The following is a 104,056-nucleotide window of genomic DNA, read 5'->3' as shown; positions in this document are numbered from 1 at the left end:
CCAGCCCTGCTGCCAAGTCCCTTTGTAGTCTAAAGTAGGTCATAAAGTCTCTCAGGGCCTCGGTTTTCCTGTTTCAAATTGGGAATAATGAGAGCTAGTGGCAAAGGCATGCTGCCTCTTGGGGTAGCAGGATTACGCTGTCAATTTGAAGACCAAAATAACCATCTAAATGCTGGTCATCCTTCGTTACTTGATGTTTCCCTGATGTAGGTATTTGGAGCGGGTCAGCCATCACATGAGAGCTGGGCAGTCGGGGACCTCCTGCCCCGCTCGGGATGGACACGGGGATCTTCCACTGCCCGAACTGCGACATGGGCTTCCGCTCCCAGGCTCTGCTGGAGAAGCATGTGGAGAAGTTCTGCATCGGGGGCCGAGCAGCGAGCGACTGCCTCGTTCCCGGCCCCAGATACCCCAAGCAGCAGGGACGCCAGGGCAGGAAGGAGCCGAGAAAGCCAGAGACACCCAGCGACACGGTAACCAAAGGCCGGGCAGCCCTTCCCGAGTCGTGGGCTGGCTGGTGGGGGTGTCGATTGTGGCATTTCCCCAGCTGTTAGTGGACAGGGCAGGGAGGAGCAGACTTTCTCTCCCAGGTGTTTAAGTGAAGCAGCCATTCATCAGTCTAGTGCGCCTGCAGGAGAGCTGAGACCCCAGGGCACCATGCAGGATAAGTTGTGGGTATTTCTACTACAGTTTTGCCTCCAGGCCTCAGTTAACACTGGAGCCCTGTTGTGTGTACCCAGAGAGAGAGCGCGCCCCTGCTCCAGTGCGCTTTCTCCCACCCTACACATCTCCCTTCACATTAGGGCAGGCTCTATGCCCAGAAGAGATCATTCAATCCTCTAGTCTCCCTAGCTGAATGAATATACAGCACCTAGCGCACCGGGGACCACATTGTGGAGGCATCTAGCTCTGGGAGAAGGCTTCCTCACCCATGTGTAGGAAGGTGCCTTCAGCGGCATGGCCAGCGTCGCGCTCGGCTGCTCCTCCCCTCACCTAGCTCTTGGCAGCGAGCATGAGCCTGGCACGAACCTGCCCTGGAAAGAACCGTTCGTTCCCCAACAGAAATGGCCTCTTGCCAATGGCTTGGACGCCGAGGCACTAGGAGACGGACGGCTGCATGCAAACAGGCAGCTGAGCCAGCCCAGACCCCTCCCGCTTCATTGCCCAACCTACCAGCCTCTGAACCCTGGGCTGGGCTCTGCCGTGGGGTAGGTGTGACGATACAGGAGCTTCCAGTGCAAGCGTTTCCTTTGCACACTCACAACCCTGGTTCTGCAGTAACAGCAGCACAGTCCAGTGGGGCTTCCCACCCCAAAACCCTGTGAAAATGCCACTGCCAAGTAATTCACATTGCTCCCCAGGGACCCCATAACATATCTGTGTTCCCACTGCAGACAGTAACTTGTGGCATCTGCCATGCCTTCCCAGGGCAGAGAGGACCAAGGGTCACACTTGGTTACTTTTGCGGGGGGGCTCACTGCAAAAGATGCTTTTTGCTGATGTCAAACCAAATAGGAGTCCGGGGTGGGTGCAGTGTAAACATGTTGGTAGACTATGAGATAACTGAGGAGTGTGTTGGAGGCCCCTGGTCTGGTGTTCAAAGCCCTGGCCTGAAACTCTTCAGTTCCCTGTGCGTCTAATCTAACCTGGCTGGCTGGCGCCCACCGCCACAGTATCCAAGTCCTGGATGAAATGGGGTTGTGTATTTGACTAGTCAAATAAAGTTCAGTCAACTGACTGGTCAAGTATCAGCCAGAGATTGTAAAAGAATTTTCAATAGGCCCAAATAATATACAAAAGCACAAATTTTCCATTAAAAATGTGTAAAAAAAAAAAAAAAGCAATAAAAAGTCATATTTCATAGATTTCATAGACATTAGGGCTGGAAGAAAACTACAAAAAAAGTAATTTTTTTGTAAAATTGCTAATAATTTTTCACCAGTCAAAAATATGTAGTCAATTGGCCATCTTGCCTAGTGTGGAACCATTCAACAAATGGATTTGGTGGTTTATTTAATTTTAATATATTTTATTGTGCCTTCTCCTGGGACATTGGGGTTAGCAAGAAGGTTACAGGGGCTGGGGATGCAGTTTGTCTGCTGGGGTCACCCAGACCCCTCTCAGGCAGTCAGTTCCCACCGCTGCATGGGCCCTGCGCTCTCCTGTGCTCTGTCTGGGGCGCTCAATTCAGTCTTCTAAAGGCTGAAACGCTTTGGACCAACTGAAGTCATTAGGCTTGTTACAGTGGTAAGTGGGTGAAACTTGCCTGCATTCGATATCCATGGGGTTAGATGAGATGCCCTGCTTGTCCCCCCTGGCCTCCAGCCCCTGGAAATAAGGTTTCCTGCCCCCTTGCCCTCACTGCCCACTCTCATAGTTTCTAGGGTCGGAAGGGACCTGAGCAGATCATCGAGTCCGACCCCCTGCCATGGCAGGAAAGAGTACTGGGGTCAAACGACCCCGGCAAGGTGTTCATCCAGCCTCCTCTTAAAGCCCCCCAGGGTGGGGGCCTGCACCACTTCTCTTGGAAGTTGGTCCCAGACCCTAGCCGCCCTGACCATGAAGTCGCGCCTCCTGATGTCTAGTCTGAATCTCCCCTCTGCCAGCTTGGGACCGGTATTCCTGGTCACTCCTGGCGGTGCTCGGGGGAACAGGGACTCCCCCAGTGCCTGCTGGTCCCCCCTGACCAGTTTGTAACAGGCCACAGGATCCCCCTCGGCCGTCTCTTGTGGAGGCTGAACAGGTTCAGGTCCCGTCACCTCTCCCCATAGGGCCTGCCCTGCTGCCCCCGATCATGCGAGTGGCCTCCTCTGGCCCCTCTCCTTGCTGTCCACATCCCTCCTGAAGCGCGGCGACCAGAACCGGACGCAGTGCTCCAGCTGCGGCCTGACCAGTGCCGCATAGCGGGGGAGGATCACCTCCCTGGCCCTGCTCAAGATGCATCTGCGGGTGCAGGACAAGGTGCGGTCGGCCTTCCTGACCGTGTCCCCACACTGCCAGCCCGTGTTCATCTTGGAGTCAGTGATGACTCCAAGATCCTTTTCTGCCTCTGCCCTGTTGAGAGGGGAGTTCCCCAGCCTGTAGGTATGGTGCTGGCTCTTCCTCCCCAGGTACAGCACCTTGCACTTGTCGGTGTTGAATCCCATCCTGTTCTCATCCGCCCACTCCTGTAACCTGTCTAGGTCTGATGGTAGCCTATTCCTCCCTTCTAGCGTGCCCACGTCCCCCCACATCTTAGTGTCATCAGCAAACTTGAGCAGGTGCTTTTTACCCCCTCGTCCAAGTCACTGATGAAGATGTTGAGCAGTGCGGGCCCGAGGACCGAGCCCTGGGGGTCCCCACTGCCCACGTCCCTCCGGGTCGAACATGCCCCGCCACCACCGCTCTCTGGGTGCGGCCCTCCCGCCGGTTGGTGACACATCTGACTGTGTGGGTGTCGACACCACAGCCCCCAGTTTCTTAATGAGAACGGGGTGAGAGACAGTGTCGAAGGCCTTCCGGACGTCCAGGAAGACGATGTCCGCTGCTCCCCCTGCGGCTAAGGATTTGGTGACCGGGTCGTAGAGGCCGCCAGGTTGGTCTGACAGGACCTGCCTCGAATGAACCCGTGTTGGTTGCCCCTAAGCATGACCTCCCCCCCGGCCCCTCGGGGACATGCGCCAGGATAACTCTCAAAAACCTTCCCCAGGATCGAGGTAAGACTAACTGGCCTATAGTCCCCGGGTCCTCCTTCCTCCCTTTTTGAAGATGGGAACCACATTGGCCTCTTCCAGTCCTCTGGCCCCACACCAGAGCCCCACGAGTGCTCGTACAGCCGTGCCGGGGGTCCTGTAATGACCTCAGCTAATCCCCTCAGCGCTCGGGGGGGAGATCGTCCGGACCCGCTGATTTAAGCACGTCCAGTCCCGCCAGACGCTCCCGCACTAGGTCCTCACTGACCCTGGGCCTGGGTGCACCCCCCTGGGGCCTGTTCAGGAAAATGGAGGCAAAGAAGTCATTAAATATGTCAGCTTTGTCATCTGGCGCGACGACCAGATTCCCCAGCGTGTCCTGTGGGGGCCCCACGTTACCTGGTACCTTCTTTTTGCCCCCTGTGTATTTAAAAAAGGACTTCTTGTTGTCTTTGATCCAGGTCGCTCGTCCCAGTCCCATCTCCGCCTCGGCCTCCCTGACCCCCCCACATCCCCGAGCAACCGCAGTATAGTCCTCCCTGGGGGTGGCCCCCCCCGCCATCGGGTGTGCGCCTCCCTTTTAGCTAGGAGACCTTCCCGGATGCTTTGGTGAGCCAGTCCTGGATGAAGGGTCTCTCCCCTGAGCACACTGCTACTCGTGCCCTAGCCCAAAAGGACACGTGTCCATCGCCGGGACACAGACGCACTCGCTGGGTGGGAGCAGCTTGCTTTTCACTCTGGTTATGCCCTGGGCTCGAGGCCTGGCGAGCGCTCGGGTTGTGCTGCAGGTAGGGAGGAGTGCAGCACAGGCCCCTTGGAAATGCAGACCCAGGAGACTGGAGGAGCTGTTGGTAAACTGTGCCTATGTCTCCCCCGGGGGTGAAATCCTGGCCCGCTCTCCGGTAGCTTCCCAAGTGCCCAGGTACCACGTGGTGCGGTGTGAGGCGCAGAAGCACCCCGCCGTGGCAGGCACGGCGGTGCTAGCCCCGTGGACCTGTGCAGGGGCATGCACGGTCTTGGCGTGAGAGCTGCTGGCACCTGAGAAGCTGCTGGGAACACTTGCCCTTTTGTGCTAGGGGCTTTGAGCTTCATACACCCACATGCCTTGCCCCATCTGCGGGAGTGTGTCCTTCTGTCTGGCTCTAACCTCTGCTCTACCCCTTTGCCTTCGTGATGGCTTCTGAGACAGCAGCCGCCGTTGAGAGACCTGAGGGCAAGGGGAGTGCAGCAGGAGCAGCACAAGGATGCGCTGAGCGAGCGTGAGAGGATCCTTCTCGGGGGCCGTGGCCCTCCAGGGAGCATCTCAGACAGCCAGGCCCTGCAGAAGCTGGCTGAGGAGGTACGGGCCAAGAGCAGGCATTGTGCTGGGAGAGCCATGGGCATGCAGAGTGGGATGGGATTGCTCCCGGCATCTGAGCATCCCCCCGAGGGGCAAATTCACCAGGAGAGTAGCCCTTTGGCCCCTCCAGGCTGTGCCTGGTGATGTTCCCACGCATGCAGGACACGAGCCACGTGGCTGGGGGCTCTTTGGGAAGGGCTGGCTGAGCCGTTGCATTGCCCTCCACCCATGCTATCATCTCAGATGCTCACCCCTGCCTGTCGTGAATCTGGCCATGGGGCTTGTAGGTGCTGTTCACCCACTGCAGATACGCTGCTGAATCCCATGCGCCGTGGTGCCACGGGTTGGGGCTAAGGGGTGGGTGCATAAAAGCATCCAGCGCTGTGGTCTAGCTGTCAGCCACTTTGCACTGGGAATAACCCAGGGGTGAGTTGCAAACATAACAATGGGCCCAGGATATTTCTTGGGGCAGGAAAAGACACTCTCTAGGCAGCTTATACAGTGATTCAGCCATTTGTCACATCCTTTTAATGAGCCTCCCGAGCCAGCAGGTACTTTTGAATCCCTCCCGATTGCCAATAGGGTTTGCTGCCCCCAGCCCCTGTCTGCTCGGGCTCCCCTGATGGGACAGATCGCTGAGAGTGACCTCATCTGAGCATTTAAATTGGGCTGATACTGAAGGGAGGAGCTGGCTGCTGGGGCATGACCACTTCTTTCTGCCCTCCATCTCTCGAGTCCTGTGTTCAGTTCTGGGCCCCCGCTGCAGAAGGGATGTGGACACATTGGAAAGACTGTAGTGGAGGGTAATGAAAATGGTCAGGGGCTGGGGGAGATGACCGGTGAGGAGAGGCGGAGGGAACTGGGCCGATTTAGTTTGGAGAAGAGAAGACCGAGGGGGTTGAAGAGCAGCCTTCGCCTCCCTGCCGGGGGGCTGCAAAGAGGACGGAGCTGGGCTGCTCTCAGTGGGGCGGATGGCAGGACAAGGAGCAATGGGCTCAGGCTGCAGCAAGGGAAGGTGAGGTTGGCTATTAGGAGAAACCTTCTCATTAGGAAGGTAGTAAAGCACTGGGACAGGTTGCCCAGAGGTGGGGGGATCTCCATCCTTGGAGGTGTTTAAGACCCAGGTGGACAAAGCCTTGGCCGGGATGATGTGGTTGGGGCTGGTCCTGCTTGGAGCAGGGGTTGGACTGGATGTGACCTCCTGAGCTCCCTTCAACCCTCGTTGTCTGTGGCTCCAATTTTCTCTCTTCTCAGTTCCACAAACTGCGGGTGTCTCTGGAGGACGCCGTCCCGACGCGCCGATTCTTACAACCAGAGGTAACCTCTGCGTGCCTCGGGGGCTGAGAGGGAACCGGCAGAGGGGCTGCATTTGGGAGGGGGTAGAAAGGACGGGGCAGCTGGGTGTGGAAAGGATGACTGGTCCAGCCCCGGGCCCACCTACAGCAACCTGCAGTCTGTTCATGTGCACTCAGCACGGGAGCAGGTCAAGTGCCAGAAGACAGTGCTCACAACACGTGGCCTGGCTCCTGGGGCCAGTAATCCCAGGTCTGCTGCTACGTGAAGGACTGCCGGGTTGGTGTGCGTGGGTGACCAGCCCCTCTGAGGTGTGGATTAGCTGCGGCCCTGCTGCAGTGGGGGTCAATGCTCACCCTTTGGCTTTGTGCTGCACAGCCTGTAACATGGGTGCTGGGAGCCCACTAACCCACATCCCGTCACGGTGACCCTGCAACTCCAACGTCTGTGAAACATTGCGGAGGTCCCTGGGCTAGCTGTGCTTAGCTTGGCCCCCGGGGCCAGGGAGCTGGCTACAGCCTTGGAGCAAGCTGGCACAGGCTTTTATTTACTCTGAGCATCTGAGAAGATGCAGAGGTCCTGGGTGCAATCCTCACCGGTGACTGGAAGTGGAGGAGGGGGTTTACCTCTGCAGTGCTGTCGGCCCCAAAGAGGTAAAAAATTACAAGGCATGTCCCCCAAAACAGGAGACAAAAGAAAAAACGGAAAACGTAAGTGCCGCGCTCTCTGTATTTGTTGTCCGGGGCAGAGGCCTGCAGCCTTCCAGGTTTGCTTGAGGCTGGGACATCCCCCCCGCTGGTGAGACTTGCAGTGGGGCCACAAGCATTGGCCATGCTGCCTGGGGCCCCCCCAACACAGTGTTCACCACCCGCCACCCCAACCTAAGGGATGAGCCCTGCGCTGTCCCCTGAAGCAGCGCAGCCGTCTCATCGAGTCACAGAGCAGCAGGGCTGGAAAGAGCTGCAGGGGACATACCTTGTCCAGCCCCATCCGAACAAATCCCTGTCTCACCTGGTACTGAAACTACACCATCAGCCCCGTTGCACGGCCATGGGGCAGAGCTCAGAGAGCTGGGGGCCTGGACCCCAGCCCCCGGAGTTGAATTACAGGCTTGTCACCATCTCACTGCATGGGTGTCAGGTGGACAGGACTTTTCTCCCCGCAGCTTCCTGGCTGAGCCCGTGGGGTGCACAGGATCCCGCAGCCTTGCTGCTCTGCCGTCCTCGACGCTGGGGCTGACGCAGGCTGGCTTGCAGTGTGTCGTGCCCCCGCTCCTTTGAGCTTTGCTTTGTGCTCCAGGAAGAGACCAGCCCTTGGATTCCCCTGCACGCGGCGTACAGGCAGCGGCTGGCAGACTTGGCAGCCTCCCACGAATACTACGTGGCGGACATCCAGGCCAGGACCCAGCGCCTGGAAGAGCAGAGAGAAGGTAGGACCCGTGGACACGCACCGGTTGCTCTCACCCCTGCACCCACGCCCCATGCTCGGGGAGGCAGCTGGGCACAGGGCATCCGTCGCACGCGTCCCTCCCCGCACACATCGCGCCGAGCGGGGTGCAGCGAGCCAGCCAGGAGCCCCCACCAGCCCCTGGAGGGACGCGCTCGCCTGCCAGGCTCTAGCCGTGAAAGCCTTCTCCCTGCTGCTGGGGTGGGTCGGAGGAAGGGGGTCTAGATCCAGGCAGGTGGCAGGGCAGAGGAGACTCGGAGCAGCGGGGTTTTACTGCGGTGCAGCTGGGGACAGGAAGACCGGGCTGAATCTGTGACGTGGCGCAGCAGCGATGGAGGGGAGACGGGGCCGCGCGGACCTGAGGCGGCGCGGCTGTTCCCACCTCCCGCAGAAATCCAGAGGCGCCTGTCGGACCTGGCTGCCCAGGACTCCTCCACCGCTCACGTGGAGCAGCTGTTGCTGGAGCTGAGAGCCCAGGAGGAGAAGAACCAGCTGGCAATGGATGCGCTGAGGGGTCAGATTGGACTCCTGCAAGCTGCGGGCGCGAGGTGAGGGTCCGGGCGAGCAACCCCCACCCTCTGGGGCCTGGCGTGGGAGCACGGGGCACGGCTGTGGGACAGGGCTCCCCAGGGCACCCCCTGCCCTGCAGCTTCTCAGTGCCTTGGTGTGGCAGGCGGTGATGCTGAGAAGTTTCTTGCTCCTACCGTGTGGGCAGGGCCTTTGCTGGCAGCAGGGCAGTGCAGCAAGGTGAAGCTGGGGGTGGGCTTGGCTGGCGCTGCAGTCAAGCCCCCTCGTGTCCCCGGCCCTGGGAGATGCTGGCCAGGCCCTGCCAGCCCACAGTGCTCCAGGGAGCAAACCGTGCCGGACGCTGGCCCAGGAGGCAGGCGCACCGACCGCCTGGCCCAGCCTCCAGATCCCAGCACGGCTGTGGAGGGGACGCACCATGCTCCCGCCCCTGGGCCTTCCTGGGAGCACGCAGCAGCCTGAATCCCCTGGGAAGTGCTGACCTGAGCCCAGCCACGAGACCGGGGCGACGACACGAGGTCAGGGCTTGGCCCTGCAGCGGGGCTTGAAGCCCGCCAGTGGCTGCTGCGGTCCATGGGAGCCGCGGGGGAGATGCTTACCCCTGCAGCAGGGAAGGTGCCGGGGGACGTTTCAAAACGCACGTATGTCCCAGGCCAGGGAAAGGGGGCGAGCTCTGGGACGCAGCCAGGGCCAAGTCCACGGGGCTGCCAGGAGCTCCGCTCCCCGCGCAGCTACTGCCAGGGCCGACACCCAGGTCCTGCTCACGCTCCTCTGCTCCTCGGTTCATTTCCAGAGGCCCGCAGGAGCCAGGCGGCCGCCGAACCGCGGCCGGCGCTGCAGAGAAGAGAAGGGAGCAGGTCTCCCTCGGCCTCCTCGCGCTGCCCCCAGCCACGGGGTCGCTCTCCGCTGAGATAAGGTGGGCAGCGGGGCCGGAGGCAGCGAGGGCTGCTGCGGTGGTTGGTGCGGCACCTCGGTATGGGAGCCCTTGGGGGAGGCTTTCCTGCAGAGGGTCTCAAGAAGATGGATGTGGGGAGGGCCAGCCAGGGCCCGTCGAGCCCGCACCGAGCTGGGGCTGCCCTAGGAGAGCACGGGGCGGGGGGGAGCCAGGGCAGCGGGCCCAGAGCAGCTGCTGGTTAACTCAGGCCAGCCCAGCTGGGCAGGGGGCTTGGGGTGCTCTGTGTGCGGGTGTGCACGTGTATGCCTTCTCCTGGCGGGCTGCTGGTCTGTCTGGGCGTCCCTGCCCACGCGCTGCAGGTGCTCTCCTACCTGCCATCCATCCCTCTGCCTGCCTGGGGATAGAAAGGGCTTGAGGCAGCTCAGCTGTCCAGTTCCTAAGTGCATTTAAGGCCCTCGGCTGGGGCTGGGGCCCGCCTGGCTGGGTGCGGAGCTGCTTCTCTCCCCCTAGCTGAGAGAGGCTCGCTCTGATGCCTGCCTCCTTCCCCCAGAGCCCTGCACTTGGCCTATCTCCAGGGCGGAGGGAGTGACGTGGCCGTCCTGGCTCAGCTGTACGATCTGCAGCGGGAAGCGATGGTGCTGGAGGCAGCCGCAGGCAAGCCGGAGCGCGGAGAGAAGAAGAAAAGTGAGTCTGGAGCAGGGGAGGGGGCTTCTCCCCAAGTCCCCCGGGTCTGGGATTAGCGCAGCGTTAACACAGGCCTGCACCAGAGCATCTGCAAAACACAGAGGTTTCCCAGTCCTCCCCCACATCCACGTGCCTGCCCTGGAGCTCCCTGAAACCCAGGGTTCAGATGCTGGCAGGGGCAGGTATTTTTCCTGCTGCTGCCTGCTCCTGCCCCAGGTGCAGCCCCGTGCACACAGCTGCAAGCATCTCCTCTTCCTGTGGCTGCAGAGCCCCGCGCCGACGACACCCAGCCCCTGGCCGCGGAGCTGCTGGCCGTGGAGCTGCAGAACCAGCGGCTGGAGGACGAGCTCTTCAGGCTGAAGATCCAGAGGGATAAGAGGAGAGCGGATGACGGTAGGCGGGGCCAACCAGCACCAATGTGGTGGGCAAAGCGGAGCGGGTGCCCAGGCGAGCAGGGTGACCTGCTACCTGCCTGCAGCACCGCAGCGGCTGTAGGCCGGTGGGGGACGACGTTGCCGTCACCAAATTGCAGCAGCGGCTGCTGCTTCCCCCCGCCCCGTCTGTCAGCCGGAGCACGTGGCAGGCTCAGGGTTGAGCTCAGCTCTGGAGCCCCCCAGGGTGGTGTGGGTGCCCCCAGAGCTGCCAGCCGTCGGCAGTGCCCTCCCCAGCCCCTGCCCGGATGCAGCCCGAGATGGCACTTCGTTCCGCCTCCTGCCACCTGGCTGGCTGCAGGCGAGGTGCGGACACGTCCATAACCACCTGCAAAATAAAGTGAGCGGTCCGTCGCCGGCTCCAGATGGGCACGCGCGTCTCAGGCACCGACCGCGGTGTCACGCGGGAAATGCGTCAGTGCCAGTAGTGTGCCCAGAGACCGCGGGGAAACTCGTAGAGGAACAAAACCTCCCGCTGCTGCGTCTGCTCCCTGAGTCTCGCCATCCCTCCTCCCTGATGGCCCCCGATAAGGGTGTCACCAGATGTGATCCCTGCCAAACCCGCCTGTCTTTTGGTGCAGGGACCGGCTTTGCTCCTGCAGCCCCTGGCGCGGTGAGGGTTGTGCTCCTCAACTGCAGTAATACTTAATACGATTGCACAGACCCCGGGTCGGCAGGAGCCCACGTGCCCTGCACATTTTCCACTGGCCAGTCTTGCCAAACCAGAGCAACGGGTGGTGGAGATGGGGCCCCAGGCGGAGGGAGACCCACGCAGCCCATGCACTCCTGGCAGCTGCATGCCACATCCCGCCGGTCCAGCCATGCATCTGCGTGGTAATGAGTCTCCCGCACCCTTTCACGAGCTCCTGTCCCCCAGGCGTGCTGGGCAGGGAGCTGGCAGGGCTGCAACGGGCACACGTGAGGGAGATGGCACAGCTGCAGGCCGAGATTGGGATGCTGAGGCACGACGCGGAAAGGATGCAGCCGCGACGGGGCGGCAGGCGGTCGCCGCCTCTGCGCCCTCCGCCAGTGGCCCCCCCCCCTGCCACCGCCCCCCCCGCTGCCTCTGCCAGGGCTGCGCGAACCCCCCTTCCTGGTGAGTAGCTTCCCAAGTAAAATCCATGTGTGAAACGTTGCAATGAAACATTCCTACCCGGTTTTGGGTTGGTTTTTTGGGGCATTTGGGGTGTTTTTGCACTCAAGTCATCCACTTCATGCAAGAAATGCTCCCACTGACCAGAATGGACATGTTTTGGTTGGGCAGAAGAAGTGAGAAAGTTTTGCCCAAAATAGGCTGCCCGGGTCTAGACTCGAGTGTCTGGATGCGGGGCTCGGCGGCAGCTCTCTGCGTTCGTCTGAAGTCAGGCAGAAGAAGGGCAGGGTGGCACTCGGAGACCAACCGGATCAGAGAGGCAGGAGCTTTCAAGTCAGCTGCTGGTTTGGGGGCTGAAATAACCCTCGGTCTGATCCCAGAGGAAGGGAGTCTGCTGGAAGCAGCCTCATGGTTGCTGCTGCTCCAGCCAAGCAAGTCCCGAGGCATTTGGGTGGATTGGGGCCCCGGGGATCCGGCCTGCGCCTGTGCGAGTTTGCTCCTGCGCTGCTTTGACTAGCAGTCACGGCCATGACAGTCCAGGGCAGGCTGCTTGGACGCCAAGGTCCAGAGGTGGGAATCCGAGGTCGTGCTCAGGGCACCGGGCGAAGGGCTGGCAGCAGACCGCCAGGTCTCTGTCCGAACTAGACCCGAACCAGAGCCCTGCAGCCGGTCCCGCTCCACCCCAGGCCACGTCTCGTCTGTCCACCGCAGCCCTGCAACCAAGTCTTCCCTGCCAGCGCGCTGGGCCTGGCGATGCAACCTCCGGGGGCTATCCACGCCCACCGGATCACAGAAAAACGGGGCTGAGAAGGACCTGGTCCAGCCCCTGCACCAGGCAGGATCAGCCTTGCATGGACCGGCCCAGCCAGGCGTTAGAGGGAGGCGTCTGGACAGGGAGAGCTTGTGGCCATGGGGTAAAAAAGTCCTTTCTCCATCACGACCTTGAACTGGTCAGCTCCTGGAGGGCAGGGAGGAAGAGCAGCCGCAGCTTCATTGCCCCCGGGCATTTTTCTGACGCTGTTCGCAATTTGGCAAAGCCCTCATCGGCGTGTTGGGCAGGAGAGGAGGCCATCACGACTTTTTTTAAGGAAAATGTGTTGTGTTCAGCCAAATCAAGTCCAAGTCCGTGAGTCATTCAAATACCATATGTGGCCCTGCTACTGGCAAGCATCCTCCACCCCCGCACGGGGCTTCAGGTGCTTCCAAATCCTTCAGCGGGCATCCTACGTGCGGGACCAAGCCCAGGGGCTTCGGGTTCGGATGTCCCCGAGTTTCGCTTCCTCCGCCGTACGGCCACGGGAGCAACTAGGGAGGAGTCTCCCGTTTCCATACAGTGGGCGTAAAGCTAAGATCTTCCCACTGGAAATGAAAGTGCGACGTTAACTATACACTACCTCCATGCCAGAAAAGCAGTTAACCCCAGGGACTGAGAAAACCGTCTTAGTGGCCATGGTATTTCCCCTGCCAGCTAAGTGCATCCCAGCTGCTTCAATGGCTTCTGCGCAGCGCTACAGAAAGCAGCTCCTGCCCGCGGTGCAGAAACCGCTTGCCCCAGACGCGCGTCCCAGAGCGGCGAGCGCTGCGCCCGCCAGGTCCTTGCCCCCAGTGTCCAGCTGTAACCTCTGTGACATCGCCGTGTGTTGCAGGAGTCGCCGGGACCTCAGACCCCAGCGCTCAGCAGGCCCTGGCTGGAACCGCCGGACGCCCTGGGGCCTGCCCCGTATGACCCTGGGTACGTGCCTTTTCCATGCTTGTGCCCATTCCCCAGGATGACACCCCTCGACCCCCCGACTCTTTGCTTTTCTCCCTGATGTGCTCATCACAGGCACTGTTGGTTGATTGATGCGGTTGGGGGTTGTTCGGCCTTTTCCTCCCCCACAGCCCATCACCTTGCGTCGGGTCCTCTGCTCCGTCTCATAACCAGTCCTCTGCTCCGTTCCCCGCTCCGCTCTGTCCTGCCTCGGGGCGGACGTGAAGTGAGGCCGAGAAGTAAGAGCCACTGGAGAGCAGCTCCTGCTGCTAATTCCCCTCTTTGTCCGGCCTTGGGAGGTCAGGAATCAAACCCCACCTGCCTGCAAGCGCAGCAGCTACAAGCATCAGGGCCCCAGCGAGCCCCCACTTTAACCCCCCGGGGCTTAATTAGCCGCGCTGTGACGAGCCGCCCCCCACAGCCCGGTGTGAGCCCACTCCGTTAGGCCACCTGGGTTTTGTCGCCAGCTCCACCGGCAGTCCCGTGGCCCCGTCCTTCGCGGCCCCCCACGTCTCCGTCTCCCAAGTGCGGCGCTGAAGCCGGACGCTCTCCCGCCAGCGCGCCTGGCCCCGTTCTCACGACGCTGCCTCCTGCCCCTTGCCCTGCAGCGCCGGCTTCGCGATCTTCTACGACTTCCTGATGGGCTTGGACCCCACCGTCGTCCAGGTGCGCCTGGTGACCGGGCTGTACCGTGATGGGCAAGAGATGGGCAAGCCAACCCCTCTCCCCAGCGCCGAATGCGACGTGGCTCGGGCCCCACGGTACCTCGTGGATGGGCAGAGAGGCAACAGGGCGATCCTGGCCACCAAGCAGCCGGTTCCAAGGTGAGCGGCATCTCGCCGGAGGCAGGAGGTGACGTACCCCTTTGCTTCCTGCCCCGCTGCACCCGGTGTCTTTAACAGCGGATAGCAGCGGTTGGCCAGGTCTTGGTTTCTCCGCCAAAGCTATGAAGCTATGGACACGTGGCCACGGGCGCGGCAGGCGTCCAAAGCTGGTTGGGCCAGGAATCTCATCCAGTCCTGAGGGGGCATGGACCCCCCCACCCCAGCCCACAACAGCCTGTGTCAGGCAGCCGTGCAGAAGGAGCTGATCCAACTCTGTTTGACATGAGCGATTTCCAGAAAGGCCCATGAGATCAGGCGTCCTGATGATCGTGGGCTGCTACATTTCACCTCCCGTACCCGGAGCGAGACCAGACTCTCTGCTTTGGCCCAGTATGTCGGTCCCGGGTGCTCAGGCCTGAGGGCAGGAGAAGCCAAGGCAGCTCCAAAGCCCCAGTCCCCCGTGCCGGTGGGAACAGGCTCGGCAATCCCGGTGCTGGGGGCCGACTTCACGGGATCTGTGGTTGCTGCCGGGGACGTGTTTGCTCTGGGCTCTCAGAGCGGAGAGGAGAAGGGAGGTTGCAGCTCATTTATATGCCTCTGTCGCAGAGATGCACCGGTCATGCCCGGGCGTCCCTTGTCTCTGCCTTTCAGGGTCCGTCCCTCCACCTCCATTGCGCTGGTGGTGGAGCTCCAGGCTGCCGGGGGCTTTGACGCCTACGGGCTGGAGATCCAGCGCTTGGCTTCCCGCGGGTGGGCCAAGATCACCCTCTTTGACCCGCTGCACCAAGTGATCAGCGGCCGATGGAAGATCCCCGTCCGGGTCCTGCCCGTGAAGCCAGGGCTCACGATGGAGCAGCTGAACGGGGTCCCTCAGGTGAGTGGGGTCAGCAGGTCCGTCTTCGCTCCAGTCCCCCCGCTCCAAAAGCGCTGCCAACCGCGAGCCTTCCCGCAGGCTGGCAAGACGGAGCTCTACCTCCGAGTGGTGAACGCGAGAGACGCCGACGTGCAGTCCCTGGCCGAGGTCGACCCCGGCGATGCCGCCCTGTACCGCTTCCCTCCCCTGGTGAGCAGCGACTTTGCCGTCGTGGCGTTGCAGCGGCTTCCTGCTGCGGCTAGATCCCTCGCCGGCACGAAGTCGTCAGGGCTCGGATCAGCCCTGTGCAGAGTAACAAGGACTTGGGAGCGGGACGTGTTGCCCAGCTGCGTTGGCAGCTGGAGACACATTGCTCACGCCTTTACGTTTTCTCCTCATGATTGCAGGTGTCCAGGCGCGTGGCATCCCCCAAGGACAGCTCTCCAGCCCCTTTCCACCCCGCTCCCGCCAGCCTGTCCCTTTCTATCCCCCCTTACACCGGCTTTGTTGACCCACCTCCTATTCTGGAGCAGCCTGTCCGGCACAAACCTGATCAGAGGTGAGAAAGGGGACGAGCCAACACCCCCTCCCTGAGTCAGCAAGGTGATGGGAAAGTGCCAAAAGCCAGCATCATAAAGGGACGGTAAAAATGTATATAAACAGCGGTAGTGTGTGTGTGTGTGCGTGCGTGTATGGGGGGGGGTAAATCTATGTATAGGGAACTTGTGGTAGGAAGGTTATATCGGCACTCCTTTGAAATGGCTGCATTCCTCGGCCATCTCAAAGGGTTGAACAATAACAGGCCGCTGTTAGCAGCATTTACTGAGCGCGTCGACCTCCGAGGCCCGCTGCATTAGGCACCGCACAGACACAGCACTTCCAGCCAACGGGGCTAACTGCCTCTGGACAGAATAAGGATCCCCGCCACAAGCACCGAGTAACCCACAGAGCCGAGAGAGAGGCAGGAAGTTGTGGGCCCGCGTGCTCTGCGCGTAGCAGGAAAACTTCGCTTGAGGGATGTTTTGATGCATCGCCGTGGGTCGATTTTTTGGAGCCCTCTCTCTGCGAAGGCCGGCTCCTTTCGTTGCCACCAGCCCCACTGCGCCAGCCGCCGGGAGAGGGAGGAAGTAGAGCGACCGAGTCTCAACTTGCAGTTGTGGTTGCAAAGCCCGACGCTCCAGTCCCTGCTGTGGCCGCCGTCCGGCATGAAGTCCCTTGCTGGAGGGGAGTCGCCCTGCAGCAATATGGGGCCAGTGACCCGCAGGGCCCGGGGTACCGGGCAGTCCAGCCGCGGCACTGCCTGGGCCAGAGACAGCGCCCTTGGTTGGGGCTCTGGTTGTGCCTGGCCTCAGGTTGATCTCTTGGGGCTTTACCTTTCCCGGTGGAGGCAGAGATGTTTCTTTGGCCAGATGATTTCTTTCAAAAAAACCTGGGAGCTGCTAGCAGCTGCTTGCAAGGGGTGGAGTCCTCCAGGGTATTTTGGGCAGACGGGGGGGGGGGGGGTCTCGCACATCTGTCCCATGCTCACGAGCTCCACAGCATGGGCTCCTCCAGCCCTCGCATCACCCAGCACGTGCATCGTGTACATCACGGCCCATGCAGAGTAACCCAAAGCATTTCATCTTTCCAGACGGCCATGCCCGCTCCCTGCTCCATCCAGTGGCCTCGGACCCGAGCCCGTCCCCGCGAGTTCGGGCGCTGAACCCAGCAGCAGCAGCAGGGTCGGGGTCCCGGGGCTGCTAGCTCTGCGAACGGTTCAGATCCCTCACAGATTTGTGCTCCTGGCCGACTCTGGTCAAGGCAGGACCTGGTGTTTTGGTTTTTTTTCCAATCCTCTTTGAATCCGCAAAGCCCATTTTCCCACTGACCGAGGCTAAAACCTAGAAGCTTCGCCTGAGCAGTGACTGAAGCAGCAGGCCCGCATCCTGTATCTCAGTCACGCCGGGCTCTTGGCACGCCAGGCGTGTCCTGCTGTTTGCACACACGGATGCTTGCACGATGCAGAATTTGCAAATCCAAGCTGTCTGGGGTTAGGTCCCCCAATGTCAAGAAGGAGTTGGGTGTTCAGGCACGGCAGGCCCTGGCTCTTATCCCACACCCTCTACAAGGCAGATCCGCAGCTGGCGCGGCTCGGCCCGGCTCCTGGCCCTCGTGGGCTCTGGTGAAGCCGGGGAGCAGAGGTCTCAGTAGCTCTGCGGGGCCCCTGTCATTCAGTTCGGCTAGCGTGTCTGTGTGACGCATGTCTGTGCATGTGCATGCGTGTTCACGTTTTCCCGTGGGCTTCCAGCTATGTTCTCACAGGGACGGGACCGCTGACCAGGGCTCTGGGCGCTGCCTGGAGCCTGGGCTGGGGAACAGCCTCCTTTCTCACCTCTGTGGGGTCTGGTCCCTGCCTCTGGCTGCCTCCGCTCCTTGCTGCCGCAGCCGCATCTCCACCCTCACGTTCTCCCTGCTTGCAGCAACCCCGTCCCTCGCGGCGGGGTTGCGCGGACGCTGCTGGCCCTGCATCCTCGCGGACTAGCCATTCGTACCTGCCTGCTGCGGGCAAGGGGCCCGAGGGCACCTGCCCTGGTCCTGCTCAGCCCAGCCGTGCAGGGGCGGGGGGCCTTGCCCGGCTCTGCAGGGAGACGCCTGGCTGCTTCTTGCGCCCCACGGGGCTTGAGCCAGGAGGGGCTTCAGATGCAGGGGCAGTGTCACCCGTGCTCTGGGTGCAAGGCTGAGGTGTGGCCCAGAAGACCGAGGCCAGGCCGCACCACCAGCATCCCCCTGGCCCTGTGCTGTGTCTGCTGCGTGCATGGTGCTGGTCCAGGGCCAGAGCCCGGGACAGGCCCGCACCTGCATAAGCTTGGATGCCGGGCTGGCCCCCAGGACTGGAAGGGCTGCTGTGTCCAGTCCCCTGCGCCTGCAGGACCAGCAGCAGCTTGCTCCTTTCTACCTGCTGCGCTCTTCCTCCTCCTCCTCTCTCCTCCGTGCTCATTGCCTCTTCTTCCCCCACTCTCCTGCCCTGGCGGGAGCCCAGAAGCTCGGGGATGGCCCGGCGCTCCACGCCCTGCAGGTAACAACCGCGAGACTCGTGGGACCCCCGCATCGCGGTGCCTGGGAGCTGAGCCCAGGCCCTGGCCAGCAGTGCCCCTTGCTTCTGCAGGGACAGCAGCGAGCGTGTCCCGGGGGGTGACCTTCTCTGGGAATGAGGAGGCGCTGGCTGCCCTTGCCCCGCAGCTGGGCTGCACTGAGCCTGAGCCTGTCCGGCAAAGGCAGCCCCCCGGCTCCAGCCACGGCAGAGGGGACGTGGCTCCACCGGCACCAGCCGCTAACCAGGCCAAACCTTTCCAGGCACATCAGCTTCTCCCCCTGTAGGTCTGCTTTGACCGGGACCCAGGAGTCCAGGGTGCGGCCCCCGCAGGGAGACCCTGGGACAAACCTGGGGTTTATTGTTGACCGAGTGAAGGGTGCTCCCCCAGGGGATGGGGTCCTCCAGCTGACCGCTGCCACCGGGACACGGGGCAGGTGGGCAGAGCTGACGCCAAGGGGGTCGGTAATGGCAGTGACCCGGTGTCTCCTCACCCCGACGTTTCTTCTGGGAGTGACAGGCAAGGGCTGTCCTAGGGGGAGAGCACGGTCCCAGGGACAGGAAGGGGTTAGTGTTTTTGTCCATCTTAGGGGTGCCACGTGCTTCACTACCTGGGGGTGGGGGGCAAAGGGACACCTCTGCCCCCATGGGCACAAGCCAATGGGCAGACTCCTGCCCCAGCCCCGTCTTCTCTCCGGCCAGGTGGGGGGCAGTCCCTCGTTGCTCCTTGACGCAGGCAGGAGCACGGCCTGTGGCTTGACTCCTCGCAACCTCTGCTCTGTTCCTCTGTCCAGGTGATCAACAACAGGAGCTCGGTAATGACCTTCTCCATGATGCCCGTGAGATCCAGCATTAAACAAGGCTACTTCATCTTCGGAGAGCAGGAGGTAGCAGGGTCCTGGAGCGGGGGGGCACTTTCCTTGCAGACCTCGGATGCATTGCGTGGCAGGGGGAGGTCTGTAAATGGGTTGGAGGGCTTTGCCTTGCCTCTCTGGTTGCAGAGCCAGGGTCAGTAATGCAGATGTGAATCCGCCCCCCACAAGCTGGGGCACACCCGGGGCTGGCCTGGGGTCAGAGTTACCTGTCTTCCCCTGCTGCAGCTCGTGCATGCGAGTCCAAGACTCATACGCGCTGCACCGTGGCAGTAGTGCGTTAGATGGTGCAGCCTGTCCGGGCGAGGCATGGGAAAATGCGTGTGCAATGTTGGCTGATCTCACCTTGGACGCCTCAGGGCCTGTGCCCTACAGCCACCCCCCTCTCTCCAGAGCACCCGGCCCTCCCCCCCGGCCGCCGCGCCACTAGGAGCATCCCCCTATCCCCTTACTGTGCACAGCGCTGAAGTGAGGATGCCAACACACCCATGGGACTTAAAGGGCCTAGTGAAAATCAAGGCACCCACCAGTAGCCCCCAGCGCCTGGGCATGGCTGGAGAGGTGTCTGCGCCCCCCACCTTGGTGATGGGGCGTCTGTGAGCACAGCCGCCCCTTCTCCTCCCCCCCAGGTGACGTTCCCAGACTTGCTGCTGCAGGAGGACGTGGTCCTGATCACCCGCTTTTACCACTGGCCCAGTGGGAGCGTGGCCGTGGCCCCGTGGGACGCGGGCTCTGGAGGGGCCCAGCTGCTCCTGGGCCGCAACGCCTGGGTGGCCGCGTGGGCCATCCTCAGCTTGACCCGTGAGCTGCATGGTCCCCCAGTGTCCCAGCCAGCATCAGTCACGGCAGCGGTGATAAAAGCTGGTTCTTCCACATCTTGTCGTCGGAGGGCAGGGGAGAAAAGGGGACCGGCGAGCAGCTGTCTGGAGCACGGGGACCCATGACCTGACCCTGTATCTCGGCCCCGTGCCTCCGGCCCGCGCGCTCATAGCACCAGTAAGTCTGACTGGCGGGGAGGAGACGCCCAGCCATTTGGGGTGTAAGAAGGAGGCTGGGGAGCAGGAGGCTGAGGGATCGGTCCAGCTGCTGGAGCAAGACTCAAGCCCTCCAGGTCCCTGAGGAACGGCGTGGCAGCAGGCGGGTGCCCTCCTGACTATGGGGAGGCTGGGCAGGAGCTGGGGTCTGACCCGCGCACGGCAGCAGGTGGGGTTTTGTGCCGCTCCCCCGACGCCTGACACCCGCCCCAGCCCGAGGAGCGAGACCACCGCAGCTGGGAGCCGTCCGGCGATGCCACCGTGAGGCTGCGCATCCTCAGTGGCGAGAAGCTGGAGCTGCCTTTCCCCTGGAGCCCCCGGTCACGCTCGGCCGTGTGCTCACCTGGCCCCGCGTGAGTATTTCTTGGCAAAGCCGTGGAGACTGGGACTCTGGTGCCCGGGGCGGATTCAGAGCCAGGCCCCGGAGCTGCAGCGGGGGAGCCAGCAGCTCCATCCTGGCCCGAGCCCGGCATGCGACATTGCACACCGGCTCGGGGCGCCGCGGGGGACAGCCAGCGACTCGCCTCAGGGCTGGCACAAGCCCAGAGCCGGCTGGGTGACGTCCCCCCGTGCATGCACATCGGGGCTCCAGCCGAGGAAGGGGAGCAGCTGGGCCACGCTGCTATCAGAGAGCCCCTGGCCTGGCGCAGGTCCTGCTCCCCGTGAGGGGTCCCGGCGATCGTGCAGCACCGATGGCGTCTCGTTGCCTGCCCAGCCCCAAAGCCGTCGTGCCGCAGGGCCCTGGATCATCCTAGCCCTGTCCTTGCAGGCTGCCTTCATCCACCACGTCAGCACGCCGGCCACGCAGCCCTTTGGTGCCAGGGATGGCTTCCGCCTCTGCATCGAGGGGGCCCGCTGCCTGCCGCGGCGCCGGCCGTGCCCTCGACAGCAGCTACTGCCCGTATGGACAAAGCCATCTAGGAAAGGTGCGGGCTCTGATCCGTGAACGCAGGGGGCCCGGCCAGAGGCAGCTGATGGTGCAGAGGAGAAACCCGCGGAGCCGGGCCGGGACAGAACCACCCCTCCACCCCTGCCCGCCCGGCCCCGAGGGGACGTCGCCGGGGCGTTGCCTTCCTTGGGCAGGGCAGGGCAGGGGCCTTCCCAGGATGCTCTGGGCACGGCTCACCTGCCGCACACGGTGCTGACGGGCTGGGGCGCGTTGGGAGCGCGGCCGCATCGCGCACGAGGGCCGGGAGCCCCCCGGTCCCTCCCTCGAGCGCAGGGGTGTCGCAGAGCACGAGGCCGAGCTGCCACTGTCCTTCCAGCTCTGGTTCGGCCGCCGGCTCGTCCTCCTCGGCCGGGCCGCGCTCGACCTCCTCGTGCGAGCCAGGACGTGCAAAGCCCCCGGCTGCTCCGCGCACATGCGTGTGAACGCCCCCCCACCAGAGGAGGGAGGTGGGGGCCACATCAGCAGGGGAACGGGGCATCCTCGGGGGCAGCCCCCCAGGCCCGAGCGTGCAGGGAGGGGGCTGGTTTGTGCCTCAGGCCGGCGGACGGTAACACCGGTCACCTCCCCTGCCTCCCTCCGCGTCCGTGCCCTGGCCCCAGCCCCGCTCCCCCCGCCGCAGGTACGCGCCGTGCCAGCCTGCTAGTCCGGCTGCTCCCGCCCCCCCGGAGCCTGGGAGGGGGCACGGCGGTGCCCTGCGAAGGCCTCGTCCAGCCCCGGCCCCACCACGCCGCCGGGGTCGCTTGCTCGGACGCAGCCAGGCCCTCTCCTCGCGCTGGAAAGCAGGTGAGGGGGGAAGCGCGGGTCCGCACCTTCGGTTAGACGGACCTGGTCAGGTCAAGGTCACGGAGACTAGCAAGGGCACCAGGCAGGCACTAGTGCTGGGCAACGTCCGGCCAAGACGCCTGCCTGCCCCCCCCCCTCAGTCCTGACCCGCAGCCTCGGAGGCCAAAAACAGAGCTCTTGTCTCCAGCGAACCCCAGACCTTAGGGACCGACGAGGCCAGCGGCACGTAAAGCTCCTGTGAGCCATTTGCAATGACACGGTGCAGCCTGCCGGGCTGCTCTGTTTCGATGCCAGTCTTACCCTGGCCTAAATCAGGGCAGCATGGTTTCCCCACCAGCTCTCCCAGAGGAGCTCGTGCTTGACCTGCATCCCCCAGACCGGTCCAGGACCCCGGGCAGTATAAAGCCGTCTTGCAGCTCCCCTCGCCCAACGCTTCCCCGGCACGGCTGCTCCCAGTAAGAGGCTTGGGCTCTTACTGTGGCTGCCCAGGGCCTTTCCTTGCATTACTCGGGGCGCTCCGTGCCCACTACCACGTCCCCACCCCATCAGGTCTGCGGTGCTGGTTCAGGAGATCGTCCCCCAGCTCATTGGAAACCGAGGCCCGGCGCCACGGGCGGACGAAGACATCGGTGCTTGGATTGCCCAGAAGCTGAGCAGGCCGCCAGACAGCAGCCCTCAGCCTCGCCTACGTCTCCCGCTACCTCCCTGCCTGCGGCAGAACGGTGAGCGGGACCGGCGCTGGCTCGCAGCTCCCAGCCGAGAAAAACTCAACCGTAGTCGCAGCCCCTGGCGGGCGGGATGTCGCAGGTGCTGCCCTAGCTCAGACCAGTGGCCCATCTCACCAGTAAACGCTCTTCCGCGGAGGCTAAATTGCTTCGGAGGGAGCAGCCAAGCTCGCGTGGGCTGTGCCCGGGGAAAGGCACCGATGCTGCAGGGCAGATCCCTCCTCCCCGCGTGGCGCTGAGCCGCCCGCGCCGGCCTGTTGCGGGTCGCGGTGGACGGCGCCTGGAACCTGCCCTGGTCTGGCTTGACGCTGGCTCATTTCTGCTTCAACCCACCTGGGGCTTTTTCCTTCGGGAAACAGTGGCTAAAGTACGATCGTCCCGTCTTCCTGGGGGCGCTCGACCTCGACAGCTACCAGAAGTGGCCCGCGTGGCTGGACGGGTTCAAGGCGAGCACTGCCTGTAGGCGGGAGCGGAGCGGGGAACAAGGTCGTTTTCCTAGTTCACTCCCATGCCCCCCAGCCTGACCGCTCCCACCACCTGCAGCTCGACCCTCGAAGCGTAGCTCGAGCCAGCAACTACCTTGAAAAGGCGCCGATCCTGGAGGCACAGGGGTGGAAAGCCAGCCCACTGGGGGCCACGCGGGTGCCACCCTAAGGGCTTGGGATGGGGCAGACTGAGGATCCATGGGCTTTAATCGCCCAATGAGCTCCAGCAGCAGTCCATCTGGTTGAGCATTTCGGGGTGGCACCAGCCGGTAGCTTCACACCCGGCCTCGTCCCCCCCAGCCGGCGTCTTCTCTCCTTCCAGTCCTTCCCGCAGAGGATGGACCCCGAGCATCTCACGGTGACCATCCATCTCCCCGAGGTCGTGGTGACCGCCGCCAGCCCGCCCGCAGAGGGAAGAGCCGCAGGGGCGGAAAGACGGGCTGCGCTACGTGCGGGGAAGCCAGGCGTGGGCTGCTCTCCAAAGGCTCCTGCAACACCCGTGTTCACCAGCTGCCGCGCTACCAGGGGCTCCCAGCCGGCGGGTGCGGACCATCAGGGCCTCGCTGGGATCCATCGTCCCGTAGCACGACGGCAACGAAAACGCTGCGGCAACAGAAGCAAACCTGCCCTCTGCCCGGGCTACGCCGAGCGGGGCCTTCCCAACTCGGCTTGCTTTTCTCAAGTGCTCGCCGTCCGAAGCAGAGGGGAGGGAAGGGGGCACGGTGACCCAGCAGAGAGGATGCGGCGGTTGCAATCATCACGTGTAGACGGGCGGGGAGCAGCTTGCTAGGAGGAGAAAGGGACGGAGGAGGAGGAGGGGAGCGGGCAGCCCAGCCGGACCTGTAGGAGGTTTGGTGGGGCCAGGAACAAAGTGGGACTCTCCCCTGTGCTTCCCCAGCCCCTCCTGGTCGTGCTGTCCCAGGGGGAGTGTCGCAGCGCGCCGAAGCACCTGGCTGCAGAGAACGAGGCGAGTGACGCAAACTGCTCAGCCATGGCGAGGAAGGACGGGTCCAAAGCAGCAATAGTGGGAAGGGAGGGCTTGAGCAATGACACCCCCCCCCACGACCCGGCTTGTGACCACTCGCTCGCCCCGAAAATCAGCAGCAAACCCCCTCAGCTCCAGCGTGAGCTCGTTAGCTCTGCACAGACAGACGAGCCGCGAGTACCAGCTGGGCTCTTTCTGCTTCAAGCCCCAGCACTGTCGTGCCAGCTGCAGAACCCAGCCGGCCTCCTGGGACAGGGAGAAAGGCCGTCTGCCTGCAGACCAAGGTCAAAGCTCCAGCAGAGGAAAGGGAAGAGAGAGAAAAAAAAAAAAATCCTGAAAATCTGGCTCTGTAGCCTGAAATCATCAAGTGTGGCTAGAGCGCCTCAGCCCGCGCTGCCCCACGGCCTGAGGGGCAGCAGCCCGTTATCCGCCCCGCTTTGGGAAGCAGCAGCCAAGGGAAAGCCGCGCAGACACGTGAAATGCAGGAGCTTGTGGGGAATTAGACTTGCGATTCATAGCGCAAAACCCCATCCCCAGCATGACAGTACAGCACGGTTCAGGAAACCAAGTTACACATTAGTCAAGCAGAGCCACCGTTCGGTGTTCCCAAAGCGCCTGGGATCGGGGAACCCGACGGCTCCTCTCCAGCGCGCCCGGTTGGATTCGGCTGGAAGCACGTTCGAGCGGGCTGTTCAGCATCAGGTCTCGAACGCACCCCCGGTCTTTCTGCATGTCCTCGTGCACACGGCAGTGCTGGGCTCCACCCTGCAGGACGCACACTTGCTTATACCATAAGGACACACTGGTCTTTGGCCAGGCCCCTATGGCTTGAATGCTTTCCCTGCTTCATTAGGGCCGCCTCAGCAGGGGCATGTGTTATGCACAGGAAGTCGCACAGCAGCAGGCCCCCGGGAGCCTGTTCTAGTACCTCATCACCCTCCTCCTGAGATGGTTTCTCTTAATATCCAACCTCGACTTCCCTTGCCGCAGCTAAAGCCCATTGCTCCTTGCCCTGTCATCCGCCCCCACTGAGACCAGCCCAGCTCTGTCCTCTTTGCAGCCCCCCTGCAGGGAGCTGACGGCTGCTGTTCAATCCCCCGCGGTCTTGTCATCCCTTGCCCCTGTGCAAAGCCAGCAGCAGGCACCAGGCTGGGTGGTGGATTCAGATCCTTTGGCCTGGTGCATTGGTAAGGCAGGGTGGTCACACCCCCAGCTCAGTATCATTGATGTCATTAGTCTCAGCCGTAACTCCAGCCTGCTTTACTTCAGGCTGACACCTAACAGAACGGCCTGCCCCTGGACCTGCATGCATACGGCTCCTGCTCACCTCCCTGCACATGCAAGGGCTTCCCTTTTGCAGCTCCCACTGGCAGCTGAACGAGGCTGTTGTAGTTACCCCACTCTCCTCCTCCGAGATTCAGCTGTTAGAAGGGGCATCGGTGGGTGCTCGGATAGCAGACGGCCGCCGGGAGGAGGAACTCCGCGCCTACAGAGCAGAGGTAAGCAGCACACACCCAGCTCAGCCAGCGAACGTGGCGGGGCTAGGAGCACAGACCTTGTCCCTGGCAGCAGACGAACACCACCCTCGAGCAGAGTCTCATCCTCAACAAGCAAGAGGCGGTAGGCTTCCCAGCAACAACTCTGCCCACTGCCGTCCTCGCTGTGTGCTAGATCCCCAGGGACGAGCAGCAGGCCCCTACGGCGCCTGCTCCAGCCCGAGAGCACCGCTGCACCCAGCCCTGGCACCCGATCACTCACAGAAGTGCTCCTGCCCCAGCTGCAGGTCCTGAGCACACATCCCCAGGGAGCAAAGGACGGAGCCCACGTCCAAGTCGCCGCCCTCACAAAGGAACGGACATGCGACGCTGAGTGCGAGGGTCCGCTTGTGCCAAGAGCCAGCTGTCCCGACAACCCAGGGGCCTGCAGTGCCCTGAGCTCAGGCCCCAGAGCTTCTTGCCCCACTCTTGCTTGAGGCCCCAGGAGACTGGAGCCAGACCTTCCCCCTCCGGGGGCTCTGCTGTGGGAAGGACTCGCTGCATCCACCTCCCGGGGGTGTTGGTACTCTGGGGCTGGGCTGGCAATACCCACCCACAGCAGTCCAAGCACCCGCCACCACTCGAAGGGAATTTAGAAACAGGTTTCCCCCCTCCCAGCCTAGACAAGAGCGCAGGACACCCTGCAGGAGAGGGGTCACAGCCGAGTCCTTTGCAATTCCCAACTGCTTGGAAAGCCTCTTAAGCACACACACCACTGCACTGTCAAGAAGCCCGAGCACTGGGCAGAGTCCTGCAGCAGCCAAACCCAAGTACTGCTGGGAACAGGGGGCTGCAAGTGACCCATGTCACAGGTTAGCTAGATGCCACTACTGCTGTGGCCATGGGAAAAGCAAGCGTGTTGTCCTGGCACGTATCGGTGGATTCCCAATAGCCAGGAAAGCCTTCATACCATCACACAAGGGATTACTGCACCGTTTTGGTGCCCACGGCTCAGGAGAGGGGATTCACACTGGAACCAGCCCAGAAGACTGGTGGCACTGCTGTCCTAACCCTTAGGCTTGCAAGATGAAGCCAGCAAAAACTAAATCCTTTCCCTGGAGGCGACATGGACGGACTGTTTGAAACTTGTACAAGTGTATTTCGACTAGAAGCTGCATTTCTGCATGTACTTTGATCATGGGGCAAGTAGAACTTGCATGCATCTACCTCCAGGGAGGTCTGTGACCACTTGGCTCTTTCCTCCATTTTTTGTCTGTGGCACAGATGGGAGGAAGAGTAATTTCAGAGACAGCAGGGCTGGAAGGGACTTCAGAAGAGTCCAGGCCCCTGCCCCCACTGCAGGAAGTCAGCTGGGGTCACAGGATCCTAGCAAGAAATTTAAGGGCAGACGTATTCAGCCTGGCTGGTTTGGAGTCAGACAAAGGCTGGGCTGAGTTGTACCTTACGGACTAGGCGATTCTCAACCCCGGGCATCATGGCACCGAGGTGCTTTCGAGGGTGCAAGCCAAGTGAAGCGCTGTCAGATGCACAAACATGACTTGAGTCAAACCCATAAGAGATTACCAAGAGAATCAGATTTCAGAATAGAAAGCAGTGTTAAACCTTTCTGACCTGTTTGCAGGAACATAGAAGTTGATCTCTTACTTCCCTAGTTTTTGCTCTTTGGCTACACCCTCGCATTTGGGGAAGGGAGGCGTTTTTGAGTCTAAAAGAACCAGTTAAAGATTAATTCAGACAACAGGCAGGGTATGGACCAATATGCATAAGCTTTCATAGGCAAGAGCCAGGACAGACAGCAAGCAACACCCTGAATAGAGGATGTGGGCGAGGGAGTGCTGCTAAGAGATCCCTGCTGCCCAGTGCTCCTCTCCTCTCCCACCTCCCTTTTGCCTTAGCAGCACCCCTTCCTTTTCCTTGGAGAAGCTTGCGCACTGCAAACTGAACACACTTGCAGGAGATCAAGTGCTGGAAAGAACATGGCAGGCAATGCCTGTGTCCTTACCAGGGGTGGGCAATTATTTTGGGCAGAGGACCACCTACTGAGTTTTGGCAAGCCAGCAAGGGCTGCATGACAGGCAGCCAGCGGCAGATAAATATTAATTTTCTACATTTTTTAGGGGCCCTGCCAGCCAGATAGAATGGCCTGGCGGGCTGCAACCAACCCCCTGGGGCCACATTTTGCCTACCCCTGCCTTAGATCAACATGGTGCAACACAGAAAAAACTTGGGGGCCTAAATCTGGTTAGAAAAGTTTCTGTAGGAAGCATTTTACTAATAAGTAACTGGACAACAAAGAGCCAGGCTTGGGCAGGACAAGAATGAGTCTCTTCCTCCACAGCTTGCAGGCTAATTAAGGAGGTTCTCTGCATGGATCTGACAATTAAACAACAAAATATATCTTCATTCTTGACAGAAAAGACCCCCGACCCCCAAAAAAGCCCTGCAGTAACAGGCAGCCTTTTCTCTTCAGCTTCCAAGGTATTAAATGAGTGGGCACCCTTGAACATTAAGAGGGCCAATGACAAGATTTGTGGGATTGAAAGGTGCCCAAGAAGCACTGCTAGATTAAACGGATTTTAGAAGTTGCTCACACCAGTTAACCTTGTTTCTCATCTCAGGATATAGATCAGTCCTACCTCCCAAAGGAAAACGTGGAGTCTTATGCTAAAGAGCCTCATGGAAGTAAAGTAGCAGAACTGATGACATGGGACAAGGCAGAAACCTGGGGACAGGAGAAGAGGGTACATTATCTGCACTGTAATCAAACCAACAGAAGACCAGAGTGCACAGGAACCCATTAGCAGGGGCAGCAATTTAGAGGTGCATTTCTCTACTGCTGTCGTCTAGATCCGTTCTTTCCCCCAGCAGACAAAGGAAAAGAGCTTAGCACACACATAACCTTAAGCTTGGAAATAAACCAGTTCAGGCTGCCTGGTGGAGAATTTTGTACATGACTTCCTACAGCAAAAATATCTAAGAGCTTTTTTGCTTCAGAAGTCAGGATGACAAGTACCTTCTAGGCTCCCAGGCGCACTTTCAAACCTCTCGCCCTGTGATTTCCAAGGGTTTCACATCCTGCTGAACACTGTCCAGGCTTGAGTACAGCTTCTATAAATCTATAGATAAAAACCCTCATGAACCACACAGTTGGAGGGAAAAAGTTACCACCAAAGCTGGCCTGCTTCTGCTCCCATTTCAGGCACAGCTCCTGATTCTAGATCAGATCTAGGAAGCATCCAGTACTGCAAGGAGCCGACACAGGCTCCACCAACTCCACCGGAGAAGAATGCAATGGCACCATTGTTTACTTCGTTAGTCTCTTACTACTTGGGGCAACAGAGAGATCGAGTATCTGCCCCTAGATGACAGAAGCATAAGGCCTACTGGGGCTCTCCCCTGTCCTCAGCTCTTCAGATGGTTTCTCGTGGTCGCTGCTGTACATTTGTGGGTGGTACCAGGAAAGTGGCCCCTACTTAGAAAACACAATGCAGAGCATTTGCTTACAATCTTTATTGGAAGTCATACAAAAGTTGCCAAAAAGTGAAAAAATACACTATATACAAAATCGTTTTTCCTTGGGAGAAGAGGAGTGTCCCACGTTGGAGAACTATCATACCGTACTTTCAACTGCAGCCCCTGCTTCCACCTGTGGCCTTTTCTCTGTCTAAAAGAGGAATACACGTGGTTAGGAGCCAGCAGCAGGCGCTACAGAACAGCTCATTCATGCACCAGCTCTGAAAGCATCTAGCTTGGAGAGCTGCGTCAGCTTGGACTTTGCTGAGCACTGGAGAAGCCAAGAACTTCTCCAAAACACAGGCATGGACAATTAGCCTTGGCCTCGTGACACCGATTTTTGGGAATTGCACAGAACCAGCGTGCTTGCACACCAGCACTTTGGGAGCAAGAACTGCGTGGTGCAGTTCAGCTGCTGTTGAGACACTGCTGAACTCCACTGCACGCTGCCAGCCCCTCCGCCCCTTGTGCAAAGCTCCGTGGCTAGTTCACTTGACAATGAAAGGATGAGATACCTTGTGGGGAACATGCAGGCAATAAAAGTAAAAAGGGTTATAGTGAGCAGGCGTGAGCGCGTGCCTGCCCTGAGAAGGAACACACGTGGCCCCGACTCCTGACTCAACTGCCCACCTCCTCTTCCATTTTTTCTGCAACCTCATTTCCACTGGGGGCAGCATCACCACCGCCATTGACAGCCGGCTCGGGTTTAGATTTCTTAGCTTCATTGTCTCCCTGTTGAGTCTCCTCCTCTGGTTTCCTCTGAAGACAAAATCATTTAGTCTTCACTATGTTCAATTTCAAGCTTAAAGAGTTCAGCAAGTTAGTGTCTAGGTGTCACTGCATTAGTGGCAGGGTTGCAACAGATAGTCAAGGGTTAGGACTGAACTGATGCCGTGGGCTCGTTTTGGGTGCTCCAACCACTGGCCTGCAAATACGGCATCACCAGAATTCTCATTGCAACTGAACAGCCTTAATGATTTGGATTTGTAATTCGAAATGAAAAAAATTACAATTACAAGCAGTGATTTGTAGCACCTCCAACATTTCCCATCAGCTCTGCAGCAGATCAGAGCCTGCTCCAAAAGCTGGACTGAAGGAGGCAGCCACCATGGCATGCCATCCCAGTCGCTCGTTAGGCCCATGAAGAATCTCTTGGGAAGTCCAAATTCAAGAAACAAACACATATTTTTAGTGCAAAAAGGACCTACGCACTAGTGTCTTTTAGAATTACCTGCATGTCATTACTCCAGTAAGAGGTTTTTGTGGTACGAATGCAACACATTTAAACTGGCTTTGCTATGTGAAGTCCAATTCTCCATTTCCACTTGGCAATAAGGGAACCCAGCTTAGCCTGGTTGTTTGCCCTTCAAACAGGGTCTGTGCACTGCCCTGCAGGTCCCCTCTTCCCTACAGCACTCCTTTAAGGAGCGCAGCAGTCACACAACCCAGCTCCAAGGTTAAACCAGCATGGGGCAGGTGGGGGGCTGCACAGCACCAGCAACCATCAAAGCCACTCTCAGGAAGCCACATGGTTCCCAGGCTGGTTGGGTCCCAGTGGAAAGGAGTTCCGTGCAGTGTTTCTGGGTTTAATTTTGAGCACAGCAGCAGGTTCGTTAGTCAAGAAGTGATGAGTGCACAGTGCAAGCTAGTGTTCATTATTTGTCCAAATAGCGACTTATGAACCCACCTTTTTCCTGACAAGGTGGGAGATGTCTGAAACACACTGAGATGCTCCATCAGCCGGTTTTCTTACTGGAATCTGTTACAAGACAGGTTGTAAACCACACGGCAAGTGTTAAGGCAGTCCAATAAACTCACAGTTAAATGTTTTCCCACAACAATACCCTGCACTTACCGGGGAAGCGGAAACACTTCCTCCGCTCTGTGTGAAGCCAGAAGTAGTTCCACTAACCTACGAACAGAAAGAAAACAATAGTTAGCCAAGGCCTGGACCACGGGACAATTTCAGCATCCAGAAGTACTGCAGAGGAACTGTCCGGGGGACGGGGAGGGGAAGGAGTGAACAGGCAGGCAGTCTACAACTACTCTTGGATTTAGGACAGTAAATGCACAACATGGAAGAGTTGTAAAGATGTTAAGTCTGTATACATCCTCTGGCCTGGAACCTGCTGCCCCCCTCTGGAATCCATGCATCCATTTCCAATAACTAAATTGAGATTTTTAATATGCTTTTATTTTAAGGGAACAGCTAAGCCAACATTTGAAAATAAGACTGGCCATCCATTTCCCCAGTCAGCACTGACCAACTCAATCCTGATTTTTTTTTTTTTTTTAAATCACTATGAAGTGCTTAATCGTCAAACTAAATTATTTTATTTCTGTACAAGGTGTTCAGATTGTAGAATAAGTGTTACCCCACCAACCACGACTGAGCCAACTGTGCAGACAGACTTAGTCGAAAGCTAGGTTGGTATAAATTAGTCTGTATTAGTAATCCAGAAACGGCAACAGTTCAGTCTTCTGACAAAAGCTTGCCTCTTCTACCAAGCAGCACTTTCCTTAGGAGGAATGTTATTAAGACAGACAGAATGATGTCACTCCCCGAGAGAGCCAGAGGTAGCTTTATCTAAATAAAATAAATACACTTTAAGTACCACAGACAGACTAACCAGAGTTGCCTTCAAAGCCAGTTCAGCAACTCCCGCACTCCTCTGAGACTCCTTCGAGTCATCTATCTTCTCCTTTATTTCAGGAAGCAGTCCTTTCAGCTCCTCGATCTCCTTCTCATCTTGAGCAGATCCTCCTTCTGCTTTCTTTATCCGTTCAGTCAGCATCACTACAAGATGAGTGGGAGTCGTGCATTAGCCAACGACACAAGCAAGAGCTGCTCAGCTTCTCCCCCCAGTGCAGACAATGTCAAGTTCGCTGCGATCATAATGGGTTCTTAGAAGAGCAGTGGAGGCTGCTCACAGGCAATTAACCTGAGGTTACCCCTCATGGACTCGAGAACGATTTTACTGACAGGACCCAGCACAGCATAGTCACGGGAAAGTGGGGCTGGAAGGCACGTCATGAGATCACATCTAGTCCAGCACCCTGGTCAAGGCAGGACCCAGCCCTAGCTAAACCATCCTGTCCAACCTGCTCTTGAAAGCTTCCAGGGGTGGAGATTTCACCCATCACTTCTCTGGGCAGCCTGTTCCAATGCCCAGCCACGTTCAGGGCCAGAAAGTTGTTCATCCTGAGCCTAAATTTCCATTGCTGCAACTTGAGGCAACTGCTCCTTGTCCTGCCCCCTGCGGTCACAAGGAAGAGACCACCCAGCCTAATTGCCCTTCAGGTTTTTAAAGACTGTCAACAAACCCCCTCAGCCTTCCCTTCTCCAAGCCCCTGGTAAGTCTCTCCCCCCAGGCTCCAAAACATTTTTACTGCTCTGCGCTGGACTCTTTCTAACCTGCCTACATCTTTCTAGAAGGTAGGAGTCCCAAAACCAGACAGCACCTCCAGGGGAGGCCTCATCAGTGCGGAACAGAGCAGAATCACTTCCGATTCTCAAGTGACACTCCTGTCAATACAGCTCAGTACTACTGGAAGGTTTTTTGGCAAGAGCACACTGTTAGGTCACATTCAGCTTACCCACAGGTCCTCCCTCCTTTGCAGTCCTGCAGCCCAGCCAGTATTTCTGCACACAATTATTCCATCCCAAGTGCAGGACTTTGCACTGGTCTTGGTTGAATCTCAGCTGGTTGATGGTGGACCTTTTCTCCAGCCTATCCAGGTGATTCTGGATTCTAGCCCTGCCCTTCAGAGAATCTGCAAGTCCACCTAACTAGGCATCATCCACAGATTTGCTAAGTGTGCGCTCAGTCCCAGCACCTAAATCATTCATGAAGATGCTGAACAATACCAGACCTAGGGCAGACCCCCACTTGATACATCCTCCCAAGTCCACATTGAGCATGATCAAACCAGTTACATGTCCACCTTACAGCATCTGCATCTAGCCTGCTTTGGCAACAACAAGCTGCAGAAATAAAGCCAGCTTTCCTACAGGTCAATCTACTAGGCCAAGCTTTAGCAAACCCACCTACCCAGTCTCTTGTCAATGACTTCTACAGATTTACTGAACTGCAGAACAGCCTCATTGAACTGGCTGTTGTAGTGGTACGCCAGAGCCAGCTGGTAGTGAGTCTCTGCTAACAGGCGGTCGTGCACCTCTAGGTACTTCTGCTGTAGGGCGAGGCAGGCCTGGAACTCCTCTATAGCTTGCACGTAGTTTTCTACAAACAGATACACAAGCCTTTATTAGACACAACCAGTAACTATTAGTACAAACAAACTGGTCACCTCCAAGTCACCATACCACCAGCTTCCCACCCACTGTATTAGCCTCAACTGTTTCTGCATTCTGCACTGCCTGGAAGCAACTGTGACCTGTGCTGAGCAATGCCAGCTGATAGCTTGGCATCACAAGGAGCCTGCGGTTCAATGGTGGAATCCTTGCCTACCACACAGGAGACCTGGGTTCAATTCCCAGACACTTATACAACTACAGCCGTGGAGGCACCAAACATCTGGACTCAGTCTGATCAGAGTCCAAAGCTTCTCTCAAGGGTACCTTCAGTATGCCCCTTCCCCAGTAGCTCTCTCAACCCCCACTAGGGCTACAAATAGACATCATGAAATTAAGCAATCAGTTGTGCCAAAATCCCTGCCCAGGCATATGCATCGGAGGTCTGGGTGGCCCTCACACATACACCATGATCCAGGAGGGCTGACAGGCTCCATAAGGAACCCAAGAGTGAGTCAGTTTTAAGTAGCTGGGCAGCTTGTGGAAGACATCCCTCCTCAGCTCAGCACTTTGAAAAGGTCATTCTCCTGTTTCTGAAAGGTCTACACAAGGTCAAGCAGGGGAACACTGGAAGTATGAAATCAAGTACAAGTTATATTGCTCAGTAATAAGCAAAGAAAGTAACATCAAGAAGGAACTTTTATAATATCAAACTTTTAATATCAAGAAGGAACACCTTTTATAATTAAGCAGAGAAAGCTACCCAAGACCATACCTTCTAACTCCAAACTCTCCACTGATGGTTGAGGTGGTACAAGAGGCACAGCCCCCTTTGTTAACCCACAGAGAAGCCTCCCAACTTGTTTAAATATTTGCCACAGGAAGCTTCTGACACCCCGTTGTAGCCTGGGGTAAGTAAAGAGAAGGGCATGCTGGATTCTTTAACCAAAGTCTTGGGATAATTCAGCTTTTCCTAGCACAGGCAGAGAGTGAACTCAACTGGAGGGTTTGGGAAGAACACCCTAGGACACTGTCATTCAGCTTCTCGCATATTGATTAAGGCACTTTTACCAAGTTAAAAAAAACAAACAACAAACTAGTTTTCTAGAATGTTCCTAGCCACACCTTAAACACGGCTGTCTTGCACAAGCAGACTTCCAAGTCCCTACTTCTAGTCCAGCCACAGGAGAAATTTCAACTCTGAACAGCTGCTTCCCGTAACCTGTGTCCCAGGTCATTTTATCCCTCCAGCCATGTTAGAGCACACCCAGGGGGCAGGGCAGGCTAACGCCAGGCAGAATGACCCCAGCTTAGCACTAGAGCACATTACACAGAATCAATTCAAGATAGTGTACCAGATTCAACGCTGACTTCTCCTAGTTTTAGGTGAGCCTGAGCAGCCAGGAGCTGAGCTTCTTTTGTTTCCTGTCTAAATCAAAAGAACCATAGTTAGGCTGTTTGCTATAACCCCTGATCAGAGTCCAAAGCTTCTCTCTCAAGGGTACCTTCAGTATGCCCCTTCCCCAGTAGCTCTCTCAACCCCCACTAGGGCTACAAATAGACATCATGAAATTAAGCAATCAGTTGTGCCACAATTTTTCACAGCACAGATGATCTGGAAGCCCCTCGTCCTGCCCCCCGCTTCCCCACTCAGCCACAGTCATCCCCTGGCTGAGTGGGTAAAGCACCACAGAGGTAAAACATCCACTGCAGCAAAGCAGCAGAGTCTGTTACCACCTTTGTTGCACCACCGATTCTCCTTTAATGTGGCACAAAGGGCACCAACATCTATTGGTAAAAAATTGTGGCTGCGCAAATGCTGAGCGCCAAGTGATCAGTTTCCACCCTGGTAGGTTCCTGTACCAGAGATACACCAAGACTAAAAGTTTTTACCTTTTATAGATGACCTTGGCCAACTCCAGCATATCCCAAGCTAGCTCCAGATTCCCAACTTCATCCTCTTCGCTTTCCTGAGCAGACTAAAACGACATTGACATTTTATTGCAGTGCCACAAGCAACACGTAACATGGCCACATTTAGCAAAGATTCTCACCAGACATTTAGACATCAGGCAATGCAGTGTCAGGTGATGCATGTTAGTTATCTGAATACCTTCAGTGTTACTTCAGGACTCTTTAAAGATGTTAGTAGTAAGAGGAACATGAAAGCACAAAGTTGGGTCCTCAGGTACTGCTTGAAGCAAAGTACTCCACCAAAACCCAGCTTCAAGGGGGTGAAGTGATTTAATTTAGAACAGATGTAGAATGGCTTGGCCAAATATGTTTGCTGACTGGAAGAACTTGTTGAACAAAGTCGTGGTATATCCCTACAGCACCAGTTACTGAGACCTGGGAAGTCTGGCACCAATTTGCACCGAGTTCATGTATACATGACCCTGTCCTATTCAGCCACTGCCTTGACAAGCCTCCAGGCACAGACATCTAAATCATGGGTCACTGAAGCATAGGAAAAAAAGAGGGAAGGGAGGGGGCAGGAGGACATAAACCTTTAAACATATGAGTAGATAATATGATGACATTATAAGCCGAGAATTAAGAAATAGCTACTTCTCCACGACTTATTTGTCATTCTTCTGGAACAGGAGTAGTTTCAAGAGATCCTTTATTGGGTGCCAAGTCAGTTATTACCCAAGAAGTTTCAAGTTCTTGATAAAAGTAGCAGCAGAAGCCACGCTTGCATTATACCTGGTTCTCGCCAGGGGCATTCTGTTCGTCCAGAAGCACTAAGGACCGCTATTAACAAGAAAGAGATCTCACCTTGTCTTCAACTACAGATTCATTTTCCTTATCCTCTTCAGCTTTTTCGTTTTCTTTATCGTCTTCTTCTGATCCTTCTGTTTCTGCAAGAAACACAGGAGGATGAGAACATGCCCAGGTAACAGGATGCGCTATATAGTTAGTCGGGCAACACAAAACAGATTAAATCTCGTTTCCTTCCTCTTTGTGAAAGCTTAGGGGTGACATTAGAACAGTATAACCAGCATTCACATCTCCTGTTGGCAGCAGCCACTATATTAAGACGTCAGGTATTGTAGTAGTGAAAACCAAGTTCATTCCCAGTCTATAGAAGCAGCTGCTTAGGATTAAGTCCTTATTTAGTACCATGTGGAAGAAGGGAGCAGCTAATCCAGGGATAGATTCTCATATATTTCTGCTTCCATACTTTCCTGGTGACCTTCCACAGGAGTCAGTGGACTGGAGCAGCTGTGCAGCAGGACTAGCCACCTGTAGATGGGCAGACCAGGCAGTGTTCCAGATAACTAAGGAGAAGGCTGAGTAGGGGGGATAGGACAGAGGTCCATAAAAGTCATGAAGGGTATGGGTCAAGTGAACAGGGAACTGTTGCCCACCAAGTCCCACAACACTAGAACCAATAAGGGGCACCCACTGAAATTGGTAGCTGACACAGTTTATAGCCAACAAGTTTTTGGTTGGTTGGTTTTTTGTAAACACAAAGCAGGGAGGGCATTGAATAGGGGCATAGATCACTCCAGGGATTTCCAGTTCAGCACTCTCCCTGTATAGCATCCACTTCTGCCCCATCAGAGACAGGATATGGGCTAGATGGACCATTGGTCTGACCTAGTATGGATGGCACTTATGCGCTCATGTTTTCAGCACGACAGCAGTCACAAAAATAAAAAAAGAAAGAAAGAAACTCTACACTGGACTCCTACATTTGTTCATTCAGTATAAGCAGCTCTTGGTGACAATTACTGCTGTGTGGCACCAGTTCAGCTTACTATTTCCAAAGGACATTTACATCATCTCTCCAGCAAGAGAAAACAGACTAGAGGGTCAAGGATACAGAAAGCTTAGCTCAGCTAACTTTTAGATTGGGGCAAAGCCTGAGACATGCAAAGAGAGCAGAGAGGGAATAGAATGACTTGTTGCGTGGATGTTGGAGTCAGCCTAGGAGCCGAGCAGACTGTAACTGTCCTAGAACAACCTAGTTGTTTTCAGTATGAAAGAAAAGAGGCCTGATCTCCACTGGCGATTAGCATGGAGCTTCAGCTTTTGCAACTGCTGCAACCAGAGCTAAAAAGCCACAGCCTCCTCAGCGGCCTAGCTGATGCTAAAACAGCCCATGCCTGTATGTATGAGCAGTAACTGCTTTATCAGAGTTGGAACACAGGAGATATCACAAAGCTAAAAAAAAAAACAGAGTACTTAAATAGTTTGAAGTGACCAATTCAGGAAGGCTGGGAACAATGTTACACCATGAAATACAGCAGCCAACTTGGAAAAAGAGTGTCCCTGTCTCCACCCCACCCTTCCTCAAACAGCTTTGTTGGGGTGGGGGAAACTCGCATTTAACAGCTTGATCCTGAGACAAGAGTGATCAATTAGAAGGATTTACATATTACAGGGTAACTAAAGATGCTGGAGAGCACAGCTGTACAGCACCCTTCCTTCTGTTGGAAGACAGGTGCCTGGACTGCCAAGGCAATCAAACAATGTGGATCTTCATCCATCACTGTTAAAGTGAAGCTTTTGCTATGAACCACTCAGCTGGCCCAAGTGCGCCATTATGCAGATGGGGACACTTTATTAGCTACCAGGAAATGGCCTATTGCGTCTCATCACTGGAGTGCCTGGTACTGTGAAAGTTTGTTTCCAAGACTGTTGTTAATTAGTTTAGCAGCTATGATGAAGCAGGGAAGCAGAACAACATGAAAAGCTACACAGCAGAAGCACGTACAAGCGAGCACCAATTGACAATTAAATTTTAAATGCTTATCGTAGTCAATTTAGATTTCCCCACTAAGTTTGCAATCTCATGTGATGGCCAGTAAGAGATTCCACAGAGGAGTTCCAATTTTCAAAAGGGATCAATTCAGTGGTTTCTATTGTATTGCCCCGTCTAGAATGGAGCTCGGGACCAAAGGCAGCTTGTGTTTCAAGTTACCTGAAGGTTAGTGAAACAAACCCAGATACATGCAAGTGAACATCCATTCAGTATTCTCTACCAGCCCAGTGACTGCTTTCAACACATTATGTGGATCTCTTTGGGAGCCGCAGCTTGCTTGAACAGTAGCAATTTTGCTTTGCAGTTAGTTAAGCGTTAGTTTAGAGAAACTAAGACTATTTGCTGTTCCTTGGAACTTAAGTGAAACCAGCTTCTTGGATACAAGATCCTCCAAGTGCCCCCCTTGGCAGAGCCCTTGCCTAAGGCACACAGAAAATCCTGAATGGAATCATTTTTACCCACTGTTAGAAAGTCAAATCCATCAAGTAATCCACCCACAAGTACTTCTCCTCTCCCTGTTACCTTCTCCCTCTTCCACCAGGTCCTCTCTCTCTTCTTTTTCTACCTTAGCGCCTTCCGCTTCCATCAGGTCATCTCTCTCATCTTCTTGCGGTCCCTGAGCACCTACTTCAACTTTGGCTTCTGTTTGCATTTTGTCGAAGGGCTCCCCATCCTCTCCAAGAGCAGTGGCATCTGCAGCTACAGGCGGCATTTCCTTTGACTGAGCATCTTCAGGCTCCTCAGGTGGCTTCTCTTCTGGAGCTGCCTCTGCCTTTGCTTCAGCTGCCTCTGCTTGCTCTTCTTTGTCTTCCACTTTCTCCACAGCTGCCTCTGCCTGCTCTTCTTTCTCTTCCCCCTTCTCCACAGCTGCCTCTTCCTTCTGTTCCACGGCACAGACAGCCTGTTCTTCAGCAGTGTCTGCTACAGGCTCTTCTGAGCCTGCCTTCTCTTCCACAACAGCCCCTGCCTCCTTTACTGCAGCTTCTGCCTTCTCTTCCACAGCTGCCGCTGCCTCCTCTCCTGCAGCCTCTGGCACTGGCTCTTCTGCCACTACCTTCTTTTCCACAGCTACAGCCACCTGCTCCCCTGTAGCCATCGCTTTCTCCACAGCAGTCTCTGCCTGCTTCTCTGCAGCATCAGCCTTCTGCTCCTCTGCCCCTGCCTCTTCTTCCAGAGCTGCTTCTGCTGCCATCTGCTCCTCTGCCTCCGCCTCCTTTTCTGGAGCTGCTTCTGCCTGCTCTTCTGCAGGTTCTGCCTGCTTCACAGCTGCCTCTGCCTGCTCCTCCACCTCCTCTTTAGGCTTGGTCTCTGTGCCAGCAGCCGCCACTTCTCCTTCCAGTACCTCTTCCATTTCTACATCTTCTCCTCCAGTTTCCTTCCCACCTTCGGTCAGTGCTGGAGACTCTTCTGCAGATTTTTTGGATTCTTCCTTTTCCCCCATGGCGTTATATACCTGCTCTCTCAACTCCTCCCTTGCTTCTTCTATATGGTTAAGGAAGATGAAGCATAAACATTTCTTCGAGTTTAGTAATAAAAGCATTAACGGGAAATGAAAATACCACCCTCAGACCCTCCAATGTGTTGGTTTCTCATCAAGCCATAGCACGTTCCTAAAACATCACTCCCTTTTGAAATCTAAGGAAAACTGGATCCCAGCTAACAAAGCAGCTTGTGATGAACACGCCTCTCCCCCCACCCTGATCAACACACACCAAGGCATTGTAAGCAGCCACTCAAGCAATATGCAATTCTGTGCACTAGCGTTTTTAGTCACAGCTAAGCAAGAGATGCCAAGCTTTATCCAGTAGTCTAGAGGGGCAGAGATGTGCCATCTTCATCTGCGAAGGAGTACAGAATGAAACCTGCCCTTGGACTTCTTACAAGAAGGACAGTTAGAGAAGTTTCACCAAGATGTCAGTCCTTTATCAGGGGAAGGAGTCTTACGGAACGACACCATGTGCCATTGTACTGCTGCAAGTTTACAAAAGCAGTGCGAGTGGCCTAGGAAGTTTAGACACAGGACACAGTATCCAAGTGCAGTGCTTCAAAAAAGCCTGACAAACCGAGTGACTTTTTATGTTTGATTTGAGTCGAGTTAGGGAAGAAGAGTTCCTTGCAAAAAGCTTTTAGCTACGTTTGGATGAATTGATAAAACAAGACTCCTTCGCCTACTAAAAGTTCTAGTGTAAAGCTTCAGGGCAGCGAAGTACTCAGAATCCAGCATTTACAGGAAACAACATGGCTTGGCATCTCTATGGCGTGTTAGACAGCTCTACATACCATCTATGTTATCAGCACTTTCTACCATTGAGTCATCTTCCGTTTTCTCCCCTTCTTCTTCAACTTGCACTCCTTCCAAGGCGTTTCCCAACACACCATTTTCCATTCTAGGAGAACAACGGAAGTATCATTCTCTGGTACTCACTAACAGCTACATGTATTGCTTAAAGGAACAACTAGTATGGAGGACTGGCTCAGTATCAAGTTTAAGAGTGCCGATCCCACCCTCAGCCCTTTTTGTTGTTGTTGTTAACACACTCCTGTCTTAACCTGCCAAGACTTATTATTGCAGACCCTGGTACTGGTCTAAGAGAGACTGCTGGTCACACAGCAATATTTATAAGTGCTCAGGTATCACACTGATGGTGCTCTAATACTTGGACATACACACTCCAGTTGCACACTGTTTAATAGTGCTGTAGGCAATAACACTCCCTTCTAGACCAGCGGTTCTCAACATTTTTTGCACCAGACTCATTTGTAAACATTGACAGCCAGACCCAAACCAGTGCCCCTCACCCCCGACTTGCTGCCCTCCCACCTCCCAGTGGGAGGGGCAATCCCCCAGCAACCCCTTGCAGACTGGAACTCTGCCAGCCTGCCAGAGAAAACCCATGGCTTCCCATAGAGAATCCATTTTTAAAGTTTGCTCATGACTTTTTCATATATCCTTGTGACCCACAGGTTGAGAAACGCTGCTGTAGAGCAGGGGTTTGGCAGCCTTTTAGGAACTGCTTTAAGCGAGCCATATTCACATTTGGGCCACTGCTGCCACTTCGGATCCCAGTAAACTGCCATCATCCTAGCTTTACAGGCTGTATGCAATTACTTGGCAAGCCATAGGTTACCAACCCCTGCTCTGGTGGCATCTGATCATTTGCCCAGCCCTCTCCTACAGACTGCAGGACCTTTCTTGGAAATACAAATGCTGTCACATTAATCAGACCAACAGTCAGACTTGCTTATCTCTTCCCTTGAACTAAAGTCTTCTGCTCCATAACCTAATCCCTTTTTCCAATACCCCTTCCCAGTTTCCAACAAGTCAAAGATACCCCACTAAGTTTCTCTTTGAGGGGCGATTAGGTTATACTGCCGGTGTTTCAATCAAAGAGGAACCAAACTGAAGTTATTCAGTTACTCCCACTGAAGTTCTTATCCAGTGGTGTCGCTAAGTTACAAACAGGTTACATTTTAAGCTATTAAAAAAACATCCAAGAATAACATTCTGCTATCTGGCAGTTCTGTAAGTGTTAAAGTACCTTGCTAATTCCAGAAGAGACTTTCCATAGTAAAAAAAAGCTTCTGCACACTCGTCCGCTGTCTCACCATATTTCTTACCCCTACAAAGGAAGTTAATTCAGTCATTCATCTGAACCGATTGTTAACAGCATTTTTTAAAAAATGAATAGAGATAAGCATTTCATGGATAAAGACAGCCAGTTTCTACACTGACATGTATTCCCCTGCCTCCTCCCTCAACAAAGTGGTGATTCTCTTTCACAATCAGAGTCTGGTTGCTCCAAGCACTCAAAAACAGTATCTTGTAGATGGATGGCAGACTTTTCTCCCAGAAATCAGGCAGCATGTCCAAATGACATATTGGTAGTATATCATCAACATTTGGATTAAAGAGATCCAAGTTACCAATTATGAGACTGCCATTTCTGTTTACATCTGTAACGCTTAGCTGCTCCCCCAGGGTCTGAACATGTAAACCGTGTTTTCATGAGTCTGAGACACTGCATGGATCTTATAATGCCAACAGTTAATTAAGGATCATACACATAACTTTGTACAAACAGCTCATCTGAGCCAGAGCCAGGTTTCTCCATCTAAGCTTGATCATGCTCAAGTGATGTGCACAAAAACAAGCTCAGCATAACAGAAATGCGAGCAACATGTTCCATTACTTACAATAAACTAGCAGCTTCCTGAAATGCATTAACAGCCGCTGGAATATCTCCCATTACCAGGTGCTTCTGTCCTAGGCCCAGTAGTTTTTTGGCTTCCCCGTCGACGTCCACACTGGAAAGTTATTAAGTACAAAGCTGTGTCAATCACCGTTTAGAGAGAACATCTGTATCCTCTTAAAAGCTCACATCTTTGCTTACCAAAAGATTTAAACCCAGCCTTCAAACCCTTCCTACTAAGGGTCAGACATTAGCCAGCCATGATATATATATATAAGTACCAGGTCATAAGATGCCACATTATAGATTAAATTTTGAAGAACTTTCATTCACACCAGTTTTTAGGTGTCCTATTCTGGGGATTAAGACCAATTCTTCCATTTGTAACAGCAAAGCACCAGTTCTCAACCAGGGCACATAGCAAGATCCCTTCAGGGATGCCACAGTGGTGTGGGTACCTATGGCCAGGTGGAACGGTGCCACATGCCTCCTGTGTGGAGAGTGGGAAACAGCTGTGGCAGGAGTGCCTGTTCCCTTCCCAGTCCAACCCCATACTGTCTCCTGGAAAGGGGCATGCAGAGCAGGTGGAACTGAACAAGGAGTTAACCAGTAAACTGAGGCAGTACAACTGGGGTGCTGCCAAATTCAAGGAAGCTACGGAGGTGTGCCTTAAGAGGTCAAGAACTATTGCACTAGAATAATTTAAGAGCATCCAGGGCAGTCTGTTTTAATTAAGCTACGCCTAGGAAGACCCCAAAGATTGTTCACACAGTTCCTCTATGGAATAAAACCAATGCTAAGAAAGGGACTGGCAGAACATGCTTAAATTCTGGTCTCTTATGTGAGGGCATGAAGAAGCTCAAACCTTTCAAATCTGCAGGAATCCTGGCTCTCTCAATTTAAGATATTAATTTCTGTTAAATATAATTATTATATACTATATTATATAATATCAGATGATAAATAACAATTATTATAAAGAATATGCATCTATATATAGCAATCTGGAAGCCTACCAGTGCCTCAATCACGATCATAAAATAATATTTAAATATCTATATTTTGGCATTTGATTTTGGGGTTTGTTTGTTTTTAAAACCATGGAAAGAAAATCAGAGCTCCCCGTCCCCTCCGCTCACCAGGTTATGGGTCCAGTTGCAGCTGTCTCCCCCCACATGGTTTTATGGCACCGAGCAGCTCTGATATGCTGGTGGCCTGCCCATGGCATTGCCCTTTAACTCAACTCACAGCCCCCACCAAAGCCACATGCACAGCTCCACAGCCTTGCCCAATTGCCTCCTTCATTATGGGGGCCTCAATTACCACCCCCACCCTGACTTACCTGCAGGGAGCTGCTCTCTAGGCTGCTAGGTGCATGTGTACACACACATAGCACCCCCCTGCTAGTGACCACCCTCCTCCTGCTCCCCCTTACGAGCCTGCAAGAGGACATCCCTGTTTCCTGCATTTTTCTCCTTTAAAAAGGAGAAAATCCAGGTTTTACTGCATTTTCCCACTGCGAACAGAAAACCCAGATCCCTGCTAATCAGAAAGATATTTACATTCCAGTATCTTAGTTCCATAGACGGTACCAAGTTTTTTCTTCCTTTCATAAGCAGTTATTCACAGTTCCACTTTACCTGTCAGTTTTCTCTGCAGATGTGGATGGAGCTGCCAGTTCCTCTTCCATTCTACAACTGCACATTCAGAAACAATTAGAACAGACTCCCAGAACTGTCGCATTATCAAATGGTGACAGACTAACCTGTAGTTCACACATTTCTAGGCTGAACAAGACCATGCAGGTTCAGATTTTTGAGCCTGTGGCATAGCTGTTTGCAAACTTTGTGGACCATGGTGCAAGCCGAAATGAGCAGGCTGCTTTGTGGAAAAACTGTCTAAACCAGAAATTTCTGCTTGTGGCACATAAGTTTGGCATCTTCTGATAAAGCTAGAAAAAGGAACGTAGGCCTTTTCTACATGAATTTTTCTTTTAGACAAAGCCTTGAAGAGCTTTGGATGGAAACCTTTTTATCAGGCCTAATTTTTAAAAGGGATGTTCTTAATTACCGTAAACTCACATCAAAATCAATCACATAACATTCCTTTGGCTCCCACAGCAACAGCTCCTTGCACCTAATGAAACCAGAGATGTATAACAAGCTTGTGTAAGCAGGGGGCTTCCTAAAAGGTGCTGCAAAGGGACTGGAGGAAGCAGAGCCACTAAATAGAGAGCAGCAATTAAAATACAAAGGATAGGGAAGGGGTAAAGGGGGGAGGAAAGAAAAAAAGAGGGCAATGCCAAGTGCAATAGGGTACAACCATATCTGCTCTGATCCCACCAGCCAGGATGCAGGGAGGGGATTCACACCATTACAACACTAAAACTGTAGCCACTCAAGTCAGAGATGGACTTGACACCCACTCCAACACTCGGCCAGAGATGAGAACGATGAAATTCCTTTGGGTATCACCTAAAGCCCACTGCTTGAACATGCCAGACATAGATTAATAACCCCCAGGCCTCCCTCGTAGTCCCCAGAAGAGAAGAGCCATCTCAAAGCAGCCATGGGGGACACACTTGTCATGGCTGAGGTTAAGGAGGTTCCTGTAAGTCAGGACATCTCCAGCAATTACAGTCTGGGCCAGCCAGACTCGCAATGGAGACTACCCAAGTCTTTTTCTCACTAAGGCATCAGACCTTGCTCTGGACCCAGATGCCAACAGACCACATGATCACTGGACCAAACCACATAGATTGCAATGTCCGAGATCAACAGATACGGAGGTAAACGAACAACACGTGCATCACCACTTGCTTACGGCGCTTCCGCTGCCTACGCCGGACAGGCAGAGCAATCCCTGCAATTAAAGCGAACGAACACCGATCCGACACCACTACCAAAACAACACAAGCCTGTAGCAAAGCCTCCGACCTCCCCGCCCGTGCCGTGGCTGATCTCAGAGCAGCTCTCCTTAGACAAAGAAAAACTTTAAAAAACTAGCTTGAGCAGGAAATGGCGGAATGAGAACTCATCCACAGGCCAGGTTAAGTAGAAGCAATGGTCTCAAATTGCAGCAAGGGAAATTGAGGTTAGATAGGAGGATAAGCCTCTCTGGCGAGGAGGGTAGTGAAACGCTGGAGCAAGCTCCCCAGGGAGGTGGTAGGGTCTCCATCCCATGAGGTTTTGCTGACCCAGGTAGACAAAGCCTTGGCTGGGATGTAGTTGCATCTGCTCCAAGCAGGACTGGTCCCGACTCCCGAGCTCCCTTCCAGCTCCGTTTCAGATTTGGCGTATGGTTACAACCAAGACCATGGAGCCATATCGCATTACCTGGATTATTTTTTAAGACCCTCAATAGGCTAACAGCTTTGTTTCTCTCCAACCCCCCTTGCCTCTCTCAGCAGTGCTTGCATTTCCCTACCCCTTCTAGTCTGATCACCACTTCCTGCGGCCCCTTTGCAGAATCTGAAGTAACCCCCACGCCCCTTGTTAAACCTTGCGCTATATTTGGATACAACAGATCTACAAAAAGGTGTAAGTCTACCTGCCTTCTCCCTGACCGCAGACTGAGACAGGGAACTACACACCTCCATTTAAAATGGGTGCATTCAACTTCACACGACTCCTCGCTCGAGCTTTCATTCCACCCGAGAGCCTACCAACACCAATGGGCTTCTCCCCTGCTCCTGAGGAAGGGGGTTTGTGCCCGGAAATATTGTTCATTGCAAGCTTTCAGTGATTTAGTTTGTTTAATAAAAGTTTGCATGATTCACCTAAATAACCATGTCTGCCTACGGTTGTTAGCAGAGCTGTGTCTGGATAGCTGAGGCCCCCATTTCCTTGCAGACACGAGGCGCACCATCTTCGCTTGCCAGCACCCTTGTTTCCCTTGCAAAGCATAAGGAAGGGGTATTTTAAGCAAAACTGCTGGGGAGGAAGTGGGGGGGGGAAATAGGTGACCTCCACTGCAGCTCTGGAGATTATAAAAAAAAAAAAAGCCATGTCACACCCCTTAAGGGAGAGCCACCACCACAGATTCAGCCGTCCAGGAAAATCCCTTTTCACGGCTTAACGTCGCCCCCTCGTTTGTGATCACCAAACAAGCCGCCCAGCGTACGCACACACGCGTGCGTGTAAAAAAGGGGGGGTTGGCCCCGCCCCTCCCCCTCGCGGAGACAATAGGCGCTTTCCCGCCTTTCCCCGGCGCGGCTCCGCCCCCCCGCGCTTGGCGCCAAAATCCCAACGGCCACGGCCACGTGACGCGCGGCAGGCCCCGCCCCCAGCCTCGCGGCAGGTGACGGGGCTTCACCGCCCCCAACAAAGATGGGGGCCGGGTCACGTGGTGCCTCCAGCCAGGCTGTGGGGGGAGGGGGGCGGCACGTACCACTGTGACTGAGAAGGGGGGGCACGAGGGAGAATCCATAGCACTACCTTCACACCGCGCGCGAGGCCTTAGCCTTCCCCATTCCGCTTCTCCCGCCCCCCCGCTTCCCGCCCCCCCCTCAGGCCCCCGCGGCGGGCGGGGTGCGGCCGCCCCGCCTCAGCGAGCCCCACGGCCCGCGGTACCTGGAGCGCGCAGGAGACGCGGGTGCCAGAAACAGGGGGCGTCGGCGGCGGCAGAGTGCTGCCCCCGGCCCCTCGGGCTGCCTATATACCCCCCAGGCCCCGCCCCCGCCACTACAGCTCCCGGCGTGCCCCGCGCCCGCCGCAACGCGGGGCCTCTCCGCAGCGGGCAGCGACAGGCATGCCGGGAAGCGTAGTGCTGAGGGGAGGCCCGCCTCCGTGGCATGGTGGGAAAGGGCAGGGCATGCTGGGAGTTGTAGTCTGGGAGAGTCCATGTGAGCTGGGAGGCACAGCCTCATCCCCCACACCCTGAGTATTGTGCCAGAAACCCGCACAAAACAATCTCCTGGAGGAGACGTAAATAGTGGGAAGGAACAAGAACACAGTGGGATAAAACATCGTGAGTGGGAAGGAACAAAAACATCCATGGCATACCCTCACTGTCCCAGTCCTGGCCGGCCTGGCTCCCCAGACGCAGCAGACATAAGAGCCGTGCAACAGGAAGGATTTGAGAGGGTCGTATACACACACATTTTTTAAAGAAAAGCAAAAAAACAAAAAACAAAACTTCAGTACATAGAAAGACAGAAAAGGCTATGAGGTTTTAACTGGCAATTCAATCTCAATTGCTAAGCATCGCACCTAAGAAAGCCAGTAAGAGACAGTAAACCCAACTCTCTTACTTCTCTTTTGCATAACAAGGGTGCACTTTTTACTCTGAATGCACCAAATTTAAATTTGATAGGTGCAAATGAAACACTCATCCAGCCTTAGCAAGGGAAATAATCATCCAGCCTTAGCCTGTACAGCAAGATAAGTTGATGCTGAGAATGGACTAGAAAAAGACGAGCAAAAAATGTCCACAGATCCATCCCAGCTGATGCAAACTCCCAGGGCCTGGGTACACACAAACTTCTAAGTGAGAGAGGATTAGAAAAAAATTTCTCTCTGGATTTATTTAGTCATTACCCGACACCTTCCCCCGAGATGCTTGGCACCGGTCACTCTCGGGAGGCAGGATACATGGACCGTGGGGGTGGCAAATCCCCTCTTCCTGTTCTACTTCCTAGTCTCTCTTCCTTCCTGCCCCCAGCAAGAGTGGGACGGCTGTTCAGAACAAAGCTCGTGGAACTCGCTGATGCTCGATTAGATTGAAGAAATCTGTCAAGAAACAAGTTGCTCCTATTACAATAAAATTTTCCCTACTTCCACTCCAAATCCTGCCAGTCTTTGTACTGCAATGGCCTCTTGGGGCACAGCATTTGCTCATACAAATCAGGTGTCAGCAATGTAGGCGTAATTTGTGGGGCAGAGGGACGCTCAAAATACTGATCAACTGTCCACTACCAGATGCATCCAATTGCATTCTTTTTACACCAGCAAAATACTGGTTGGCCTTGCTAAGAGACTGCCACTATTCTGAATACCTCAGGCACTTAGAAAAGTGGGTTGCACACACAGCAGGTCTTATTGACCCCGATGGGCTGGACCTGATGATCTTCCGAGGTCCCTTCCAGCCTTACAAACTATGAAGGCACATATCACCACCGAGAAGACACACAAACCAGTTTTTAAGCACAAATCCCACAGGATGCTCCGTGCCATCAACATTTATTAAACATGCAAAGCCAACAACCTCAGTGACCTGTGATATGAGCCTCAAGTCCCTGTCGGATTTCATCCTCTGCCAAAACAGGTGGCCATTACTGAGCCAGCTATGCCAACAAGTACCAGCACTATCCAGGCACCACTGTGACGCAAGCAGTTATCTAGAGAGAGCATCAGTCTGAGATTTAATTTGTAGCAACAACACAGTTGTAATATTTTAATGTTTTTGCATGAAAGCTGTAGGAGTTCCTAGCATATAGGAACTGGAGAGTATCCCAATAGTTTGGGAAAGCTCTAATAGCTCTCATGATCTGTCAGAAACTCCCACCACCCTGCCAGCTATTACCTGGGCCTTGAGAGTTAATATTAACAGTTCCTTGGACCCCATTGTGCCCAGAGATACCCTTTGCTCTTTTCTCAACATAGAAAATGTGGGGGACATAACCCCAGCTTCACAGCTGCAGCTGTGTGAAGTCCTTCAAAACTCCCACTCAAGTACCAGAAACAGCTGCACCATTTAAAACTTAAAGCTCATTTCCCACTGTTTTATTTGGGTGGTAGCAGATTCAGAGACATGTGGTACAGCAGTGGCGAGTTGGAGGTCTTGGGTTCCTACAGAATTAAACACAAGCAGAAAGCCTTGCTTTTACCATAGTTTTTGTGTCCCTTCCCCCCCCTTTTTACTGGACACTATCATTTGAGATAGAAATTAAAAAAAGATTTATTTGGGTTTCTTGTATTTGCCATTCATTCCATCCAAAACCTAGGGAAAAAACCACAAGATGCTGATCACCATCTTTATTGAAAGCACACACAATTAGCAGACAAAATGTAATAAACAGGCACAAAATCTTCCTTCAAAGGAACAGCTAGTGCTCCAAGAGCTTACAGAGTGCCATCTCTCTTGCACAGTGTCTGTAAAGGAAAGCAACCTATAGCAGAGATTAGTATACTACCGATCAGCAGCAAGATAATATTCAGATCTCAGTTACCCAGGTTTGATTAACACTGGACAATAATTAGAACAAACATGTTGGCTGTCAAAGAAAAAAAACAGAACAGAGATATTTTTTCCCCTAAAGAAAAGGCCTCGTTTCTTAAACAAAAGCAGTTCAGTTATGACGTGTTGCTGCATTAGCACACGTTTAAATGTAAACTGTATTATGAAGATTTACTAAGCAATGGAGATCATTTAGAAGGCACAAAAAAAAATCTTCATTTGAACATCTCTCAAAGTTGTAGCTCAGCCACCAACCAAGGAGGTCTGTGCAGGGAACGCTGAGATCTTGTGCTATGCTGAAGGTCAGACAAGATGATCTTTTGCTCGTCTTAAAGCAAAACAAGTTCAGTTATACAAAAGCCACGATAACTAACCCCACCATTATTTTCTGCCCCTTTTTCTAAAATTATTTGTTGAGTATGTGAATTCTCTCTTCTACTTTTGGTTGTACTTACCAGCTGTTGGGGAAATATAAATAGTATTACTTCTCACCTACTACCAGTTAGAGTGGTTTCCTTCTCATGGCAACAAAACACAAGAATTGCCTATGGACTATCTGAAAAGAGACCTCAAAACTTAAGGAATCCCTTGAAGTTAGCTGAGCAAAGGAAAAAAAACGCTATTAAATCTGCTGTGCTCCCAAGGTAAGTCAATATTAATTCTACACTGTAATGGGGAAGCGATAATCGGGACATTAAATGACATCCCCAAGGCCATACAAGTAGTAGCAGAGCTGGTACTTGATCCAGGAGCTCTGACTCACAGATGCTGACTGCACTTGTATGCAGTAACCCTTTATTTTCAAGTCCTGTGCTCAATTGATCAGACTATGCTGTCAGAGCTTGGCCAGATTTGAAATTCTCCAACTACCAAGGAGCAGGAAATGAGCAGAAGATTGTTCCCAGCTGTGCATTTATTTTCTGTAGCAGACAGGCAAATGCAACTGGAAAAAAGAAGTATATTTCTACATCTCCCACAAAGAGTCCAAAAGGAGAACGGAATTAAATGTGGGTTTTAATCAATGCTTTCACACATGAACACAACAGTCACCTGGGAAGTTTTGCTTTTCATTTAGGAAATGACTGAAATTCAGGATTAAGCAGTTAGTTACTTTTTTTTTTTTTTTATTACTATTGCTCCATGCCCACCTACAAATTCTAGCATAATAGCTAAAGCCTTGACAACTGCTTTACACAAGTGTATTATCCTGAATTTCAGCTTTAGATTCTGGTTTGTCATCCCCACCCTGTGAATATTTCACATTACAATACAGGAACCAACTAGGAATCATGATATGCCCCTCCAGCTGCTCTGATCAGGCCACTGCAATACCTGCAGGAAGAGGGTGGATTATACGCAGCGCACTATCCTGCAGGCCAACACAAGCCAGATATTCAGAAGATTTTATTTGCAAAGATTTCATAATAAAATACGACAACAGCTAGCTCGTAGAGCAGCCCAAGGAGTCTGCTCTAACATCTCATTACTGTAGTTAATAGGGATCATTGAACGGGTAATGGGGGTGTCCAGCATCTCGCGCTACAAGTTTTCCATCCACCTGTAAAAAGAGACAGACAATCAATGTCAAAAAGATCAAAGTCCCATTCTTGTTTTAAAATTAAACCTTAAACAGTGCAGAACTGTATGCCCCAGTCTTTAAAAAGGAGCTGATTAACAACCACCTTTCTCCCTTCTCTCAAAAGGGGCACAGGGCCATTGGGAAGCTGTTTCTTTCCGCAAGAGTTTTTTCAGCAAAAGTCAGTTTTCCAGGGGTGAGGGCTTGAGGAACGGAAATAAGAATAATTAGGGTTTGAGATGTCTAACTATTACTGGATAAGTGTTCCAAGTACTTGTGCGCTTCAAAAGCATTTCAGAAATACATTAGTAATAGCTACGGTCCTGTGAAGTGCCATTATAATCCTAGTATTACAGCTGGATGCACAGAGGCAAAATAAGGTGCTTTTTGGCTCACATAGACAGTATTACTAAATAAGGCTCTGCTCCCTCTCATCTGCAGCTCTCAAAGCACTTACAAAATAAAGTCAGCATTGTTATTCCCATTTTACAGAGAAGAAAGATCAAGGCACCAAAAAAAACAAAACGTAAAGTCACTTTGCCACTGGCCTGTGAGGTTGCCCTGGGCGAGCCAGAAGTGGAGCCCAGGTCTCCCACGTCCCAGTGCCGCCCAGTACAGAGCTGGTTCTTGATCCAGGAGCTCCGACTCACAGATGCTGACTTGAAACAGCGGGACACACTCCCCTGAAGTCAATGGCAACACTCCTGTTGACTTGAGGGGGACCACGGCTTTACCCACATTCCCGTCCTGAACGCAGGGGTTTGAGGAGATGCGTTCAAGTGTCGTGTCAGAAAATGACTTATGAGAGAGATGCACGATTTAGATTCCAAGCTTCTTTTTATGAAGTTGCTAACAACTCCAGGCAAGCAGCAGATGGGAAGGAGCAGGGACAGTGGGGGGGAATAAATAAAATCACTCCGATCTCCGTGGAGGGACCATAGCAGGAAACATTTTAGGATTGAAGCCAACGTCTACTTGTAAATTTGCATCCTGGTGCAAGGAAGCTGTCGATATGAAACACCCCATTGAAACCAGCAACTGGATTCCCTACTAATGCATTATTTACAGTGCAGCAGGATTCATTTTTACATTGGCCACGAGAGGGCTCTGGGAAGGGACTGAGGAGCAGAGAACCAGTACATCAGGCTTCCCTGTTTCTCAAGAAAAAAGGCAATTTAACACACCCACAAAATGTGACCATCTGTAAAAAATCAAATCCACGGCACTCTCCAGGGACAGCACTTGGGATCTGCAGTTTCTTTACAGTCTCCAGTGGGAAACATGGTCTTCCTTGGACTGGAAAGTCAGCAACTCCTCCTCCCTCCCCCCAAAAACCACACTCTTGTACCCATTTATTTTCTGCCTGCTCAATTATTCCTTTTCAAAGTTGCTCTGCAGAGGGCAGCACTTCTTGTTAGCAATACAAGCCTCACCAATGATCAAGGCCAAAGCAGCAACTACCTTATGCTACGATTTCTCTATGAATCGGGTTGGCTCAATAAGGATCAAGTAGTGAAATATTCACTGCACGGTATCTGGTCCTTTCAGTGGGTCTTGAAGGGTAGGAAGGGGGAAGCATTTTCTTGTATTGTTTTTTAGGGGGTGTTAGAGAGTGAAGGTTACCTATTGCCCTTTGCATCAGGCTCAGATAATTTAAATAAAGTAAATTAAGCTCAAGACCACAAGTAGTTACTTCTTCAGAGCACAGTAAGTCAATGCATATGGAGAGACTGCAGCCTTGACTAAACACGTCGCTTTGTCACCCATTTGTTTTTCGAAGCAAAAACTTGATACGGCTATACATGCTTTCCTGCCCCTTTACAGGGCTGATCCAGACCTTAAAGGAATAAAAACTTCACAACACCTGCTTGAATATAGATTGAAGAGCCCAATTTCTAAATCATGCCCTTATTTTCTGCGCTAGATTGGTCCATTTGGCTTCACAGTACCACGATAAAACAAGAACAGCATGTGTCCATCAACTGTGACCTAGCAACATATTCATGAAAGCCTGGTTACAACCTATTAGATGTGTTGAGAATACAGGCATGAAAGACTTGAAAAAGAGATGATGAAAGTACTACTGAAAAGGGATGCAGGGGAGAGAGTCTCATTCAGACCTTAGGCCAATAGATTTGCATTTTAATTCTCCCCCATCTCATTTTTTCCTGTCTTTTGTTGTCCAAGGTAGAAGTGCCTCTGAAGCCCAGCTGCTCTGCACTTAGCCTTCTTCTGTGGGATGAGTGAAGCCCTTTGAACTATTATGTTTCATCTCAATAGATACTCAGCGAATCACTGTGATGCTGATAGCTTCTTCCATGGGACAAAGGCACCTGAATGATCCCAGCTGCTAGTTCAACCCCAGGTACATGTTCTTAGCACATTTTGTGAATGATTAGCATCATGTTTTATTAGCAGCTTGTACAGCAAGGTCTGTAGTGCCAGCAACAGGTGTGCCTGTAATCCCTGCATGTGCATCTTCTAACAGCTCTCTCTGCAGGCCAGCTGGCAATTCAGTGCACACATTTCTGACCTGGAAGCGCAAACGGGTGTCAGTTAAGAACAGATGGAGACCTGATGGGTGCCCCACTGCTGATGAAGATTTGACTCTGAAGATCCATGCTGCTAAAAATAACAGCTATTAAAAAAAAAAAAAAAAAAAAAAAAGGATTCACCGCTGACAGAAGCACGCATCATGTGCCTACAGCACATCTGCTCCAAGCAGGGGAGCGGATGGGGCAGCAAGGGAAATACGCACATTTCCCCAAAGCTCTAGGAAAAGGCAGCCAAAAAAAGAAAAGGAAACATTAAATGCAGCCTATGCTGCAGAAGCACCCGCTTTAAGGGACTCCCAGGGACAAAATCAGCCACTGGTAACTTCTGAGGATAAGGGAACAGAGAAGGATGAAGAAAATCTTGAGCTGCTGATGCAGGCGGTACTGGGCTTTCCTAGGATCCTTCAGCATACATGAAGATCTCAATGGCACCACGGGCAAAACTGCTGCTTATTGCACGGAGCGAGTCCAGGCTAACCCTAACACTCCCTTCTCTGTCAGGATTAGCAGCCGTAGGTTTGGCATTTAAGCGCTCTGAGTTTCTACGTGCAACTTAGCAAAACCATTTGTACCACGGCTTTGTCACCTTTATATGGTGCCCTGGACCTGCATGAAGGAGTGGAGAGAAAGACACCTACACCGGAAAGGCAGAGAGGCAACCTAAATAACAGACCCACGTCAAGTCAGCTCTTCCAAGACCAGTTCACAGGCAGATATGCCCAGGGGAGATTGTTCTGAATAACGACGAAGCAACAGAGCACGAGTGACAGTTTCCAAATGTATATGGGGAATGACTCCATCTACTTGGTTTATATTGCCACTATCCTCTCCACATGAGAGTCCTACGGCGTTAAGACACACCAGAAAAAAGCGTGAGCCACTTAAACATTTGGCATCTGCGGTTCAGTCCGAGCGAGGCTGACGGCACTTCAAGTCGCAGCGCTATGTCTGGAGCGGAAGGAGGCAACACAGTCGTCATGCAGAGGAAATGAGGAGGACCCGAGTGAGCAGTTCAGCAACAGGGACAGACAAAGAGACTTTGGTTCTTCAAAATATCATGGAGCAAGGAACAACATGACTTGGATGGAGCAACGCCAGAGCTCAGTCAGAAGCAAAGTCAGAGGGCACGTAAGGTACAAATGCAAGCAGTGGACAGGATGGTGGTGTGTTCACCCAGGACACCAGACAGAGGTCTTTAAAAGAAACAAAAGGAGTTTGGATTAGCCAAGCTACAATTGACAGCAGCAAGACCTCCCTCCTGGGACTAGGTCAAGAGAAAGAGTCAGGCATCGGAGAGCACTTGGGGAAAGAGGAAGCAAGAGACACAGGAGGAATGACTGGATACGCAGGAGAACTAGGGAGAAACTGGTATCAACAGGAAAAAGGAAAGCCAGGATTTCTAAAAGAAGAGTACAACAAGCAGGGTTCAAAGCAGTAAACATGTAAAAGGGAGCAAAGATAGAGTACAAAACCCAATCAAGAGATCATTAGAGAGGTATCGGAGACAGCAGGGTCAGTGGAGCAGAGGCAACGGGACTCCCGGAACCGGAGAAGAGGAGATTGTAGCAACGGTTGCACCAAGTATATTCAATGAGTTTAGAAAAGTGAGAAATAAGGGAGAGGGATTTATAGCCACCGAGGTAGGTATAGCAGCAGTTGTTTTTAAAGAACAAGGAAGACTATAGCATAATTCTACTTCAAGGGGAGCAAACTTGAGGAGCAATGAGACAAGATCCAAAGCCAGACGGGAATCAGGTCTGCATCGGTAAAAGGATCAGCGTGGAGAAACAGCAAGAATCAGTGGTCTTAAAAGAAGGAGAAGAAAGTGGTACTGGGGAGGGAAGAGGGCAGCATTTCTTCAGTAATCCACCTCCAGGGACTATGCAGAAACCAGCACCACCCCCCTCCCTTTTGCTCTTTCTACCCTAGGCAAAGCCAGCTGACTTTCCCTCAGCTTTCTACAGCTCCTTGGGCAAGCTGCAGGAATGGAGGACACTAAAACTCACAAATTTAACACATGCACCAGGTTCCCCACCTAGGCCTATGCAACTCCAGCACCAATCTTTATTTAAAATGCTCTCCAGCTTTGTTACCCTAAGATCAAGTGTTTTGTCCACACACAGTCCTGACAAGCAATGGCAAAAGGCAGGAAGACCTGCAAGAAGCACATATCGTATGGGGCTTCGACTGCCAGAAGAACAGGAAAATGAAGTTACCGTAATCATCGGCACAATATAACGCCAGTTTTTATTCAGGCTACTGATGGAGCTCATCTCTTCATCCGTGAGGCTGAAGTCAAACACCTAAAACAAAGAGCGAAGACATTTTTTCTAAAATGGCGGTTTCCATTCTTAGTTGTTTCTCAACTTTGCCACCCGGCTTTGTTACGCTCCTAACAATTCCTGCCGACCTCCCTCTGCCCCGATCTTCTCTAGAGAATGCAGAAATAGGTAGCTGGCTTTGCAGCAGGGAGGTTCGCATCTATGTGCCTCAACAAATCAGAGAAGAAACTGAAATCGGAGCACAGACCCGGGGCTTGGAAACCACTCCAAAATGCCATCCGGAGACACGAGCAACAGCAACCCCCCTTTTCAAAAACAAGATACAAAGGAAAAGGAGGCTGGAATCATTGAAGTTGTAACTGTCGCGCATTCCTGTCTGGACTGTAAAAGTAAAACCTCAGGGTGGTATCAGAAAGTCTAATGATTACATTTAAATCCAAAGAAAAGTAAAATTAAACGTAGCGTGTGAAATAATATTGACAAGAATAACTGCATTGGAAGCTGCAACTTGAGAGCGCGCCAACTCCCTGATTTCACATCTCAGTAACTAGCACGAGCATCGGGGGCAAAACTGTGATAGTGTTAGAGTAAGAATTAAGGGTCCTATTTAGGGGGACCGTAAATGGTAAATGTAATGGAACCAAGTCAGGCTTTCCCCTCCGCTCATGTATTCATTTAAATTAGTTGAGCCAACTCAACAAAAATTTTAGATAAAGGCCTAAACTTTGAGGTCTTTACTCAGAGTTGACTCTTCAGCCTTTCCTGGTATCCAAAAGCAAACTCAGAGAAGTCAAAATCACGGTGGCCAGCCTGGTGAATGAATGCTTCACAGTGCACCAGATTCAGTTCCCAGCTGCTCTAGACTGGCATCAGTACAGCTTCATTCTGCTTAATGGCACTGCTCAATATTTCCACTGGTGTCATTAGCATTTGCCTTAATATGAAAGAGAGCTGCATGATCAGACCCTCCTTTTTTTTTTTTTTGCACTTATCTATCCAGCTTTCCATGAGTACGAACTAAAAATCTGAGGCAGAAAGATCTGCACCCGAACAGAGTTATTAACTCTAACTTCTGAAGTGAAATACACAATCTCTATTTTCATCTGGAGCAGGAGAGGAGTAGCTTTAAAACTATACTTCTAATAAAGCTAGTCCAGTTAGAGCGTGTCATTCAAATGACTGCTTCCTACAGAAACACACGACTACCCCTAATGGACAGTAAAGACAAAAGAGCAACTGTTCTTTACCAAGCAGCTTTGGGAAATATTATGTCACGAGAAACAGAAATTCTTATTTACCTAACGTTTATCTAATGAGACAACTTGGCACTAGAGATTGCCTTTATAAATGGCAAGATCTATTTATTTGAAAAGCAAGTGCTTGCTGATAAAGCCTTTTTGTTGCTCAAAACTGAGATGAATCTATTTTGCTTCTGTACCTAAACACCAATGACTGCAGTGCTGCTCGTAAGTCATGGGCTCGGCAGCCTGGTTTGCTGTTATGCAGTTGTGAAACTCTTAGGTGTCCCCCACAGAAAAGCACTGCCGATACCTGCGCCTCACTCAAAATCCTCTCTTCGAAAGACGGGAGCAAGCTCTCACCTGGCGATTCTGCAGAATACGAGCAGGGGTGACGCTCTTGGGAATAGTAACCACATTACGCTGGGCTTGCCACCTGGTAACACGGGAGGAAGAGAAAGACCTTAACTTCTACACACACGGCCCGATCTGCCCCAGCCGCGCCAGCTCTCTGCTTCTCCGGGCCTCAGCATTCAAGTGTCCGTACACACGGCTCCAGATAAGTTTTTCTACCAAGAACAAACCTGCAAGAATTCTCCCAAATTATCTGAATGCGTACATACAGCCTGTACTCTCTCAGAGAGGCATTTGTGCCATCTCCTTTTACCATGGGGACCTTCAGTCCCTTTTGGGGGGTCCGACATGGTTATTACTTGGAACCCAACAACCCCAAGCCGAAGCAGGGCAAACTTGTCGCTGAGCTGATTAATCTATAAGAAAAGTTAAATACACACACCCATCTTTCATAAGTGGCTGCTATTTTTTGATCGTTTACCTTTGAGACGTTTGATATACAGGTATCTTTAATCAGATACAGATATCTTTAATCTTCAAGAGGAGACTGGATAGGCGCCTGCCTGGGGTCTTATGACCCTGCCACCCCCAGTGCTCCTTCCTGCCCATGGCAGGGGGTCGGACTCGATGATCTGTCTAGGTCCCTTCCAACTCATTGATTCTATGATATAATCAAATCTGCTGCTTTTTGATCGTTCAACTTTGAGATGTTTGATATATCTATACATCGAACGTCTCGCAGTTGAACGACCAGAACGTAGCAGATTTGGTACATCTTTACATCACGCATCTCGAAGTTGAACCGCCAAGAAGGAGCTGCCACCTATGAAAGCTTCAACTCAAGCTACTGCACAGGATCAAAACAGAAAGTCTGTGGGGGAGTCAGGAAAAGAGCCCAAATCTCTTTAGCCCTTGTCCAAAGGCTTGAACAGAAGAGCCTGTCCTTCCACCAGCTGCCTAACCAACCCCAACCCCAGATCCATGTTGTTGTGATTGGAACCAGGGGGGACAAAGGATAAAACAAAAGTTGACTGCAAGACATTGATCCTATTCCAGACATAGCCTAATACCTTTACTTCCTTCTGAAGAGCTTCCCTGACTCTCAGAAGAATGAAAAACCCTATGTTATGCTATGGAGGGTGCAAAGGAGAGAAAAAATGGCTGGCCAATTACACTAGATCTAAGCTATAATGAAATGAGGTGTGCTTTAGTCCTCTTCAGAACAATGATTTTCTACCGACAGGAAAAGCAACCAGCTTTTTTAATTATTGCCACTTGCTTCAGCAGGGTCTAGATAGAGCACTGCCCTCTCCCCCGGGTGTCAGTTACCTGAGGATGATCTGAGCTGGTGATTTGCCATATTTTTCTGCCAACGCCTTGATCCCGGGTTCTTCCAGAAGCACAGGCTCGTCAGGGTGCTTCCACATTCGATCAGGGGAGCCAAGGGGGCTGTATGCAGTGACTACCAGCCCCTTTTTATGGCAGTGAGCTATCAGCTCGTTCTGGGCTAGGTAGGGATGACACTCCACCTGTTAAAGCAACAGTCAGTGAACAGCCAGCCAGCCAAACTCAACACAGCATTGCGGTAAATTGAAGGCTAGGTACACAGGGAATATCATCATCACCACCACCACCACCACCCCAATCATCATCATCACCACCCTAATCAAAATTGATTGTGAGGAACTCTGTGATATTACAACTCACAAATCAAGAGAAACCAGAAGTTAACTCATGGTGGCACAGTGGTGTTCAACCTTTATTCATTTGTGGACCCCTAAAAAGTTTTGAACGGAGGTGTGGATCTCTTTGAATTGTAAGTGTGGGTAGTCACATACTTTTGATTGATCCTAGTCAACCCCTTAGACATAGTCTGCAGGCCCCCAAGAGTCCATGGACCACAAGTTGAAAACCACTGGTTTAGCAGGTCACAGCAAATTCATATTCTTGCCTTAGCCTGAAAAACACCATGTCTAGCTCCACTACAAACCTCCAGCACCCATTAAAATGCATTTATTGAATACTGCTGGCATAGCACTCAATCTTATATTGTACAAATCCAAACTCTCTGGAAACCCTGTTAGAAAAAAAAGTTCAGCCAGCACATAGTAAAGTAAAGAGAGGTCATGATGTATTTCCAAAACTCTAGGAGAGTGAACAGGTTCCCACAAATCCTTTTTTACTATGACATCTAGAACTTCATGACCAGAGCCCAAAATAATCAATTAACATAGTAGTCTTCCATGGTCACATGGGTAAATATAGAGCACTTTTAAATACATTCAAAGAAAGCAAAAACACCACTATGCAATTATACCCTCACCACAAACAGCTGTACTGTCCAGGCGATGGACCAGGACCGTGGGTACACACCTATGCAATGCTGGCTTGTCTGCAGTGTTAGCCAGCACAGGCAAGGCTGTCTTTCCAGGGATTGATTCCTACTGTCTATACTATGATGGCTTGGAAAGACATCATGATCCTTTAAAATCCCACTCGAACTTGGGGGCTGCGTCAGCCATTTGTTATGAGGAAATCCTAATCAGGGTATCAAGGACTGCACAGCTGGTAGCTGATCCTAACGCTGGCTCATTTCAAAACCTGTGCCTGTCCAGAAGGCTGCAACTGTGGAGTTATTTTGTGTTGGTTTCAGATGAGGACCTGGTTGCTCTGATCCATGCTTCTGACACTTTGACATTTCTGCATCTCCAGTGGCGTCTATGTGAAGTTATTTCACACGCCCCGCAAAGGGATACTGGCATAAAATGCAGGCATTTGCACATTTAGCAGAGTTTTTCCCACTACGAATACAAGACACCAGTGCTCCACAATGTGCACCAGCTCTCAACAGCCTCCTAGTTAAAGCATAATGTCAGCTCTGCCCTGAAAATCCCTAAGTGGACCCTCCTATCTATCAGAGGGCTCCTCCTACACTATGGACTGGGACCCTCCTATCAGAAATGTGACCTTCCTCCTCATCCCTACAGACGTGACCAGCTGAACTGAAGCTACACGAGTTAGACAGATATCCCAACAGTGAAGCTCTATAATCTCTATTTAGCCAAGCCAGCATAGAGAGCTCAAAGGCCACAGACTTAAACCCTCTCCCAGGGAAGTTCTCCAGCATGAGAAGCTCTTATATCAAGCACGGACGGGGCTCCCTCCTCTTTGAGGCTTCCCCTGCATTGCTGTGCTGGTGCCAGGGCCTGCGCCGCTGCAGGAACGCACCACAGGCTACGTGTGCTCAACATATACCAACGAGCTAGCAAGTCTTCCCTTGCCCAATGGGCATAAAAAGGGGCTCTCCTCATCTCACCTGTAGCACAGCGGGCTTGATCGTGGCCGTGCTGAGGATGTCATCAATCTGACGGCTGTTGAAATTGGACAGCCCAATAGCCTTCACGAGGCCTTTCTCTACCAGCTTCTCCATCGCCTTCCACGTGTCCTTGTAGTCAACGTAGTCAAAACGCATCATGCCATCAGGGTTCTTGGGGAAGAGATTATCCCCTCTCCTACGGCATTAAAAAGACAATTTCTATTACTTCAATTGTTCAGTAAAAGAAGTGTTTATCCAAATTCTTGTAGCAGACCAATGCATGTGTTACAAGGTCCTCTCGGAGGTGAGACTACCTTTGACTCAAGCATACGGAAAACTGATTTACATCTTGTGCGTTTCATATTTCAAGTAATTTGCCAAAAGACTGTTACCTCTAGCAGAGCTGGATGTAACACCAAGTTGGCCAAGATACACCCGGGCACCAAGGGCAAAACTAAACTGCGGCCTAGGTGTCAGTGGGTGTAGATTTGAAGTCTCACCTTGCCACCTCTGGGTTAGGAGTGTTTCCAGTTTAGTCCTACAGACCCACGTACGCACACAGAGCAGCTAGGAGTGCCTGGATGCACACAAGACGTTGCAGAAAGCATATAATTCGTCTCTGAGGAACGCAAACTGGGATGGGAAGCTTTAGGACGTGACTGCGCCCACCCACTTGCTCCCACTCCGTACACCCCAAACATCATAAAGCATAACATAGCTGCTTTCTGGTGTGCTGAAAGCGTGCTTTCTAACAGCAGCATGGGATCACTAACCCAGGCATTGGATTCCCATGCTTCCTTACATTACCCCAGCTGAAAAACAAGGGATTGTGAAAAAGTGGCAGGAGGACAGAGTTCTTGCTCATACAAATGGTAGGCCCAGCATGAAAAAAACATTAAAAAAAATAACCTTCTGAGATCATGCATGGGAAAAGAGAAGCACAGGAGAGCAGATGAGAGCTGCAAGCAGGTTTTTCCTGCTAGATTTGCGTATTGCAATGAGCGTTTAAATCTCGAGACCTATTGACATTGTGGTTTTAACTAAAAGCATGAGTTTTAGTTCCTGTTCAGAGAAAGCCCATTAGCTCAGCTTCCCCTGGACCATCAGCTGAACATGAGCCAGTGTGCTCTTGTTGCAAAAAAGGCCATCAATATACTGGGTTATATTCACAGGAACGCCACCTGCGAACCAAGGGAAGCAATCCTGCCACCCTACTCAGCACTTGCGAGGCATCACCTGGACTCCTGCGTCCAGTTTTGGGCCCCACATGTCAAGAAGGATCTAGACAGACTGGAGAGAGTGCAGCAGAGAGCAACAACAATAATTAGGGGCCTGGGGAGAAAGACTTTTAAGGAAAGGCTGAAAGAACAGGGTTACTCAAATATCTAAAGGGTGGTTATAGAGAGAATGGAGACGGGCTCTTCTCTGTGGCTGTCAAGAGCAATGGCCTCAAGCTGCAGCAGAGAAAATTAAGGTTGGAGATGAAGGGAAACTTTCTGACTCTGAGGGTGGTCAAGCATTGGAACAGGCGGTCTAAATCTCCATCCCTGGACATTTTCAAGAGCAGGTTGGACAGACACTTGTCTGGGATGGGTTAGTCAGGGATAATCCTGCCTGGAGCAGGGGGCTGGACTAGATGATCTTGCAAGGCCTCTTGCAGCTCCTCTTTCCTATGATCCTATCGTGAGCCATATACGTATCAGGAAGACTCCTCTAAAGGACCAAATCTCTCTCAGAGGATTAAGTCTCGCTCAGCTGATACCTCCCAGGGACCAATGAGGAGCCAGTCCAAACTGGTCCTCAGAGGTCCACAGAAAAGAGAAGTTTCCCACAAATTTTCAGCCTTTTGTGTAGCAACTTCTCCCCTGAGAATAGTCATCCTCCCCCCCTCGGCCTGAGGGCAGGACAGCTGGACTTCCCGTTGCTCGCCCATTCTGCAACCCCTAGATGCAAGAAAGAGACAAAGAAGTTCGATTAAAGCAAAGAAGAAGCAGAGAAGCAGCAACGAAGAAGCAAAGAAACTTGCACCTTGTACTTTCTTATATTCCCTAGTTATTGGTGATAAACGTGTTTGGGGTGTCTATGAATGGTTTCCTACTCTTTTATCAAAAGAGGAAATTCAATGGTGTGACAACTGGTTAACTGGCCAGTCGCCTATTAATATCCATGGGGCAACAGAAGTAAACATGCAACAGGAGCAGAAGGTCCTCTGCTGTTACCTCCTTCAGTCTTACAGCTGCCAATATATAAATGTCACAGTAGCTCACGTTTATTCTGTCTCCCTGTGGTTACACTTGCTCACAGTGCATGATTAAGCATTTTATCCAATCCAGTCATAAATGTTAGTACTTGGCTCCTGTTGCTTTCACCAATAGATCTCAATGATGCTGATCTCCTTTGTAAAGGATCTGCATCATATTTTAAGGGCAGTGAAACCGAGGCACAGAGAGATGAAGCAACTTGGCCAGGGTTACCCAGCAGATCAGCAGCAAAACCAGGAACAGGATCCAGATGATCTGGGTCACAATCCCGGTGACCTAGGGGGATGATGGCACAATCGGACAGATTTTATGTTTGGAAAAGATTTCCTTTATAATGGCCCAGGTTCTCAGCTGGAATAAAACGGCACAACTTCACTGGAGTCAGTAACGGCATATATCAACCTGCAGTGGAGGAGCACCCTAACCCCACCATCCTCAGGTCAGCCCTACTAACCACAAGGCAACAGCTGCATCAAGGATTTCACAGCTGCAGGGAAATAAATCTGGATTTATAATCAGGTGGCCTATAGTGCTGCAAGGCCCCCATCATCCCTGTTCTCTTCCCAGGAAGAACTCACTCGAAGGCATGTGGCCAGTGAATGAGGTACAGGTCCAGGTAATCCAGCTGCAAATCTTTCAGAGATTTCTTTAGAGCTGGCTCCACATCCTCTGGATGATGCTTCGTATTCCATAGCTTTGATGTCACAAATAGCTCATCCCTTTTAACGAGCTTAGAAAGAGAAGAAGGGGGGGAAATCAAATTATTGGCACAACTCACATCAAAGACAACGTAAATACAGTGAAAGACACTGGCCAGAAGGAGACACATCCACAGCAGCTCCTCAGAGAACCACTATATTTTAAATTCAGAGGGGCTAGTGTTGAAACCTCTGAACTGTACACCCAAAGAAGTGTAGGATGGAGAATAAGAAGAAAAATAAGATTTTACATGGAAATATCCGAGTCTCTCCTCCATTCCCCAACAATTCTAGTAACCTTCAGAGTCTGGGGAGCCACACACACGTCTCCAAGGTCTCCGCAGGGAATCTCTTCTGAACTAAGTGCAACCTGGGTTTTTCCCCCTGTGTTATCCCCATATACAAATGCAGTCAAAACAGGCATTAGAGCCATTATTCAGCTACAGATAGCCAAAGGGAAAAGACTATTCAGTTGACTCCAGTATAAATTAGGTTATTCATGCATTTCTGTTTCACGAGTCCCATTTCTGACCCTCAGCTAGCTTCTGCAGTTACTGTGCTCAGTTACAGACGCTCTTTCAGGAGTGACGTCCTACCTACCAAGAGCGCTTCAAATGGAAAGAAGGTAGGGAAAAAAAAAACCTGAAAAACCATAATCCACAACTTTTTCTACTTGGCTTTTTGTTAGGGCAAGAAGTATTCCTAACGCCCTGCACGCCTGCTAAGAACCCAGAATTGTAAACAGATGTAAAAAGTAAGGCAATCCAATACCGGCAAAGACGCAAGCAAACTAGGAAGGGTCAGCAGTGGGCATGGACAAATGAATAAACTGTAGGAGCTAAAAAGAAGTAGGCAATGTTTGCCCTGCAGAAGTACAATTCTGGGAGAAGGAATAAGAAATAAGTCAGAAATAACAAGGGAACACTTCAAATTATACTGCAGCATGCCATTTTTTCACAGTGCAATTGTTATTTATAGTCCAATTAATATTCACCATTCGTTTTTCACCTTATCATGCCCGACGCTCTCCTGGAAGGCGTCACCTATCTCAGCTTCGTTGCTGTATGCTGCAGCACAGTCAATGTGGCGATAACCTACGCTGAGCGCATACTTCACTGCCTCCTTCACCTGCAATCAGAAACAGAGATTAAGCCAGCAAAGTTCACGAGACGGCAATGTCTGTCTTGTTTTCAGGAATGACCTTTTGTGGATCTACAAAGAAAAAGAAACCCTGCTAATTATATATTCAGGCCTAGACCCGTAGTTTCAAATCTGTATTTGCAGAGACCCACCTTGGAGGTCATGAATCCTTCATAACTCTTTCCTCGCCTAGGTGTAAGAACCATGCAGGGCTAATACTGCTAGGTGCACCAAAGGGACTAGGAAAAAATAAGTCTTCCTTGTGGGCAGGAAGAAGACACGGGTCAAAGATGTGGCTTGCTGTCAAGGCACGATACAGCTGCCCTACTCCCCTTGTTATCTAGGTATGCCAGGAGGTGTTTGTGCTGCTCCAGAAGTACAACTCCTCCCAGGACTTCTACTGGGACGCTCTTTCCAGCTTTCAGCAGCAGCACCGTGCCTACAACAGCATGATCCATACCATGCTGGGGCAGTTATATTAGAAAACAAAGCATTAACAAAAAAATTTCAGCATGCAGACTCTATCCCACTTTATTAGGATACTAGTCCTCTGCACATAGTAGCTTTTCCTATAGTTTTTCTCACTCCAGATATTTCCACCTGTTCTACAATGAAGCTGCTATTCTAAGAAACAGCCTCTGTCCATAAGCGCTCTGGTAAAACGCTAGCACACACCAGGGCATGCGCTCACCTGCCTGCCTCAGGTGAGCTGTGAGGCACAACACCAGAATTGGACAAGGTGGGACAGGGTCTTCTCCAAATTTTTCCAGCAGCTTTTGGTTAAGACAGAGATAAAAAACAAAAATACAAGGCCAATTATTCTAAAATAAGCAACAGACACATGCTGACACTGTTTGCTTCTTCCAGAGACAGAAAAAAAGGTAAGATCATATTGTGTAGAATCACAGATGACGAGGGTGGGCAGGGAGCTCAGGAGATCACATTTAGTCCAACCCCTGCTCCAAGCAGGACCAGCCCCAACTACATCACCCCAGCCAAGGCTTTGTCTGCCTGGGGCTTCAACACCTCCAAGGATGGGGACTCCACCACCTCCCTGGGTAGCCTGTCCCAGTCGAACCACCTATTATCTTAACTCTCCAGTGGGGAGCAAGTCCTTGACTACACATCTCTATCCTGCCCTGAACACCAGGTCTGTTTTACACGTTTTTGGCTGTAGCTGTGTTGGTCTAAGGACATCGGCAGACAAGGTTCTTTGGGTAGATGTGAGATCTTTTATTAGACCAAATGAGTAGTTGGAAAAAGTTCTTTGCAAGCTTTCAGCTTTTGCTACCCAGGAGAACTTTTACAATCTTTTCTCCAATGCCGGATGAAGGGTGTTTGTGCCTGATAGGCTTCCAATTAAAGAATTTTTTTTTGCGAAAATCTTGTTGGTCAATAAAAGATATCATCTCTACTATGAGTCCTGATTGCCTTTTCCAAGCGTTCAGGTGCAATCATCCTTCTTCAGACGTAGGAAGTCTGCTGTTCCGAGACTCCAAGGAATGAAAGAAGCTGAAAGTGTGGCCGGATGTCAGTGAGATTGTAAATAGGTGAAAATTAGGAAAACAAAAAGGTAGAGCAGGGAAGGGAGGGACGGGGGAGGGAGGGACAAAAAAGCCACAGGTGAGTAAAGGAGAGTCTACAGTAGTAATTTTCCAAGGTTGAAAAGAGGCTGTCTTGGAAGAAGTAACTAGCTGGAAATTAGGAAGACAAAGGCCAGTAAAGGAGGGGGAGGGGAAGAAAAGGGTACAAGGTCAGGTCTGGCAGGTCCCTGATGAATCAGATATCAGGCAGGTTGTAATGTGTCATAAATCCAGGGTCTACATTGAGCCCATGATTTTTTTTTTTGTATCCAGTAGATTAGGAAGTGAAGTTCATAGGCTCATCTGCGAAAGGTGTTTTGTAAGTTCCCTTTGAGGGTTAGACCCAAGAGATCCACAAACATGAGCAATGCACAAACACAGGAACCCTGGCAGACTTATCACTTCCAACCACAGAGCCCCGACAGAAGAAATATCAGGTTTCATGATGTCCATCCTAAAACTGCTCAGCACTCAAAGACCGAGTTGTATGCAAGAGAGCAGATTTCCTGCAAAAATGCAAAAACATAAACCACCTTCCCAGCAATACCCCCCTAGCCACCATGGATGTCACTAGCTTATACACCAACATCCCACACCAGGATGGCATCCAAGCCTACCTCACATATCTACAACAGCACAATTACAACTCGGAGTACAGACCTACCCAACAAGCCTCGGTCTGTTTTAACAAGGTGACAAAGGAGGAGCATCTAAAGTTAAAGCTTTTGTAGCGCTGATAGGGACACTGTTTCTGTGGATGGAGACATCACTTTAGCCTTGCCTTTTTACATCAGGATTGATAGCTCGTTAAACTGACTTCGTACAGGACTGGGCATAATGGGGCGCTGTTCTCAGCTGCGGAGATCCCTGTACAAGAGGAAACGGTGATGATTCAAGGAAAAACACACACAGAGTTTCTTTCAACTCATTCAAAGCACCAGCATTTTACATGTCAAAGCCGGCAAAACAAGTAACGCCACATAAAGATGACTGATGGTCCAGTTTACCCTGCAGACCAGAATTAAAAGAAAAATGCAGCTGGGAGGAGAGGCTGTGACCCCTGCCAGATTTGTTTCAGCTGCTGGAAGAAAAATGAAGTCAGACAGGATATTCTGACTAAAGCCTCTGGCATGCTGAGAGAAAAGCTGGAGACTGAAGGCCAACTTCCCTGAGCCATAGTGACAAAGCACATTTCCAGCACGATGGCAACGAGTTCTCCCTTCCTCTGTAGAGGCAATGTTTACTTTCACTACGATGAAGACTTTTCTATTCAAGAGGTTACTCTAAACAGGACATTTATTGTGAAATCGCTCTCGAGGCCTGATAAAGCTACACGCAATCTAACTGTGCCTCCCCCCAACACAAAAAAAAAAAAAAAAAAATCGACATTAATAGGAGTCATGGAACTGAAACATCACTCTGAGGAGGACCCAGAAATCATCCTGTAGGACAGGTCTTCAATCACCTGTATAGACTGAAGGTCAAAAAAACAACAACCCCTCCAAAATGTAGTTTGGTTCCTGCAACGCTTTCAATGAGTCACGGACCACGAGGGCTGAAGGGAGCTCAGGAGTCGCATCCAATCCGACCCCTGCTCCAAGCAGGACCAGCCCCAGCTCCATCACCCCAGCCGGGGCTTTGAGGCCTGGCTTGACAAGGATGGGTACCTTGCTCCAGTGCTTCACCACCCTCCCAGTGAGAAGTTTTTTCCTAATATCCAACCTCAACTTCCCTTGCTGCAGCTTGAGCCCATTGCTCCTTGTCCTGTCATCCGCCCCCACTGAGACCAGCCCAGCTCCGTCCTCTTTGCAGCCCCCCGGCAGGGAGGTGAAGGCTGCTCTTCAACCCCCTCGGTCTTCTCTTCTGCAGACTAAACAAGCCCAGTTCCCTCAGCCTGTCCTCGCCAGTCCTGCCCGCCAGACCACAACCATTTTCATTGCTCTCCGCTGGACTCCCTCCAACATGTCCACATCCTTTCTGTCGTGGGGGCCACAGCTGGACACTGGACTCCAGAGGTGGCCTCCCCAGTGCTGAACAGAGGGAAGGATCACTGCCTCCATCTGCCAGCAACGCTCCTGCCAATGCAGCCCAGGATGCCCATTGCCTTCTTGGCACCAAGGGCGCGCTGCTGGCTCCTGTCCAGCTGCTTGTCCCCCGTCCCCCCGGTGCAATGGCTTCTATTAAGATGGAAGGACAGAAAGCAGGAAGGTCACCCTCAATAACTGCTAATTCAGTCCTGCCTTGAATCCTGATTATGCCAGTTATATTATGCTGGCCTGACTGTGACATTTTAAGAGCCCTGACAGCCAGGCCCCAGCTTTCAGCAAGCAGTGCCTAAGGACACGATACTGTAAGCATGACTCTGCAAGACAGCCCGACACCAGGGTGTAGTCTCCTGACAGCGTGCTTACGTTTCCAGGGCCAATAAATCAGGATTGGTCATTTAGCCGCGTGTAAATCAGCAGGGCATTTGCATGCGTTCCCTATTCTGCCGCCACGACACAGTCCAGCTGGAGACAATGAGTCTTTGTTCCATTCAAAAACAAGTTTCTGAGAGTTAGGAAGGTTTCCAGGTTTGCTCAAGAGGGTTTTTTTTTTAAAGCATGCGAGAGATGTTTCTAACCATTAAACTAATGGTAACTGAGAAAAGAAGAGCATTTGTATTAACAGGGTGCTTTCTGTTGTCTGCCCGCACAAGTGTAAAGTAAATGCATCTGAAAGGAAAGCTGTTTAACAGCATGAGCAGCAGGATGGTCAGAGTAACAGGCATGCCAAAAAACCAGTTTGACAGGAGCAGCGAGACAGTCAAACGCCTCGTAGCTCTGCGCTGTCTGCGGCTACCAAGCCAGAGCCTGGGGGTCCTGCAGAGCTTTCCAAACCAAGCCTGCTCGTGCCACGGTCGTTAAGCCCATGTTGCAAGGGGGGGTCAAGTGCTGTGTCCAAGGCAATGGCTCTCAGCCACTGTAGCCAAGGCACCTCTCCATCGCTTCTTGGAATTAGCAGGACCCCGGCTGGGAGCTGCAGAGGCGGGCTCCAGCGAGCGGGCGCCAGGTGAGGGTTGCACACGCAGGACTTAACCCTACTACACCCTTTTCCCACCACTGGCTCCCTCCCTACCCCAATCTGGACCCGTGGGGGCAAACATGGTCACTGCTGCTGCAGCTGCTCCTTTGGCAACTCGCACGATGGCGACGTCCCGACAGCCCTCGGAGCAGGGGAAGAGCTGAGCGAGGGAGAAGAGCCAGGCTGAGAAGTGCAGCCCCACAGCTCGCGCACTGCTGGGAGCGCAGGAGCAGCAACCACGCGCTCCAGGCCACCCAGCGCAATGGCTTCCTTCTTGGCACAAGGATTGGGCACTGAGGCACCCTTGGCAGGATCGCAGCCTGGTTGAGAATCACTGGCCAAGACAGACACCAGTCAACAGCAGATCTGGGAACAGAGCCTAGAAGTCCCAGCTTGTTACAGGACCCATTATTAGACGTGCCATCTGCCAGTTCCCTTCAGAAACTGAGGGGTTTATATACTCCCAAACGTAGCATTGAGGCATCTAAATAGCCTCTTCTGCATTGCTCCAAGTCAGGCAACTTTTGACGGGTCTGAATACATTCAAGTCAGCAGGGCCGGATGAACTTCATCCCACGGTACTGAAGGAAATGGCAGAGGAGATCTCGGGGTGCTTTGCAACGATCTTCACATATGCATGGGAGATGGGACAGGGGCCAGAGGACTGTAAAAAGGGCCAACATAGTGCCCCTCTTTAAAAAAAGGCAAAAAAAAGAAGAACTGGGGAACTGCAGGACAGTTAGCCTCACCTCAATACCTGGGAAGCTCCTGAAGCATTTCTGTAAGGAAGGACATTTGCAAGCGTCTGGAGGAGGAAAGGCTGATCGCAACCAGCCGGCAATGACTTAGCAGAACAAATGGTGTCAAGCACACGATCCCCTTCTTTGAGAAGGTGACTGCTTGGCTGGATGAAGGAAACACTGTGCATATCATGCACCTGGACTTCAGCACGGCTTTAGACAAGGTCCCGCATGACCTTCTCATGAACAAATTGGAGAAATGGGGGCTGGACAAATCTATTATAAGGTGGAGAGACGACTGGCTCAACAGGCGCAAGCAAAGTAATCATTAATGGGTCCATGTCAGAAGGGCAGGAGGTTTCAGGTGGAGTCTGTCCTGGACCCGGGGCTGTTCAGCATGTTTAATAACGATTCAGATGCTGGCATAGAAAGCTTCTCGAGCACACTTGTAGACAACATGACACTGGGAAGGGTTGTGGACACACTGGAAGATGCAAGTGCAATTCAGAGGATCTTGACAGACCTCCCAAGGTCCCTTCCAACCCTAATTTCCTATGATTTTCTACGATTCTAGATCGGTAAGCCAGGCTGCAGCTACCGGTGTGAAGCTCACTGCGGACAAATGCAAGGTGCTGCCCTTCGAGGAATGATCAAGAGCACGAATATAAAGTGGGGGACACTTGGCTGGATGGCAGCTCTATGGGCAAGGATTTGGGAGTCTTGGCAGATCGCAAACTATGAGCCCGCAGCGCGATGCAGCTGCACAAAAAGGCAAACGTGGTTTTGGGCTGTATCCATAAAAGCATTGGCTAAAAGACATTGGAGGTGATGATGCCTCTCTATTAGGCACCGGTTAAACCTCATCTGGATGCCACGTGCAGTTCTGGGATCTGCATTTTAAGAAGGACGTGGAGAAGTTAGGAGGAGTCCAGAGATGGCAACAAAGATGATAAAGGGCTTGGAAAGCAAGTCATATGAGAGGAGGCTGAAGGAGCTGGGCACGTGCAGCTTGTGGAAAAGGTGCTTAAGAAGGGACACGATAAGCAGTCTTCAAATACCTGACGGGCTGCCATGAAGAAAAGAGAAAGCGCCTCTTCTCTCTTGCTGGAGAAAGGAGGACGTGGACCGATGGTCTGAAGTTGCAGCCAAGTAAGTTTAGATCGGATATCTGGAAAAAACATCTTCACTGTTAGAGCAGGGAAACCGTGGAGTAGATGCCGTGGGAGCCTGCAGACTCCCTCCATCACTGGAGGTGTGCAAGAAGAGGCTGGGCGGCCACCGCTCAGGGATGGCCTAGGCCATCGGCGTAGCTACGCCCATGTTCTCCTATGGGCACTTCCCAAGTTTCTGGCCTTGCCCGTTGGCCCCAGCTCCATTTCTGGTACATGTGCCAGGGGTTTTTAAGCCTTCCTCAGAGACATTGACTGTTGGCTACGGCCAAAGCTAGGGGCTTTGGCTGCGGGGTGCTAATGCTCCTGCTGGGAGCAAAACCAGTGGTTCCTGGCTAAAGGATCTTGCCCCGCTGTTCAGGGTCAAACCGACACGAGATCTGGAGTCGGGAAGGAATTTTACCCCAGGATTAGATTGATGCACTCTCGGCGGGGTGGGGGATGCTCCCCAAAATACAGATTTGTCTCTAGCCTCAATAGGATTTAATTCAAATCCTTCATTTTGTCACCTGTAACATACCCAAGTGTCTCCCAGCAAGACTAAAACATTCAGTTTGCAGAAAAGGCTTCGTCTAAGGACACCATATTATAAAGGGATGGTTATGGAGGTGCCCGATTCCCATCATCCATCCTCTACAGAAATCTAGACAGGCAGAGCTGGCTGACTTACTGCAACTATCCAGAAAGCTCCCCCTTATTACGATCATTATAACGTCTTCTGGTTATCTGAGTTTTGACAAGGGGACATTTCCAAGACCAGAAACCCTTTCTATGAGTTTGAAGGCCTATCACGAGATGCACAGAAAGCCAGCCTAGCCCAAGCATTCATTTCTACCTCTGGCTTCCCAAATACGGTCTCTCGTTTTGGTCCCATGAAGGTCATCCCTTCCCTGCAAATAGCTCTTCAGGAACGCACCCCTCCACCGCAGCCTGGACAACGCTGCAGTTTGAACGTTTTGCTGAGTTCAAAGTTTAAGAAACAATGTAATTTAAAATAATCATTTTTGGAAGTCTTTCTTCCAGTGTTTTCAGATTGTGCTGCTCTTTTTTTTTCTTTTTTTTTTTTAATTACGGGGTTTATTTTCTGCAAGCTTTGATTACTGTCAGTTTGCCAGCAGTAGTGTGCACTTTTCTGGCTCTCTGCAACCAAAAACCCCCAAATCAAACCAAGAGTGATCTTGTGGCGCTATTCTGGGCCCCAGATCAAATATGCAACATTCAGAGCTCATCATCTGTGGCAGAAGCCTCCATAGCTGCAGATCAGAGGAAAAGAAAGAAGGCAAGCAACAAAGGATCAGTGCTGCTCAAGCTCTTATATTAAAATCTGTTCCATCCTTAATGATAGATGTCCTGGCTGAACAGACCCATCGCTTTGATCTCATTCTCGCTGCGTTTCCATAAAATGATGTATGATGCTCTGCTCCATTCAGAAATCACATCATCTTGTTCCTACGGTAAAATCATCAAATGCCAATTTTTCTACCCGAGCTTGCCTGTGAGCGTAGGAAAAGGAACATTTTTTGCATTTTGATGGGAGAATTTTTAAACCAAATTGGAAAACAATAAAGCACCTTAGGAAGAATAATATAATAGAGCAGCACTAGTGAGGTGCTATATCAGAAATCACTATCGTCTGGGCTGAACTATGATTCATCTACAGAAAAGCAGGCGGCTTGTACAAGAAGAGAGATACGTTCCAGGTCAGAGACAGCCACGAAAACAATATTCACAGACTGACAGCAAGAAAACAGATAAGAGTTTCCTAATGCTTTAAGAGTTATTAAAAATATGTTCCCCTGATAGGACTGCACACCATATCATGTAAGTGTATGCACACAGGAGCATGCGAGTGCAAGTCTTTGAAGGGTTAGGGTCTACCTCAGTCAAATTCCAGCTTTTCTGCACGTGAACTGCACAAAACAATGATCTAGGGTCATTAAAAAAAGTCATGCCTTCTTAGTCTTATTCAATGGTTAAAGTCATTCAGGAATGGTTGAGCTTGAAAGGAAACTAAACTCTGGCTGGCAGCCCTTAAAGGACATCCAGTGTACTTCAGAGAGAGAACAGAACAACTCTCCTTCTCTCAAACACGTTGAAACTAAAAGAAGAAAAGAGCACAAGATACTTCCAGTGTCCTCCTAGACCTGCGACCCATAGAGGAAACTCAGTTAAGAACGGTGCACGTCTCCCGTTATAAATGCAGTGTGCTCCCGGAGCCGGGCCCTGCTATTTTGAACACACACCTCGATTAGCCTTGTCCCCTACTGTCTCCCTACCACCATGACTCTTCTACGATTCAGTGCAATCCAGGATTAGCATCCCATACGGGATTATATTTCACCAGTTTTTGGAGAGCACTTAAACCATCCATATGCATTAAAATGCTGATTTCTCATCTTGATATTAGCAATTAAACTATCCATAAGTATTAACATGCTGATGTCTATTGTGATACTATGGCTCCTGTCAATCACACCAATCCAGCAATATAATTTCAATCACACCCAGCTGAAGGGAGCAGGCATCCTAATGAGTCCTAATGACTTTCATGGGACTCTGCAGGCAGTTATGCTTGTGCATCCCATTAGCTCCAGCTAAACCTGCAGCCAGTAAGTGCCATCCCAATGGAAGAGAGCTAAGCTAGACAGATAAGCAGACCTTTTCCAAGGTATTTTGTGGGGCAGGGTCCACATCACTGTGCACGCAGGCTTGCTGTTTCAAAGTGTGTACACAAAAGACGCACAGGCATAATTACGCTTCTAATTCCATTAACAGCTATTAAATATATAATACAGACGGACGACTGGACAAACATGTTACCTGCTCCTCAGGTTTGGAAAAAGTCATGCCTTGCACGTACACAACCTGTCTCGTACCCACCATCAGGCCCACCTATTAAATTCATGCCAGGGGAAGAAAATAACCCCACCAAATAGCTGCTTTTTCTTGCTTTATGTTTTTGGTTGTTTTTTAGTGAGACTGCCTATCTTCTCACGGGACTTTTGAAAGGCAGACTTAGCATTCATATTGTACCTTCCCAAACTTAGCTTTCACCTTATTTCTGCTTCCATTCCTCCCTTGGTATGCAGTCACATTAACCATTTGGAGAAGGAGCCTGACAAGAAGTTGGCTCCGAAGAGATTCAGTTGGGTTTTTTTTTTCCAATTTGTCTTTTCAGATTTGTCGTCAGTATGGGAGAAGAGCACAGTATGTCAGCTTGGGAAGGAGTTTGCACTTGTCCCGTCAAAAAATTGGATGCCTGCAATTCCATCATGTTTGCTTTTCTGACAGTGTGATGGTTACACAACAGCAGCAACCTCTCACATGTGTACTTACAGTAGAGCCATACCATGGTCCAGGTCCCCGGAGAGGCAATTAAAACATGACAACAATTAGCAGTCCTACTGCAGTGCTCTAGACCCCACCATGCTAGAGGGCCCATTACACTAGGTCAGTGGTTTTCAACCTTTTTTTAATGTGAGGCCCCCTAAAAAGATCTGAATGGCAGTGCAGACCCCTTTGGAAATTGTGAATGGAGGTGCAGACCCCTCTGAATTGTAAGCGTGGGTTTGGGTATTCCCACACTTCTGACTGATCATACTCATCTTTCGTGGACCTCTTAGTCTGCAAACCCCCAGAGGTCCATGCACCACAGGCTGAAAACCACCGTACCAGGCATTATACATACTCACTGTAAGGTAGTTCCTGCCCAGAAGAATGTACAGTAAACTAGATAAGCCAATATTGAGGTGTGTGGGAGAAGTATTATTATCCTAATTTCACAGAAGGGGAACTGAGATACAGCTAGCATGCCAAAGTTCACATCGGGAGTCAACAGCAGTGCAGAGTAATGGTCCCAGATCCAAGTATAGCACCTAACCACCACAACCGTCCTTCAAAGATCTGTTGAACTGAGCTGTAAAGAAGTTCCTCTGAAGTCGGTGACAACTTTTACAGTGAAGTCAATGTGAATTAACCAATATTGGAGTGCTTTGCTAAATCGGGATGGACTGCTGAATTAGGATCAAGCCCCCACTCCCACAAATATACACACATCCTCAGCTACGCATTAGTATTCCCACCGACTTCAGCGAGTCTTTGTCCTTATATAATTAGCAAGATGCATAAAGGTAAATACAGGAATATATGAGAGTAACCAGGGCCTAAAATTTGTGCGATCTGTATGACCAAAGCATTCATCAAAAGAAGGGGGGGAGAGAAGTGAGGTTCATGCACACACATGGAAATAATAATGTGGATGAATAGCAAGCTTGGTGCTTACCTGGCCAGACTCACTCTTCCACGTGCCCAGTCCTATAAGGGGCAATTTCTGCCCAGTCTGAAGAACAACGTAGTCTTTTCCAGGAGACATTTTTACCTTCTGCAAAGATTAAAACCATCAATATAACTAGCAAGATGCAACAATTTGCCTTTTCCACACAAAAAACCCCCCATGAAGGCCTTGATTCTGATCACGTTATACTAAGCGTAGCTCTGCTGGTTCCCATGTAGGTATATACCGATGACTGCAGGGAGATCAAAATGTATCCCAAGTCTAGGGAGAACTTGTTTATTTTTTTCCTCTTCCTTGATTCACAGCTTTAAAACTTCAACTTTCAGATTCCTCAGAGCTCAGAAAGCACAAAGCAGAGGTCTAGAGTTACACACCGAACACACAAGCTCAGGTGAACACAGATCCCATAATGCTCCAGAAATTAGCCAGACTAGAACAAGCCCAAATAAGTGGAAGGGGTTCATATCGTCAGACTTAAAACACAAAGAGCGTCCACAGGCCGAATAATAAACCGGCCAAAAATACTAGATTTTTCCTATTCAGAAAAAAACAGAGAAAGAAAAAAAAAAAGCATACAATCACATTGTAGTCCTTCCCCTCCATCAGTGTGTTGCCAGCAGCTCACGTGCAAAGCTAAAATTACTGCTGCCGTCCAGAAGAGATAATGTGCAGTATTTTACACAAGCAGCTCATGATGGCTGGAGTTTAGGGACCAGAAATGGATAAAGAGAGGCCCTCTCGCATCGGGCTTTCCAGTCTCCCCATCTCACACCTTGGAAGGAAACTCTGGAAGCACAGGGACCGATTAGGGGTGGGATGAAGTTTGTGCAGGATACTACTGTGCAAACCCAAGCATCTTCTGAAGAAATCAGGCAGCTGGAGAATCAGATATGCTCTGCAAAGCACAAAGCATGCACCAATATAACTCAGTTGGGCCCAGCAGAGATGCTCCATCTTTCACTACCATGCACAACAGCCATACACAAATTGTGTTTGTATCCATTTTATACACACCTTGCACAAATTTCTTTGGTCAGTGGCTTTACGGCTCTGGTACTGAAGCCTCCAATGTGCATCACATTCCCTCCTATCCATACAGAGGAAGTGCAAAATGCTACCAGATCAGTCTGCAAGTGTTTTTATACTCACAAAGATTGGCAGGGGACAGGGCAGTGAAAAGAAGACATGCCACAGCGATGGGATTTAGAAAAGCTCATCTCAAAGGCAAAGCTTGACAAATAAGGGGGAAACGTGTAGTATGGAACAATGGAAAACAACATGCAAAGTGGAACTGAAAACGCAACAGTTCTTCATGACATTTCTGTCCTTTCGGGGGTAAAAACTACCTTTTTTCCTCCTGTCCTTTCTGCTCAGCTTGTCTAGTCACCGGCAGAGGTTCAATCAGAAACGGACACAGTCCCTTGGAAGCTGAGCAAACCTGCCCGCTGCCAGTCCCATCCAAAACAGAACGGCAACCGAGATTGCACTAGGAAAGCGTTTGGTGATAGACAAGGGATATATTCTGTAGCTGTGTTGGTCTGAGCAAAAGAAATGCAAAAATCTAGAACTCTTGGTTCAGAGATGATACTTTTTATTAGACCAACTGAGAAAACACAATAAAAAAAAAACAGACAAGGTACTTCTGTCCATATTTTGCTGGAGCTATTAGCATTAGCGTCGAAAGGCCCTTAGGCCTGATTCAGCAAAGCACGTGGGAGAAGTGGCCTTTTGTTGCCGTAGGGGGAAAAAAGATGCTGTGCTTTCACAGGTACAGACAGCTGCCTCTGTAGCGGTGAACACCACCGCGTTCAAGGTTACCACTGGTGCAGGAAACATCCTACTTCACTGCACGAGTCTCTTTCCTATCTCCAGTTATAGGAAGATTTTAGTTGCTGTTGAAAATAGTGTTCTGCTCAGAGTGGAAAAGTTCTGTCAAAGGGGAAGCTGTTGCAGCGTGCTATGAAGGGTGTTGCTTTGGGTTGAAAACTGGTAAAAGGAAACCATGTTTCAGGATGCGTTCCAAGGCAGATCCACTTCCTAAGCTTTTGCTAAGATCAGCTATTTCTTGCTGTTTACTGAATTCAAAATTTCATCCATGCTAAAAAAAGCCCTATTTGTCATGTCAGCTGGTGGTATGCCCTCACAGGAAAATTAAGCAGAGCAGTTTTTGTGGGAAATTATAATTATGCATAATAGCACAGATTTTCTTGTTTGCAGATAAGAGTCTACACCAGGGGCAGGCAGTTATTTCAGGTGGCGGGCCGCTTGCTGAGTTCTGGCAAGCCATCGAGGGCAGCCAGGGGCAAATAAATATTAATTTTCTAAATTTCGTAGCGGCCCCGCAGGCCGGATAGAGCGGGCTTGCGGGCCACATCCGGCCCACCCCGGCCTACACGGCGAGCGCTCTCTCAAAATAGGCGATACGACTCTCTCTGACAAGTGCTTCGTGCTGGGGCTGATGAAGGATGATCTATTTTGCTACTTCGACTACGGCAAAGTGTAGCTCCTCAGACTGTCTGTATAAGCTTACGACTCGGAGCACATAGGAAATGAACAGCAATACTTAATTTGTCATCTATATTAAAAAACAAAATCTGTGTTAATTGACCTGGATTGCCATGCGCCAATTTAGCGGCGCTTCATTAAATGCGGCACGTTTCAAGTGCAAACTCAGAACTTTAACCCAAAGGATAAAGTATGCGGGTCTAATCAGTAACTCTTGGCTGGCTCCAAGAGCATACAGCGTCCTCTTGCTTCACAGGACACGGCTGTGTATTAACGCTGTATAACGCAGGGCCACAGAACGGGGGAGTCTGGAAAGGGAACCAATCTAGACAACAGAAGTCTACACCCTTTCTCCCCAGGCGCTGCCCTTCACCTGGCTGGTCTGCTTTCGCTCTGAGGAACGCCGCAGCTGTGCGAACCTCGGCTGGCCCAGCACACCGTCGCGAACAGGAGAGGGGACCAGGTTTTAATAAGGCGGAGATGGAGCAGGATAAGAAGTCAACAGATAATTACGCAGTGGCTTCCGCTGGCATTCTTATGCCTACAGGGATGTAGAAACAGGGAAAGAAAACCCTAGGTCGCAAAGACGATGTGAAACACCCTGCGGCCTGGCTCGGGGACAGGCTACAGTTAAACGACTCGCTTTCGGTTCGGGTCCGACAAGAGTGCCAGACGCCCCTGCTCTCCTCCCCCAAACGCCGCAATGCCCCGCGGCGCCCGATCCTGCCCGAGGGCAGCCCCCAGGCCCCAGGCAGGCAGCGGAGCCCCGCGAAGCGCCCCCGCCCCCGCCCCCGGCCCCGGCCGCGCGCAAAGCCCGGGCAGGCAGCGCACGGCACTCACCGCACTCCCGCGCCGCCGCCCCCGCAGCCCGGCCCCGCCCGGCCGCGCGCTTCCGGTTCCGGCTTGGCCGTCAACGCGGAGTCTCGGCCCAGCGCCGCCCCACGTGGGAGCGCGGGGCCACGTGCTGCCGCCCCCCCCCGTGCCGAGCGCCGGCGCGCGCGTCGCCCTCACCTCCCTCCGCCCGCCAGGCTGCTCCGGCAGCCCGCAGTAAAGTCCCCAGAATAAGGATCCGGCAACCGGGAGTAAAGGATCCAGGGATAAGGATCCGGCAACCGGGAGTAAAGTCCCCAGAATAAGGATCCGGCAACCGGGAATAAAGGATCCAGGGATAAGGATCCGGCAACTGGCAGTAAAGTCCCCAGAATAAGGATCCGGCAACCGGGAGTAAAGGATCCAGGGATAAGGATCCGGCAACCGGCAGTAAAGTCCCCAGAATAAGGATCCGGCAACCGGGAATAAAGTCCCCAGAATAAGGATCCGGCAACCGGGAGTAAAGGATCCAGGGATAAGGATCCGGCAACCGGGAGTAAAGTCCCCAGAATAAGGATCCGGCAACCGGGAATAAAGGATCCAGGGATAAGGATCCGGCAACTGGCAGTAAAGTCCCCAGAATAAGGATCCGGCAACCGGGAGTAAAGGATCCAGGGATAAGGATCCGGCAACCGGGAATAAAGTCCCCAGAATAAGGATCCGGCAACCGGGAGTAAAGGATCCAGGGATAAGGATCCGGCAACCGGCAGTAAAGTCCCCAGAATAAGGATCCGGCAACCGGGAATAAAGTCCCCAGAATAAGGATCCGGCAACCGGGAGTAAAGGATCCAGGGATAAGGATCCGGCAACCGGGAGTAAAGGATCCAGGGATAAGGATCCGGCAACCGGGAATAAAGTCCCCAGAATAAGGACCCGGCAACCGGGAATAAAGGATCCAGGGATAAGGATCCGGCAACCGGCAGTAAAGTCCCCAGAATAAGGATCCGGCAACCGGGAGTAAAGGATCCAGGGATAAGGATCCGGCAACCGGCAGTAAAGTCCCCAGAATAAGGATCCGGCAACCGGGAATAAAGTCCCCAGAATAAGGATCCGGCAACCGGGAGTAAAGGATCCAGGGATAAGGATCCGGCAACCGGGAGTAAAGGATCCAGGGATAAGGATCCGGCAACCGGGAATAAAGTCCCCAGAATAAGGATCCGGCAACCGGGAGTAAAGGATCCAGGGATAAGGATCCGGCAACCGGCAGTAAAGTCCCCAGAATAAGGATCCGGCAACCGGGAATAAAGTCCCCAGAATAAGGATCCGGCAACCGGGAGTAAAGGATCCAGGGATAAGGATCCGGCAACCGGGAATAAAAGATTCAGGGATAAGGATCCGGCAACCGGGAATAAAGTCCCCAGAATAAGGATCCGGCAACCGGGAGTAAAGGATCCAGGGATAAGGATCCGGCAACCGGGAATAAAAGATTCAGGGATAAGGATCCGGCAACCGGGAATAAAGTCCCCAGAATAAGGATCCGGCAACCGGGAGTAAAGGATCCAGGGATAAGGATCCAGGAATAAAGTCCCCAGAATAAGGATCCGGCAACCGGGAATAAAGGATCCAGGGATAAGGATCCGGCAACCGGCAGTAAAGTCCCCAGAATAAGGATCCGGCAACCGGGAGTAAAGGATCCAGGGATAAGGATCCGGCAACCGGGAATAAAGTCCCCAGAATAAGGATCCGGCAACCGGGAGTAAAGGATCCAGGGATAAGGATCCGGCAACCGGCAATAAAGTCCCCAGAATAAGGATCCGGCAACCGGGAGTAAAGGATCCAGGGATAAGGATCCGGCAACCGGCAATAAAGTCCCCAGAATAAGGATCCGGCAACCGGGAGTAAAGGATCCAGGGATAAGGATCCGGCAACCGGGAATAAAAGATTCAGGGATAAGGATCCGGCAACCGGGAATAAAGTCCCCAGAATAAGGATCCGGCAACCGGGAATAAAGGATCCAGGGATAAGGATCCGGCAACCGGCAGTAAAGTCCCCAGAATAAGGATCCGGCAACCGGGAGTAAAGGATCCAGGGATAAGGATCCGGCAACCGGGAATAAAGTCCCCAGAATAAGGATCCGGCAACCGGCAGTAAAGGATCCAGGGATAAGGATCCGGCAACCGGGAATAAAAGATTCAGGGATAAGGATCCGGCAACCGGGAATAAAGTCCCCAGAATAAGGATCCGGCAACCGGGAATAAAGGATCCAGGGATAAGGATCCGGCAACCGGCAGTAAAGTAAATAAGGATCCGGCAACCGGGAGTAAAGGATAAGGATCCGGCAACCGGGAATAAAGGATAAAAGGATCCAGGGATAAGGATCCGGCAACCGGAGTAAAGGATCCAATAAGTCCCCAGAATAAGGATCCGGCAACCGGGAATAAAGGATCCAGGGATAAGGATCCGGCAACCGGGAGTAAAGTCCCCAGAATAAGGATCCGGCAACCGGGAGTAAAGGATCCAGGGATAAGGATCCAGGAATAAAGTCCCCAGAATAAGGATCCGGCAACCGGGAATAAAGGATCCAGGGATAAGGATCCGGCAACCGGGAGTAAAGGATCCAGGGATAAGGATCCGGCAACCGGGAATAAAAGATTCAGGGATAAGGATCCGGCAACCGGGAGTAAAGGATCCAGGGATAAGGATCCAGGAATAAAGTCCCCAGAATAAGGATCCGGCAACCGGGAATAAAGGATCCAGGGATAAGGATCCGGCAACCGGGAGTAAAGTCCCCAGAATAAGGATCCGGCAACCGGGAGTAAAGGATCCAGGGATAAGGATCCAGGAATAAAGTCCCCAGAATAAGGATCCGGCAACCGGGAATAAAGGATCCAGGGATAAGGATCCGGCAACCGGCAGTAAAGTCCCCAGAATAAGGATCCGGCAACCGGGAGTAAAGGATCCAGGGATAAGGATCCGGCAACCGGGAATAAAGTCCCCAGAATAAGGATCCGGCAACCGGGAGTAAAGGATCCAGGGATAAGGATCCGGCAACCGGGAATAAAGGATCCAGGAATAAAGTCCCCAGAATAAGGATCCGGCAACTGGGAATAAAGGATCCAGGGATAAGGATCCGGCAACCGGGAGTAAAGTCCCCAGAATAAGGATCCGGCAACCGGGAATAAAGGATCCAGGGATAAGGATCCGGCAACCGGGAATAAAGTCCCCAGAATAAGGACCCAGCAACCGGGAGTAAAGTCCCCAGAATAAGGATCCGGCAACCGGGAATAAAGTCCCCAGAATAAGGACCCGGCAACCGGGAATAAAGGATCCAGGGATAAGGATCCGGCAACTGGGAATAAAAGATTCAGGGATAAGGATCCGGCAACCGGGAATAAAGTCCCCAGAATAAGGATCCAGCAACCGGGAATAAAGGATCCAGGAACAAGGAATAAGGAACTGGGACCAAGGAACAAACTGGGACCAAGGAACCAACTTCAGTCTCATCCTCCACCCAACAGTGGATTTCACAATGGAAAATTGTTCATGGAAATATTCTCCCTTTGGCGAAGGGGGAATTTATTTTCTCAGCTCTCTGCTTACAGGACAGTTTGGAAGGAACTTTCTCCACCTCTAGGTTGGAAATGTTCCTTATCGAGTCACAGAGAAATAGGGCTGGAAGGGACCTCCAGAAATCACATCTAGTCCAACCCTCTGCCTCAGGCAGGACGAGCCTGTCCGACCATCCTCTGTACTTTCATCATCACAACTGCAATCGCACAAGTGGCGTGCGGCAGTCTGCAGCTTGGCTCTGTGGTTCTTGAAGTTTGTCGAGTGTGAGAAACTCTGGGCCCCCTCCTCCAAACTTTTGTCCTGTAGAGTAGTTCATGGAGGTCAGCAGAATTACCCCCTTGAGTAAGAGCTGGCAGAATCTGCTCCCCTGTGACAATCAATGGGGGAAGCTATGACAGGATCACAGCAGGCGTAAAGAAAGAGTCCACAGACCACAGGGAAAGGTCACTGTGGCCTCCAGCTTTGAATCTGTTCATTTCCATCCGTGTCATGCTGCTGTTGGCAAAATATGTGCAGATGCAAAATGACTCAGCTTTTCCTATTTCTATTTCTTTGTCTCATATTTCACAGGCAGGGGGTTTCAAGCTAAACAACTAGGAAAGAGCTAAAAAATAATTTCAGGGGCATAACAAACTGCTCCCAGCTACTTTTAAAGATGTTTCAAAGACAATCACACAGATTAAACTGAAACTAAGGGCAATAAATTTGTGTGCATTCTCCAGAAAAGTCTTTCTTCTGCTCTGTTGATCCTGATCACATTAACAATATTTCTGCAGAGGGGAGGGAGGGCAACAAATCCATTGTGTGGAGTAACTGGAGTCCACAAAACGTGCAATGTCAGGCACCTTGCTTTTGGGGTATTGTGTGCAAGAGGAACTAGTGTACTGAGAGAACAAAGGTACATTTGTTCCAACACACATCCTCAGGTATGCGTTTCCTTATTTATACAATGAAGCTCCAAGCAAGGCTAACTTGACTGATATGTATGCAAATTTGAACTGTGGAGGTATGATCCTGCAATGCAACGTTGTAATGGATCTTAGAGAGCAGCATCTGGCTTTGCCAGTGCGTGAGAAATACCCCATGTTTACTGCATTCCTGTCACTAAAAATGGCCAGGACTGAAGATCGCACTCAGCCGTAATTTTCTTCTCTAGATTTCCATATTTACGACTAAGTTACAAACTTTGAGGATTTGGAAAGCAGGTGAGTTTATAGATGAAATGCCAACAAATTCCTCACTGTAACAGGCCTGGAAGTGCATGGTGTTCTCTCCAGTGGGGTCACTCCACCAGTTTCTTTCTTTGTTGCATTCAATAGATGCAAACCTAGTAGACTCAAGGTTAACTCCACTCGCTACTCATATAGGAACGCTTTTCCATGGAGCTTTCTGCAGCTACAGGACTGAAAAAGAAGCAGCAAGACAGTGCAAAGGAAAAAGAAGAATGGAAAGAAAAGATCAAATAATGTTGAGGGCAGGGGAGAAAAGAGCGAAGTGGTGAAGTGGAAGAAAAGAAGATAAGCAAAGTGCCTGTCCCCCTGGAAACAGTAACTATGGACAGTTATTGCCAAGACAATTGCTATTGGACACTATAGTATAGTATAGTATAGTATAGTATAGTTGAACAACATGTCAAAACAAATAACAAATGTGACAATTGGAACTATTAGATATGGAACAAAAAGGACAAAAATGTATCCTTTTTTGTCATAAGACGACACATTTTTGTCATCGAAAGACTGTCATGACCCAGCCGACGATGATAAAAACATCACATTGAGAGAGCGTGGAGAAAGAAAAGGAAAGGCCGTATGTTTTGATCTGAAAACACAGCAATCACTTGAATGAAAGAAGGAAAACAAATGTGTTAAAACCCTAGTACTTTTACTTGTTTTCACACTGAATTCCAGAGCTGCTATTTCTCGTTCACAAAGCCAATCTTAGTAGGCCTAAATGGCTCGATTCACTCTTCAGCCCGTCGATTGTATATACACATCTACAGGACTGAGAATTGTGCAGCTGGGAGGACTTTCACCAACAGAGCCCTGAAATATCTATAGCCAAGCCAGGATTTTGCTCTTTTTTAACGAATAATTGGACCCTTAGATTTAAACATGATATCTTCAGGAAAGGGACTGTATCTTTGTATCTCTGTACTACCTGGTACAAAAGGCTCATTCCCGACTAGGGCCTCTGGCAGCTAAAACCGCTAAATAATAATTGGGGTCCCTAGCGATAACTTTTGGGCTTCATTTTTTATGTTTTGGTGTAAAGCCCACAGATTCCTATTCTTCTCAATCACAGCGGCACCGGCCATCTCCTCCGTGCCAGTAAGTAAACTCACTCCACTGCCTCGAGGAGCTCAGAACAGGCTTTGGCTTGTTATAGCAATGACATTGCCCCACCTAAAGAGTGAGGTAACCAGATCGCTGGGGAAGCACACTCTTTGGGCTGGAAATAGCAGCCACGACAGCGCGGCACTGTTTCCTTACCCAAAAAAAAGCAAACCCCGAGCCCCAGAAGCGGATGATGAAGAGACCGAATTAGAAGGAAATGCCAGTATAACACACACAACCTGGGGACACGGATGCATGGCTGGAAAGGCAACACTCGGAGCAAACAAGGGCAAATTGCATTGTGGCAGCGCCACACAAATGAGTAGACCACGCACGTGGAAGCGGATAGAAGACAAGCAGACTATGCTGAAAGGCAGGCACTTGAAAGCCTGAGAAAATTGCTCCTGATTTATGCAGGGGGGAATTGATCCACGTTAGGGCGGATCCAGAGACTTCCTGGGAGTTGCACTGTATGTCAGCAATTCTTTTGCCACCATTGAGACTGCCCGGCTTTCCACATGCTAACCTAGACATGTTTCCCTGGCCTGCGTTTTCAGTAGATTTCTATTGCGTGCTGCAGCCTCCAGGATCCTCAAGCACTTCAGAGGTGGCGTGCGAGTGAGCGCATTTTTTTTTAACATTTAGAAAAATAAATTCAGTACCAAAAGATAGTCCCCTCTAAAACCGATCAGGACAAATGTTCATCAGTGCAGAAGAAAGCTATGCAACAGTGAAAATCATAGCAGATCATGCAGGCAGACAGCAGTGTTGCCGGACATAAATATTGTATTTGTACACTACGTTCAACTCCTGCATGACAGGTAATCATGAAAGAGGCCAAATATGCAATAATAGTTCAGGGAGATGCAAAGAGTGCTCGCCGTTTAAAGAAAACACTAACTTTCAATCAATTTTCCTTCTTCAGACAACCACCTTTGTCCAGTCCCTCATACGCATAGACTCAGGGGTATGTTATACACATGGCCATGCCCAGGGTTCAATTTAGGGGGAGTTTGGGGGGTAGGAGGGCTGAGCCCCCAGTAAAGACGAGCCCCCTGCCATAAGATTTGAAAATCAAAACCTGGGGAGTCTCCGATTTTATTAGGGCATCATGATGGGCAGCCCGTTTTTTTTTGCAGACTCCCCCCCCAGAATCAAAGTGTAATCTGAACCCTGGCTGTGCCCCTCCGGCTGTCAGTAAAATGAACAAAATATTTGCTATGTACATATAAATGAGTCCGAATCTTAATGGTAAGGGCTAAAGAAATCCTTTGGATGTACAGATTATGAAATATTTGCAATATATAGCAATTTGGAGGTTCCACTACAATCTACTTTTATCATCTCCCAGTACTAACTGGCATTTAAAAATTATGCCTTTTGATGGCTTCCTTTACATTGGAAAATATTAATGCTTTAATACATGTTAAGTAAATGGTAGTGCAGCCAAGAAGTAAACATGTATTGCCAACTCCCGTTAAAGCCGGTCTGATAAGTGCTGAGATTGCCTCAAAGTGTTTTCTCGCTCCACTCCACGTCGTGCCTAAACCACACCACCAAAAAGACCTTTGCGTAACTCTTAGGAAAGTTTCAGAAGTTGGATCATTAGTCCTGACAGCTCTCTGTGTCCTACAAAGCAGCCAAAGTATTTCAATGTTCTCTGCTAGGCAGCCAAGTCAAAGCTCAGAGATCACCTTCATTGTTTAAATTTAACCCTGCAGCACATGACTTGCCTTGCTCTCGTGAGAGTCCGCCATCTAACATTGCCAGCAGGGTGAGAGGGGTTTGCTCACATACATGTGTGCATGTGTATAAATGTCTACATAGATTTTTGTATAATAATGTATAAAAATATATGTAGGCAGACAAGGTTATTTGTGTCAACGTGGTAGCTTTTATTAGACTGAGAACCTTGTCTGCCTATGTCCGTAGACCAAGGCGGCTATAACCAACACCCCCTAAACACGGTAATCCCTACCATATAAATACATGTATTTGGTAAAACATGGTGAATAAATGAATGCCTCGATAGCTAGACAGCCGACACCCCGAAAACATGGTGATATATATAACCATGTTTTGGAGGTGTTGGTAAATATCTATATTTAGTAAAACATGGTCAACATATATAACCATGTTTTGGGGGTGTCGGTGGGTATATACACCTACTTACACACATGCGCATATATAATACACGCACACATTAATACACACACACATAATACATGCACACACTTATGTAGAGATAATTCACACGCATACCTATAGTACATGCACACACACATACATGCATGTACACACATAGTTGACCTATAATACCTGCGCGCACACGCACATCTATAATACACGCGCACCTATGTGGACGCATAATTCACACGCACATAGATGTACAGCTTGCTTACTAATTGTTTTCCGACTATTTAAGCTGGTCTAATAAACGAACCTCGTCCGCCCGGGCACGCGCTCACACACGAGTCACGCTCGCGCACACTCACAGCGCGCGCGCGCACGCCCCGCCCCTCGCCCCGCCCCGCCCCGCCCCCTCGCGAGAGCCGGGCCCTATAAAGGCGGTGCCCGCGGCGCCCCGCCCCTCCCCGCTCCGCCGGCCCACGGCGCTGCGCTCTGCTCCGCTCCGCTCCGCTCCGCGCCGCGCCGCGCCGGTGAGTGCGCGCTGGGGGCCGGGCCGGGCCGGGCGGGTTGCGGGAGGCCGGTGCCTGGCCCGGGGGCGGGCGGTGGGAGCTCGCCCGCGCATCCCTCCCTCCTCCCGCGGAGCAGGCCGCGGGGAGAGCACGGCTGTGGGCGGCCGCGGCACCCCCAGGGCCGTGCGCGGGAGGCGGGGGCCGGGAGCGCGGGCTCTCCCGAGGAGGGCGGCAGGTGTGCTGGGGGGGGCACCGGGCGGCGTGGGGCTGCTCCGCGGTTGGGCTGCGTCCCTGGCTGGGGGGGCGGAGGCGTCTCCGTCCTGGGGGTTTGAGACCTAGAGCCCTGGCTGGGGTGGTGTAGTTGGGGTGGTCCTGCTTCTGAGCGGGGGGTGGGCTGCACGTGACCTCCCTTTCAGCCCTCCTTGCCTTGCGATTTGACAAGGCTTGGCGCTCCCAACACGTCGCCTTGAGGCCCAGCGGGTTTCCAGGCCAGGCAGACTGCTAGCCCAGGCGACGTTTAATCCTAAACCTTCGGCCTGAGGCTCTGGCAGGGATGGAGCCAAGCGTGTAGAGGAAGCCGCACCATCGTGGGGGTGGGGTTGGCAGCTCGCAGGCCCTCCGGCTCTGGAGATGCCCTCCTGGGGGGTTATGAAATGCCCTTCGGTCTCTGATGAAGCTGGGGACTTGCTGTGGGATCTGCCTAGTCACCTGGGGTTAAATGATGGTTGAGAAACCTCTTGTATAACTATGAGATTTGCTGGATGGGGGGGAGGATTAAACTACTGGAGTTGCAGCATTTAAAGAACTGGCAGAACTAGAGACCCTGCCTATCTGCACTTTTTTTTTTTTTTAAGTACTGCAAGAGGAAGTATAACTAAAAAAAATCCTGAGATGTCTGCATGCCCATCTGGTCAGGAAATGCTGTGGTTTTACCTGTGTGTGGTTTTTTCTTTTTTTTTTTTTTTTTAAATAATTTTAATATGGGAAGGTGGTGGCGGATGTTATGGACCAAGCAGATGTAGCTGGGAACAGTAACCAAGTTTCCTTGTTAGTCTCAAGTGCAGCAGTTCCTAATGCCGAGTATAAAATCTCCAGGAAAGTGGAAGGAATATCTTCCTGAAATTTTAGATTTTGTTCATCTCTGAAATTAAGAGGCCTGGAGTCTTTGCTCTTGAATCCAGGCAGAGCTGTATCCCTGCATACAAAACTTGCTTCTAGGCTGTTTGTTATGGAGATGCAACCATTGAATCTCTTAACCTGGTGGCTCAGCCTCTTTGAAGGCAGTTATTTACCCAGGCCAAAATAAGCCTGAAATACTTCTGAAATAAAAGCAAGACATTTTAAAGAATTAAAACTTCCCATTTTCCTTGGACTAAGAAAAGCAGTTCTCAAAGAGTAAAGAGAAACGTGGGTGTAACCATAGTTTTGCCTCGTCGATGGTGTGTTTGATGTTTCTTACTCTGGCTCTGCAACAACAGTAAACAGTCTGGTAAAGCTGGTACAGACTGGACGTGTGCTATCCTGATGATACTTGGATATTTTGGAGCAGGATTCATCTGCTGCGTTGCATAGTAATGTCAAGTCTCTGTTTTCGCTGACATCCCATGGAAGTCGGTATCCCTGAAACTGGACTAGCTAATGTAGGACTTGCTCTTCCTAAGCATAGCAAGTGTTATTTATGTGCTTCAAATCAGTAGGACGGTGGACCGGTCAAGGTCTTAAACTGCTTATCAGTAAACGTGGAACAGAGAAACTTCCTTGTGACGCAGCGTGTGGGTAGGATCAGGGTCCGTTATGCTGACACAGCGCATGTGGGAATTGCACTATTGTTGGTGGAAGAGCAGACGGGTAGCTCTTCCTGCTCTTGCACTTGTGTTAGGACCCCAGGTAACTTGCACCCTGCCAAAGTTCAAATGCTAACGTTTCTGTGCCCTCGACAAGGAAGACTTCCTCTGAGACTATGCCAGTAAAGGGGAAGCGCATGACTTGCTTTCACCAGCATCTCTGTATAGACGCGTGGGCTGCACTTCTTCCGTGCTTCTGTGCAAAGTGTGAAATAAAACTAGTGGGAGCACTTTGCTACTTGTCGTGTCAGCCTTTTGGTGTCCAAGCTTTTTGTTTAAGAAAAGCTCTAGCAAACTAAACAGCCAGTATTTTGTGCTCAGTAGGAACTGCTAAGAGGTGACCAAAATCATGACTCCGACTCATTTTAGACACTTAAGGGGAAGATGTGTCCAAGTTACATTTTTGTGTCTCTGTTTTAGCTCCTATCAAGATGTCTTCAGGAAATGCATTCATTGGGAAACCAGCTCCTGACTTCCAAGCTACAGCTGTAATGCCGGATGGGCAGTTCAAAGACATCAAGCTTTCTGACTATAAAGGTAAATCTGTAATTGTGATTGGGAGTGGGGATAGGATGGGCATTCTACTTGGCTTAAATCTGTTTTAAATGCATTTCTGAAAACAAAGCTGCCTGTGATCCTTGAGACATTGAACTAGTTTAGTGGTTCTTGCCCCTTTTTTTTGTACCAGGACCTACATTGATGCCCAGTCCCCAGTGCGTGGGGCAAGCGGAACCCCAGGCAGCCCCTTGCAGGCTGGAGCTCTACCAGTCTGCAAGGGAAAATGCGTGGTTTCCCATGGGTTTTTGTTTGTTTTGTTTTTGTTTGTTTTTTCCTGTTGTAAAAATGAATTCTCCTCTTGAAGTTTCTTCATGACCCTTTCATTCTTGCAACCCACTTGTGGGTTGTGACCCCCAGGTTGAGAAACATTGCCTTTGTGCTGTGAACGGTTGCAGATTGAAGCATGCTTTTGACACAGGAGCAGGCAAAGCCAACATCTCATTGTAGCAAATCTCATTAACCTCAAACATTAACGAGCACTGAACTTGCCCTAAAGTTTAGGGTGGACTTATTTGTGTTGCTTATTACCCTAGAGCAGAGCTGATGCAACATCTCAAACACCGTGGGAGAGCAAAACCAGGTCTCTAGTGTCTTTATTTTTGTTGGCAATGGAAGTATTGTAACTCTTCCAGGTTGCTAATGAAGAGACTTTCTCTAGAGTCCTAGTAGAGTGACTACTTTTGCAAAAGGAGGAGAAGCTTAAAGCTTAAAACTCTGCAATACTTTGTTTCCTATCTCTGCATATATTTTTTTTAAGCACATGAGAGTTCATGGACACAATGTATCAATTAACTAATACATACAGTAAAAGGTGGTTAATCAGTCACTGGCATAGCTCTAGACTATGGTCCTACTGGTGAACTGAATCCGCACAGTAACCCTGCTAATGTGTGTGCACAACGCACTTATGGCTGGATTAACCCTTTATGAGCCTTAGTGAACAAACTTGTGGGTTCAGGCCAGTCAAGATGCTCCCCCGCCCCAACCCTGGTGCTGCTGCCCATGGGGAGCAGGGCTTGGACCTGCTGCTGGGGGTGGCAGCAAGGCCAGCAGAGGGGAAGGGAGGTGGATGGGGCCGTTTGCATTGCTACGGCAGAGGGAAGGACCAGGCCCCCTTGCAGCTCGGGGGCTCTAGGCTTGTGCCTAGCTTGCCTATGTGTTAATCCAGCCCTGACGATGCTTAGACTGGTTCATTGTCTGTTAAAGCAATATCATATATATGCTTGAAGAGATGATGAATGAGTTTAAGTGTGTGTGTATATATAGAAGAGTGTTTAACAGTGCAGTTTTACTACAAAAGTTCAATGCTCGCTATCCACAAGTCACATGATTGTGATGGCATAAGATAATCAGCCAAACTTCTTCTATCTTGGGAAGGAGTATAAAACTTTTTTTTCTGCAAGAAGGAATGATTAGGCACATGATCTTGCTGAGCTAAGTTGAAGCATATTTAATACCTTGTGAGCATCAGCTGGCACAACAGATGCTATGGGGGAAGATGGTTGGTATAAAGGGTCCTGAGAGGGGTAGCTTGGTTGGGGAGAAGGCAGGGTAGACTAGCAACTTATTCACTAAATCCAGAGATGCAGCAGCTAGCTCTAAATTTAAATTTAACAAAGCAAGCTGCTGCATCTCTGACTTGGGCATATATATATCCCTTCCAACCCTCACTTTCTGTGCTCCTATAATTAGTTGTCATTGGCAGCCCCCTTGGAGGGATGAATTGAATTGAACCAGTTTACTTCCATGACCAGCAGCTAGTACCATTTAACTCTCAGCCAGTGGTTTCGAGTATCCAGTTAATTAAGATCTTAACTGGATGCATATGGTGGAGCTTACAGCAGATGGCTGAGCTGAGAAAAGAGTGGCTGATCGAGGTAGGGCCTTGGTCAGACTTGTGGAGGTTTTTAAGCATTGTACTGCCCTTAATTGCCAGCCTGCCCAGTGGACTCTTCAGTCCTTGGCTTCAGGCTTCCCATACAGCACATGGGAAGCATCTAATGACGGAAACCCTTAGGAGCCAGGCTGGTCAACTGGGAGCTGTCCAAGCTAGTTGGGAGAGAAATATGGAGCAGACCAGAGAAAGGGGTGTTGGGATGAGGTTCTTGGTAGATCTGCTATGTGAAGGTGCTGAGCCAGAGGCACCTCCTCTACTCCGGACCCTAAACCTTTGCCTGAGGGCCAGGATAGCTAATATCTTAATGGGAAATCAAGATGGTTTCAACTAATGGTTCTTGCATGTGGACGGTCTACGTCTCTATTGGTGGCTTGCATTAAGCTGCCCTGCGGTAGGGATCTACAGGCAGCAAGTGTTGGTTACGTTCTGGATGTAACTATAGAGTCCAGTCATAGAATCGCAGAAGTGGGGTCGAAGGGACCTTGTAGATCTTCAAGTCCACCCCCCTGCCTGGGCGGGAGAAAAACTGGACTCAAATGAGTCCAGCCAGGTAGGCATCAAGCCTCTTCTTAAAGACCCCCAAGGTAGGAGCCAGCACCACTTCCCTTGGAAGTTGGTTCCAGATCCTAGCCGCCCTGACCGTGAAGTAGTTTTTACGGATGTCTAATCTAAACCTCCTCTCCAACAACTTGTGGCCATTATGCCGGGGGGCACTCGGGGGAAACAGTGTCTCCCCCAGACCCTTCTGGTCCCCCCTAGTGAGTTTATAGATGGTCACCAGGTCCCCCCTCAGCCTTCGCTTGTGAAGACTGAACAGGTTCAGGTCCCGCAGTCTCTCATTGTAGGGTCTGCCCTGTTGTCCCCGGATCATGCGGGTGGCCTCCTCTGGCCCCTCTCCATGCTGTCCACATCCCTCCTGACGTGCGGCGCCCAGACCTGGACGTGGTACTCCCGCTGCGGCCTGACCAGTGCCGCATAGAGGGGGAGGATCACCCCCCTGGACCTGCTCGAGATGCATCTGTGGGTGCATGACAAGGTGCAGTTAGCCCTGCCAACCGTGACCTCGCATTGTCGGCCCATGTTCATCTTGGAGTCAGTAATGACTCCCACATCCCTTTCTGCCTCCGTGCTCTCAAGAAGGGAGTTTCCCATTCTATAAGTGTGCTGCTGGCTACTACTGCCCAAGTGCAGCACCCTGCACTTATCAGTATTGAAACCCATCCTCTTTTTGTTAGCCCACCCCTGTAACCTATCCAGGTCTTGCTGCAGTCTTTCCCTCCCTACTAGCGTGCTCACCTCAACCCAAATGTTGGTATCATCAGCGAATCTAAACATGTTGCTTTTCACCCTGTCGTCCAAGTGGCTGATGAAGAGATTGAACATCGCAGGCCCAAGGACCGAGCCCTGGGGGGCCCCGCTGCCCACTTCCCCCCAGGTCAAATGTGACCCGTCCACCACCACCCTCTGAGTACGACCCTTGAGCCAATCTGCAGTCCGTCTGACTGTGTAGGCATCAATCCCACAGTTGCCCAATTTTTTAATGAGGATGGGGTGGGAGACGGTGTCAAAGGCCTTGCTGAAGTCTAGAAAAACTATGTCCACAGCGACACCTGCGTCCATTGCCTTTGTGACCTGATCATAAAAGGCAATCGGGTTGGTGTGACATGACCTGCCCCTAATGAAACCGTGCCGGTTGCCCTTGAGCATCAGGCCTGAGGCCGGCCCATCGCAGATGTGCTCCTTGAGGATCTTCTCAAAGAGTCCCGTGCAGGCCTTTCCTCTTCCAGTGCTGAGAGCTCGCTTTGGGGCTCTGGTTTGAGCTACTGTTCTGAGCAGCTCTGAACCTGCATGTTGGCACATAGGCAGCCTGGTAAATGCCAACTGGCAGAACTTGGGTTTTCTGGACTTACAGCAGCACTAAAAAGGTCAGTGACACCTTTGTGCTCAACTTGGATCTTCTTAGACCTATTTGGCCACATGGTTCTTAACGGGTTGGGTTGGTGTTTGATCATTTTACCACTTACTTCATACTTGGGGCATCTTAACTAAGGAAGTACAACTTGCCTAGAGAATAACTTGTGACTTCTTTCTCCTCTAGGAAAATACGTTGTGTTCTTCTTCTATCCACTGGACTTCACCTTTGTTTGTCCAACTGAGATTATTGCATACAGTGATAGGTCTGACGAGTTTAAGAAACTCAACTGTGAAGTCATTGGAGCTTCTGTGGACTCTCACTTCTGCCACCTCGCATGGTAAGCATCAAAATCATTACTTTGGGTCCCATACAAGGCTCCTGTGGCTGGAAGACTTGAGCAGGTGTCGTCTTTTCTTTATCCTTCCTCTAGCTTATGCTAGTCTCTCTAGAGAGCAATATAAAGTTCTCAATTTTAATTTTTCCTCTTCTGCTGTATTCAAAGCTTAACCAAGGCTGGCCAGTGGAAGTGATCCCAATTAAATGCATCTTATCAATTCATATGCCTCTTGGGTAGTGCATCAGTATGTCAGATTACTTTTTCCCAACACACACACTGTTAGTGGTAATATTAATTAGATAGACTGGGGGTGGGCAAAATGCAGCCTGGATGCAGCCCATGGGGCTGCTAAAAAATTCAGAAAGTTAATATTTATCTGCCCCTGGCTGCTTGTCATGCAGCCCTCGATGGGTTGCCAAAACTCAGTAAGTGGCCCTCGGCCCAAAATAAATTGCCCACCCCTGATGCATCAACAACGTGCCTGTGGTTTAGATACCAAACGGGTATGTTCCCATTCCTGATCTGTTACCTTTCCGACTCAGGGTCAACACTCCTAAGAAACAGGGCGGACTGGGCAACATGAAAATCCCGCTTGTTTCTGATACAAAACGCACCATTGCTAAAGAGTATGGCGTACTGAAAGAAGATGAAGGCATTGCTTACAGGTAAGGCTGCTGGCCACAGTACCTTTCCAGGAGATGTCAAACAGCATGTACTGGGTCATGTTGGTGTGTGTTTGTGTTTGTTTTGTTTTTTTAATATTATTCTACTTGGGACTTCATGTACTTGAAAGGAAATCTTTCAGATTTCCACTGTTCACTTTAAGTTGCTTGCTAAACTGTTCTGTAGTCTTAAACCAATGCTTTTAGTAAGCAGATGTGCACATGATGGAAAGATCACATGGTTCTTCTAAAAAATATTTAGCTTCAATGGAAGTACCAATACCTTGCCTAACCCATGTTGTTACTGGGTGCCACGATAGTTTCCATCCTTTGACTTCAGTGGTGGGGGAGTGTTTGTGGGTTTTTTTGGAGGGTTTTTCTTGCCTACATATTCCTCTACTTGCAAAATTTATTGTTGTTTGTACCCCCTGCCCTTGACATGTCGCTGCACGTTCACTTCTCAAGCAGTGTTGACACTTGGTGTGCAGCAACACCATTACTCACCTTGCTTTGATTAATCAGAAGCTTCTCTGCCATTAAATTTTATGCATGCATCCCTTGGCGAAGTGCCACATAACCCCAGGGGTATTTGCGCTCCAGTTTGAAAACCACTGCTTGACTCAAATTTAGCTTCTTTTTTTTTCCATTTGATATAGCATGCAGGAGTAAACCACATGAAGCTCTAGCAAGACAAGTGATATGCATGCCTCCTAGGTCTAATTTACGTAGCAATTAGCTGTTCTAGTCTTCCATCTCTTTGACTACACGTGCCAAAAACTAATGCAGTTTCTTTACAGATCTGGTGCTATGTAGCTTGTGGAGTCCTCTGGAAGTGCAGCAAGAGGTCTTTCAAAAGCACGTTTAATGGCTTTAATGTCTCTAAACTTATTTCCTTTCTGCAGAGGTCTGTTTATCATTGATGATAAGGGAATATTGCGTCAGATCACCATCAATGATCTCCCTGTTGGCCGCTCAGTCGATGAAACTCTCAGATTAGTTCAAGCGTTCCAGTTTACAGATAAACATGGAGAAGGTGAGAGATCCCTTGGGGGGTTTTTTTGTTTGAAGGGTACCTGAAAATAGCCTCTTTTTTCTTTCTATAGAAGTGGAACTATTATAGCCAACTGGAAGAAAAACCCGATAGCCAGGACTTCATGAAAACCCCTAGTACTCTGTGACCTAGAACTAGTGTGTGTACCAACCCCACTGCCATAGGGGAGTTGCTAGAAACTGTGCAGATGTGAAAGTGCAAGGAATACACAAGACACCAATCTGCCTCCGAAAGTAGCCTAGTGTAGACAACATCTCATTCGGCCAGTATTCCTCTGTTAATAGGTGACTGTAAAAGCACTCAAACAGGAATTGTCAGGACTAAAGTTGAATGGACAACCTAAATTTTGGCCATCTAGGGTATTCTTTGATGGTCTGGGTATCAACATGGGTAGAGCAGATCCAGTAACCATTACAGAAGATTAATGCGCCGACTGCAACTTCAAAGTATTACAATCTCTGTTCATATATAGAGTTTCTGAATTGACAGCTCACTCCCATCTTCTAAAACTAGTCCTGTGAGCTACTTCCAGATGTCTATGCTGAACACTGCTTGCTTGTCTTTCCAGTGTGTCCTGCTGGCTGGAAACCTGGGAGTGAAACCATCAAGCCTGATGTTCAGAAAAGCAAAGAGTTTTTCTCCAAGCAAAAGTAAACTTGCTGCATGTGCACTTGTGTTAATTGGAGGAAACTAGTCTGCCTTTCACGTAAGAACAAAGTCATCAAGCAATTGAACGTTTGGACTTGGGTTAAATTGCCATATCCGAGTCAAGGGAAGTCCTATCAAACAGCTGTAGATGTTGACCCATCTTCTGTACTTGAGGGGAAGACTAGTCCTATTGACCAGTAACTTTGTATAGAATCCTAATAATCTGTATTTGTACCTCATGTCCTAGTGACTGTAATATGACCAGTAGAGTATAGATGTCTAGTCTGGTGTTACACTTAATACAGTTAAGTTTCCCGATTTTTCTGTAACTCCTATTAAACTCATAGGTTTAAAAGAAATGCTTTTTTGTGCTCTTTTCTGAAACGTCAAATTGCTGCGGGATGTGAAGTAGTTCTGAAATGGCACGTCTGTTTTGATGCTTCATGGTGAAGGTAGAGGTTTTATAAAACAGGCAGGGCAATACTTGGTTACAGTTTAAAAAAATGTACTTGATCACTTTTTATAAAGATGTGGGGGCTAGGCTTTTTTGGGAGGGTTCCCCCCCAGAAGTGGGAGACCTGCTAGTCTGAAGGCTTTCATCCAGTTTAGTTGATCATGGATTATGCTTGGGGCGGGGGGGGACTCCTTGCAGCAGGGAGTCTGATGTGGACTAGCCCCACCACTCATTATTTGGCTTGAGCCAAAAGACTGAGCCCTACTGATCTAGATGGTTCCCTTTTTATCGGGGGGGGGGGTCCCATACAAATATTGTCTTAACTTACTAGAACTGCAAAAAAACCAAAACCCCAACTTGCAACCACCAGGTATAATGCCAAAGGCCACCCTAACTTGTCATGGGTAAAGTGGAGGGATGAAGGCTGTCAATGGCCTGCTGTTGTGGTTTTGTGCTCGAGATCCCAGGGAGAGTACCATGCTCCCTGTTGCGGAAAAGGGTAATAAACCCCACTTCCCCCCTCCCCACCCCCCCCCAACAACCCATAAACAGCTGGGAAAGCAGCGCCTTCCACTTTGCATTGTGAACTGGGGACTACAACTACATGTCCACACATCCAAACTGGAGCACCAGACCCCCCTGCTCCCCACCATCGTACTATCTCCTCCATACATTTATCTTGGTCCCTTCTTAATCTTTTGTAACCAAGCCATTTGTAGAGCTTTGCTTCATCTCCTGCTGAGCTTGGTCTTCTCCTGTATCCACCTGTTCCAGGCCCAGAGCTCTTATGCTCTCCGAATGATGTGTGCGCAAGGGGCTGCTAGTCTTCCAGCTCTTGGTCTCCACAGCATGCTCCAGGCATTGCTACTTCTAGATCTATCCCTGCCCAATGCTTAGGAAAGAGATTCCCACAGCTTCCCTAGGCCATGTACTCCACTGCCTCGCTTTCTAACTGGCAGAAGTTGGGGCAGGGTAGCACCTTGCAGACTAACTTTTGGGAGGCATCAGGTTTTGCAGGTGGCAGGCTGCTCTGTTAGATGCTGTGAATGAACTTCAGTGGTTTTCTGCAAGTAGTACCTGAGGGAGTAGGCTGTTGCCTGCAAAAGCCTTGCCTCCTCGAAGCAGTTACTCTGAAGACAGGTCAGCATGGCACCTTAGAGGCTAACGCAGCTCACCCCCTCTCTTAACAGTGAAGATTTTTTCCTGATGTCCAATCCAAACTTGCTTTACTGCAATTTCAAGCTATTGTTATGTGTTCTACTCGGCAGCTGTGTGTGTGTTTTGTTTTTTGTTTTGTTTTTTTTGTTCCCCCCCCCATTTATGGCAGCCCTTCACATAGTTGAAGAATGCTATAGTGTCCCCTTTTAAGCAAGCCGTGTGCTTATGTCTTTTAACCTCTTCTTGTACGGCTTGCCCTCCAAGCACTTGCTTGTTTTTTGTGTCACCTGCCTTTGGGGGCTCTCCAACTTCTGCACATACTCATTAAAATGCAGAGTTAGGACTTGCATGCACTCCTCTGACTGTGGCCTAACCAGCACTGAATGAAACAGCACTGTTGCCTCCCACGTCTCACATGCAATGCAGTACGAACCAACACTTTTTTTTTTTTTTTTTGCAGCTGCATCACTTTGCAGACTTGCATTGAGTCTGTTATCCACCAAAAACACAAGACATCTCTGCACTGCTGCCATTCAACCAGTTGTCACCCATTTTGCATTTGTGTGGTTGTGTTGTTGGTTTTTGTTTTTAGTGTTTTTCAAAAGGTGTAGCCTCTTCGGAGTCAGGGTAGCCTTTCACAAACGTATCCCTGGCTGAGAATCACTGTTGTGCTCATCTTATCTGACTGGCAGGCAACCAGGTGCTATTGCCACCAGCAAAACCTGTCCCATGTGCCTACTGCACAGCCAGCTCCTCCAGCACTGGGGCTCTGTGATAAGCCTACAGCAGCTTGTGCTGCAGCCCTTCCTGGTCTGATCCTGTGAAACATCTCCTGGAAACAAAGATGCTGTGTGTTTCTGGAAACAGACACATGGGATGAGGGGAGTTGTCCCATGCACCCGTTTCCAGGAGGGGAATGGAAGGGGATGGACTGGAAGAGCTGCAACCCACGTCGGCTCTCCTGCCTGTTTTAGGGTTATTGCAGAGTCCTAATGTTAAAGGAGCACATGCATGCTGCAGTTAAGTGCATGAGACAGAGTTGTATTTGGCTGCTGGCGGTGGTGCGGCACGTCTTGGGTGGGGAGTCTTGTGGCACCCCAATGCGCTGTGGCATCCTGGTTAAGAACCACTGGTGTAGCACCTTGCATTTACCAGCTGCAGTCAAGGGAGCTCAGACAGGACTATCCACCACTACCCAACACACATTCATCAGTCCTAAAGTCCTAGGACAAGGTTTCAGACTGGATATAAGGAAAAACTTTGTCACAGATCATGTGAGCAGACTCTGGGATAGGTGCCCAGCCAGGGTGAGGCAGGCAGATCTTCCAAAGGAGACTGGATGCACACCTTGCGGGGTGGTTTGACCCCTGCAGTCTTTCCTGCCCAGAGCAGCAGGGTTGGACCTGAAGAGCTCACAAGGTCCCTTCCAGCCCTGAACTTCTGCTCTCCTTTGCACTTAATGAGGCGAGGGGCCTGTGGAGGGAAGAAAACCGCGTGTTTGTAAGGCACGTGCCAGACCGGGTTGGATTAAGATTCCACCAGCAGCCTACTGTCAACCAGGTCTGAACTTTTGAGCCTTTCATTTGTAACTTTGCAATGTTCTTTTAACGTAGCTTTATTAGGTAACGAGGCAGGCATGTGTTCACATGACCTTGATATACGATTAAGATGAATTTTACCATAGCAACCTTTTTTGACTAAGACCAAATAAAATAATACCAGAGTTGCTCCCTTCCCCCACACCACAAGACCATTCAGATTGGCCACCATCAGCTTATATTTAATTTCATATGAACTCTTCTTAAGTGTCTCATGGTCCTTGATTTGGACAGCTTAAACTTCAGTTCTTTGGATGCTCAGTTAGGTGAACACTTTACTTGCCAGAACAGGCAGTAATTATCACTTAGCACTACGAGAAGGGTCTAATTTCAGAGGTTGGGAGTGGGAGGTACTCAATATATCTGACAATGTAAGCCCTACATTTATTCTTTGTAAAAAGCTCTCTCAGGTTCTCATTTACATTTTTCATTCTGCAGGAACAGCAGCAATGATGTAAGGTCAAGATGGAGAACTGTTTGATATCACTTTTAAAACCCAAGCAGCAATTCTTGATTTCAAAGTTAAAGATATTTAACAAATAATGTTCTGGAATGACAGGAGTAATGGCAGGGTTGTCCTCAAGTTTTCTTGGTTTCAGAAAGCATTTTTAGATTTTAAGTGACTATTTTTAAGAGAAGATTAATGTTTTGATTTTAAAAGGTGTCGTAATCAAATAAAGCATATATAGTAGTAATACAGTCTAAAATGTAGACAAATTTGACATAAAGGCAAATCCCTATTCACCTCACATTTAACTGAGTTGAATAAGATCTATTGAGGCTCTTGCGGGTTCTCCCGCATCAGACCAGAAATGCATGATATTGAGATAGCAAACCCGAAGGTTTTACTCCACAGAAACTGCAGAATTATATCTAGGATTAAATTCCTATTGAAGGTAATGAGTTGCAAAAGACATAAAAATAGGATCCTAAACTTAAAGCAATAGTTGCATGAGCTTAAAGGATGATGATCATCCATAGGTATAGGGTTTTGCTGTATACATACAGCATTTCATGGCTAGATGCTTCAGACAGAACATACATGGATTCCTACATCCCTATGACATCTCATTAAAATGAATGCAAGTTGTAGCAATTTATGTCTTGATGTGCACACACTTCATAACGTCCCACTCCTGATGTCCGACCCTTCTGAGTTCATTATTATTGTGTAGTATAAGAAATTGGGACAACTATGGTAGTGTGTCTATATACCAGGATGTGATCCTGCAGAGAGACCAGCTCATCTGAACTGATAAATGGTATCTAGTGGAGAGAAGGTTGATGTTATTTGCCTTTACTTTTAAATTTAAAAAAATGATGGTCAAACCAGAATAGTGTAATGAAAAAATAATCTGTATCTTAAGGCCATTCCCTACACAATATTCATAGAAATGAATGTGTCCTAAATAGTCTCCTGACCAGCCCCTATTACTCCGTTCCCTGTGGGACAAATAGTTGACTTCATCCCTCTTCTACATACATAGCAAAACCTTCTTATGCCCTCAAAGGATTTTCCTTCCTTTTTTCTGACCCCAAGGTCTACACCTTTTGAGAAATACACTTTAAAAGGAAGATTGAGGTTCCTGCCATGCACTACATGTGTTATGTAATTAATTGGTTAATTATGTAGTCAATTTAGACCTGCCATATTTGCAAAGTAAGACGGGCCGCACATGCTAAGTAATTATCACACCACAAAAATGTCCATCCAGCTATAGGAAGAGCCAAAGTTAGTGCTTACAAATATGTGATCACTTTATAGCTGGTTTCTATCCGCCTGTAATTTGAAGGGGTCTTCTCACCCATCCCTCATATTTCCTCTCCATGTCCCTAAGGGGAGCACCCTCTCCTATCACCTCCGTAGACTGGTTGAGGGAGTGAGGAGAGTTTCAGGGGAGCAGAGAGGACAGGCCTTTGCGAGCCACCTTTTTTCCCATCAGAAACTCCATCTTGCTCTGCTCCCAGCTCAAAGGAGCTTTTCTTGGACTGGTCTGAAAACCCCTTCACTTTTCCTCGGAGGAAAAAAGCAGGAGCTAAGCAGCTAGGACCTTCCTCAGAGTCCCCATGTGCAGCCATGATCTTCCTTTCCCTTCACACGTTGGGTCTGGGCAGGCGATTTGTGCAGCTCCCACCACTTGTGCGCCCCTGGATCATTCGAGATCTCTTTTTAGCAATGGGACCAGGAATCATTTCAGGTGCTCTCAATGGGAGATCCTTTCCCACCCATCCTTGACACAGCAGGCGTGCCCCTCACAAAGACACTTGAAATCTCCCTGGGAATTCAGTCGTGTTGTGTTTGGTGGCTGTTTTGCTTTCCACCCCGCGGCACAGGCATTTGCAAGTCTGCATCCCACTAAGAGAGACATTCCCATATCGACAACAGCGGAGGACTAGGATTTCAATCCAATCGCCTATTTTTAGGGCTCATCGCACTGACTCCAGCACCAGTTCTGCTCTATCCTACAGAGGTGCTAATATTACCTTTTTCCCCACAGCATCCGAGCACCTTCCAGCCATGCACCAATGAGATTAACGTCTATGGAGTGGTCCTTTCTCTCTCATCCTCCCCCGACAGGGAGAATTTTGTGCTCAGCAGCACTTAGTTTTGGTAGGTTTTGAAATGTCCACACAGCTCTGTATTTTTGCTGGAGGAAGCACCTTGAGGGTGTGCTGCAGGGCGGGGAGCAGGACGTGGTATGTTTAGGAGAGCTCTGATCTCCCGGGGCAGTTTGCTTTACAGCCTGGGTCCAGCCCCAGGAAGAAAGCTCTGTCAGGCGATAAGAGGAATCAGGACTCATGACAGAGCTGAGATCTTGTATTAAACCAACTAGATTTTTGCAAAAAAAAAGTCTTTAATTGCAAGCTTTCGGGCACAAGCACCCTTCTTCAGGCATAGGAGAAAAAGATTGCAAATGTTCTCCCAGGTAGAAATTCAAGTTTGTATTTCATAGGAGAGTTGCAGGTGTGGTAAAATCTCCTCTTTGGCACAGCTCATTTTATGCAGGTTAGGCTCAGAGAAAAGTTGGAATAATCGGTGCACCTCGAAGGTGTTTGGTGGTGAGCAGGATGTAGTCCTCTTTGCTTCTGGTCCTGCCATTTCATATTTCACAGAAGAGAAAAAGGATGGACTGCTACATTTCTTATGTAACGAGGTGTCTCTGGGCTCTGTGATGATGCAAATAACCTCGATCAAAGGCAGGAGCAGGGCCTCAGGTGGTAAAACATATTTCCTCCTTGTAAAACAAAACAAAACAAAACGCTCTTTTAACTTCTGCAAAAATCTAGTTGGTCTAATAAAAGATATAGCATCTACCATGAGCTCCGATTCCTTTTGCCTCTAGACCAATACAGCTACAACCCGGATGCCTGGCACATGGATGATATTCAATTTTAGCTGATTTTTTTCATTAAATCTTCACAATCTTACATGGAGGAAGCAAGTTTTACCACCTGAAACCTGAGGCCCTGCTCTGGCCTTTGTTCGAGTTCATTTGCATCATCACAGAGCCCAGAGACACCTCCCTCCATAAGGAATGTAGCAGTCCATCCTTTTTCTCTTCTGTGAAATATGAAACGGCAGAACCGGAAGCAAAGAGGACGGCATACTGCTCGCCACCAAACAACTTGGAGGTACACTGATTATTCCGACTTTTCTCCAAACCTAACCTGCATAAAATGAGTGGTGCCAAACAGGAGATTTTACCACGCTTGCAACTCTCCTATGAAATGTGAACTTTTGTTTCTACCCAGGAGAACTTGTACAATCTTTTCTCCTATGCCTGAAGAAGGGCGCTTGTGCTTGAAAGCTTGTGATGAAATCATTTTTTGTTTGCAAAAATCTAGCTGGTTTAATACAAGATCTCACCTCTACAACAAGTTCTGATTGCTTTTGCCTCTAGTCTAGACCAACACGGTTACAACCTGGATAACCTGTCAGGCGAACTCATCTTCATCACAGAAAGCCTCACATGATCTTTCAGATATGCTGGTTCTGGAACTATTAAGCCCCTGAAGATAAAGACCAAGATCTCAAGTTTGACATGATACTCAATGGAGATAACGCAGGTCAACTATGAAAAAAATTACAATCATTTTCATTAAAAGTCTTTTAAAGTAAAACAATTCCAAGGGCCACCTTTACACTTTTTGCACTCACTGTGAAGCAAGTGTAGGTTATCAAAATAATTGACAAGTTTCTTTTATTATCAATGTTTTAGCAATGTTATGCTCCAACTACTCTACAGATGGCAACTATTGACTCAACAAATAATAACAGCCCATTCTCAACAAAACATCCCATTTGCAAAAAAATACAGCCATTAAACCTTGATGTCTTTCTAGAAAGCTCAGTCCCAGGATGCAGAGAGGCCAGTTTGTAAAAAACAAAAGGGTCATTAGGCTTTCCCCGTGTTTTATTTATAGCACAAAATCCTACACAATAAAAATAATCCATTTATGTCACAGCGGGTAATCCTTAGCATGCTTATTGTCAGCCTTGCTGGAGTAATGAGTAATGTAAACACAGATCAATGCATATTCAGCTCACATAAAGGGTTTGCTAAAGCCGTTGACCAAAGCAGGTCTCACCAGAGGCTGACCTCATATCACTAGGGTGCCTGCTAACAGACAGCAGAGTATTTAACTGAGTATTTAAGTTGATGGTGAAGGTGTTAAAGTCGATGGCTGGAAGAAATCAA

The 104,056-nt window shown here is 50.7% G+C and overlaps 4 protein-coding genes across 9 annotated transcripts; 2 read left to right on the top strand and 2 right to left on the bottom strand.

The window, feature by feature from the left end:
• Positions 1–275: 275 nt before the first annotated feature.
• On the top strand, positions 276–15,394 carry CCDC17 (coiled-coil domain containing 17). The gene is given in 15 exon segments (XM_090048436.1): positions 276–473; positions 4,861–5,010; positions 6,265–6,327; positions 7,603–7,732; positions 8,141–8,297; positions 8,927–9,190; positions 9,720–9,853; positions 10,121–10,246; positions 11,162–11,328; positions 11,330–11,380; positions 13,024–13,109; positions 13,736–13,951; positions 14,603–14,825; positions 14,904–15,014; positions 15,212–15,394. Coding segments are annotated over 15 exon segments (2,232 nt in total). The 3' UTR covers positions 15,368–15,394.
• A 13,304-nt stretch (positions 15,395–28,698) lies between these two features.
• NASP (nuclear autoantigenic sperm protein) lies at positions 28,699–45,788 on the bottom strand. Of its 3 annotated transcripts, XM_090048437.1 has the most exons (15): positions 45,708–45,783; positions 43,570–43,626; positions 41,934–42,044; positions 41,279–41,359; positions 40,020–40,126; positions 38,262–39,221; positions 35,747–35,829; positions 34,862–34,947; positions 34,324–34,397; positions 32,769–32,957; positions 31,347–31,513; positions 30,572–30,628; positions 30,404–30,475; positions 29,347–29,475; positions 28,699–28,867 (listed from the first exon to the last, which is right to left on the bottom strand). In XM_090048437.1, exons 2-15 carry the CDS (start codon positions 43,617–43,619, stop codon positions 28,814–28,816), a joined length of 2,220 nt encoding a protein of 739 aa, XP_089904563.1. In that variant the 5' UTR covers positions 43,620–43,626; positions 45,708–45,783; the 3' UTR covers positions 28,699–28,813. The 3 variants fall into 3 exon arrangements, with proteins under 3 accessions (XP_089904563.1, XP_089904564.1, XP_089904565.1); XM_090048438.1 differs by lacking the exon at positions 29,347–29,475 and having other exon boundaries at positions 45,708–45,788; XM_090048439.1 differs by lacking the exon at positions 38,262–39,221 and having other exon boundaries at positions 45,708–45,727.
• Positions 45,789–48,888: 3,100 nt separating this feature from the next.
• Positions 48,889–78,844, bottom strand: AKR1A1 (aldo-keto reductase family 1 member A1). 3 transcript variants are annotated; one of them, XM_090047256.1, is made up of 10 exons: positions 78,720–78,844; positions 78,253–78,420; positions 75,363–75,461; positions 64,394–64,513; positions 63,266–63,417; positions 60,427–60,622; positions 58,440–58,639; positions 57,120–57,192; positions 55,453–55,539; positions 48,889–50,663 (listed from the first exon to the last, which is right to left on the bottom strand). In XM_090047256.1, the coding sequence occupies exons 3-10, from the start codon at positions 75,450–75,452 to the stop codon at positions 50,598–50,600; spliced, it is 984 nt and encodes a 327-aa protein (XP_089903382.1). In that variant the 5' UTR covers positions 75,453–75,461; positions 78,253–78,420; positions 78,720–78,844; the 3' UTR covers positions 48,889–50,597. The 3 variants fall into 3 exon arrangements, with proteins under 3 accessions (XP_089903382.1, XP_089903384.1, XP_089903383.1); XM_090047258.1 differs by lacking the exon at positions 78,253–78,420 and having other exon boundaries at positions 78,720–78,774; XM_090047257.1 differs by lacking the exons at positions 78,253–78,420; positions 78,720–78,844 and adding an exon at positions 76,389–76,433.
• An 8,302-nt stretch (positions 78,845–87,146) lies between these two features.
• On the top strand, positions 87,147–96,505 carry PRDX1 (peroxiredoxin 1). Of its 2 annotated transcripts, none has more exons than XM_090048839.1 (6): positions 87,147–87,246; positions 89,500–89,615; positions 93,632–93,785; positions 94,328–94,450; positions 95,350–95,480; positions 96,067–96,505. In XM_090048839.1, exons 2-6 carry the CDS (start codon positions 89,510–89,512, stop codon positions 96,150–96,152), a joined length of 600 nt encoding a protein of 199 aa, XP_089904965.1. In that variant the 5' UTR covers positions 87,147–87,246; positions 89,500–89,509; the 3' UTR covers positions 96,153–96,505. The 2 variants fall into 2 exon arrangements, with proteins under 2 accessions (XP_089904965.1, XP_089904964.1); XM_090048838.1 differs by having other exon boundaries at positions 87,148–87,255; positions 89,499–89,615.
• The last annotated feature ends 7,551 nt before the right edge of the window (positions 96,506–104,056 follow it).

The sequence above is a fragment of the Crocodylus siamensis genome, chromosome 5 (genome assembly GCF_052110815.1).
Source record: "Crocodylus siamensis isolate JL-2025a chromosome 5, ASM5211081v1, whole genome shotgun sequence".
NCBI lineage: Eukaryota > Metazoa > Chordata > Crocodylia > Crocodylidae > Crocodylus > Crocodylus siamensis.
Note: the sequence above shows the minus strand (reverse complement) of the source record. Positions and strands in the feature narration are given on the sequence as shown.

Excerpts from the sequence above, each read along its gene's own strand:
- NASP (XM_090048437.1), bottom strand. The coding sequence starts at position 43,619 with ATGGAAGAGGAACTGGCAGCTCCATCCACATCTGCAGAGAAAACTGAC. Across the intron at positions 34,948-35,746 it reads AATCTGTAGTTGAAGACAAG|TCTGCTCAGGAAAGCGAAGA; the intron begins GTGAGATCTCTT and ends ATGTCGTTTTAG. Across the intron at positions 28,868-29,346 it reads CAGAAAAAATGGAAGAGGAG|ACAGAGAAAAGGCCACAGGT; the intron begins GTGGGCAGTTGA and ends TTCCTCTTTTAG.
- AKR1A1 (XM_090047256.1), bottom strand. The coding sequence starts at position 75,452 with ATGTCTCCTGGAAAAGACTACGTTGTTCTTCAGACTGGGCAGAAATTG. Across the intron at positions 64,514-75,362 it reads GGAAGAGTGAGTCTGGCCAG|GTGAAGGAGGCAGTGAAGTA; the intron begins GTAAGCACCAAG and ends TTCTGATTGCAG. Across the intron at positions 58,640-60,426 it reads TCAAGCCCGCTGTGCTACAG|GTGGAGTGTCATCCCTACCT; the intron begins GTGAGATGAGGA and ends TTGCTTTAACAG.
- PRDX1 (XM_090048839.1), top strand. The coding sequence starts at position 89,510 with ATGTCTTCAGGAAATGCATTCATTGGGAAACCAGCTCCTGACTTCCAA. Across the intron at positions 93,786-94,327 it reads CACTTCTGCCACCTCGCATG|GGTCAACACTCCTAAGAAAC; the intron begins GTAAGCATCAAA and ends TTTCCGACTCAG. Across the intron at positions 95,481-96,066 it reads TACAGATAAACATGGAGAAG|TGTGTCCTGCTGGCTGGAAA; the intron begins GTGAGAGATCCC and ends TTGTCTTTCCAG.